Source organism: Arvicanthis niloticus, chromosome 13 (genome assembly GCF_011762505.2).
Source record: "Arvicanthis niloticus isolate mArvNil1 chromosome 13, mArvNil1.pat.X, whole genome shotgun sequence".
NCBI classification, from domain to species: domain Eukaryota; kingdom Metazoa; phylum Chordata; class Mammalia; order Rodentia; family Muridae; genus Arvicanthis; species Arvicanthis niloticus.
In genome coordinates, this window is record NC_047670.1 from 54,553,882 (window position 1) to 54,695,478 (window position 141,597).

Here is a 141,597-nt window from a genome sequence, read left to right on the forward strand (position 1 = left end):
ATGTTTTTTAAAAAAAAAAAAAAAAAAAAAAAGCGGGCGGTAGATCCCGGGCTCTCTGGTCAGCTGCTGTAACCATGAGCTCCAGACCAGTGAGGGACGCTGTTTAAAAAAAAAAAAAAAAAAAAAAAAAAAAAAAAAGGTGGCGGGACTGAAGAGATGGCTCGGTTAAGGGCACTTGTTGCTTTTGCAGAGGACCCAGGTGAGACTCCCAGCACCACATGGTGGCTCACAACCATCTGTAACTGCATCCCCAAGGATTCAGTGCTCTCCTTTGGCCTCTGCAGGCATCAGGTACACACACATACATGCAGGTGGAAAAACTCATGCAAATGCAAATGAATCTTAAAAAAAAAAAAAAGTGGATGACCCCTGAGGGACAACACCTGAGGTTGTCCTTTGGCTTCTACAAGGACACACATGTACACCTGCACCTGCACACACACACACACACACACACACACACACACACACACACACACACACACTAGTTTTAAAGGGGCCACATAAAGATACTCACATGTTCTCTCTCTCTCTCTCTCTCTCTCTCTCTCTCTCTCTCTCTCTCTCTTCCTCTCTCGCCTCTCTCTACCAGCCTACTTCTAGTGGACCATATGCTTTATTAAAAATAGTTACAAACGCCATCATCAATCTGGGGACTGGAGGGACTGCAAGGAGGGAGGGGTCCTCATCCTACTTCTGAGTCCCCTTGGTACCCAAACTCAACACCATACAGAACCGGCTTCAAAGGTCTCAAAGGAGCAGCCAACTGAGTCAGGCTGAGGCTGGATGGGGTGCACAGAGAGGGGTGGCGGCCTCTCTCTGTCTCACAGGGAGAGATGGGCAGAGGAGGACTCGAGTCTCCCTCTCTTCCATTTATAGATATTTACAAAAGAGTCAAGAGCACAGACACAGTCATGCAAAAGAAACACACCCTTCCCCCTCCCCCAGACCCACCCTGCCCACCCAGAACCCCATGATGCCCACCCCCCAGCAGTCCAGCCGCCTTCCCCGAGGTCCTGAGAGCAGAAGGGGTACATCCTTGAAGGGTCAGTGGGAAAAGGGTGAAAGATCTGGGGGCCCAGAGCCACCGTGGGGAGATGCCAGGGGGCCCAGGCCATCAGGGCTGAGTACCTGAGTCTTTCCCAGTCCTAGGCCCTGCAGTCAACAGGAAGGGATCTCCCAGTCTTTGAAGCCCCCACCTTCCTCCAGGTCCACAGAGCCGTGGTCAACTCTGTCCTAAGAGTGGAAGGCTTGTCCTGACGTCCCACCCATGGCAGAGGCTCTTGCGGGAATAGAGGAGGGTAGGGCCTGGAGGTCAGATGGCAGACTCCCTGCGGTAGGAGACATTGTCCAGTGGGAGGGTAGCGGCTTGCATGCGCTCCAGGTCCAGGTGGCTGCCAAACTCAAGCATGCGAATAATGCCTGCCTCCTCTTTGGAGCCTGCCTCCAGACCCAGGCCTGCAGCCACGGCTGCGGCGGCAGCAGCTTCCTCTTCCATCTCTTCTTCCTCCTGGCTCATGAGGGCCAGCTCGTTCTCATAGCAGAAGGCACTGGGAGGGGGTGGCGGGGCGGGCAGCACCGTGATCTTGCTCTCCTGCAGCTCCCGGGCTGAGCAGCAAGGTGTGCCAGCCACCTCGTAGGTCTTGTGGAATCGTGAGTAGTCCACTTTGTAGTGACTCTTCTCCTCGAAGACCACAGGCTCGAACCGGTGACCCCACAGGATCTCACTGGCCAGATAGGAGCTGCGGGCCTGTGTGGTCATAGCTGTGGCCTCCACCATGCCCTCCAGGATGACCACAATCTCAAAGTCTTCCGACTCCAGCTCCTCCTTGCCCATGCCGTAGAGCGGGCTGTCCTCATCGATTTCATGCACTATGATGATAGGTGAGACCAGGAAGATGCGGTCCAGGCCGATGTCATAGCCCACGTTGAGGTCCCGCTGGTCCAGCGGCAGGTACTCACCCTCCTGGGTCATGTACGGTTTGATGAGCTGAGCCCGGACGTGGGCCTCCACGATGTGACTCTTGCGCAGGTTCCCCACGCGCCACATCAGGCAGAGCTTACCGTCTCGCACTGAGATGACAGCGTGGTGGCTGAACAGCAGGGTCTGTGCCCGCTTCTTGGGCCGTGCCATCTTGGCCATGATAGTGCCAATCATGAAGGAGTCAATGACACAGCCCACAATGGACTGGACAACCACTGCAATGACCGCCAACGGGCACTCCTCTGTCACACACCGGAACCCGTAGCCAATGGTCGTCTGCGTCTCCACTGAGAACAGGAAAGCTCCCAAAAAGCCGTTTACATGCATGATGCAGGGTTTGGGGGCTGTCGGGGCTGCCCCGCCGTTGCCCCCCGGGCCTCCTGCAGCAGGCACTGAGGGACTGGCCTCCAGGTCACCGTGGAAGAAGGCAATGCACCAGAAGAGGAGACCGAAAAAGAGCCAGGAAACGAGGAAGGCCGCAGAGAAGATCATGAGCATGTAGCGCCAGCGCGTGTCCACGCAGGTGGTGAAGATGTCCGCCATGTAACGCTGGGACTTGTTGCTCAGGTTGGCGAAGTAGACGTTACACTGGCCGTTCTTCTTGACGAAGCGGTTGCGGCGTTTCCGCCTGGGCACGTGGGCCTGCCCGTTTCGGCTGTGTCCGTGCATGACCTGAGGCCGTCGTCGTCGTCGTGGTCACCTGGGGAGATGCAGGGCCTGTGGGGGACAAGGGACACGTGAGGTGCTGGAGAGCCAGAGGGTACTGTAAAGAGACCACCCGCCAGACTCGCAGGACCAGAAAAGCCTACACAAGACCTCAAGACGTCCTTGGACTCTCAGAGGGGTTGTGGCAGAGGGTCGTTTTGGAGACCAGGCTTAAGCCCCTGTCCCTGAGGCTGATCCAACCCCCTGGACCGGGGTCTGCCCAACAAATAGGCAGATCCTACTCCTGTTCAGTGTGGCCCTTCAAGCTTGCCACTGTTCTGGATGCTTCTATATGTGTGTCTTTTCTATTTTCTGTTTTTGAAGCAAGGTGTCGATCATGTTGCCTCTGCTAATCTGGAACTCATTATGTTGACCAGGCTGGCCTTGAACCCAGAGACATGCCTGCCTCTGCCTCCCAAATGTGGAACTAAACTGATGCACCACTGCAATCACCCTTCATTTCATCATCATCACCATCATCACCATCATCACTATCATCATCACCACCACCACCACCATCATCATCATCACCATCACCATCATCATCAGGCATACCTGCTCTATGGGATGTGCATGTCAAAAACAGAGAACAACTTTCAGAAGTCAGTTCTCTTTCCATCATGACTTCTGGGGCTCGAACTCGGGTTGTCAGACATGCACAGCAAGCACGTTTATTAGCCAAGGTATCTTGCCAACCGCTTTTTATTTTTTGGTGGTGCCAGGGTTGGAACCCATGGCCTTGGGCCTATTGAGCAAGTGCTCTACCACTGAGCCACACTGCCATTCTGATGCTCAACGTGATTCTGTGTCCTGCATGCCCAGAGCTTTGGTCCCATTTGCCTCCCAGCTTAGCCTCTGCACTGACTGCCTAGGTTTGTTGTTGTTGTTGTTGTTGTTGTTTTGTTTTCTGTTCTTTACATTTCAGTTCCTCGTCTGCATTGGTTTTGCAGATGCTCAGGGCTCCCTGTGGCTAACAGTGTGAGTGTCTCCAGACAGGGTGCCACTCAGATTCCCTTCCTGTCCCCATACTTGCTGGGAGCAGGCCAGGGGCCTGGCAGAGCATCTATCCAGTGTGCTAGTCAGGATGGAAAAAGAGAGAGCTTAGCTCTTCTGCACATGGGCACATGCAGCTGCCCAGGGGAGGAGGGGCCAGCTGGGAAGGAAATGGATCCAGACTCAGGAAGGATCACCTTCTGGGAGCTCCCGGGTAAAGACTCTGGCCATAGGTGAGGCAGCTGCCGCTCCTGCCTCTTACCCGCCTCAGAACACTCCATTTCCTTCCTAGAGCATCAGTTTCCACATATGCAAACTGAGGATCAAAATTCCTACAAGATGAAGCCAACCACCCTGCCGCTTCCCACCTTGAGAGGTAGGCCTGACCACGGTTGCCAGCTCTTCCAGTAGAGGCTTGTCACCTCCACGTGGGATGCCCACCAGCTGGACTCACAGAGTCTCTCCTCAGTGCTCCCTGATGCTGAAGTCTGTATAAGGACATGGTGCAGTCATTTTCAGGCCCCCTGAGGCCCCAGGGCCCCAGGGCCTGGGTTCCTGATAACATCTTGGCCTAGAATTATGTAAGTCTGGAAGCTTCTATTTTCTGTTCTATTCTTCCTGGTCTAATTGTGCATCTGTGGCAATGTTCACACACTTCCCTGGTTCAGGACAACTTGGTTGCCGCAGCAACCGGTGCGCGCCAATGCTATAATTTAGGTATCAACAGCCTCTTCCCCTGCCTCTTTCTCCAGAGTCTCCCTCTCCCTCCACCCGCCTGCCCGCACGCCTGGCCACCCTACCCGACCCTGCTTATCTCTCCCACCTCAATCCACCCCAAGGGACTCCCTGGGTCAAAGTTCCATGTGACTTGGTTGGACCTTAGTTTCCTGACCTGGAACATTAGGCTTCTCAGGTATGGCCCAGAATGCAATACTGGGCCTGCAATGCCTCTAGCTGGGGTTCCCCTGCTGTGTTTCTCCCATGGCCTCCAACTCCATCTACACTAGAGACGCTTACAGACAAGGAACACAAGGTAGCCATGTTCAGAATCCTGGCTTTAGTGGTGAGGCCAAGGAAGCCCAGACAGGGCCACTGAGGGTCTCCAAGTGAGGTGGCTGTGTGCAGTCCCTGACGAGCATGCTCACACCCAGTCTGATACTTTGAAAGACAGGCCTTTGGCTTTTCCTCTCCTAAGGGGCCTGGAGCCAGGAAGAAGTGGGTACTAACCTCATCATGATGGCTCTGAAGCATAATCTGCACCTCTGCAAGAGAGGCAGAGGACGGGGCCTGGCACCTGGGTCTTGGATGACCCAATGCCACTCGCTGTCCAAAGAGGATCCTACCAAGGTTCCCTCCCAAGGTTCCCTCCAAAGGAGGCCTGACTCTCTGCTGGTAGGACCAGCTTACTTGTGCTGCAGAGATGGCTCATTGTGGGATCTACCCTTACAAGGGATCCTGGGGTGAGAAGCCAAGGGACGCCCCTCCCCCATAGCTCTAGGCTATTGGAGTTCCCTCCCTCAGCACTGCCAAGGTGAGGGAGCCTCTGCCAGGAGCCTTAACACTTGTGTATCAGGTATTCACCTCAATGCTCAACACACACTCCCCAGAACCTCCCATCACCTGCCCCCTAGTTCTGCAGGCCCCTGTGCCTTTTCTTGAGGCTCTAGCAGGCTCTCAGGGGGAGCACCTCCTCGGAGGGAGCACCTCCCGTGCCTGCCTCACAATGACTCTTAAGGCTCTTGCTCATCCTGTGCTTAGCCCTGCTTAGGAAAGCAAGTTTCCCAGATCTGTCCTCTCAGGTACAGCGAGGAGTAGCTGTGTGCAGTCCCTCCTGCTCCAATGAGCAGCTGCCATCCCCACCACAAGCCTTCTCAGCAGGGATGTAAGGCTCACTTGACATTGCATGGGCTGAGTGCACATCTCACCAGTGAAAATTGTGTCCATGTGATCAGTGCTCTGGGGCATGGCCGAGATGTTTCCTTGATCACATGGGTCTTCTGGGAAAAGATACAGAGGCTGGAGGGAAAGCTCAAAAGAGAAGGACCATGGATGACAGTGGGATCAACAACATCATCCCACTTAGGTCTGAGTCCTCCTCTGAGTAGACCCTGCTTGTCCAAGCAGCTGCATGACCCCAGCCCGTACTCTCTGGAAGGCAGACTGGTCTCCATCCTGTCCACCTAGTGTGCACTAAAGGATGCGGGCTGGCTGTGTGACAAAAGGACTCTGAACCCTGGAGCCCTCTGCCTGGCTGTGGGAAGAGCCCCAGGTAAGTCCTTTTCTTTCCCACTACTGCGTTATCCTCCAAGCCTGGGGTACCTGTCCTCCAGTTGGGCTTTTTGAGGCCATAGAACTTAAAGGAAACAGAAGCAGGAGAAGGTAAGGTGGCCCATGGTTCCCACAGCCTCCAAGAGCACTCACTCCAGCAAGCTGAGCAGTGGAGGTGGAGTCGCTGTTCTTACTCAGCTTGCACCCTGTCTAGTGCCAGCGATTCTTCAGGAACCCCACAGGCCGTGAGGACAACCATTTCTAGCCACTCACCCCCACACACACACCTGGCTACCCACGACAGAGTGAGTGAGTGACCCGATGCTGTAGGTTAGCTCCCTGGGAACCTTCCTTGGCCTTGTCAGCCCCAATAGCAGATGGGAGAGCAGTGGAAGCCATGCTCTGGGACAGCCAGTCTGCCAGGGCTATTTATCCTATTATGAATCTTCTAGGTCACTGCTGTTGGAGAGACAACATTGGGGGGGGGGGCGCGGCACTCACTGGCAGTCTCCCACCTCAGGCTCAGGGCCCTGTCTGGAGTGTTTGAGAGACGGAACGCTCTGGAAGACAGACTCCACAGCAGCCCTGGCCTGCCTATCTCACCGAGGTATAGCTGGTGTCTTTGTTCAGCTAACATGTATTTATTAAGCAGCTACTGAAATACAAAAGGGTTCCGGCTGCTGTTTCCCATCTGGGGAGCTGTAGGCTGCAGAGCTGGGGTGGGGGGTGAGCCTGGGGTTTGCAATAGCAGAAGTGGCAAGGTAGGATAGGCTGCCACTTAGGTGTGAGTCCTCTGGATCCCAGATCACTCTTGTCCCCGCCCTTCCTGGCCCCTGGCCTCCTTTATCTTCTGTGAAGCTCATTCAGCCTGGTTCCTCTGGGATCTAGTTCCTTCCTTCCCTCTCCATCTCTCACTGGCCTAACTGCCCCTCAGGCCAGCCCCATCTTCTCTGTGCCCCTTCACTCTTGCGGTCCCGCCCCCGGTAGCACCCATAACTATGAAAATGAGCTGTTCATTGCATCCTTATGCTTGAGTGTCAGCCCTAAGACTTCTCCTTTGCGCCTTCACTTCCATACCTGCACTCTTAGGCAGAACCTCTGACCTCAGCAGGACCTCTGACCTCGGCATGCCTTGGAGAACTGCTACACTGGGAACAAATCCAACTGTAGGAGGGGCCCCGCAGGGTCCTTCAGATAAAACTCCAGAGTGGCCGACTGCTCCATGGTCTCTAAGATACAGTGACTCGGAAGAGAACTGGGAGACAAACTCTGGGGTAAGTCTACCACACCGGTGCTCTGGGCAGGCTCACTCACTGCTGTCTGCATAGGAATCTTCGGCAACTCCCTGGAGAGAGGGGACATGTGCAAGCTGGATAAGACAACGCAGACTCCTGCTGTTGACCCCTGAACCTCAGAAGGCAGCAGGTGTAGGGTCCTGCCTTTAGAAAGTGAGCAGCTTTCCCTGGGGAAGTGAGGAATTCGTACCAGCAATGCAGATCCCAACCTTTGGGAGTACAGAGTGCCCTATGCTCCAGCTTTGAGGCATCCCAGCCTTGGTCTTGCTTGAGGGTAAGTGGGTAGGTCTTTCCGGTCCACTCCTCAAAGAAGGTATGGTAGCACACACTTTTAATCTCAGCACTGTGGAGGCAGAGGCAAGTGGATCTCTATGAGTTGAAGGCCAGCCTGAACTATACAGAGAGTTCCAAGCCAGCCAGAGCTATACAGTGAGACTCTGTCTCAAAAGAAGAAACATGGAGAAGCAGGGATATGGCCCTCTGCAGGTCCCTACCCTGTTCCTCTGACATGGGTAATCTGACTCCGTCACCTCCATCTTCCCCTCCCAATGATAACACCCAACATTTTATTCTATGTAGACATAGTGCGTGGGAGGCCAGAGGACAACCTGAGACCACTGTCCTAGGGTCTCTTACTGGCCTGGGGATTGACAAGGAGTCTGGTCTGATCAGTGAACTTCCCGATTCCACATCCCCAGCACCGAGATCACAAGCACCCACCACCACACCCAGAATTTGATTCGAGTTCAAACTCGAATCCCTCACACTTGCAAGGTGAAACACATAACTGACTGACTTCTCTCTCCAGTCCTTCCAGATCACTTTCTGTGTGATGTCAGGCCAGACTTCACCTCTCTGGACTCGGCATACCTCATCTGTAGGTAAAGCTAATTCTGGATCTCACTGTGTAAGACTGTAAGAATTAACAGCATGGCACAGAGCCCATGCCTGCACAAGGTAAGCCACACATCTGCCTGTGTATCACTCGGGGACAGAACACTTCTGTTCTGGGATCCAAGGAGGAACCTCAGACACAAAATTCAGGACCCGCCCAGAGCCAGACTATGTCTCACACGGGGTGTCATCCACTGCCGTGAGAGCAAGTGGGTGAGAGCAAGTGGTCCCAGAAGCAAATCACACACACTGGACTCGGCCAGGCAGGCTCTGGAAGGTTCGCTGGAACCTCAGCCTCAGCATCTCCACTGGCAAAAGGAGCAAGCCAACACATTTGTATATGCAGGGCGGCCCTGACGTCACCAAAATGCACAGCACACAGAGCAAGCCTTGCTGCCTTCCTCCAGACCCTGGAGTCTCTGCACACTGCCGCTCCCCCCCCCGACCCCCCCCCAGCACTATCATGTTGCAGGATCCACACTGAGCTAGCAATCATCCTGCATTCACTCTGAGCAGGAGCCACTCTGAGTACTTTGTGCAGATCGATTCCTCTCAGCCTTGTGATGACCTCAGAGAAGGTACCAGCATTGTTCCTGTCTTAGAAGTACAAAAGACAAGGAAAAGAGAGGTTTGCAACCGGTCTAAGACTAACCTGGGCTATGTAGTGAGTTACAGTCTGGCCTGAACTCAGGCATCCCTAACATCCCTGGTCGTTCCCACCTTTGAGGTCTGAGGCTCCTGAGAGGAGCCTTCGGGTCTGCTCTGGAGGTAGCATAGGAAGCAGTCGATGCCAGGAGTATCTGGAGCTGGAGAGGAGGAGGGGGCTGGGAGCACTCTGGACAAAGTCCACAGGGTTTGGTGGTGGGTAACCAGGTAACGGAGTAGGTGACCTTGGGCCCTGCAAATGAAACTGTGCAGAACTGTGGCTTGCGTGTGGGCGTGGGTCCTGTTGGGCTAGAGATGGCCGGAGACCCAACAGGTATCCCTGCAGAACTGTCCAACAGTCATCAGCTGCCAGGCTCCAGAACCCCTGGATGACCATGTGGTTAGGTGTGAATGGACAGAGGGCAGCGAAGCTCTCAGACCCACCCACCACCTCGTGAGGGGAGCTCAGGCCCAGTGACCCCCTGACCCACTCACCCACTGAGCTCCTCTTAGGATGCAGAAGGTGAGGCGGGAGAGAGAAAATAGGACCAAAGATGATGTAAAGAGCCCAGCTCTGGGCCAGGCAGTGGTGGCACACACCTTTAATCCCAGCACTTGGAAGGTAGAGGCAGGCGGATTTCTGAGTTCGAGGCCAGCCTGGTCTACAGAGTGAGTTCCAGGACAGCCAGGGCTACACAGAGAAACCCTGTCTCGAAAAACTAAAAAAAAAAAAAAAAGCTCAGCTCTGCCTGTCCCTGCCTCCACCTGGGTCCGCTTGAGCACCCACCCACACTATTACTGCTCTGCCCCTGTATCTCAGCAAACAAGAGCCCACAACCCCAGAGCTGAGGCTGTGGATTGGGGGTATCCCTGATGCTGTCCCCTCAGTGTACAAGCTGCTCCAACAGGTACCACCTACGGAAGAAGGTCCAGTCCAGCACAGGACTGCAGTCTCAGCATGGGGGAGGTAGAGGCAGAAGGAGCAAGACTTCAAAGTCATTTTTGGCTCTAGAGTGAATTTCATGCCAGCCTGGGCCACATACAGCATCCCAGACCAGCCTGGGCTACATGAAACTGTCTCAAAAAAGTAAAAACAAAAGCTAGCAGTAATGCCGTATGCTTTTAATCCCAGCACAAGGGACGCAGAGGCTGTAGGAGTTGAAAGGCCAGCCTGATCTACATAGAACATACCAGGCCAGCCAGCAGCCAGGGATACATACTGCAGTGAAACCCTCAAAAAAAAAAAAAAAAAAAAAAAGGTAAAAGAGGAGGGGTAGGGATAGTGCCTCCTCCCACCTCCTCCCTCACTCTAGCAGGTTCTGCCCAGCCAGAGGGCACCAGGACCCTGATGTGATGATGGCTGAGCCATCTCACAGCCGGAGACCATCACAGTCACACGGGCACGTGGGGAGCTGGAGGCAGGCAGCCTCCTTGTTGAAGCACAGCCTGGAAGCAGCCCAGCTGCCCATCCATGAGCAGCACCACGCAGCCACAGAAGCCAAGGAGGCAGCTCTTTCTGGAGCCTTGTGGGTCTGCGAGATGTATTTTTAAGTGGAATAGGGTAGCAGTGGTGAGCGGCGTCTAGAGTCGCTACCTCATGTGAAAATGGAGAGGAGTTTATAGCTACGCATACTTGCTGCTTCTCCCGGCTCGTCTGGATGCAGACCCAGGAAAACCCGTGACACCACTGCTTCGAGGGAGGGGAAGCAGGTGGCTGGGGACGGAGGACAGTGGAGGATACTCACTGTTTCTTTCGTTTGTCTTTTAATTTTAGAATCATATGAGTGTATCACCTATGGAAAACACCCGTGAGTTTTAAAACTAGCACTGGGTAGGTGTGTGTTTGTCAGAGAGGGGTCACAGCACTCCTAAGGTCCTCGACAAATAGTTTGATCTCAGATGGTGGAAGAACATGTCCCCTAGGGGCTGTGGGGCCCTGGGAGACATGCCTTAAATCCCAACTCACAGCTACGAAATAAGGAATAATACCTGATGTACAGGCACACTACAAAGCCAACCAGAGGAGGGTAAGGGGTATAAACTGTAAAGTGCAGAGGCCAGAGGATGTAAATTTTAAGATGCAGCCATTCTGGGGTATGTGTACATGTGTGCATGTGTATGCCAGTGTGCACATGTGAGTGAGTGCACACCCTTGCTCTTGTGACTTCTGTGAGTATATGTAGCCCAGGGAGGCTAGAGATCACCATTGGCTCTCTTCTTCAACCCTCCCCACCTCTCTCTCTCTCTCTCTCTCTCTCTCTCTCTCTCTCTCTCTCTCTCCCCACAGAGTATCTGATGGAACCTGGAGCTTGCTATTTTGACTGACTTGGCAGCCAAAAGGTCCCAAGTCTGCTTGTTTCTGACTCCCCCACCTGCCCCTATGCTGGGCTTCCCAGCACCCTGCCATACCTTTCATTTTACACGGGGTCTGGGGATCTGAACTCAGGTCCTCATGCTTGCATAGCAAGTCCTTTACCCACCGATCGATCCATCTCTCAAGTCCACAAAAACCCTCCTTGAGGGGCATGCATGGGCCTCCCTCCCAGTCTCCCCACTGCCCCCGAAGGCTGCTCCGAGGGATTCTGTGATCAGTTCCCAACTTACTCCTGACTCCTCCAGACCTGAGAGCCCCTCTCAGGTTGCCCTGCCTCCTGACACTGCTGTCAGCCACACACCCTGGGAGCATGGGCTCAGCCACCCGTCACCAGCATCACCCTCCCTCCATCACTGGCCTCCCTCCTTGGATCCTCAGCAAACCCCCCCCCCCCCCCCCCCCCCCCGTGATCTCATCCAGTCCTGAGCCTTAAAATACCAGCAGCCACATTCCCCTCAGAGCAGACATGCTCTGCTAGATGGCTAAGAGATGTTCGTTACCTCCTGACTTTTCCTGCTCAGTCTGTGAGCCCTTCCAGGGCGGCTCAGGTCTAAGCCCTGCACCTCCTTCAACCCCAGAACCTCAGGGCAAGGAGAGATATATTCACTAAACACTATGGCCATGCTGTGGTCCTATTCTTATCTCACGGGAAGCTGAGGATCAGGTCCATGGGAACAGGATGCTGGATGCTCTATCCCATGTCCCCACAGCTTCGAGCGCAACCCATGACCTTCTCCTGGCCTTCCCAGCCAAGGATTCCTATCATTGCCTTGCCATAACTCCGGGGCTCCCCACATTCCCAAAGGTGAACTCTGGGTCCAAGTTAGATTGTACCCTCGCATTGACTTTGCCCTAGTTCCCTACCCAACCCTTGTCACACAGCCACATGGTCTTTCTCCCTGTCCTGCCCAACATATCAAGTCAGCCTGCCTTGGGAACTTTGCCCTGGCTGTTGGTACCCTTCTCAGTGAAATTCTGTGGGCCTTTAGCTCCCAGCCCCCTCCCACTGGAGTTTTGACTGAGGCTTTAGGCTGAAAGATGCCCTGTACTTTGCCACCATGTCCTCTTCCTTCAGCCCGTGTGGACCTTCCGTCATTGGTCCATCCATGCAGGGCTCTTGACTGTTCACCCTGAGTCCCGCAGCCTGGCATGGCAGTAAACGCTTCACATACGACTGACAAGGGACAAGGACATGAGATCTGTGCAGCTTGTCATAATTCCCGTAAAGGGCCTGAGCAGGGCGATGTCACGGGATGTGACAAGCTATTTTTGATGCTGTAATGAGGGAGCAGAGGTGGCCCCAAGCACAGACAAGGAGGACCTTCTGTGCCATTGTATCACAGGACACGGCACAGTAGCTGGGAACAGAGGAGATAGGGGACAGGACAGCTCAAGTCTCAGGCCTCCACAGAACCCTGTCCTGGATGTCCTGGGGCAAAGAGGGGTGACTGACAGGCAGCCCAGCCCCAGGATCCTGTGCTCCAGGGAGAAACTTGAAGAACAATGGTTTGGGAAGTGAGACAGGGACTAGGGGAGAGGGCACAGCAGACAGGGACCCCAGAGGGTGAGGGACTGTGGTCACATCCCGATATTATTCAGCAATAGCCAAGGGACTGTGGCTAAGAGAACATTTACCTGTCTGCCAAGTGCGGATTCACAGATTCAGACCAGCTCCCACCAGCTCCAGCCAACCCACTCACCCATCCATCCATCCAACCATTCATTCAACAGTCCACCCACCCATCCATCCACCCATCCACCCATCCATCCATCCATCCATCCATCCATCCATCCATCCATCCATCCATTCATTTACCACCTAATAGCATCCTGAGCTGGCTCAGCACCTGCCTCCTGCCTGCAGTGGTGCCCAGGAGGGTGTGCTGTGAGTATGATATTTTGAGTATCTACTATGTGCTGTGGGAGAAGCAGTTAGTTCTGAGCTGGGCATGGTGATGCTCACCTTTAATCCTAGTACTCGGGAAGCAGAGGCAGGTGGATCTAAGTGAGTTCAGGACAGCCAGAGCTACACAGTGAGACCATGTTTCAAAAAGAAAAACACGCCGGGCGGTGGTGGTGCACGCCTTTAATCCCAGCACTTGGGAGACAGAGGCAAGTGGATTTCTGAGTTCGAGGCCAGCCTGGTCTACAGAGTGAGTTCCAGGATAGCCAGGACTACACAGAGAAACCCTGTCTCGAAAAACCAAAAAAAAAAAAAAAAAAAAAAAACAAAAAAGAAAGAAAGAAAGAAAAGAAAAGAAACGCACATGCACTCTGAGCAGGCCTGCTCAGTCAGATCTTGTGAAGTGTCTTGTGCCAAAACAAGAGCCAAAGAGTCTACACGGTCAGGAGCTTAAGAAAGGGTCCCTGTAAAGCTGTATGATGCGTTCTAGAATGCAGAAGAAGCTGGCCAAGACAGAGCTTGAACAGCTCTGGTAGGACTGAGGCCTTGGGGACAGCTGGTTCCAGGGGTCTGGGGACCCAGGTTTAGTGGATGGTCAGGCATAGGAGGGGGAGATGCTCCAAGCCAGAGCAGCAGTTTCCTAGAGGTCTGGGCACTTGGAGCCGAGAGGGTCTGAGAAAAAAGAAAGCCATAAATACATAGGAGCTTCTAACAGTGCTGTCTCCAAGATCTCTACCCAGGGCATTGACTTTTCAGCTCCAAACAAGACCCAGAGTAAAAGCAACATAAAAGCAACAGAGTAAAAGCAACACACACACGCAAACACACACACACACACACGCAAACACACACACACACACACACACACACACACACCAGTGACATCCTAAAACACTTCTTCTCCTCACACATGCCTTATATTTTAGTGTTGTTCAGGCCAAGCCCTTCCTGTGACTTGGTTATTAGTATCACTCTGTAGCCCAGACTGGCCCAGAACTCACCACATTGCCCACGCTGGCCTTAAACTTGTAGCAATCCTGCCTTACCCCATCAAAAGGTTGGGATTACAGGTTTGAGCCACCACACCCAGATCTCCTCTTGTATGACTTGAAAAGCCCTGCTCTGAAGGGCCATGAGGGCTGAGAACAAGCAGAAATTGGGAGTAGGATTTCCCTCAAAGCCAAGCCTGGTGGCCTGGGCCTGTTATCACATCGACTGAAGAGGTGGAGGCAGAGAGAGCACAAGTTCAAGGTCAACAGGAACTGCAGAGTTTAAGGCAGTCTAGGTACCTTAGTGATACCCTGTCTCAAAACAGGTGGTCAAAGAAAACATATAGAAGGGGATGGGGGGGGGGGGGTGTAAGGATGCAGGTACCATGTTTGTGGCCTGGGATTCGACCACTATTCTACCTAAACAAGCAAACACCTACAGGCATGCCATGGGCTCTGGGAGGCAAAGACATAGGACCTCATTGGAGGCCATGTGAATACTTGAGTGAATGTCACACTGCAGTCCCCATGATATGTTCCTTTGGGTTCTGGGTCTGTCCTTTGCCCTGTGCCAAAACTCTCTGCAGTCCCTCACTGTCCCTCAGTAGGTGCCACTCAGTGTTTTCTCACAGACCTCCTGGGACGGGCAGCCTGCTTGACTGTAAGGAGTGAGGCTCAGCTGGTTGAGGGGTTCATCTAAGGACTTGGGGACCCAGGACAGCCCTGAGATGTGACCTTGGCCTCTCTGCCCTAGCTGTACCCTCTTCTCTCCTGTTCAATGACTGCCTGGTGTCCAGGGGGGTGGCCCTGGCGCCCAGCTAGGACTTCTCCAAGGTCAGGTAGTCTTGATCTGCAGCTGCATGGCCAGGTGCCCACTCAATGTCTCACCCTGCTGCAGAGGGTCTAAGGACAAGAAGAGAGATCTGGGGTGCAAGGGAAGTGCTCGGCAGGGATGGGGGAGCAGACACCAACAACTAGAGACAAGTTATCTGAAGGGAATAGTTTCTGTCTGTGCCCCACGGACCCCCATCCTGTCTGTTCCCAGACTAATGACATTTCAACATGGACGGAGCAGAAACGAATCACACTGTGGGCTGGGAAGAGGCCAGATGAGGAAGCCTGGGCTAACTCTGCTACCTCCTTGAGATGGCAGGACCCCAGCCCCACAGGACACCTGGCCCCTCCCATCACTGCAGCAGTGACAGAGAAGGCTGCACAGGAAAAGCTCGACTCACCTCACTGTCCCCATGTCCCCACTAGAAGCCCTTGCTTCACAGAGCTCAGAAGCCCCCTCAGAGTGACAGTGGCCTGGTGAAAGTCACAAAAGGTCATGAGTGGCTGAGCCTTCCTCCTAACCACTGTGACAGGCTCTGTTTCTTCCCTTGTCTCACATTTGTGGACTTGCCCAGGAGAGTAGCATCTCCCTTCCCCTGGTCCTCAAAGATACAGTCACCTGAAAGAGGGGCAGGTGTCGGGGCCCAAGAGGCCCTCAAGACCAGATCTGTTCCAACTCTGCCACCTTCTTGTCAAATGCTTCCTGACACCAGGTAAATGATCCCTAGGCCACTTGTCCCAGGCGAGTTGCTGGAAGAAAAAGCAAGATATAGGAGACAGGGCAAAGGCTGAGGTGACATTTCTCTTCAGCCCACCTGCGGCTGCACGCCCCAGTTCATGCCTGCCCAGCTGGAGGCCCCACAGGCTCCCCCAGGCAGCTTCAACCCATGCTCTTAGTGGTAGGTCGCCATGACGACGCCACCTCTCCCAGCATGGCTCTTACTGGGATGGGGAATACAGAAGTTCACCTTTCTCCTGATAGTGTGTCTTCTCAGGGACACTTCACCCTGCCTGCTGGGGCCACGGTCTGGCTAAGGAGCAACCAGACAGCCACAGAAAAGAGAAGAGAGGCCTGGGGGAAGGGCATAGAGAGAGACACAGTGCTGGGGGAGCAGTATCAGGTTGGCAGCAGGGGACCAAATAAGAGAGGGGTCTGGGGCTTCTGGGGCTGGCACATATGTAGGTCTGGAGGATATATTGTGGCATCTGGGGCAAACTCTTATTACCAAACTTCAGCTTTCTCACAGGAGAACAGGAGTGTTTTGCTCATGGGCCAGTGGGGGGCACTGACTTAGACTACTAGGAAGTCTAGCACCTCTGGCTCATTCCCTCAAGACAACTGTAAGGGCTGGAGCTGCAGTTCAGTTAGTAATGACTGTCCACTGTGGACGGAGCAGATCATGGCACTGTATAAGCCAGACGTGGTGGCTCCCACCGGTAATCTTAGCCCTCAGGAAGTGGAGGCAGGAGGATCAGAAGTTTGAGGTCACTCTCTGCTACATTCAATCTCCCTGTCACCAAACAACAGCACCATCACCCCAGGCAAGGCTCTCGTGTGCACCTGGTGCATGCAGGTGCCAGGTGGTTAGGAAAGGACTGGGGTGAGAAACATGCAGGGGCAGCAGCCCAGACCCAGAGCCCCCTATTTCCCCAGGCCTGTGTGTCCTGAAACAGAACTGTGGCTTCAGAAATAGCCCAGACTCACACATCCAGTCCCACACACTCCATGCTCTCTCACAGAGCCTCAGTTTCCCCTTATGTGAATGACAAGCAACCATGCCCTACGCCTCACAGGTTCACTCCAGAACCAGAGGGTGGTCTGTGGGGAACAGTTGTTGCATAGGCCTTTAGAAGTAGGGAGTCAGGATCCAGAGCCCCCTGCCCCCATGCCTCACCCCACCCACCACCCAAGAGCAGAGTGCGCGCCTGCAGGAGCGCGCGTGCGTGTGTGACTCAGGTTCTATTCATAGCTCAGCTCCGCCAGCTGCAATGTCACAGGCAGAGGGGCCTCGGCCCATGTTATTATTACAATTACCATGTGAATTAAAAGTTTGAGCAGCGATCAGCCCACGTCGCCAGGGAAGAGGGAGCAGGAAAACAAAGATGAAAAAGAGAAGAAGGGCTGAGCGTGGAGATCCCCCACACCCCAAGGAGGGCTGAGTCGGTCGGTTCTGCCAGCACCCAGGGTTCCTGACTGCCCATTCCAGGGCCCGGGGTCCCCACAAGGATGGAGGAACACTTAGAGATGACATAGTCCAGTGGCAGTTACTCGGGGGCAAAGATATTTTTCTTTCCATAACTTTATCATCTCACTGGGTAGATCAAACTCAGAGAGGGCAATTCACTGACCTAAGATCACACAGAACTACAACTAGGAGGTTGTTGTCTCCTAGCCAGTCTCTTGTCACTCAGGTTTCTCATTCCACAGCCCCAAACCTCATCAGGCCGTGCTGCTGATATCTGCAGGTGATCTAGGGGCAAGGCACAGAGACTATAAACAGGACCTGCCATGCCTGCTTTCTCTGCTCCACGCGGAATGGCAGAATCTGACTCTTCTGGAAGTCCCAGCAAGGAGCCATCAGCATCTCAATATTCTGAGTCCAGATTCCCATGTTGTGGCAGCATCCACCTAAGGGCTTTTTCCTGCACCCACTGGTGCAGGGGACAGCGTGCCGGGCTACACAATGCCCAGCGGAATGTTGGTGCCCTGGTCACCTTGGGCCAGCTCAGTCTTCCCGTCTATAAAATGAGCTCTTCCCAGTGGTTCATGATGACTATGTCTGTCTCCAGAACGGAGCCCCCAGGGATCCCTGAGGGGGTGTCAGGCTGTGGGGGCGACTAGACCATCTCTTGCCAAACCCCAGCCCAGGGGAGGAATATTTTCTACTCTTTCTGGGGAAGCCCTAGAGACAGCCCCCGGGGAATCAGATCAGTCTAAACCCAAACCCCGTCCCTCCATACTTGCTTGCTGTGTGACCTTGGACAGGTAGCACTGTCTCTCTGGGCTACAACTTCTCCATCTGTAGTATGAGGACAATATATCATCAATGGAGGGCCACAATGAGGATAAAGAATTTGCTGAAGCCTGTAGCCTCATACCTGGCCAGGCAGGCGGGCAGCGGATGAGTGGTACCCGTGGCCTTCTAGCACATCTTTGGGAAATATCAAAGACCCGAGGCTTCCCAAGGTGGAGGAGGGAGATGTCATTCACAATCACTTCTGATAGTCACCAGGCAGGAGTCTTATCGGCCCTAGCAGAAGGGTACTCACTCTCTCACCAAACCTTGGGTTCCCATCTTAGCCTCCCGGAATAACAGGCCAGCTATCTGTCTGACTCTGGGTAACTTGGCCAGCTCAGTCCTTGTCACTAAGCCTGTCTTCGAGACTATAAAAATAAGTTCTTCCCCCAGAGGATCCCTGAGGGGGTGTCATGTTGTTGGGGGCAACTAAACCATCTCCTACCTAAAACTCAGCCAGAGAGAGGAATATTCTAGAATGGAATATTCTAGATTGGACCGTAACGTTTTAGCCTGACCCTGAATTCAGCTTGTCCCCCATAGGGATGGCCTAAGGTTAGTTTGTGAGTGAGTTCTAAAGGAATCCCACCAAGGAGACCGAGTAATGAATAAGAGGAAAGTCATTGGTGGTGGTGATGGGTAGGGATGCAGGAGAACGTGGAGGTGATGCCAGAGCTAGCCCCTCAGGGCTTCTGTTCTGCCTGGCCAAAGTAAGAAGAAATCTCTTGCCTGCCTGCTTCCAAGAGGGGTCTGAGAACCCGGAGCCAGAGCTCTGCTTCCTCTCCCCCTAGGCCACCTCTGTGACCCCAGGACCCACTTCTTCCTTAGACCATGACCGCATCAGATCAATGGTGCAAAAACCCTCTGCGTGCGTGAAACCATCCTCTCACACTACCTGTTCCCATGAAGGCCAGGCTGGCCTGCCTCCCATCTCTGGCTATCATGTGGAAGGCCACAGGACTCGTACTTATCAGTAGCTTTGAAGCCAGAGCCCTGCCCTCTCAACACAACTCACATTCAGGGTCCAGGTAGTGACCTTGAACATACCCACTTCACAGGTGAGGAGATGGAGGCATAAGGAGGGAAGCAAGCAGCTGTTCAAGGTCACAGGATCCATCCAAAGTGGCTCCACTCTGGGGAATCACCAGTACTACAAAGTGGCCAACGTCCACTATACAGATGTTCACTATACACAAGGGGATCTGCCCAAGGTCACATGGCCAGGCAATGACACACCAAGTCCTAAGAACTCTCTGGTCTCAACTCGCCAGGGAGACAGCAACAGGGCCTGACTTCCTGCCCCAGTCATGGGACCTCCCCAAGGTTGGAGTCCTGGTTCCACCTCTAGGCTGGGCATGGCCTTCCCCAAACTCCACCTACATCTAAGATTAGGGTAAAAAGAGCAAACAGGAGAAAGTTAAAGTCTGGCTGCTGCCCTTCCACTCCCAGCCTGGCCCGGTTGGTTGGTCGGTCCTTGGTCCTTCCCTCCCTCCCCCAGTGCAGGGGGATCAGGCGCTGATGTAATGCACTCGGCTTCCATTCCCGTGCCAATCTCAGAAGAGAGACGACAGATTGCGTGAGCCAAATTTGGCATCCTAGGGGGAGAGGCATGAAGAGTGGGGATGTGGAGGAAAAGAGGAGCCTGGGGAGGGACCAGAGAAGCCCCCTGCCCGGCACAATCCCTGGGTGCCTCCTCTGTCACTTCTTACGCCTCCATTCTTACCAGCCTGTCTGGCCTGCACCCCCTGCAGGCCGTCCAGACTAACCCACCACGGACCCTCCAAGCCTGGGTGCTGCCAGTCCGCCCTCCCCCACCACGACACACTGCTCCAGCTCCATTCCCATTGCTTGTTTCCTGGTTACCACGTTGCTGGTTGTCATGTCGCTTACATGTCCTCGTGACTCAGTGGTCCCCGCTGTGGGGCCCCCTCCTCCTCACACCCCCCTCAGCACTCGCCCCCGCCTCCCCCAGATCCACATTAAGAACCAGCCCGCCCTGTGTAAGCCCACACAGTTCCTCCTCCCCCTCCCTCTCATCTTAAACCCCAAAATCTTCCCACAGCATCCTAGAGTGACTTTGTCCTCCAATCCACAAATGTCTCTGGAGAACCTGCATGTCTTGGCTCTGCAAGCTCTTCCCAGAGCCCTGACACTGTCTGCAAGCCAGTGACATCGACATGAAGTCCCATTCTCCACTTGTACAAACTGTGACTCAGAGAAGTCAAGCTAACTGCCCAAGGTCACCACAGCTGAAGCCCATAGACATTTCTGTCTGGCTCGTCACCTCTATTTTTCCCCCAGGAAGATGTTTCTCTAAGGATAACATTAGGTACACTGCCCAAGTCCCAGGTCCCCCCACTTATGCCTAGATACCTCCATTATTGTCAGTCTGTATTTCCAGCCATATTCTTGCCATTGGTAGCTACTTATTTTCCCTCAAAGTAAACTGAGTCCTTACTCCCATCTGCCCACCCCTCTCTCCAGCCTACCAAGAGTCTTCTGCTCACAGAGCTCAGGGGCTCTGCATTGGAGGTCAGTGGGGCAGGTCTGTTGTCCCCATTCCACAGATGTGTTGGCAGAGGCTCGGAGAGCATAACTTGCCCAGGGTGCTAGTTTCTCAGCTAGCTGGACTCATTTCTGAAGCCTGGACTAAGGAATGTATTAATCTTGGTGCCCAGTATGGAGAACTCCAGAAAGAGACCCTTCTTCCATAGGAGGGCAGAGCAGAATGTTCCAGGCTCCATCCTCCTGCCCCACTTGCCCCAACTGTCCTGTTTCTCCATTTGCTTCCCCTTGTCAGAAGCCAAGTCAAGGCTATGCATGGCTCTTGGGCACCTAGCAGTCCTGGAAGGTGCAGGGCTGGAAGGGAGTGGAGGTGGAGTGAATATTGAATCCCAGGGTCCAGCCCCTCTCTGTCCAGGGCTAGACACTTCCTCCCGTGCCCAGGTCCTTCAATCTACTACTTGGTGTTCTCCTACTCTTGAGGCCCTGTCAGAGCAGCCTGGCCACCCTGCCTGGAGGCTAGAGGGCACTGCTGCCTGCTTCACTGGGCTACCTCTCCCTGCCCTGATGTCCGGGTCCTCTTGCATAGTTTGTGTGTGTGGAGGGGCGGTACCAGGCTGACCCTGGTTAGTGGACATTCTGCAGGTGGTGGTGAAGTTCACCCTGCTTAGAAAGCTCACGGTGTGACTCTTTGCTGTTTCCTTTTTGCAAAAGAAAAGCATCCTTCTCCCCCTCTCTACAGCCTCAGTTCCCACCACTATGATCCCTGAAATGTTTCATTTACTGTTACCTCATTACTTCAGCTACTACCAGGCTCAGCTACCCTGGGGTTATCTGGCACAAGGCAGGTGCTTAACACAGCAGAAGGAGATTTCTGTCATACTCAGAACCATTCACAGAGACTGCAGGTGGGTGGTGGGAAGCAGGGACGCCCCCTTCCCACCTTGCTTCAAGTTACCTGCCTTGCAGCTCCTGACATGGAGGTGGGCGGGGGCAGAGAAGGGCCATCGCCAGGGCAGGAGGTCAAATCTCTGTCATCCATCTCCCTTCTATTGCCAGCCGCAACCCACAGGCGACGCTCCGATAGCCAAATAAACGGAGCGCGCCAGCTCGGGGGAAGTCATAGGACCACACAGGGACCCTTCAGGAACCGGGTCAGATAGATGAGTGCAGGACAAGTATGGCCAGAGCGGCAGGACAAACAACTCCCTCAACTACACAGACATTGGAACGGACGGACGAAGAGCGCTCGCGATGGGCGAGCCCGAGCTTACCCCGGGGCGCAAGGTCCGAGGAGGGTCTGGGCGGCGAGTGGCTGCTACATCCCCCGGCGCAGTTCGGCGGGCGGCGTCCGGGGCGCCGGGCTCGGGGAGCAGGTGCCGCCTGCCCGCGATGTCGCCGTTGACCCAGGCGGCCTCAGTGGGTCTCGGGGTCTCCGCGCCGTCCTGCGCCGCTCCCTGCGTAACTTTCAGCGTTGCCCCGCGTCAAGAGCTGGGCGCCGCCCGGGTGGCAGCATCATGATGCCGGGGCTCGGGTCGTAGAGTCCAGGGGCCCAGGGCGCCCCGCCGCCCGCTGTTACCCACAGCCCCGCGACCCTCTCGCTGTTCGGTTCTGGGGTCTCCTGGCTCTGTGGTCACCTCGCGCCTGCCACACGATCCCCGCCGCTGAGTCTCGGCGCCGCTTCTCCTCCCGCCGGGCTGTGGCACCTGGTCGCTGCGCTCCGGCCCCTGCCCCGGCTCAGCCTCGCCCCGCGCCGCCTCCTCGGCCGGCTGTGTCCTTCTCTGTCGCCGTCCCTCCCACTCCCGCCGCCGCCCCCTCCGTCTGGGACCCGGTCCCCGCCGCGTCCCCGGCTCGCCCGGGAGCCCGAGCTCCCGCCGCCCGCGGCGCGCCGAGAACTCCCAACTCGCAGCACGCGCCCCGCTTCGGAGACTTTCGCCCCTCCTCACACGTGACCCGCGCCCCGCTGCGGAGGCCGCGCGCCCCGGCTGCCAGCCCCGGGCGGACCCCACCCCGGCCCTCCCGGTGCGTCTGATCCACACGAGCAGTCTACTCGCGCCGGGGACCCGCGACTCGGGCAGGGGTCCGGGGGGCTGCGCAGTCCGGTTCTCGCGTGGATCCTGCCCGGGTTTTCCTCCTCGCCCCGCCGCGCTCCTCCCGGAGGATCCGTTCCGAGAATCCGATCCGGGGTTTGCGAGGCCCCCGGGGACAGGTGGGGAGGGTTCTCCCAGCCCAGAGGAGGGTAGGTGGGAACCGGTCCTGTGGGGGTCCGGTAGCCTGGACCCTCTCCTGGGCGGTCTGCATTCTCTCCCCAAGCGCTAGCAGCTAAGGGCCCTAAACACCCCCACTTCAGGATACAGAGGTCGTTCTTTTGGAAGGAACCTAATAGTCACCTGGTCAGTAGGCTTCCGTTCACAGAGGAGAAACTGAGGACTCACAGAAGTCCATAAGTTCGCAAAAGGTCACCCAGGGGAGTGGAAGTTAAAAAAAACAAAACAAAACAAAAAAAACCTCTAGTCCTTGTTTTCTCTTCGCCTTATTAATGTGTCTTTTCTTTTTTATTTATGTATATGTGTGCAGGTGCCTGTGTGTGTGCGCGTGTATGTGCACCATGCGTGTACAGATGCCTCTGTGCCCGCGTGTATATTACATTTGTGTAAGTTCCTGTGCGAGCCAGAAGTTGTCAAAGATCCCCTGGAACTAGAATTATAGGCAGCTATGAACTGACATGTGGGCGCTGGGAACTGAACTTGGGTCCTCTGCCAGAGCAGCAAACCTCCTAACTATGGAGGCATCTCGCCAGCATCTTGAGAAGGTGCAGACCTCCCCCCCCTTCCCCAACCACCTCCCAGAGAGCTCAGGTTGGCCTCTGGAAGCTCCCTCTGGAAGCTCCTCCCAGTTCCTGCAGAGCCAGCCACTTTGCTGAGCATTTGTCGCCGTGCTCTAGTCTTCTAAGAAAGCGGGAGAGGAAATGCTCCTCTGTGGCCATAGAAGTCTAGAAGACTTGCAAGCAGACAGCATTTGAACCTGCTGGAGTCTGGCCATGGAGGACTAGGCCCAGATCACAGAGGAAAAAGATCTGAGCTGGGGGGGGGGGGGGGGGAAGGGGGATGGGGAGGCGTACAAGCTTATGGAGAACTGATTGAGTCTCCAATCTCTTTGGCTTCCTGTGCCAAGCAGACCTTCCAGGACAAGACCACACAACCGTCTTTCTGTGGGTTCTCCCCTTTGCCAAAGGATCTGTCTCGACTCCTCAGTACGGTTCGCTGTCAGGCTCCCGCACACCGTATATTCACACATGTCCTCCGATTCCCACGGATTCCAGAACGTACCAGATGCCTTCACACCTCTCTCTGCCTGCACGCTCTGTTCTCCACTGCCTGAGATGCCCTTGGTCTTTCCTTGCAGTCAGAGCCTTCTCGCTGTTCTCTAAGCCCAGCACCTATTCGTCTAACTGGCCTGCGCCCAGGGTCCACCTATTCCCAGCCCTCTGGTTATGCATAAGTATGGTTCTTATTTAAAGAGTTTAGAAATCAGACCAACCTGGCTTCAAAAGGACTTAGAAACAGCACGACCTTGAGTGAGGTTCTGTTTAACTTCCCACAAACTGTGAGCGCTAACGTCACCCTGTGCACAGGCCGCTGAAGGCAGGTGGGTGGTGGCAGTAGGCACTCACTGCTCTTCCATGGGTGCCTTCCATAGCACTTTGGACCTTCCTCGAGCAGTGTCTGTTCCTCTTACCCTGCTGTGCCCTCAGGCAGACAGCCAGGACTGATGCTCCCTGGTGTGTGTGCACAGATCCCCGCCCTCCAGCACAGTAAGTGTTCACTTAGCAGTTGAAGGATGCCTGGTATCTCCTGCACCTCTGTGTGGACTGAAATTGGCAGGATTGAGGGATAGCAAGTGATCTTTGGTTGCCCCCCTCCAGGTCCAGGGGCTTCCCTGGGAGTGGTGAGTGCAGGAGAAGGAGCAGAAAGATGAAGGGGCATGCAGAACCAAGGACCGGTTAGAACCAGCACAGCTGCTCCTGCAGGCTACTTGTCTCTCTACAGGTCACTAGGCAAAAGTCTGAGGGAGGGATGGGACCACCTTGCTGGGCTTGGGCTGCCCTGTGGAGTGACTGCTGGGTCCCTGGAAGGCAGCTGGACAGGAGCTGGGTGAGGAGAGACAAAAGAGCAGTTCCAAGCCAGGAGAGGTCTAGGGACACCAGGAAATAGAGTCCTTCTTCCACTAACAAATCATCACACAAGCAACCCTGGCTGGGTATTCTCTTCACACTGGGTCTTGGTTTCTCCCTGGGTAAAGCAAGGGGAATAAGAGACATCCCCACTTCGAACATTTTGTTTTGAGAATGACTGAAGGCTCCAGGAAGATCTCGCCATGCCACAGGCCGTGTCATGGTCCAGGAGCTTATGCCCTATTTGATATGGGAGATAGGAAGCCTAGCAGTGTGTGTGTGTGTGTGTGTGTGTGTGTGTGTGTGTAAGGGGTCCTGGAGGAGGAGAATGTAGCTTGGGGGTTAGAACCTGTGTGACCCTTTGGTAAGTTACATATCTTCTCTGGACCAACTTCAGAGGCCTCATGTGTAACAAGACAGGCTTCTCTAGCCTGGGAAGGCAAGCGGACTAGCCTCCACCCAATACAGAAACATGCCTTGACATGTTTTGGTGGGGTGGGTGGGATGGAGCAGGAATCTAAGACTCCACAGGCTCACCCCATCAGCTCAGCACTGTCCCAGGCCTTCAGAATCACACACAGCCATACAAGAACTCCATGCTTCAGGTACTACTGTGCCAGTGGGGAGACTGGGGCACAGGATTGTGTTGAATGCATAGCTTCAATCGCCAGAGACAACTGCTCAGAGAGACAAATGTTACACTGAAGTCTGTCTGTCCAGTCATTGTACCACAGACCCCTATTTTGTCTTCCATCTGACCCCAAACTTTGTGAAGCAGAGGCTTTAACTCTCTTCAGTCCCTGGGTACTGAGAAAGACCGAGGTCCAGAGACCTTGCTTGTTTGCCTTAGCTCAGTTGGAGGAAACATCCAGAAGCCAGGACTGGAACTCAGTCAACACCTACCTTTAGAACCCAGTTCTAAAGAAGGGTCACCCCAGGTTGGCAGAGATCTCGCTCACTACCCCGCCTCCTCCAGGAAGCTGCTCAGGCCTCCTGGAGAGCTGGAAAGAGTAAGGGCCAGGGAGAGCTGGGGTTAGGAGTGCACTTAGAAATGGCAGTTATTAGGGGCTGGAGAGATGGCTTAGCAGTTAAGAGCACTGACTGCTCTTCCAGAGGTCCTGAGTTCACTTCCCAGACACCACATGGTGGTTCACAACCATCTGTAATGGGATCTAATACCTTCTTCTGAAGGCAGCTACAGTGTACTCCTATACATAAAATAAATAATTCTTAGAAATGGCCATTGTCACTGGGTCCACAGGAGATTTTTTTGTTGGTGGTTGTTTTGGCTTAGAAAGTTTCTGAGAGTCCAGCCAGCCTATTCCACAGATGAGGCAAACTGAGGCCACCCAGCTGTTTAGATAAGAAATCAGATCAGGACACAGCTGGCCTGCCTCAAAGCTCCACAGTCCTGACACCTCCAAGAGGAGAAGTCCAGAGTGGAAAACAGGCCACTGGGGGTCCAGAAAGCCAGCATCCATGCCAGGGTAACAGCCCTTGGGGTGGAAGATTGTAGGGGTCTCTCCACCCTCAATCCCCATCCTCACACTCCGCCCAGCGCTCAGTCACCAGGGTGGAATATTTTAGCACCTATAGAAAAACCGCCACAGACGGCAGTGGCAGCTGTTGCTAAGGAGATGCTCCCAAAATAGCCCCCCTCCGCCAACCTTTCCTGCTGCTGCTCCTGCTGTGGGGAGGGGAGGAGGCCAGGCAATGAGGGGTGTCACATGAGCCCTGGCCCCAGGCTCACCCATCCAACCTAGCCTCTGGTGGTACATGCAGCCACAGACCTGAGGAGCTACAGGTCTGTGAAGGGAACAGGAGCTGGCCTTTGCCTGCCCAGTGGTCTCAGCACAGCCCTTAGCTGGGGAAGAAGGTCGCCAGGTGAGCAGCAAAGGAGAGAAGAATCTTCTACTTCCAAGACCCTCAGCACACCCATGTGGCTCCTATACACACATCACCCAGGGTCCCAGCAGCTACCTACACCCCCTCCTGCATACCGTGAACGCAGCCCACACAGGCCTATCTAGATATGCATCCACACCAGAAAGACACACATAGATGCCCAGTAAACACACACGCCAGGAAAGAGCATCACATACTACATGACACACCACACAATATACACGTTCACATACACAGACTCACACATCCATCCAAAGTGCACACACTCGAAGGCCTGCCATGCCAGACAGACACACACCCATGCAACACACACACACACACACACACACACACACACACACACACACACACGATGCAACCATCCAAACACAAGCCAAACACATGACTCTTCAAGGGTATTCAGAACCAAATGGGCTCTGTCCAGGGGCAGGTCCTGGGCTTCAGACAGCCTCCATGAGGGAGCAGTTTGATCTGTTTAGTCACAGAGTTGAGGGACAGTGGGTGTGTAGGTGGAAGGCTCTAACTCTGTGAATCCCTCTATACTTCGGTCACACAGAGTCTTAGATCCTAGAATTGTCCTGGGCTCTGTCCATGGGGAGAAAAAAGTAGGGGTGGACTCACCTGCAGGCTTGAAACCTCTAGGCATGGAAGATTCTGAAACCAAGCTTCCTGGTGCAGCTGGCTGTCACAAAGACTGCCCTTGGGGCTGGAGTGAGGGACAGGACCAGAAGAGAGCCAGAGATGGCCCTTGGCATGTGCAAGGCACTTCGCAGTTTGACAGCTTCTTTTAAACTTGGTAACTATTTCACACACTTGGTGAGAGCTACTCTGAGACATTGGTGGTAATGTTCCATCTCCAAGACTTGGAGAGGAGTGGGGACTTCAAGACCACACAGCAGGTTACTAACTGGGCTAGTCCTCAAACCAGAGTAGGTGCCTGTGGCCTGTCTTCCACTTGTCTGCACAGTTCTCCGCCTGAATGTCAGCCACCGGGGACAGGGCCTGGCTTTGCCCACTTCACCCAGCGATACTGGGATAGGTAGCTCTCTCTCTCCCCACCTTGAAAGCAGGGAAGGAATCCCCAGGAGGATATCCAGCCACAGCTGATGGACACTGAGGCTGGGATGAGTGGGAGTGGAGTTTGCTGGATGCCCGCGCAAGGACGAAAGGCTACGTGGCTCCCCTCCTCACTTGGCCAGCCGCGATCTCTCGCCCGCCTCGCTCCGTGGCTCGGCTCCAGAAATCCGGGCTCCGGGTCTTGGTTCGCGCCTCGTCACTCGGGAGACGCCGGGAGCGGCTTGCGGTTGCCGTGGGAACCTCGCCCCGGGCCAGGCCTGGCTCACGACTCCCGGCACCAGGCTAGAGCAGCCGCGCGGACCACGGCGTTTGGGGTTTCGGAAAACGACTCCTGTCCCTAGAGTAACTCTCCAAGCGTAGCGCACACACACCTTCGAAGCACAGCGCGGTGATGTGAGTAAACCCGCGTCACCCCCGCCCCGCACTCCGCACAGTTAATTCCGAGCACTTCTAGCGGCTGAAACCTAACGCGCCAGAAAGGCGCTGCTGAACGGGAATCCGTCCTCTGAGGCTGCACGAGTTCTGTGTTTCCTTTCGGGTCCGCTTTTCAAGCCCTCTTTGGGCCTCGGGTGCCTGCGAAGGGGATCGAGAAGATGACACGTGATCTTTACCTCTTCCTTTGAAACACTTAGCTAACTTTGGCCCTGTCACGGTCCTCCAAGTCAGTAAAAATATACACACAGGTTACGGATGTGAAAGATACAATAGTCTAAATGGAGCATCTTCTCAATTCGGCTGCTCAAGCCGGAGACTCCCACCTCCTCTGCCTAACCTAAAGACCATCTGTTCCAGTTCCCCCTTGCTGACCTCACTTACAGAACAGCGCAGAGGCTCTGGGTCAGTGGGCCATCGCATACTTCCTTGTCCGTAGGCTTTTCCTTACTTCCAGGTCTTGCTCTCCAGGCAAATTCCTACTACTCAAAACTCACCTGCCTTGAGACTTCTTAGTCTGACACAATCCTGCTTGCGACTTCCTCAAACAAGATTTCTTAATCCATCCGTTGGGGCTTGCAGTGTTGTAACTAGTCCCTCCCTCCCCACTGGACACCCAAAGAAATCCTGTAGGCTTCATAGATTTTTTTTCAGCCCTCCGGGCACCTGGCACTCTGCTGGTTTTCAATAAATATTCTTGGAGCTATAGCAGAAGGGAGGTTTCACAACCTTGGCTGCCGGATCAGAAAAAGCCAGCAGCCCTGTGCCTGCCAGTCATTGAGCTTCTGGAGACACCTGGGGCTCAGCCACAGGGAGAGAAGGGCAGCTGGGAGCCCACCTCTGGCTGGGCTGTTTGAAACCAGGCCACAGGGAACCCCTTGGTGGGTCGCAGAATAGATTCATTCTTCTTGTCTTCTGGGATTCTGTTGGGGAGCCAGCCCACACTGCAGGGTGTTCATCACTGGGGTGAAATATAGGAGCGCACTATAACCAATAAGGAAAAAGAAAAGATTGTGTGTGTATCTCCTTTCTCTAACTGAGCGACCCTCATTCTCTCTCCCACCTCTTGACCTTGATCTTACAAGCTGCTCAGGTAGTGAGAAATCGCTCCTCACATTTTTTTTCTTTTTTTCTTTTATTTGTTTTTTAGTTTTCTGCTCCTCACATTCTTGAGCTGAGGGAAATTTCCCCCTTGGCTTTACCTCAGCAAGCACAGCTCTTGGAAACTGAGGCGAGCAAAGGGTGAAGTACTCACTCTCATCCACCAGGGTCAGGGGCTGACAGGAGAGGATAGCTGGAGGCAGGGGATAGGCTGGATTGAAATGTCTTACCTAACCATGGGGATTTACTCTAGAAACTCTTTTCTTCTAATTCATTCATTCATTCATTATTGAGACAGGGTCTCAGAACTCAAGTCAATCCTCCTGCCTCAGTCTCCCTACCAGTGCTGGGATTACAGGGAGAAACGAGCACACATGCTTTCCCTGGTGCTTTCAGATGCTCCACTTTGGAGATGGGATGGGTGTGAGGAGAGCCTCAGGAAGGCCGGACACCAGAATCACAGAGAAACATTCAGTAGCATTTTCTCCATTTTCCCCCATTTAACAGACAGGCAAGCTGAGGCCCAGCGAAGGGACATGCACAGGCTCACAGGCACAGTAGCAGACCCTGGATATGGTGTAGGCCCTGCAGCTTCCCAGCCTGTTCTTCCCCTTCTGCCCCTGTGATGGTCACTTCTCAGGCCTCCCGGCCTTGGTCAGTCCCGCTTGACAGTGTCTCCTGGGAGGAATTAGGGGAACAGAAAGGTTCAGCCCCTTCGCTCAGGCCCCACCAACAGCTGCAGGCTTCCCAGAAGGACAGATGTGTTGCACATGCTTCTCTCTGGCTTGAGGAGGAGGTGGGCGCTGGAAAGAGATGCCAGCTGGTTGGGTAGCCTCACCTGAGGGATTTAGAGCCACTGCCATCTGCAGGCATTGCTTGAGGGAGGCATCTAGGCAGGGCTGAGGACCATTTATCTTTCCAGAGAGCCATGGTCCATGCACCTCACCTGTCTGATCTCAGACTCCATTGCCTGCCCCCTGGCTCTAAGGATGAACAGGGAGGAGCTGCCATTCATGTCTGACATGATGCCTAGCATCCTACGTGTATACAAACCTCCCACAGATGTGCAAGACCTTAGGCCCTCATCATGGGAAAGCTCCTTGTCAGATGTAAATCTTTGCTGACACAAGGTCATCCACCTGTTTGGGCTGGGAATTCCAATCATGGCTGTGGTCAGATTGGAGCTGAGTCTGGGCCTTGGGCTCTAGGCTGACATGATGTCCTGTGTGCTCATCAGAAATGATGAAACCTCTCTGGGCTCCAGATTATGTATGTAGTGTGAAAATGGCAGTGCCCTCCCTATCTGGGCACATTATAAGTGACCCTCAAGCCTATGCTGTGCCCATGTCTCATCTTGGGGCCTTTTCTCAGCTATTCCTAGTAGTGTGTATGTCTGTCTGTGTGTTCGTATGTATGTCTGTGTGAGTGTGCATGCATCTGTGTGTGTTTTATATAAGCTTCCTCTGAGATTAAAACATTCCATCCTGCAGGGGAGCTCCTTAAGCAGGGAGGTAAACAATAGCAACAAAATGGGTTCAGGAACTCCCTGAAACTGAGCAAATTCCCTAGGCTCCTTCTTGCCAGAGCAAGCAAAGAGAGCCCAACTGCAGAGAAGATTCAGATAAGAAGAAATGCCTGCAAGAGATTTAGACCAGAGAAGACACCTGGAAAGGCTATTCTCCAACCTGTTGAGCTGCCTGCAGGCAGTGCAGTGTCTCCAGGTTCCAGGTTTATGAGCTTCATGTCACCCATGCTGGGTAGGCTTTGGTGATGCAGCTGTCTGAGTCATTCTTGCTCCTGTAAATAACCCCTCACCCATATTCCTCTAAGTAACTCCAACAAAACTCATTAATTCATGAAGTTGGACTTTGGTAGTATCTATACTTTGGTCTGTCGTGGTCTCCCTATCTGGGGAGAGGAGACAAGTGTGTTTCATCTCCCCAGGAAAGGGGTGTGTGTGTGTGTGTGTAGATTCACAGCGAGCCTGCCCAGGGTCCCCATGCTGCTCTCCTTCAGGCTGAGTCTGTGCTACTGGTCACAAGCCAAGCCTCCCAGGACTACTTTGTGCAGGGAGTAATGGCCAAGTCAGAGAGGCCATGGAAAGAGTTGGTGAACATGGAAGCAACAGATCTTCATCCTGCCAAAGCCTCTCCTGCAAGCAGTGGGAGTGGGAAGAGGCCATTTCTTTAGGAAGAAATGAGCTACAGTAGTGGGAGGGGCTGGGATCAAGGAGAAGGCAATGAGATCCTTGGTTCATCTGTTCCACAGCTATAGAGTAAGAGACCTGTGCCCTGAGAAGATGCTCTGTACAGCAATGGAGGCCTTCAGCCCACCAAAGGTTCTTCCTACTCTATCCTGCCCGCCTCTCTGACATTTTTGGAGTTTTTCCTGGTCAGTGAAGTCCTTTCCAGTATCTTCCCACATGAAGAAGAGGGGGTCAGAATTGAAGGCGGGGGCGGGGGCGTGGATTCCTAATACTCTCAGCCTCTTTGACTCCGTTAGCATCTCCATTGTAAGAAGGTCAGTACTGGAGCCCAGAAGAGGGACTCAGGGTCACCCTGTCTCCACTCCGGAAGCCATCAACAAGGTTATCTCAGAGGTATCTCAGGTTATCTCAGAGTTTAACAGGTGAGGGCATCGGGGCTCCTTTCAGCCCCACTTCCCAACCAGGGAGGTCGACAGTGGCAGAGAGCCTACTTCCACTTCCCAGGCCTCAACTGAGCTATGAAAGTTAGGACTTTTAGCCAAGTACCAGGCCCTGACTGTGGTTTCTGGGGATGAGAGGAACTCTGGATGTCTATGCAGGGCCAGAGAGGGAGGGGCTCGGGCCAGCAGCCGCTGTGCGAGCTGCCCCGCCTGTCGGCGTGGGGACGTGGGAAGCGCCGCTTCCTGGCTCCTGTCCTGCGCCCGGCCGCCCTGCCACGTCACCGCGAGGCCAACGGTGCGCGCGCGAGCGAGGAGGCGCGGCACCGGCCTGGGGCACCGCGAGGCTCCGGGAAGGGGACGTGGCAGCGCCCCACGCACCAGAACGTTCCCAGAGAAGTTCCGCGCGACAAGGCGCGGGAGTGGCGGGCGGGACCATGAACGTGTTCCGAATCCTCGGGGACCTGAGCCACCTCTTGGCAATGATCTTGCTCCTAGTGAAGATCTGGAGGTCCAAGAGCTGCGCGGGTGAGCGGCGCCGGGGCGGGGCGGGGACAGGACCAGGGTGAGGACTCAGGCTCAGAGGGAACCCGGGCACGCTTGCTTCCAAAAACTTCAGCAAAGTTTTTTGACATCAGAGGATCCGGGAGATTATGCAGGAGAGTGGCTTCTGTCTCCACGGAAAGCCCTAGCTCACCCCCCTCACCCCATCCTTAACTGGGCAGCTGCCAGTATCATGGCTGCAAGTCGAGGAGTGGAGGACGACCTTCCCCTGGTGGGAGACCCTCCCCTTCATGAGGAGGGAAGAGTATTTGAACTCCCGTTTAATCTTGGAGTCTTCATTCTCTCCTGCCTTTTACTCCCTCAGGGAGAGCCTTTTCCTGCTTGCTGGTGACACCAGCCTGGTCCAGGGATGTGGAGCTGGCTCTGAGTGGGAGGCAATGGAGGGGCTCCCTGCTATGCTGCTATGCTGGGGTCAGAAAAATGTTTGGAGGCTGGGTTGATGATTGCAAACCCCCCCCCCCCCAATGAGAAGCTGCCCACTGTCTTTCAGCCATCTCTGTTCCTAGCGTTTCCTGGCTGTGCTAGACATGTAGACCGTAAGCTCGGACTCCACTAGAGCTGGGGAGGCAGAGAGCCGCTGAGGGCAACGTGGAGGGAGAGGATGGTCAGGGTGTGTACTCAAGGAACAGGTATGGTGTTGAGAGCACCCGTGCAAATACGTAGAAGCCATGGGGCATAGGGCATGTCCTGGGAAGGACATAGGAGGAAGAGGAATCCAGAAGGTAGGATGGACCAGTGGTGAAAGGCTTTTTCCGGTCACATTCAGGATCCAGGATGAAGGAAACCACGCAAGAAGTAGGAGCGGAGGCGGGGCCTCAGCAGGTCTCTTGAGAGTCAGGAAATGGAGATTGAGAGCATTTGAGATGTCACCTGGGAGGCTGACCAGGAGAGGGACTTGGCTGAGTATGGATCAACCACATTTTGGATCCAGTGGCTCTGGACTGAATGAGAATCTTCCGGGGTTTGTAGTGGCCTGAGAGATTGTCTCTCACAGCCCTTCAGGATCTGGCTTAGGGCACCTGGGAGCTATAGACTCTCCTGGACCTGTGCCTGTTCTTTAGAGGTCCAGGGTAGGATTCGGGGAGTGCTCCCTCACTCCTGTGAGGTACACTGTGCCCTGACACCCCAATGCCCTGCCTCAAGGAGCTGACCTACTGAGAGACCAGCACAAAGGGACAGAAGGAGCAAATCAGTATGCATTGCTGTAGGCGAAAGGAAAATGGCAGCTGGTGCCAGCCCCAAATGCCAGAGCCAGTGGCCACTGGCCACTGGCCTGCTGAGTTATGTAGACTGGGGCTTGTGTTTTCCTGTTAGTCAGAGGAACTCATGGTGTCTCCTCTTCTCCTTGGCTCCAGGTGGGGATGGTGTTTGTGGAAATGAGTGTTTTTATGAGTTTGTGTGGAGCCACTATGGGTAGAACCCTGAGCCCACAAAGTTAAGTGGGCTGGAGAATACAGCGGCCAGGTATCTTCATGGAGCTGTTGTCTAGACTATCCCAACAGGGCAGGGGCCTCTTTGGCAAGGCCTCTATGAGGGCTTGGTGAAGGGGTGGCATAGCCAGCCCCACTTGGGGCTGGGGCTGGCTCTGCCTGGGTCGCCTCCCCATCTGTGTCACCCTCTGCACCCATCTTCAAAGCATACTCCCTGATAGGCTCTACTCAGGTCCTGGGTCTTGGTCACATGGCTCCTATCGAATGTGGGGGGGGGGGAGGACTACTGGTGAGGAATGTAAGGCCCACACTGGCCTACAGCCAGTATGTGGGCTCAGTGTTCTTCAGAATGAGAGAGACCTTAGGAGACTTCTCCTTCGTCATTAAAAATGTCACCCTGGCCGTGTAGTAGCATGCTCCTTTAATCCCAGCACTCAGGAGGCAGAGACAGGTGGGTCTCTGTAAATTCAAGGCCAGCCTGGTCTTCAGAGAGAGTTCCAGGACATCCAGGGTTACACAGAGAAACCCTGTCTCACAAAACAAAATAAACATCACCCTGTGCCAAGACTGTCCTGCCAGACCCAAAGAGTGAGGCAGGGAGTGTGGGCACAGGAAGGGAGAGTCACTACATGGGCCACAGTATGTAGACACTGTGTTCACTTGGAATATAATCTAGACAAATTGCTAGGCTGGAGAGGGCGTGGCAAGAGCCAGGAGAGAGGATGGCCCAGGCAGCCCCTGGGATAAGGCTTTGGGTCTTTTAAGGACATTTGGAAGCCACATAAAAGCTTTAAGCATTTTTTTTTTTTCAAATAGCTCTTGGGTTTCTAGATGGAGAATGGAAATGGGGGGGGGTGTCGCTGGCCAGCAATAAAAGGTTGTGGGAGTCTGGGGGGCACTGAAACTGGAGAGTTGGGCCATCTGAGAGCAGCAGAGTAGAGGGGAGTGAGGCTCAGGGATGCTGAAGGGACCTGGGGCCTGGTGACCGGTGGGATGTGAGTGATGGAGAGAGGCCCAAGGGTGGCCATGAGTTTGCAGGGGAATGAAAGGCTGTTTACCAAGAAGGGGTGGAGGAGGCTATGGGGAAATAGATTTGTCTTGGCTGCCTTTGGGGCCCTTGTGGGATTGTCCTGAGAAATGGAGTAGACAGATGAATGAACATAGCTGAGATGGTAGAGATACAGAACAACAGGCAGCTGGATGGTTTGTGGACAAAGACAGGTAGAGCCATAGAAGGGAGGGACAGCAGCAGGATGCCACTGAGTCCAGGAGAGGGATGCTAGGGATGGTCACCTTACATTAGCTGCTCTGGAGACCAGTAGTGAGGTCAGTTGACCTTGACTTCAGAGACACAAGCACTGGGACTAGGAGCAGTTAGATGAGGTGGCAGAGGCTGGTGTGGGTGTGGCAAGGAAGGAAAAGGAAGTTCCTGTCCCTTGGAGCCACTTCCATGACACGAAGCAGTGCCAGAGGAGTTAGGGGGTGACCTGTTGTTTCAAGGCCCAGGCAGGGTGTGCAGCAGGAACCCTGGGGAGATGGAAGTCAAGTCAAGAGTATGGAGCCTTGTGATGCTAAGAAAGTGCCCTTGCCCAGTTCCTCCCCCCACCTGCCCTTTTTTTTTTTTTAATTTTTTTTTTTTTGAGACTGGGCTCCTTTGCCTAGGCTGGTTTGCCTCTGCATCCCGAGTGATGGGATTATGTACTGCACCAATGCACAAAGGCCCAGCCCTGTCCTTGTCTTCTTCTTTTGAGAACCTTTATGGCCATCAGGTATGACACCAACCTCAGCAGAAGCTGGAGGAATGCGAGGGAGCCCTTGGGACTCGGAAGCCCTTTCATAATATATATATCTCCTTGGTTGTAGTGGCACAAGCCTGTGATCCCAGCACACAGAAAGAGATGGCAGAAAAAAATAGGAATTCAAGGCCAGCTTTGTCTACACAGAGAGTTGGAGGCCGGCTTGAGCTACAGGAGATGTTGTCTCAAAATACTAAAGGTTGGGCTGCTGAGACGGCTCAGGCTTAAGGTGCTTGCTGTCAAGTTTGAGCATCTGAGTTCGGTCCACAAGGTACAAGGAGGGAACCATCCCATAAAAGTTGTCCCCGGCCTTCATACATGGTATGCACGCACACATACACTACAAACACCTACTAAGTAAGTAAAGAAACATTCAAAATAACAAGACTCTAACTCAGATACATGAATAAATAAAGAATAGGCCAAGAAACACCATAGACCCTGGCTGGAGAGATGGCTCAGTGGTTAAGAGCGCTGGTTGATCTTGCAGAAGACCCGGGTTTAATTCAGCACCCATATCATGTCTACATGCTGTCTGTGGCTCCCATTCCATGTATGGGTACTTACATGGAGCATGTTACATATATATCCATGTAGGCACTACACACACAAAACAGTTTTGTTTGTATTTTGAGATACATTACTACTATGTAGTCATGGCTGGCCTAGAGCTCAGAGATCAACCTGACTGGGTGCTGGGATTAAAGGTTTGCACCACCACACCTCCCTAAAAGAAATAGTATTTTATTATATTTATGTATTCCTTTTATATGTATGTGTTTTCACCTCTGTGGTCTGTGAGCCACATGTGTGCATTGACAGTGGGGATCAGAAGAGAGCATCAGATACCCCAAAATCGGAGTTATAGGCAGTTGTTAGCCACTGTACGGGTGCTGGGAACCAAACCCCTGTCTGTTCCAAGAGTAGTAAATGCTCTTAATTACTGAGCCATTTCTTCAGCTCAAAGTAAATAGATCCTTTTTAAAAAAGACAGTAGGACAGACAGACAGACAGACCTTGGAGTTGGGCACAGTGGTGACACATACTTGTAATCTCAGCACTGAGGAGGCAGAGGCAGGGAGGGTTGCTAAAAGCTTGAGGCCAGCCCCTTTAGATCGATTGATTAGCTAATTAACTAATGAATTAATTTTGAGACATGGTTTCACCAGCTAGCCCTGGCTGGCCTTAAACTCACTGCCTCCTGAGGTATGTGCCTCCAGGCTCAGCCCAAAGCCAGCATTATTCTTTTTGTTTGTTTTTTCAAGAGGGTTTCTCTGTGTAGCCTTGACTGTCCAGGAACTCACTCTGTAAACCAGGCTGGCCTACTTAGAAATCCACCTGCCTCTGCCTCCTGAGTACTGGGCTTAAAGGAGTGTGCTGCCACACCTGGAAGCCAGACCAGTCAGAACTTCAGCAAGACCCCGTCTCAAAAGAAAAGAAACAGTGTGGAGACCAAGACAGCATGTGCGACAAGTACAGGCACCTGTGTCATGCACACGTGCTCCGGCACATACGTGAGCTCTGCCAGGGGTCTGTGTTCTCAGGCTTCTTTGGTTTTTGCATGTACATTTCGTGTTTCTTATTTACTCAGAGCAGTGTTGGGACTGACCCAGGGCCTCCCACATGCTTGCAAGTGCTCTGTCACTGAGTTGACACCCCTAACTTTTATATTACAATGAAAAAAAAAATAGATATAACCTTTGTAAGTAGGAAAACGGTTTTTAAAATGTGTGCATTTTGAAAACAGCAGTGCCGGCCAGTCCCTTCCTCTGCCTGCTTGTCTCCCTGGATAATCAGCAGCTGGAGTCAGTGCCTTGTTCTCCCAGAGTGCAGTTCTGGGGTTGCCACTGGAGCTCTGGGGGTGGCACACAGAACAGCCTCAACAGCCCCTCCCAGGACACTCTCACTGCCTCTGCATCCTCCACAGAGATGCACCAAGGACTGGGAATGTAGTGTTTGAATCTTTATTTGGAGACAGATCAACAAAAGGCACAGGGACTCCAGTGACTTAGGGCTGGGCAGGGCAGAGACAGCTGCTCCTGGCTGGCTACCCTGCAGGCTATGTTCTCATGGCTTCTTGTTTGCCCTGCACAGGCATCTCTGGGAAGAGCCAGATTCTTTTCGCTTTGGTCTTCACCACCAGGTACCTGGACCTCTTCTCCAATTTCATCTCCATCTACAACACAGTGATGAAGGTAAATGCGTGGGGACTCCTAGCATGCTGGCAAGTCCAGGCCAGGGCTGCAGCTGTCTCACCTGCCTTGCTGCCCAAGGCCTAGCAGGCTTGGGCTTCTGTACTGTTTCCTCGGGACCACCATGGTACTCGTACCCCACTCAGAGAGCTGGCTGTGAGACACATCAAGGTCACCAGTTTAAGTGTGAGGCAGGTAGCATGATACACTGTCATCTCAGCACCGGAGAAGCAGAGAGGCAAGAGGATTGTTCCAAGTTCAAGGCCAACCTGGTTTACATACTTAGTTTCAGGGCTACACAGTGACAGTGTCTCAAAAGACTCCCACTAAACACACACATACACACGAACACACGCACAGGTACACAGAGACATAAACACTGGCATCCTACCATGGACTGAATAATTAGCTGCCACACAGAATGGTTAAACAATAAAATCAAATGTTTCCTGGACCCTGGGCATTTGATGAATTGAATTAGCCACCTGTGCCATGTGTGACCTGCCTCTGCCGTGTCGGCACTTGGAGACTTTAAGACTTATAGATCCTATACCTTCAAGGCAGAAGAACGTCATAAGCAAATGAGAATATTAATCATGGAATGACTATCAAAGTAATAGATCTTACTTTAATCCCAGCACTGGGAGTCTGAGGCAAGTGGATTTCTGAATTTGAGGCCAACCTGGTCTACAGATTGAGTTCCAGGACAGCCAAGGCTACACAGAGAAACTCGGGTCTCAAACAACACCTCCCCTCATGCTCCGCCCCCCCCCCCCCCCCCCCCAATATTTCAAGAAATGATATGGCTGGCACACCAAAAGTCTCAGACATATCCTTTGGGATTCCAGGTAGCTCATTAGTGGAAGAGGTAGGACCACCCTGTGAAGCAGTTGCACTCAGTGTGAATCTGAGGCTGGGGCTTAAAATCACCATTAGAATTATAGGCTGACCACCTACCTGCTGAGTTCATTTTTCTGCAGACCCAGCCTTGCTGCAGCAGGGTGAGGTGTTGCCTGTAATAGAAATGCCCGGCATCACTCCTTGTGTTCCTCCTGTCACTAATCTGTGCTGAGTAAGGATTCAGAGGGTCCTGCTCATGAATCCTCTTATAACAGAGACAGACTGACATGTCTTCACAGGGCATGTGACACCATGCTACACGGTGTGGTGACAGCATTCATCTCATCCTAGTGAACTGTGAGTGAGCTCTCTGTGCCAGTGTAGTTAGTTTAGTGCCACCCAGCCGTATTAGCTTGAGCCTGGGAAGTTGTTAGAAAAGTAAATTCCAAGGCTGCCCATACCTACCAAAAAAAAAAAAAAAAAAAAAAAAAAAAAAACCCCAAAAAACAAAAAAACCACGTGGGATGGCATCAGAGAAGCTATTCATGTGACTTTAATGCAAACCTCCCAAAGTTCTAGGGGCCCCAGAAACATCACATACACACACACACAGAAAGAGAGAGAGAGAGAGAGAGAGAGAGAGAGAGAGAGAGAGAGAGAGAGAGAGAGAGAGAGAGAGAGAGAGAGAGACAGAGAGAGACAGAGACAGAGACAGAGACAGAGAGAGAGACAGACAGACACCACAGAGACACAGAGACAGAAAGCAAGCAGGGCGGCAGGGTGGCCTGTTGGGAACAATAGCATGTTAGCCCTCAGAATTATAGATATGGCTTAGCTTGAGTGTTAAATGATGTCACAAACATGTCTCTCTAGGTGGTTTTCCTCCTCTGTGCCTACGTCACAGTGTACATGATCTATTGGAAGTTCCGGAAAACGTTTGACATTGAAAATGACACATTCCGTCTGGAGTTCCTCCTGGTCCCAGTGATTGGCCTTTCCTTTCTGGAGAACTACAGTTACGCGCCTATGGAGGTGGGTCTGATCCCAAGACAGGGATGCCTTTCCACACCCTCTTCAGCCATCTGGTCATGCCTACCACTGCTCACCGTTCACAGCACTCAACCCCACCCCACTGTTCGGGGCCCATCTTTTTACAGTCCTGAGGTTCCAAGCTAAACAGGTGGTAACCCTCCTTCAGTTGACACCTTGTGTCCCCAAGAGCACTCCAGGCTAACTCAAGGGGCCTGAGCTTTGAAAGACAATCATGTCTGGAGGTCCTATGCTGGTATTTATGGGCTGTTCCTTGACACCTTGTCCTAAATGCCATTTACAAACTATGCAGTCTGTCAAAACTGTTTTGTTTCATGGTGTGTTTGCACTGTTATAAAACAAGCAGGCATTATATGCCTGAATTTGCATTTCCTTAAGTGATGGAAAGGTTTAACTACTCAAGTTCAGGGCTGGGGACACTACGGGTAGAGTGCCATCTGGCCTTGTTTTCTATTCCCAACAGCAAAAAGCCATAAATACAAGTTCTTAAACCTATTGTGGTAAAACATTCTGTTACCCCATCCCTTCCTTGGGAGATAAGGCAAGTTTGCAACACTGGTACCTTGTAAAATGAGTGTGTGTCAAACTGTTCTCTTCTGCAAATGTTCACTACATGAGTCTTGTCTAAATGGATGCTTCCAGCCTTTCTATTGTTCTTCTGACAGGTCCTCTGGACCTTCTCCATCTATCTGGAGTCAGTGGCTATCCTGCCACAGCTCTTCATGATCAGTAAGACCGGAGAGGCCGAGACCATCACCACTCACTACCTGTTCTTCCTGGGACTCTATCGGTTACTCTACCTGGCCAACTGGATCAGGCGGTACCAGACAGAAAACTACTATGACCAGATCTCAGTGGTGTCTGGAGTTGTACAAACCATTTTCTACTGTGACTTTTTCTACTTGTATGTGACCAAAGGTAGGCACTGGCCCTGTGATACCACGCATTCTCACGTATGGTACTTGTAATAGTTTAAATAGGTTTGGCCTCCATAGACTCATGTGTTTGAATGCTTGGCCCACAGGAAGTGACACTATTAGGAGGCATGTCCTTTTTAGAATAGGTATGCCCTTGTTGGAGGAAATGTGGCACTGTCTAGCTAGGCTTTGAATCAGCATCTGATATATGGTATAGTTTCTCCTGTAACTAGGATCCATGGGTCCAGGAATCAAGGGGTGGAAAAGGGAATAGTTCTACTATCACTCTTAGTGACCCACTAGAAAAAAACCTGCTGTTCTGTTGTCAGTAGTTTTGGTTCCAGAGGGAGGTATGCTCCTGCCAGAAAGCACCTCTGTTCCATGTGCTCGGTGGGAGTTTTGAACACTAGGAATCCCTCAAAGTCCTCCTACACGGTGACACATTTCCTCTAAGGCCACACCTCCTAGCAGTGCCACTCAGAAGGCCAGCATTCAAACAAGTGAGTCTACAGGGGCCAAACCTACTCAGTACTCCAATTGGTCTGAGACAGATCCTTTCTGGAGTTTATTTGGATATGGGGAGGCACAGACCGATAGCAATCACAAATGTGCAGACAGACATGGCTGGGTAAACCTCACCCCCCAAAGCTCCAAAGCAGCTGTTAGTAGTCATAAACCTTGAAACTCAAGGAACTAAGTTCACACAGGACCTCAGGGGGCTAGGGTAAGGGGTTTGTATCAACAAGGACATCTGTAAGAACTCAATTATTTCAACCAGCCCAGCAGCAACCATGCAGAGACTAATCAGGATAGCTTTAAAAAAGGGTTGGGATGGATAGACACAGGCTATGGGAACAGAGCAGACACACTGGTCTAAAACTATGTAAGAGCATTAATAACCAAAATGGGGGAAACAGGCCATAGAGCCTATGGGTAACCCGAGATGGAACTAACTCCTGCAAAGCTGACAACTCTGTAGGGACAGCAGGGTGTAGACTGTGCCAGAACAAGGGAAGCAAAGGCAGGTGGGTCTCTAGTTCAAGGCCAGCTAAGGTGGGGGTGGGGCAGGAATTCCGTATTTTAAGTACAGCATATCCTAAAATGTTATCTTTTCTAGTCCTTAAAGGAAAGAAATTAAGCCTACCAATGCCAGTTTGAAGAGATGGGCCCACCCCTAAGGCAGCTATAGAGCAAACCATCTGGATCATTCCTTGATGACTTCAAGCCAAGACTTGGGACCTAGTGTTAAAATGACTGGTGTGAATTTGAGCGAAGATCTCAGTATCAATGGCAGCACTTCCCTTATACACCATCGTGGATATATTGGAATACCTGGCCCATCTACTCAAGTATGGTACCCTACAATGAATGGCAAGTGAAAAGAAGCAGTAAGATACCTCTTCCACAAATGACTCGACTCTTGCTTGGGAATGGGAAGATCCATTGAAAGACCCTGCCTAGGTCAGAGCGCTAAACTGAAGAGATGTGTGTCCACTTGCCATCTAAGCTGTAAACAGTACAAGCAACCAGCTCTGCCAAGTGCTTAGGACTTCTAATCTCACTTGCCAGCTGAGGTGGACACCATGGCCACTGTGTAACTAGATTCTGTGCCAAGAACCACCATCAATCTCACCATCCCCTCCCAGTCTAAGGTGCTAAATAGGATGACTAGTACACTCAACCTCCAAACATTCACTGCTTGGAGGAAATCATTAGGACTACACTGAAGCTCTTGTTAAGTTTTAATATAAAAAAAAGTTCACACCTTTATTGTCAAGTGTTTATTTATACCTACAAAAGAAAACAAGATGGTATCAAAAGGGTAATTTACAAACTAAGAGTAGTAACATAGCTCTGAGCATCCTGTGCCTTAACATCACACCTACAATTCAAGTCTCAATGACAGGAATGTGTTGAGAGACCAGCAAGGGCATTAGCAGAGCACTGATCCCAAGCAAAAGCCACCAACCTTTTTAGATGAGAAGTGTGCACAATGGATTGTTAGGGAGAAGCAGCCCACAACCTAATACCTCAGCCCTTTCCCTAAGTGAGTAAACCATAAAAGACATATTATCCCAGCTCAAAGGGTGTGCCTGCACCTGTGCTGACAAGGGACACACCAGGAGGCAGAAGTCATTTGCACTAAGAAAACTGCTAGTTTTCTGCTGTACCCAGTCCAAAAGAGCTTATGAGATACGAAATCTGCTATTTATCTGGATTATGCCTCTGCTGGAGAGGGGAGGTAAGCAACCTAGCCATTCCTGGAGGCAGTAATAGAAGGGGTGTTTTAAAGAGCTACAGTAGCACAGGACAGCCCATGGTATAATGCTTAATAAAAAATAAATCTGAATTTGGTTGTAGAAAGTATCTGTAACAGGCTGGTCAGCGTCAGTGATTAGACACTTCCTTTTGGCAGGGTGAGAGACAGACAGGACACACTTTGGTTTCAGAGCACAGAGCAGGGTTGCCACACATCTGTGCCCACCACCCCCCTCGGCTTCACAGCCTGTAAACCGGCAAGGAAAAACGAAAGGATGCCAAGCGTGCACTCACATGCGTGTACTCAGCATGTGCGGACAACCTACCTGTTATGTTACACACTGAGTCCTATTTTCTGAGTCCCTCAAAACCATCCCTTCTCTTCCTGAAAGAAACTTCAATTGACTGTTACTAGATAAGGAGCAAGCACCCTCAGGGCAGTGAGCCTCCTCCCTCTAACTGCACTGAGATCGAACAGCACAGGTAACAGCCACACACAAGCCCCACCACTGGCTACTAGAGGCGTTGGGGGCATCTACTCTCCTGTCCTGTTTAGGTGATTGTAAGAGCATAATTTTCTTTCCAACTTCATCTGCTGCTCTTCCAAGTTCTAGAAGAAAACATTTAATGAAGGGCCGAGACAAGCTCCCCCATACCAGCATGTCACACTGTGGAGAGCAAGGTGAGCCTGGGCTTCAGTCCTCCATGAGGACTACCTACCTGTGAAAGACTGACAGCAAAGGGAAGCCCAGGACAAGGACCTCCGGCTGCTACAAAGCACCTCAGGGACCAGGCTGCGAGGAGACTAGCTCTTCAGCAGTCCTGCTCAGGAGAGCCTGGCCAAGCGAGCAGGGCAGTCCATGTAGTCATTCCTAGTCTAAGAATACTGTGTTTAAGAGGAAGGTCTGCCCACTTGTAGTCCATCATTTTTAAAGGTGCTTTCTAAATTCTGCTCAGGAAGTTTCTGCTCAGCACTGATGCTTCCCGCTCATAGTGGCTTATTCGGCTAAAACAATGACTCTCAGATGGCCCCTGGTTATATGGGGAGAAAAAAAACTAGGGAGCCTCTACCCAGATGCCAGTCTACCTAGTGAAAACAATGCTTTACAATTTTTTTAAACTTAAAAAGACAATGCTTGAACTCAGAAATGTAATTTCTAACTCAACACTAACCTGGTTAATATTTAATACCTGCAGGAAAAAGTGAGGTGGGGTGATGACAAAACCAATGAGGAGTTTTTAACTGTTGAATGCACATAAGAAGCCATCAGCCAAATGACTGACAAAGCAGTCTTAAAAATTCATCAGGCCTGAGTAATCTAACTTTAGTAACTTAAAACCCACCATGGGCAGTGTGCATGGAAATCCCTCTTGGCTCCTCCCAATAAGGAGAACAGTCTAAAAAGCAGATGCCATCTCCCGCAGAGTAGTCCTCCCCTGCAGAGTACTCCACCCTTCCCCACCCACCCTCCCAAAGATAAATAGGCTCCAACAAAAAAAGCGCCTAATACCTTTAAGATGAAAATAGCTCAATATCCTCAACATGCATTAAGTTGGGGAAAGAAATTAATCTTTTCCAGTCAGTTATGTGTACATATATATTTTCTTACAAAATCTGTAATTATAGACTGGATCTTTTGGGTGGGCAGAAGAAACCTGGCAGTGAATTTTTAACTATCTGCATTTAAAAAAGATAAACCATAATGGTTGGGAAAAGAAAAAACAAAAATGAAAAGGTCTAGAAGGGTAAAAGACAGTGTTCCTTTAGATGTAATTCATCTGCACGAGTCACTACCGCCAAGCAGTTTCATTTACGAGATGGCGGAGGGGGAGGAGGAGGGGGAGGGTACTGGTAAGCAGTCTGCCCCATATAGCCTATCATATTGGTAGCTCCTGGAGGCTGTGCAAACTGCTGTGACATCAGTGGCTGTGGCTGCTGCCCAGATCGACCTATCCCACTAAACTGCTGGCTAGAGCTCTGGGAGCTCCTCCCAGTTGAGGTGGTGCTGCTAGCCCCGTAAGTGCCAGCAGCATATTCCTGGGCTGTGTAGCCACTGGTGCCATAAGCAGCTGCCCCATAGGTGCCTTGAGCATAGGTGTATTGGCCTGCTTGTGCCCCAAAGGCAGAATTCGGGCTTCCATAGCCACTGCCATTAGCATAACTGGCTCTATCGGTTTCACTTCGATCCCTGTAGCTCGTAGAATCTCTCCGGCCACCATCCTTGACCCCTCGAAGCCTCCGGTCACACTCATCCTGATACATCAGATTGGGATTGTTGGCAGAAGAAGTAGTCCGGTATCGTGATCGGCCTCCTGGTGGGCAGAAAATGCCAAGTATGTGATCCAAACAAACTGACAGAAAAGGGCACAGAACTATTCAACACATCTTCCTCTGCAATGCTAGTCTCTTAAGTTAACATTTCACTCAACTTGGTGCCTTTTAGAGTCTTCTTGAGGATAACAAAAGCAAACTAGGTAGCCAGGAGCGCAGACTTGAGTGTACCTCACAGCTGGAGGTATGCCTCAGTTAACACTGTGCTATGAAATGATGCAAAATTACCAAATTCTCCAAAAGTATCAAAAGGGAAAAACAGTTTAGCTATATATGTTAAATTTTAAGAGACAGAGTCAAGCTATGAAGCTCAAGCTGTCCCCAAAAGATAACATACCTAGCCTTGCCTCCATGTGTTAAAAAACAAAGGCTTAGGGCTAGAGAAATGGCTCAGTAAAGCACTGACTGCTCTTCCAGAGGTCCTGAGTTCAATTCCCATGACCCACATGGTGGCTCACAACCATCTGTAATGTGATCTGATGCCCTCTTCTGGCATGCAGGTGTACAAGCGGATAGACTACTCATATGCATAAAACAAACAAACAAAACCCAGGCTTGGCTGGACAGTGGTGCCCTTGACAACAGTAGGGGAGGCAGGTGGATCTATGAGTTTGAGAACAGCCTGGGCTACCCAGAGAAACTCTGTTTTAAAGAATGAAAACCAAAAGATTCACAGGCATGTCCTACTAGTTTAATTTTGAACATGTACCATGTGACCCAAAATTTAATAAGGGGTCTTAAATTCTCAACTACAAAACACTGGGCTGTAACACAAGTTCAGCACAATAACTAAACTTGCTTTCTAACTTAAAATGAGGTCACACAAAAGCCACAAAGTTCTCTCCAGCTCCTTCCCATATCAAAACAAAAAGGGAAACTAAAAACTCACCAACAAAGAAAAACCAGCAGAAAACATGGCACAATTAGTGTTACACAGCCTTGGCAGTACCTGGAAAATTCCAGGACTTACCCTTACCCCCTCCACCGCCGCCACCTCTGTGGTCCACAAGCTGCATCAATTTTGGATTGATGGCCTGATTGGCCTCTTCCAATACTTTGATCAGCTCTCTAGCCTGCTTCAGGTTGCCCGGGGTAAAGAAAGTATAGGCAGTGCCCTTGTTGGTGCTGCGGGCCGTTCGGCCGATGCGGTGAACATAATCTTCAGAGCTGTTTGGATAATCGTAGTTGATGACAAACTTGACATCTTCCACATCTTCCACGTCAATGAGGAGACATTGTGTAGGTTGATGTGGCAGAGAAAGAGAAGGTAAAGACATGCCAAGAGGTGGAGAGCACGAATGCAGATGACAGCAAGAGGAGAGAAGATGAAGTTAGTAAGCACCCTGAGTAGGTACAAAACAAGACTCATCCCAACAGAGTAAAAGAGGACCAGTGCCACTCGAGACACATGGCACTGCATCTTCATTTGCCATTATCCTATGGGAGCTCCGTTCAACACCCCAAACTCCTGCCTTTTCTGTAATGGTATGCTGACAGGAGCTACACTAAGACCAGAACATTCTAGTACCGCCCCCTTCAAAGCTGGATGTAGAAGAACTCAATCAGTAACCACCATTAAAGTGCAGGGCCAAATCACTTCTACTCTGTTGGGAGAAGCCTGGCACAGTCTACCAACAATACAATCAACTTACCTTCATACCAGTCACAGAGCAACATGGAAAGGTACTTCATCTACTCACTACATCCTCAGACTCAACAGTAAGGTTCTTTCTTGCTCTTGTATTTAAAAAGCAAACCAAAGCCAAAATACACACCTATTTTGCTTTGTGTAAACACCCAGATTATCTTTCCCTTTTCAATCACAAGAACACATTACACTAAAATTTCACTCTACTGCCAAGCCCAGCTTCTCAAATGAGGTTTTTTTCCACTCAACTCAAGGTTATTGAAAACTTAGTACTTGTATCAACAATTAGATTGTCTATGTGACCTGAAAATTCAATAGCCAAAGAATGTGGGGAAAACCATGAAACCTTGAGACACACATTTAATATTCTGTACATGGCTAGGAATTGGGCTGAGTAACCCCCTAAAACTTAAAAGTATACAAATGTTAGTGTAATGCTTTCAGCTAAATGTAGTTTTCTAACCTACTTAAACAAGCAAATTTAATAACAGAATCCTAGTTTTTGGTGGAAAAAAATCTGCATTTTACAAAGAATATTCCGAAAATATCCTAGATAAAACACAGATTTCTGTGATAGAAATAATTAAAAAACATTCTCTGTTTGTTACCAGACCGATGCACACTCCCTCCTCCTTTGGGAAACCGCTGCAGCCGATCCCGTCTCTTTGCCTTTTATATTTGGCGGCCTCCTTTCGAAAACTCCGCCTTCTGACACGGGACCACTGGAGCGCGGGGAGCATGCATCAAGGGTCCGTGGCACTGAGAAGTCCCCACACACGCTCGCTCTGTGAACTGGCTTAGATGCTTCTCTGTAGCCCCATTTGGTTGCCAAGCGCCGGAGAACCTGGGTTCAGGTAAAAATTTCAGGTCCTCCAACGCCTCCCCAAGGTAATTGGGGTGATTGTAGAAAAATTAAAAAAAAAAAAAAGTTACATCCAAAGGGTCAAACTGCATCTATTGCCCAGACTGGATTAATTTCAGGGGAAAGGGGGAGATGATTTAAAAAAAAAAAATTCAGCTGTTGTTAGGGGCATGTGAAGTAGGGGCATTATGTCTGTTTCTTATTACAATAAAGGCTCCTCAGTCTTTACTGACCCCTAAAGTCCTGAATCACACCAGAAAGACGAGAAGGCACTTATCACAGGGGGCAGCTTGAGTCTCCGGCTTGGGTCGTTGATGCCACAAAGAAAAAAATCTAACAGGGCAAGGATGGAAAGGTGGGCAGGGTGGGGTTAACTCCATGAGCACTTCTTCAGAGCTTGAATAATGCTCCTTAGTCACTCGCACTGAGTGACCATGTGAAACAGAGCACGTTGAATTACTGCACTGGACACACAGAACTGTGCTCTCCAAGCAGCAAGCACTGGGGCTTCAGATGCTAACAGCTGGGAGTACTTCTGGAGGGGCTGATAAGGGGTGGACACGGTGCAAAAGTTCTTCATGCTAGAAGGGTGTCCTGTGTGTGCACAGCTGACTGAAGGCCATCTAAGAGCAAGCCTAGAACCAGGTTTCTCCAGCCCAGGCTGCCCTGAGGTTACTGGTGCACTACCACAGTATTATCTTGCTGTCTTTATAGACGATGCTGTAGCAGGGTAAGAAATGGAAAGCTCCATGTTTTGGCCACTGGCCTGGGAGAACATGTGGTTTGGAAAGCCCTAGGCCATGGCCTGAACCTCCACTCACTAACTGGGAGAGTCTAGAACTAGCTAGCCAGCAGGCTCATCTAGAGTGGCTTCGGGCCAATGGAGATTTGCCTCAGCCATGTACTGAGTGATCTGCAGTTGATATCAAAGCTTCTGTTAAAAAACAAAATGAAATAAATTCAATACTTTTAGTTCAACAGTGTGTAGTTTAAACAAAAAAAAAAAGAAAAAAAAAGCAAAAGAAAAAAAAGCAAAATAAAAAATATCCCAGTGGAAAGGGAACAGTGGTCACCTGAAGATGACTATTATGAACTATGGGAGTCAAAGAACTTACCTGAAGGGATCATTTAAGAGACCATCGCTCCACAGAAGTGAAAAAAGGCCTGGTGACTCAGCTGAAAATAGCACCCCTGTCTATGAGGTAGAAGCCTTCACTTTCCAGGATCTTGTAGGACCTTGGTCAGAATTCTGCCATTGTGGTGGGTTTTCTCCCTCCTTTTGATTTTTACAAGGCAGCAAACAAAGGGGCCCAAAACAAGCACTGATGTTGAGTAACAAGAAACAGACTCAGGCACCTTCCCTCTGCCCTCACTTGAATGAGGGAGGGTGGGATGAAGAGTCTAAGTCATCTAACGGTAGCCAATTGATTTTGTTTAAAATATGCAAAAGGACAGAACAAATTTTTAATTGTCTAGGCAAGATGCACAAAGAAGCTACCAGCACATAGCAAGCCTGTTTTAAAAACCACCATTACTGAAAGCTTTAATGTAAATTGCTTTCAGGCTTCTGCCTCCTCTCCCAGGCCTCAGTTCTAAGGGCACAGACCCAGAGATGACCTCAGAAGGAAGAGACAGCTTCCCACCATGGCTGCAGGTCACTACCTCTGAAGGAGGAGTTAAGTCGAATGGATAAAAAGGCTCCATCACTGCTGAATTCATTTCAATACTTATCATTTCTATGTTAAATTGCAAGGGGAAACTTGGTACTTCTCACCTTACTCAACAGGAAATTAAACATGTCAATAATGGTTTCCTCCCAAGAGAAATGATCCCCTCTCTCTAAAACAAGACCTTGCTGTATTACCTAGGTTGCCCTCAAACTAATGAATCTCGTGCCTAAGGTTTCCAAGTGCTGGAATTTACAGGCATATACTACCATGCCTAGCTGTAAGAAGTCTTTTTCTGGAGACAGAGTCTTACAACATAGCCCTGGATGGCCTACAACTCATTATGCACACCAGGTTTGCCTCAAACTAAAGAAACCATATGACTCTGTCTCCTAAGTGTCGGGATCAAAGGCGTGTACTATCACACCCAGCTAAAATAATCCTTGTAAAATGTAAACATTCTGGGTCAGACTTGTTCAAGATCACAAGAAGTCAAAGTGTCACAGGCTATTTGTATTTTAAAGCAAGAATTGAAAGCTTCGGAAAAACATCTTCAGACCAGGTTCTTAAACTGGACAACATGTCTATGGCCAAATGATGAGTAAAGGGAGGGACACCTGCCAATCCCATTACTGAAGTAATACTGGGCAATGCAGACTTAATAGAATGACGTAAGATAGAGCAATCAAACCCCTTTGAGTACATGTTCATGTAAGTGGCCTCTTTGTTTCTATAGTAAACAGACTAAGGGAAAAACTAAAGAAACCAGCTTTTGATAGCTAGGTCTAATTAGGCTCCTTCTATCTAGCCAGAAAACTGTAATTTAATAGTATACCTAAGCCTTGCTACAGACCAAGGACTGCTAGGAGCCAGACGGAACTTTGAAAATAAAGGGGGTGGGAACCACAGAAAACCAAAAATAATAATGATAATAAAACCCCCATGAAGGTTAAAAGAAAATTGCAGGGAGGGAAAAAAAATCACACTTATTCCCTCTTTTGACTAAACTCATGTACATTCAACTGTAAATCTGACATGACAAAAAAATTTTTTTAAACCAAAAGATACACAAAGCACCGATAGAGACACCTATCTATACAAACCTAGCCCACGGGAGGCTACATCTGTGGCAATGAGGATAGGAGCCTTTCCAGATCGGAACTCTGGAAGAAAAACAAAAAGGGGCCAAGTTAGGGAATTGATGCTAAGAACACCTGTGAATGACATGGACTGAAGAAAAATAATCTCCCCAGCCACCTGAGACACACACCTTTCATGACACTGGCTCTGTACCTTGATATATCATACACCACACCCATTTTAATGGAAAAAAAAAAGTATTTTAAACATTTCTAAAAAACCGTGTGGCTGGGCAGTGGTGGTGCATGCCTTTAATTTTAGCACTCAGGAGGCAGAGGCAGGCAGATCTGTGAATTCAAGGCTGGCCTGGTCTACTGAGTGAGTTCCAAGACAGTCAAGGGTACATGGTAAGACAGTCTCAAAAACAAATAAATACAATTTTGTGTTTATGCGTGCCTGTGCATGCTGAACACAGGTACCCAGAATCCATGGGCACAGAATCCCCTTGGAGGTAGAATCACAGGCAATTGAAAGCCACCAACACAGGTGCTGGGGCCTGTACGTGCTCTTTCTCTACAGCTCCTTTCATTTGAAAAGACTTATTTTTATTTATATTATGAACTTTCAAGAATGCTGGAGATGTATTCAAAATATTCAGGGTTCAATTAACTAGAACAAGGCTGGATGAAACCACTTGTTTTTGTTTAATCCCCAAATTAATCTATTATTTGGTCCTTTATAAATTGGCTGGGGGGAGGAGCGTGCAGTGGCTAAGATGACAGCTGTTAAAAACCTTTTATTCCCAGATTAACACGTAGGAGGCAAAGGCAGGTGGATTTCCCTGAGTTCAACGCCTCCTTATCCACACAGCAAAATCCTATCTAAAAAAAAAAAAAAAAAAAAAAAAAAAACAAATTCAGTTTTGTTCTTACCATTAAGTACCCAATCTCTTTCTGGTTGACTCTTGTCTCCATGAATACACATAGCTGGCCAACTATCAGAAGAACAGTAAATATTAGAGATCTTTACAAAAGAAATATTAGTGCAAACTCTGACCAAGCTCTTTAAGCAACAAAATACAAGACTGTGCTCATTTACACACACACACAATTACTCACCAGAATAAAATACACCCACACAACAGTCATTTGGAAACTGCCTGAGCACAGCAGTGGGTCTCCACCTTCCTAATGCTGCCACCCTTTAATACAGTTCCTCACGGTGTGGGGACCCCAGCCATGCAATTATTTCGCTGTTACATCATCAACTGTAATTTTATTACTATTACCTCCCCCACACCTAAGGGACCGTGACCTATAGGTTGAGAACCGCTGGCATAAAGCTATCTAGATGCTGCACTCACCCGTCTCTGCGCATCCTCCGAGTGAGGTCATCACAACGCCTCTTTGTCTCCACAAATATTATAGTCTTATTTTCCTTTTCTGCCATGATTTCCTCCATCAGCTGGATCAATCTGAAAAGATGAGCAGCAAAGCTCTCCCATCAATCACACAGATGATAGTCACTCCCACAGCCACACACTGAAGAGTGTGATTGATGCATATTTCTACAATCCCAGGATCACTTGGGAGGCTCAAGCAGGACGGAGAGTTCAAGATCAACCTTAGCTACATAACAAGAATCTTCTACTTCAAAAAGGAAGGGGAGAAAAGACCTTAAACTTTTTGTTTGTTTTTCAAGACAGGGTTTTTCTGTGTAGCCCTGGCTGCCCTTGAATTGCCTGCCTCTAGAGTGCTGGGAACCCACTGAAAGGCTTACAGCAACAACAAAAACTAATTCAGGCTGTGGTCATAGTACTTGTCTAGCATGCATGATGGCCTAGGTTTAATCCCCAGCAACACATAAGCCAAATTTGGTGGCATAAACCTAAAATCTCAGCACGGAGTGGGGGTGGAAATTCAAAGTTGCCTTCTGGTACACTGAAAGCTCCAGGCCTGCCAAGGCTATAGAGATCCTGTCTCAAGTAAATCAATACAATTTAATTCAGCTAATCCATACTAGACTCAAAGCAGATCAGATATACTTGCTATTACTCATTTGTTAGAAACAAGAAATGGAGGCGAGGTCAATCCTAAGCCCACCTAAAAACTATACTGCTGGTATTAAAGCCTGATGCAAATGCAAGGATCCAATCAACAAAGACAAGGCTCCAATTTATGAGTTTTCAACCTCCTAAATGAATGAATGAATGAATGAATGAATGAATAAATAAATAAATAAATAAGCAAGCAGTCAAAACCCAACTGCAATCCCAGCACTTGAGAAGCTGAGGAAAGGAGACCACAAGTCTGAGGACAACAACCACAGGATACCTAGTGCAGCCCTGTTTCAAATATAAACCAAACTTAATAGGAATTAGTGCACTGCATACTAATCATGTCATCACATGCTATGAAGCCTCTTTCATACTTGTGATCCTTCTCGCTCTCCATGCAGACATCCACAATCTGCAGGATGTTGTGGTTGGCACTCAGCTCCAGATTGCCCACGTTGATCTGGGTGTAGTCACGCAGGAAGTCCTCTGCAAGCTGCCTTACTTCCTTTGGCCAGGTTGCACTCCACATAAGTGTCTGCCGGTCAGGCTATTAAGAAATGAAGGCTTTCCTTTAGATTAAAGAACCATGTAAAGGAACAAAGAAGTATAAATATAGTGATCAGGTTTACAAACCCTGATTTGATCAACAATTTTACGGATCTGTGGCTCAAAGCCCATATCAAGCATCCGGTCAGCCTCGTCCAACACAAGGTAAGTGCATCGGCGAAGGTTTGTCTTTCCCGATTCCAGAAAATCTATTAGGCGCCCAGGTGTGGCTATGCAAATCTCAACACCTATAAAGCAACAATAACAACAGAAACTAGTCCATGAAGAGCCCTTTCTTACTTATACCACATCCAAACCTCAGCACACGGTAACTAGGAGGCCCCAGGCCTAGAGGCCGCATTCAATGTTACAGCAATTGCTAAACTTACAGTATCCAAAGAGCACATGGAAGAAGGTCATGAACAGTAAATTAAGTCTCTAGCCACACATTTCCCCCAAAAGAATAATAGAAACACAATCCCAAGAATTTCTACAATATTGAAAACTGAATTTTCTCACAAGAACCCAATGTTCATTTTCATTTATAGAAATTGGCAAGCATAAAATTTTTTTTTACCTCTCTCCAAGTCTCGAATCTGGGGACCTTTAGGAGCCCCTCCGTAAATGCACGTGCTCTTCAACCGAGAACATTTTCCATAGTCATCAGCCACCTGCTGGACCTGCTGAGCAAGCTCTCTGGTAGGAGCCAGCACTAGACACTGAAACAAAAGGGGAGGAGGGAAGTGAATAACCCTGAGACAGCCACCCCGATGGCAACAAAACCCAAAAATCCCAACCACCAAGAATCAAAAGGTAGTCTAATTTTCCCCTTATTACCTTTTAGTATTGAGCCATGGAGTACATTGGCTTATGAGAAAATATTTACTATTCAGAAATGGGAAGGATACTAGCACTTTCCCACCTGACTCACTCTGATGTGTTGATTACTCAAGGCATAAATGACCCACTTAAGATTGATTTACACCTTGTATAATCTACTTCAAAAAAAAAAGAAAAAAGAAAAAAGAAAGAAAAAGCAAAAGAAAAAGCAAGGTCTTATAGACTCTGGTCTGTCAACCTCTAATCCCCTAAGTTTGGCATCCTCATCATAAGACCCACATGTGGAAAGAACTGACCCTTACAAGTCATCCCCTAACTTCTACAAAATCAAGTGGCATGTACCCACTCCCTTCAGAAAAACATGTAAACCTAATAAGAATGATAACTTAGAATTGTGCTTCAGAGACGAATAATCCAGTGAATACTTAGCTAGCATGCATCAGGCCCTAAATCCAACCACCTCCTAGTACCAAAAAATAAACCCCAAAACAAACAACTGCACTTATATTTGCTGCAAAAACTGTCTCAAAGACTAGGTTCAGCTCAGCGTGGAGCTCAGTGGTGGGATTACTGTCTAGCACACACAAGGGCATAAATTAGATCACAAACAGAAAAGAGGAAGAATGCCTCAAATCCATATTTTATGGCTATACAACTTTGGGCAAGTCATTTAATTCCAAATAAGACAGGCCAGTACCACCTCTACATATGGAGAAAAGGGCTGAAAATTGAATAAGGGCAGGGGCCGGAGAGATGACTCATAAAAAAATAATTAAATTGGGCACAGTGCCTAAAATTCAACCAACATCCAACATAGTTATTCTGAAAATTACAAATGGTAACACACTTACAATTGGACCATCTCCTCTTTCCAAGTATGGCTGGTGGTTTATATGAACAATCGCAGGCAGCAAATACTGGGGAGGAATGAGAATCAACAATGTCATACAAACTTAGGCCATTAGCCTCACTGGTGCAAGTTAATCAATCTATCACTAACAAGGCTCTAATGGAAAAGGGGAAAAAAATAGAACATTTACCACACTCAATGTACAATATAAGTATATAGCTGAAATTCTTTTGTGTTTTCTTTGGAGATAGTGTTTCACTATGTAGCTCTCTCTGGCTATCCTGGAACTCACTACATAGACCAAGTTGGCCCCAGAGGTCCATCCACCTACCTCTGCCTCCCTAGTGCTAGGATTTAAAAGTAGGTCTCACCATGCCCTGTGTGTACACAGTACTTTAACTGTTTAAGAACTGAGGAAATGAGGCAGGCATGGTGGTACGTCTTTAATCCCAGCACTTGGAAGGGGACAGAGGTAGGTGGTTCCGGGCTCAAGATCACCCCAGCATACAGAGCAATAGCCAGAACTATACAGAGAAACACAACCAACACCACCACCACGAACAACAACAAAGAAACCCCCAAGAACAACTGAGAAAATGTAAGCCAACAAGGGTAACAAACTAAGTTACCACAATGTCAAAAACTTGGTACCTACCGCCAATGTCTTTCCAGAGCCAGTCTGTGCAATGCCAACCATGTCCCTGCCACTAAGAGCCAAAGGAAACCCCTGGCACTGAATGGGAGTGGGTTCTGTAAAGTGCTGATCCATCAGCACATCCATTACATACTCTGTAAGAAAGCAAAGACATTACTACCTTTCCTAGTAAAACGAAAGGTACATAAGAGGCAAAGTCAAGTCTTCCCATCAGTAACTGCTACTTTTTAAGACTTACTTTGCTTTATTATTCTCCAAGAACTTTAAACCCGATCTCTGGCCAGCCCAACAGCACCCAACACTATCCTAACACATCTCATGGCTCATCTCCTGTTCACAAAGTTCCTACTATATCCTAGAAGCAATGCTCTGCTATATTATAAAATGCAAGGGCAAAACACTAGTGCAAGTTTTGGCATTAAAAACAAAGCAGAGGCTAAGGAGATAGTTCAGCTGTTAAGAGTGCTTGCTGCTCTTGCAGAGAAACCAAGTCTGGTTCCCAGGGTCCACGTAAGACTAACAACTGACTGGAATTCCAACTTCAGACATTCTGATGCCTTCTTCTGGACTCTCCAGGAACCTCACTCCATATAAATAATCTTTGAAAACATAAAATTTGTGCAACATATTTATCAATACTAGTAATTAATCACCATTCTAAAAAATTGGAAATACAGAAAATTACTATTTAAAGTCAGGTGTGGTGGCACACGTCTTTAATCCCAGCACTTAGGATGCAGAGGCAGGTAGATCTTTGAGCTCTAGGCCAGTCTAATCTATATAGTGAGGATTTATCTTTAAAAGTTTGTTTGTTTTGAGACAGGGTTTCTCTGTGTAGCCCTGGCCGTCCTGGAACTCACTCTGTAGACCAGGCTGGCCTCAAACTCAGAAATCCTCCTGCCTTTGCCTCCTAAGTGCTGGGATTAAAGAGGCGTGCGTCACCACTGCCCAGCAAATTTTTTTAAACTTCATAATTTTGGGTTGCCAGCGTGGATCTATGTCCTCCTTTCATGTTTGTTTCCAAAATTTGAACTCAAGTAGTCCAAACACTCTCACTCATCTGACTGGCCCATCTAAATTACTATCTTTTTCTTTCTTTCTTTTTTTTTTTTTTTGAGACTCCGTTCTCTGTGTAGCCCTAGTTGTCCTGGAACTCAGAAATCTGCCTGCCTCTGCCTCCTGAGTGCTGGGATCTAAGGTGTGCACCACTGCCACCTGGCTACTATCATTTCTGTAAGTTTCTATTTGTCTTTTAGACAAAATCATAAGCCTATCAAAATCTTTAAGCACCCTCCTTAGTACAGAATTAAAGAACACTTACGTGGAAAATTAGCATGATGGAAGGCAAAGACAGGTTTTGGACAAACATCTCCCCCTCTCACTGTAATCTCTTTCTTCCGACGTAGCTCATCAACCTCATACTGTGGGAGTAGAGAATGAAGACAGTAAAAGTTCTCAATTTAGAAGCTTTATTATCACAATGATACGTGCTAATGTTTTTTCCATGAATCCAAGTTTGTGATGCACACAACTAAGAGAAGACCCTCAGGTAATTCCTAGCCAGGCTAGGTGGTGCTTTGCCACCCTGCAAAGCAGGTAAAAGAATCAAACCTAACCTGGAACAAAACAAGTTCCAGACCAGCCAGGGTTACACAGTGAGACAGTCTACAACAAACAGAACGGGGGACCAAATGTTCTTTCTATTACCTAATTTTTCTGGATAAGCAATCTTCTGGGTAAAATACACCATCAGGTGGTTAAACACACAGAAATATACAATATAAAGCTAACTTTATAAGCATGTAGCTTAATGGCAGTTTAAATTTTACATGCACACGGTGCTAGGTCTGAACGCAGCACTGCTAAAAGAAAATGCGCTCAGTGGTTGAGCACCTGTCTTCATGGACGGTGCTCAGAGTCTGACCAAGAAGAAAAGACCACAAGGTGTGGAAAGATCACAAGGTGTGGCTTCCCACTCCTATAACCCTGGCAGTCCAGGAGCTAAAGTAGCAGGACAGCTACTTTAACTAAAGACCTGCCTGGAACTGCACAGTGAGACCATTCTTCAAACAGAATAATCTTATCACATAAAAATTAAAACACAAAGGCAAGGCATGGTGATGTGACTCTGTAGTCCTAGTACTTGGGAGACAGATGCAGATGCACTTGGTCTACAGAGTGAGTTCCAGGACATCAAAGGACTACACAGAGAAACCCTGTCTCAAAAAACAAACAAACAAAATAACCACACACAAAAACAAAACCACAATACATTAAAGATCTGCCATAATATAAAATCAAATATAAAGCAACACTTATTACCCTATATTTAAACATTCACTCACACCCCCCTTTCTTACCGGAGTCAGTCTTGCTACTTCTGGATGTTCGACATAAAAATTCTTCTCAAACTTGGGGAGTTCACTCAAATCCCACTTCTTTTTTCGTAAACGCTCCCCAGGATTACCAAACTTCTTCGGGGGAAGCCCACTACCACCTCTTGCTCCAAACCTAAAGACATCAAAAAAATGTAGATTCATTAATAACAGTACCCTGTTCTGAGGCAGATCCTCATTCATCCTGTACTCCCCTCAAATGCAATCTTCCTGCCTCAGCCTCCTAAACACTGGGATTATAAATGTGACTCACCACACTAGGGTCAAATAATACCCTTTAGTTACCCAGAAACCAAAACAAACAACAACAACAAAAAATTAATGTAGGTTATGGTTGTCTTGTTTTTTAAAATAAGATTCAAAACTAGACATGGTATTTATTGAATGAACAGGCCAGTCCTAGCACTTTAAAGCCTGTGGCAAGGTCAGAGTTCAAGGCCAGTCTAGTCATTGAGAACTTGGGTCAAAACAAACCCCCTTCAAACAGATTTAAATGAAGTCTTGTCTTTTAGATACCCTTTACAACAAACAATACAAACAGGAAGCTAAACAATACAGATATGGCCACTTACCAAATCTAAGATGTCAAAAATTTCAAACTACTTTTCCCAGAACAATCCTAATATAATCTGTCTTAATCTATGTACGTAAAGGGCTTATAAAAAAATCTGATTTCCTTGTTTCTTTTGTTTTTCAAGACAGGGTTTCTTTATATAGCCTTGGCTGTCCTGGAGCCTCTCTTTCTACCTGTTTTCAGAGTGCTGGGATTAAACCATGAGCCACCATGCCCTGCAAGATCTTACTGCCTTATTCCTTGCAAACCACTGGAGAATTGGAGAAAATTCAGTAGTAGTTACTTTAAAGAATTTCATTTCAAGAACTGTCAATATTGGGAGAGGTAACAGGAACCCCACAAGTTAATCCCCTCTTCTGTTAAGAGCCTGGTGTGGTGGCCTACATCTGTGTTTCTAAACTTGGGACACTGAACACTGAGGACACATTCCAGGGCAACTCTGCAGACTAAGCGACACAGCACTGAGAAACCCACCCAGCAATGATTTAGGGCCAGAAATTTTACTGGAATCCATTGGGTATCTATATTCAGTAGGCAGAATTTGGGTGACTTATTAATACCACTGCTAAAGCAACACAACTAGAAAGAAAAATATTCAACTGAGTACACCCACCAAGACTTTTAACAGGTCTCAGGCTTTTCAGCTCAACACTTAAATTTGACTACTTCACCTCACTAGCAAATGAAGCAACTAATACAATCCTGAAACACTTCCAAGAAATAGCCACTTTTCTTTCATCTCGAAAGAATGGCCAAAATCCAATTTTGAAGACGTTTTAAGCCTAACTCAAATGAGGGTACTGTGGCTCCTAAGTGCTATTTCCACTGTGCGTTCTATAATCCCACACTGCTGGAATCTTAATGACCTAGGAGAAAATAAAGCTTCTACAATTCAGAGTCCTTTACAAAGCTTATTCTATCTGAATTTTTTTTTTCTTTCTACCACTGCCTCCACTTTGAACTTTGCTGACCATTCTCTCGTTTTGATCTGTGTAGCCCAGGCTAGCTTTGCCTGACTCAGCCTCTAGTGCTGGGATTACTGGTATGTGCCATGGGTCTCATCTTTGCCACCAGAGTCCATGTGCTACAGCAACCAGGCAAGTCTTCATTGTATCCAAATCAAAAGCGCCCAGAGTTTATCTAGACCTGAATTGTTTCCCTTCTCTAGCTATCGTCAGAAACAATGCTGGCATAAAGCTTTTTGATGTATTGATTCCAGGGCTCACATTCAAGAATTCCTCTAGCAAAAAGCTTCCTGAGTTAGCTAATTAATAAATCTATAAAAACAAAACTTCTTCGCTTAGGCTTCAAAGTCAACAGTATCTTTAAAAGGCAATTAAAAAAAAAAAAGTCACCCGCCCTCCGGGTTCTCGCAACTTCGATCTTTTAGAAAGCAACTCCAGCACTTCCCATCTGCTTCCACTTAACCAAAATATGGCAGAAAGGGAGTAAAACCTAGTTTAGAATCACCAAGGCCTTTCCGACTTCAGTCCTCTAAGATGGATAGCTAACATAGCGGAAAGGAAACCATCTCAAGGCAGCTTTTCCTAGATTAAACCTGAGCATCCGTATTCTCCCCCAGACAGACACTGCAGCCGCATGCAGGGATCAGACGATCAGCGAGCGGGCCAAGAGAGGAGACAAGGCTGGCCTGCCACTTTCGAGCCGGGCCCGCGGAACGCAGAGGCGCCCGCCCGAGCCTGAGGGCCGCGCACCGCCGCCATTGTACGGCGCGAGCCACGGGCTCTGCGGGCCACCCCGCCCCCCGCATGCACCTCCCCCTTACCCTCCACGGTCCCGGTCACGATCCCGATCCCCAAAGCCGCCGCCGCGCATGGTCCCAAACGGATAAAGATCTGGGAGCGGGGCACGGATGACAGAACTCGGGAGGGTTTGCGGCTCTGGTCTAGTGATGACCGATGGCGGCGGCGCCTCCGCTGTTGGGGCGGCGGCAGGCGCGGCGCTGTCTCGCTCCGACGCGCTGTCTCCCGTCGCAGACGCCACCGTCGCCGCCTCTCTCGTCGGAGACGGGAGCAAAACTCAGAGAATCGGGGTTGTCAGTACAGTTGGGAGGTCTGGTCACGCTCAAACCGGGCGGTGCCACGGTTTAGGCGTCTCCTTTCCTTCCCAGCAACTGCACAAAATGGCGGCGGCCGCGGCGACTGCTCCAACTTAACGCTACGCACGTCCGAGACGCTACGTAAACAGCGTCTGGAGACTCCGCGCGACGCTACTGACATTCTAGGAATCGTTTTACGTCGGTGACGGAGATAGGTGCGGTTGTCGGTCTACCTAAATAAAGCAGTATGCGCAACCGGCGTAGCGTTCTCGCGCCGCCAGCTCTAGAACGTTGGCTGGGGGTGGGGCGAGCCGTCGGCACCACGTACAATTGTTTGCGTCGTTGGCCAGCCCACTATTGCGAGGATGCGCAGTCTTCGTAGCGCATTCTGTTTAGAGAATGGACTTTTCCCGGCATTCCGAGCTCAAACGGCACTTGAGGCCGGCCTTGTGCAGACACAATAGTCGAACTCCATGTTGCCTTGGTCAGGCTTCGGAGTCTGTGGGGCTGTAGAACCCGGAGAGTCTTGAGACCCTCTTGGTTGGCCTTGGCCCCTCGTCCCAACGCCGTGTGTGCCCCAAGCTGGCCACACGCCCCGGGGCCATTTCCTTCCCATTGCTTTTTCGCCGCGCTGGCGCCGCAGCCATGTTAGATGCGTCGTGTCGCTCTCCTTCAGCGAGCAACAGCCCAACTGGGCTAAAAGACATCCTGTATTTCCCGCAGTTCGTACTGAGTCTCATTTTCCGAACAAAGTGTTGTCACCTTTTCCTCTGGCCATAGTTGGCGCCTCACACAGAGGCCACACCTTTCCAGAGTCCTTTCTGAGGTGGGCGCATTGGACCTTAGCCGCCATTAAATCGGGTGCCTCACACGGGTCCGCGGCTGCAGAAACGGTGGGTTTTACAGGCGAGGATTTGCAAACCCAGTCCAGGGAAGGCAGGCTGGATTAGGCTACCGGTGGTACCCAACTCCTAGACAGATGATGATGAGTTTGCATGCTGTCCCTGCACACTGCCAAGCCACACAAGCTTGGCCATGCTTGCTTTACAAAACTGTGAAACTGCTGTATTCTTTGAGTCCTCTAGGCTCATTTCTATAGATGCAGAGAATGGAGGCCGTCAGCCTGGGGGCTGAGTCTTGTTTCCTGTTCTGAGTGTTGCTCAGGTTATTGGAAAGCCAGGAGAGTAAAGGGGCTTCTTGAGAAGCTGTTCATTTGTCATTTCGGCCATCGAGACAGTCATGAAGAGCCAGGCATTGTGCTAGTTGCTAGGGCACTGGGGAACAACACATTCCTTTGCTCAGAGTATTATTCTCTAGAGACAGAGAGACAGATGCCAAATGTTTATGTTAGACCTTTGCTAACTTGGAAAAGAAAATGGTGTGGAGGCTGTGGAAAAGTGCTTGCTGGGCATGGCTGAAGCCCTGGATTCAATACCCAGCACCTCCAACAAAAAAACAAACAAACAAACAAACAAACAAAAAAACCAACAACAACAGAAACCAACCAGTGCTTCTTTTAATCCCAGCACACAGTGGTAGGTAGGTGGATCTCTTGAGTTAAAGGCCAGCCTGTTCTATAGAGTGAGTTCCAGAACAGCCAGAGCTACATGAGAAACCCTGTCTCAAAAACAAACAACAATAGCAAAAACAACAACAACAACAAAACAGCAACAACAAAAACCGTTAGGAAAGGGGCTAGAGACAACTTGAGGAAATGGAATGTCACCGGGTGTTCTCAGAAGACATCCCTCCCCCACCCCCAACCCCCACCCCCCCATCTATCAAATGACATTTGAGCTGAGGCCTCAACTAAGGATCCTAGCTGCCAGAGGGGAGATCAATTATGCAAAGCCGGAGCCATGTAAAGAGCTTGGTTTTCGTGAAGGTGGAAAAAAAAAACCTGGTTTAAAGTAGTGACATAAAGAAGGACCCCTTTGACAGCAGTGCAGAGAATGAGCTGAGAGGCAGCTAGGGCAGAAGCTACCAGGTAAGAAGCTAGTGAAGGCCCACTGTGCTGGCTCTTTCCTTAAATCCCTGCACCTGAGTGACACTGGCAGGTAGATCTCTCCAAGTTCTAGGCCAGTCTGGTCTACACAGTAAGACAGAGCTATAGAGTGAGACCCTTGGTGGGGGGTGGGGGTGGTTAGTGTAATTCAGGCAAGAGATGGTGGGACTTGGTGCAGGTTAATACTGCTGGGTTAGAGAGAGATGGTTCAGTTGTGTGGCTGGAGCCAATGATTTGCTGGTGGTTGGGGTACGGAGAACTGAAGCATCAAGCCTGAGGAAGAGTGGCTCCGAGCATTCCCCAGGAGTCTGGAGGTGTCAACTGAACTGGGGGTCACAGTCTATACTTAAGAAGTCAAGTTAGGAGCTGGAGAGATGGCTCAGTGGTTAAGAGCACTGACTGCTTTTCCAAAGGTCCTGAGTTCAATTCCCAGCAACCACATGGTGGCTCACAACCATCTGTAACAGAATCTAATGCCCTCTACTGGTGTTTCTGGAAATAGCTACAGTGTACTCATTTATTTATGTGTACTCATACATAAATAAATCTTTTAAAAAAAAAAAAAAAAAGAAGAAGAAGAAGTCAAGTTAGGCACTGTGATGGTTTGTAGTGCTTGGCCCAGGGAGTGGCACTATTAGGAGGTGTGGCCCTGTTGAGCAGGTGTGTCACTGTGGGCGTGGGCTTTAAGACCCTCACCCTGATGCCTGGAAGTCAGTGTTCTATTACCAGCCTTCAGATGAAGATGTAGAACTCTCAGCTCTGCCTGCACCATGCCAGCCTAGATGCTGCCATGCTCCTGCCTTGATAATAAAGGACTGAACCTCTGAACCTGTAAACTAGCCCCAATTAAATGTTGTCCTTATAAGATTTGCCTTGGTCTCTTCACTGCAGCAAAACCCTAAGATAGGCACCCATCCCCAAGAAGTCAAAAGAGCCAAATTAATAGTAAAAAAGGAAAATGTATTCAGTGTGGCCACTTTGGGAAGATACACTTGAGAGCTCACTGGATATCCTTTGAATTGAATACACCTATCTTGTCTGCATTTGCTGCTTCTTTTTAACCACAGCCTGTACCCCTAAGAAGTAAACCAGGGTAACCAGCGTTCTTGCTGTCATGACATGGGAAAGGAGGGAGACATCTAGAGAATGAAGGCCAGAGATGCTGACCCCCTCCCAGTGTGCACTGTCAGCACACAGACAACGTCTATAATTTATGTGCATTGGCATTTTGTGAGGGTGTCAGATCTCCAGAACTGAGTTACTGACAGGTGTGAACTGCCATTGAGGGAGCTGGGAATTGAATCTGGAAGCTTTTGGAAGAGTAGCCAGTGCTCTTAACTCCTGAGCCATCTTTCCAGCCCCTGGGTCAAGTATTATGAGAGCAGTCAGCTGACAGATATTAAGCACCAGGGTTTAGGAATGTGGCTTTGTTGGTAGTCTGCTTGCCTAGTGTGCATGAAGCCCTGGTTCTATTGGCACACTACAAAAATAGTGTTGTGCATGCCTGCAATCCCAGAAATTTGGAAGTGGAGGCAGGAAGAACAGAAGTTTATGGGCATCCTGAACTTCATATTAAATTCAAAGCTAGCTTGGGCTACATGAGACCCCATTTAAAAAGAAAAAAGGTTACAGTGCTCATATTCTAAGAGGCAGAAGTTATCTGGACTGGCTTGTCTAATGACAAATGGCTTATAAATTAAGGTAGGCCTCCTGAGCTCTCCCTACATTTTGTTTCCTGTGAACAAATAATATTTTGCTACTAGATAAAGTCTCTGTCTTCTAGAATCTCAGCATCTTTGTCTTCATAAAGCTTATATTTGTCATTATTTGATTCCTTCTATACTTAAGAGAGAGAGAGAGAGAGAGAGAGAGAGAGAGAGATTGATTGATTGATTGATTTAAGGTTCCCTGGCATATAAGGTAATTTTTTTTTAATTACAAAATGAATCTATAGAGTGTAGTTCACATTCCTGGTGGCTATTGGGATGACTTGGAGTAAAAGCACTTGCCACACAAGCCTGACCAGCTGGCCTTAATCCTTGGAACCTGTCTTAGTTAGGGTTTTACTAAGTAAACAGATGCCATGACCAAGGCAACTCTTATATGGACAACATTTTTGTTTTGTTTTGTCTTTTTGTTTTTCGAGACAGGGTTTCTCTGTGTAGCTCTGGCTGTCCTGGAACTCACTCTGTACACCAGGCTGGCCTCAAACTCAGAAATCTGCCTGCCTCTGCCTTCCAAGTGCTGGGATTAAAGGCGTGCGCCACCACTGCCTGGCATATGGACAACATTTAATTGGGGCTGGCTTACAGGTTCAGAGGTTCAGTCCATTACCATCAAGGAGGAGCGTGGCAGCATCCAGGCAGGCATGGTGCAGGAGGAGCTGAGAGTTCTACATCTTCATCTGAAGGCCACTAGGAGAAGACTGGCTTCTAGGAAGCTAGGATGAGGGTCTTAAAGCCCACACCCACAGTGGCACACCTACTCAACAGGGCCACACCTAATAGTGTCACTCCCTGGGCTAAGCATATACAAACCATCATAGAACCCAACTAAAAAGCAGGACGATGGAGTTCTCATCTGCAATCCCAGATTACATCTCACAGAGAGACAGTGTTGTCTAGACATTCAGATGCTAGGTAGCCTAGAGTGTGTAGTAAGGCAGAAACAGAACCTCTTCCCTCTGACCTCCACACACGTGACTATGTGGAACCTGAGCTTAAATATCATACACATTTTTATTAAATTGTAAAAATGCATTTTACGTTTTTTGAATTTTCATCCAGAAGATGGCTGAATTGGAGAGATGGCTCAGTGGTTAAGAGTGCTCACTGCTCTTGCAGAGAAGCCAAGTTTGATTCTTAGCACCCACATAAAGATGCTCACAACAGTCTGAGGATAACTCTAGCTCCAGGAAATCCAATGCCCTCTTCTGGCTCCCTCAGACACCTGTGCTTAAATGTGCTACTCACATGCAAACATACATACCCGTAATTAAAAAGTATTTTAAAAGATGCTCCAACTTTGTATTTTTTAAAAGGTTTAATTTTTAAAAATTATTGTATGTGTGTATGTTGTGTACATGAAAGCAGTTCCTGCAGAGGCCAGAAAAGGGCACCAGATCTGCTGGAGCTGGAGTTACAGATAGTTGTGAGTTCTCTGATGTGGGTGCTAGGAACTGAACTCTGGTCTTCTGGAAGAATAGTACCCACTCTTAACAGATGAGCCATCTGGCCAGTACCAAAGCTTATGGTTTTTGTTTTTTTGGTTGTTTTTTGTTTTTGTTTTTTTGTAAACATAGAGTTTCATTAGATAAAGAGGTCAGAGACCAAGGAAACCAAACTCTTGGAATTAGTGAAAGCATGCTTAGCTCAGTCTACCTCCCCTTTAAAATCTAGGAAACAACTGCTGTGTGCTCACACTGTTCAAGGCATGTGCTAAGAGTTTTCACTATTTTAGTTCATCAGTTAATCCAACAAAACAATAGGGATCTCTTAAAGGGATGCTGGGAAAATGGACTAGCTGCCATTCGGGGGAGAGTCTCATGTGTAGTATTTAATAGCTGTTAGCTGCCACCATCGCTCCACCTTACGATAGAGAAGGTTGAGATCCATGTTACACAGCTCATCCAGAATCACATTTAGTACATAGGGGTTCAGCAGTAAAAGGGGTTCAGCAGCAGCCCTCGGAACTCTAGATGCCTGCAGCTCTCCCAAGTGATGACACACTGTCTCCAGACACTGCTCATTGTCTCCAAGGGGACATCATACCAACCTAGAAGCAAATCTCAGGAAACACCAGTCCACCTCACAGTGTTGATTTCATTCATGTTTTTCTCTTGTTTGCCTTTGCAGACTCTCCCTGCCAACAATACTTTTGCTATTGTCCATGGTTTTTGTCTCACTGTAATAGTAAAATCCACACTCAGACAACGTTTAACCACTAGGAGACATGTACTTTTTGATCATATTTGAAAATGATAAGGTTTTATTGAGTGTTTTTGGCTGTGAGCTGCGTACGCTCTGTATGGTCGTTTGATGTGGTTCCTATAATTCTGCAGTTGTATCATTACCTTTATCTACGTGTGACACACAGCAGCTCTTTTTTGTCTTTATGAGACTTATGTGGGGTATTTTTGTTGTTATTGTTGTTTGGTTAGTTTTTTGGTTTTTAGAGATAGGGTTGTACCCCTGGCTGTCCTGGAACTTACTCTGTAGATCAAGCTGCCCTCAAACTCACAGAGATCCACCTGCCTCTGGCTCCCCACTCTTGTGTGAGTTTCCTAATAAGCTGGTTCATTACCCAAAAGGTTGAAGATATAGATATGCTTGTGGACATGACCTGAAGCAGATGCCATCGAACTGCAATGTATGAAGGACAAAGGAGCAGAGAGCTTCTGGGAACCTATCCTTCGAGCTGCACTTTCCTGTAAACTCCCTCACAGCCTTTAATCCCAACACTTGGGAGGCAGAGGCAGGCGGATTTTTGAGTTCGAGGCCAGCCTGGTCTACAGAGTGAGTTCCAGGACAGACAGGGCTACACAGAGAAACCCTGTCTCTAAAAACCAACCAAACAACAACAAAAAAATCTCCCTCACAATATAGGTATGACTGTGATGTTAGCTAACGACACTGCCAGTTACCGTAAGCTTTGGCATCCATGTGGTGGGTAAACTGAGGCAGGCAGCTGTTGGGGATCAGTGCTTAGAGTGGCTGATAGGAGAGGATCAGATACCTAATTGGCTGTTGCCTATAGCAGCCAGCAGGTAGAAGTTACTCAGCAGACTGCTCTCTGATGGAACAAAGCTTAATTTACTGGGGCTGCCACTTCCTGTGGCCATCAGAAAAACTATGAACTCTTTAAACTTTTTGGGGGCCTTCAAGAAAGAGAAAAAAGGGAGAAGATTCACATATGCACACACATACACACACACACATACACACACACACACACACACACACACACACTGAATGGATGAAACAAAAGGCAGGTCCTGTAACTTTATACATACAAATATATACATACATGTGTACACACAGACATATAGACATATATACATTCACACATTGAATGATTAGAGCAAAGCTCCAGCAAGCAGGCTTCAAGCATTTTACACACACACACACACACACACACACACACACACACACACACACACATATACAGTTGGTTGATGGGGTTGGTGGAGCAAGCTCCAAGCCCCACTCACACAAACCTTACACATACATACACATGGCCTGATGGATGGAAGGAACAATGTTCCAACTTCCACACTTTATTTTTTCTTCTATACCTTATATATCCCAGCAAAATCTTTTTTTGTTTTGTTTTTTCAAGACAGGGTTTCTCTGTGTAGCTCTGACTGTCCTGAAACTCACTCTGTAGATCAGGCTGGCCTCAAACTCAGGAATCTGCCTGCCTCTGCCTCCCAAGTGCTGGGATTAAAGGCATGCGCTACCAATGCCCAATGCTTGGCCCAGCAAAAATCTTTAAAGCAGTATAAAATTACAATGTGATTACATTTTAGTTTCCTGCTAGTGAATGATTGTGAAAAAAACAGTGTGTTCTCCAATACCTTTACAAGAAATAACATTACATAGTACAGGTAAAGAAAACAAATTATTCCCAAGAACCCACATACATTTGTATCTAAGCAACTTGTTATAGATTAACAAAGAAAAAGCAAGCAGGGTAGTTTCTGAAGCTAGTTATTGGCAGGCAGCAATTTGTGGTTACAAAAAAAGAGTAATTATTTTATTATTTATCTTTAATCTTATAAGAATCTTAAAAGAATCACAGATCTAAAGTTTTATATAGAAATCAGTCATATCCACTTTAAATCCCCAGAATGCATATCTACTCATCAGCAATTCTTAATAAATCATATTAGGAAGCTGAGGGCAAACGTGGGTATAAGAAATCAATCATCACCAGCCTCAGTGAGAGTCAGGTCAGCCAGGGCTGCCATCGTTCTTGTTCCTGGACCACAAAAGGTCCCTAGCTTAACTATTAAGAATGTGTCTTTCTGAACTTCAATGTTCCCTAAGATTTTCTACATCAGAGCCAGTTGTAATCATCTCAACCTAGCTTCACTATCAATTTTATTTTTCCAAATGTTTTCTAAGGGTGGTGGTTGCTGACACTCTACATCTCTAAGCTCTTTCCTAAGGTGGTGATTGAAACAATAACCTGTCCCAGCAGCAATGCCTGAAAGAGATCAAGCCTTATCATTGTGCCCATGAGGGACTGGAAGCCCCCTTAAAGTTCTCATAGAATTCTTAGATTCAGAGAGATATGAGGGCAGCAAGCAGAGGAGAACTACATAACAGCATGAAGTCCTCCGGACACGTGGTCCTCAGGGTTATGCCATCCCGAGGCTCATCCATGAGGCTGTGGCAACCATTGGGATGAATTTCATGAGTTCTAAAGCCATTTGTCCCACCTGCATGACCCTCACCACAACATGCCATCTCATTTAACAAGGGCAAAACTTTTCTCCACTGTGGGCTGTCTCATGAATAGTCTAAGTGACAGGGGCAGAGACACTTGGAAAAGCAAATATGTCAAAGTAGTTGGTACTATCTTTTTGTGAATAAAAATTCCACCAGCACTGGAGAGGTTGAAGCAGAAGTGTAGAGAGCTCCACAGGTCAGCATGGGACTCATTGCAGAACCCTGTGTGTATGGTGTGTGTGTGGGGGGGTGCAGAAGGAGAGGGAAGGGGGAGGGGCACTGAGGTTGTATGTCAATGATAGGGTGCTTGCCTAGCACGCACAAAGCAGGTTCAAACCCTTCGACCACAGAAGAATTTTAAAACGCAAAACAAAACACCAGTTCGATGTTCTCGGCAAAATGAAAGAAGTCAAAGCTCTAAGTAGTTTGATTTTACATGTATGCACTTCCTTGGCTCCATACAGTAATTAATGTCCCAGTCCTTGGATTTCAAATATACATAAAATTATGCAGTACTCACCTTAGCTTCAGTTGTCAGAGACATCTCTTGTCCAAAAATATTAGCTGAAAAGCCCCAGAAATAACTTGTTTTATTTTATTCAAGATTTTTGTGTGTGTGTGTATGTATGTATATATCTAGTAACTATATTCAGACACACCAGAAGAGGGCATTAGCTCCCATTACAGATGGTTGTGAGCCACCATGTGGTTGCTGGGAACTGAACTCAGGACCTCTGGAAGAGCATTCAGTTCTCTTAACCGCTGAGCCACCTCTCCAGCCCTATTTATTTATTTATTTATTTATTTATTTATTTATTTAATTTAATTTATAGGTATCTGAGGGATTTGCCTGCATCTCTGTCTGCCGCAAGTGTGAAGTGCCCAGAATGGCCAGAAGAAGGCGTCAGATGACAGATTGTGCTTGGCTCTGGATGTTCCATTCCTGAAAAGGGTTCAGCTCAGCCAGTGCAAGGAGCCACACTCCAGGGACTTCAGGCCCTTGTGTATCCCCTGCCACATCATCTCCCGAGCCATTGGGAGGCCAGCAGAAGTTTGATAAGAATGTGCTCTCTCTTTGGACCCCTGCTCTGGCAGGGTTAGATGGCAGGTTAGATGACTGAGGAAGAGATCACTGCAGAGCGAGGTCCCAGCCTTTGAACCATCCGGGTCACTTCCGGGGTACCAGAGAATGCCTTAGACCCTCTAGCCAGCCCACTCACTGGCTATGCAGTTGTTGCTGCAGCTGTTTCTTTCCAGGAAAGGACCTTCCTGTCTTTCGTTAGTCACTGTAGGATGTGATGGTGAAACTGCTATGGCCACCTTTTGACCAGAAGGGGGTATTTGAGGGAATAAAACCAGGGCAGTGTGGATAAAGGGGACTTGATGACCAGAAACCCGTTGACTTCTGGACTTCTAATGCAAGATGGCACATTTCCTCATTAAAACAAACAAACAAGGGCTGGAGAGATGGCTCAGTGGTTAAGAACACCAACTGTTCTTCCAAAGATCCTGAGTTCAATTCCCAGAAACCATATGGTGGCTCACAACCATCTGTAATTGGGTCTGGTGCCCTCTTCTGGTGTGTCTGAAGAAAGCAATGGTGGTGTACTCATATAAAATAAATAAATAAATCTAAAAAACTAACTAACTAACTAACTAACTAACTAACTAACAAACAAACAAAAAGCCCCGATTGTGTTTTGCCCTCACGACTGCTAAAGGGAGCAGAGCATCTACCAAACAGCTCTCCCTGGACAGCACAAATCGGAAGCTCTTTAAGGAAACCACTATGAATTCAATGTATTTATCCTTGTTCTGCTGGGAGATTTGTGTGGCTCCATGCTTCTCTAATAACCATGTTCCTGGGCCAGTGAGATGACTAAGTGGATAAAGGTGCTTGCAGCCACGCCTTGACAACCCAGAGTTCATCCCAGGATGGAACATGGCAGAAGAGGAGAACTACTCAGCAAAGTTGTCCTCAGACTTACACACACACACACACACACCCTCCTTAATAACAGAAAGACACACTAACATGACAGCTGGGCTCCTGCTGTCCAGGACAGAAGGTGGTGTTGTAGATGATTACGGCTAATGAGATGTCAGAACCAGACTGGGGAGGAGAGCCACTTCTTAGGAGCTGACTCATCTGGAAGAAACCTTTATTTTGCCTCTTTCCCTTTTATCTTTCTTCACCTAACCTGAATCCCTAGCCTTTGTCTTGTATGGAGTGCTAAGATGGTCAGAACAGAAGCCCGATCCCTGAGGAAGAGCTGGAACCACCTCAGTGTCTCTGGCTGCCTTGCCTCAGCCTACCTTCTCTTTTAGTTTTTGTTGTTGTTTTTAAAAATAGAGTCTTGTTATATGGCTCAAACTAGTTTGGAATTTGTGATTCTGCCTCACCTTCACAAGTGCTGGGATTACAGGCTTGTGCCTCTATGCTTGGCTCTAATGTTTCTTTTCTGTGTGAGAGAAATAAGCCTGCATTTTATATAAGACATTATCACTTTGAGGTTTTCTTTTCTATTCAGCCAAGTAAAATCCCAACTAATAAACTAGTTTCTTCAACAACTTTCTGTTTACTCTATTGCCACTGCTGGAGAGAACACCATGGTGATTGAATATTTAGGCCCCTGACCTGAAAATGTTAGGCAAGCCCTGCTGGTTGGCCCTCTTCTAGTGCTCAGATGCAGTACTGGGCAGTTACCCTGCTCAGTCTTTGGCTAGGACTCTAGACAGCAAGTTCCAGGCTCCAATTCCTGCCAACTGAAGCACAGGGAACCTTGTCAGAAGGACATGAAGGGTCATGGGGTTGGCAGGAGGCTGGAGCACCAGCTTGGGAATGGATGCAGCTTGGATATGCTGCAGTCAGGAGGCAGAGAGCACTAGCCTAGCAGCAGGGACAGCCTGCTCTGGGCACAAGCACTCCCGCTGACCCGCAGGCACTGTATCTAGGTGCCTTTAACTCCTGCCATTACCCTTAGCACTGCCACCCAGTATTCTACTCCCAAATAGACTACATGAGCTGGGGAGAAGTGAACTTTTTTATTTATTTACTTTTGCTGGGCGATGGTGACACATGCCTGTAATCCTAGCACTTGGGAGGCAGAGGCAGGTGGATCTCTAAGTTCAAGGTCAGCCTGTCTACAGAGCAAGTTCCAGGGCAGCCAATGCTACACAGAACACTGGAAAACCAAAAGTAAATACATAAATAAATTATAACTTATAAATAATTATATTACATATTACAATTATGTATCATATTTATACTTTAATAAACATATAGTATATTAATATAATATAGTATAATTATAATACAACATAATGCAATATAAAATATATTAAATAAATTATAATATATAAATTTATAATTTACAAATTATAAATTACATATTTATTTATTTACTTATTTTTGTTCCAGAATACCTTTATGTAGCCTTGAATAGCCTGGAAATAACTATGTAAACCAGGCTGGCCTTCAACTCACAGAGTTGCCTCTGCCTCCTGAGACAATGGCATCTACCACTCACTGCATCTGGCTAGAGACAACAAATTTTTCTTGCTTAACATCTATGGCTTCAGCATGTAGTGCTTTGGTTACTTTGGTTGGTTTATTTTCTTTCTCAAAGTGCTGAGAATCAAACCCAGGGCCCTGTACTTTTGAGGTAAGTGCTCTTCTGCTGAGCAATATACCTCAGCTTATATGTGGTAATTGTTAGGGCAGTCTTAGCAACTCAACGACCTTTTCAGGTCAAGTGCTGAGCTTCACACTTCTCCATTCCTTGATGAAAGCTTTGTCCTTCCTCCCTGGGTAGAGAACACTGTCAACAGTTACCTGTGACCTTCCTTCCTCCTCTCTTTTTAGCTCATCTTACACCAACTCTGATGTCTTGAAGGGCCTTGAGCATAGTAGGTAAGTGCTCGCCCACTGAGCTGCACCCTGGCCTGGTCTTATCTGTTACCATCTGTGGTGGTTTGAATATGCTTGGTCCAGGGAGTGGCACTATTAGGTGTGGGCTTTGAGACTCTCCTCCTAGTTGCCTAGAAGCCAGTCTTCTGTTTGCCTTCAGAACAAGATGTAGAAAGCTCAGATCCTCTAGTGTCAAGGCTGCCTGGACACTGCCATGTTTCCTGCCATGATGGTAATGGACTGAACTTCAGAACCAGTAAGCCAGCCCCAATTATAATGTTGTCCTTTATAAGAGTTGCCTTGGTCATGTGTCTCTTCACAGAAATAAAACCCAAATTAAGACACTATCTCAGCTAGATCATTGTAACTGCCCCACATCTCCCCCATGTCAGTATTATTCCTGTACCTGTTCAGACGACTGTTCCAGCTGCTTTTCCACACTAGTTCCCAATGAGAGCCTGAAATCAGTCATCTTTTTCACTACAAAGGCCATTCATGTGCCTGCCAAAAGCCAGTGGTGGCCAAGTCTTAAAGCTTCCTGCAAGCTATGAATATATATAATGTTTCACCAAATCTTCATTTCACAGGATGCATGATGGTGGAAGGCATGATTTCTCTATTGGGTGTTCTGAGCTGAGGGAAGAGCACCCCAGCGGGCACCTTGGCTACCTTGTAGAGGACAGCATGTGGCAGAACATTAGTAGGCTGAGCAGATGGGGTGGCAGGTTTGTGTCCTGAAAATACATTTGAGATCTGGGCACCACTGGTGGCAGATGTCAGCTCTTCAGCTGGCTTTTCAGTTCCCCAAGCCAATGAATTTCTTGATATGTACATGCTAGTTTGAGTTTCTGTAGATTACAACCATGAGTGTTGACTGTTGCAGGATATTTGATCATACTGTGAACCCTGAGATTATGTTGTTTACTGGAAAAACCTGTTTCTAGTTGTGATGTGGCTCAGCCCTTAGCACACAGCTTTAATCCCTCTGGCTGGAATAAAGACACACCCTTAGTATACACCTTTAAATCCCAAACAGTGATGGTAAAGTTAGTTTGTAGTAGGAAGCACCATGTTTGAAAGTGATGTCAAGTAAGTGGCAGACAAAGTGATGAATCAGAGAGAGAGCTGACAGAATAGGATATGCCCAACTCTAACGAGAAGAGATAGAAAAGAGAGGCAGTATAAGAGGGACCTGCACAGAGGAAGAGAAGAGGCAGTTTTACTGGGAGAGTGTTAGAGACAGATTGAAGAGAGAACAAGTAGATAAAGGTGAAGATAGAATGACACAGAACAAGGAATCAGAAGATTAGAATAGGTTACTAGAGTTAGTTTGAGGCCAAGGAGAGACTGAAAGGGAAGCCAGATTGAATTAGTTACCATGGAGAGGAGTTTAAGCCAGAGCAGCTGAGCTGACCAGCCAGCCAGAGCTCAGAAAGAACTAGAAATGATGCACTTATTCGGCAGTAAGTCTCAGAGGCTGAAAATGTTCTAGGCCTAGATTAGATTGTATAGAAGCTAGAAGCTTCCAGGACTAGACCTAGGTTAACAGACAGAGGCAGTAAGGTCTCAGAGACAATTATATCAGGTGAATAAAAGATATTTTTTATATGACAAAAATTTTTCTCTGTGTTTCTACCACTGCTCCCTATCCTCTAAAACGAGGGGCCAGACCTCTTTTTAAACTCTGGAAGGAAAATGACAGAACCCAGTTGCTTTGGTCACAGGTGAAAAAGTAAATCGTGGCTTAGAACAGCTCAAAGTATACCTGTTGCTGGCCCAAGCACCTATAAGGTTTGCTGAGTTCTCGTAAAGTTGACCCCAAATTTCAGTTTCTCTTTTATCTCCACATGCTGTTTCTGTTTTCCCAAGCAGGACACATCATAGCCAAATAGAAAGGATTCTGGTCCAAGCAGCAGCTATAATAAACAAGGTCTCCTCCCAGAATGGCAGGCCTCTACGTTGAACCCTGTTTTCTGACCCCACTGCCCACTGCTGAGCTAGAGAAAAATTTAAAATGCCAAAATATGTGGGGAGAGGTGGTACATCCCTTTAATGTCAGTATTTGGGAGACAGGCAGACAGATCACGGAGTTCAAGAACAACCTGGTCTACAAAGGGAGTTCCAGAACAGCCAGGGATGTTACACAGAGAAACTCTGTCTTGAAAAACAAACAGAAGCCAAAATAAAAGGGTCAGAAAGTTCTTTTTAAAGATCATTTATTATGTATACAGTGTTCTGCCTGCATGTATGCTTGTATGCCAGAAGAGGGCACCAGATCTCATTACAGATGGTTATGAGCCACCATGTGGTTGCTGGGGATTGAACTCAGGACCTGTGGAAAAGCAGTCAGCACTCTTAACCTCTTAGCTACTTCTCCAGCCCCAGAAAGTTTTTTTGTTGTTGTTGTTGTTTTTGTTTTTTTGTTTGTTTTTTAAAATGCATTTAGTAACAAATTCCTTTCCTAGAACAAAACAGTGCTTCAGTTTTGCATGGTAAAATGATTTATTTAAGTGAATTTGCAGAATGTAGAGAATCTGTTCCTAGATGCGTTTGTTCCTGCTTTATTTAGAGGAAACACGTCTGTGGTTGTTTTACAAGAGAAAAAGGCTGAAGGGCTCTGCCTCCCAGGACCCACATGCTGAGTGCTTTCTGCTGCCCCAGGGAGCCCCAGGCCTTTGTGGTCTATGCTTGACCCTTACATGAGGACTTTATGCTAACAGTCAGTCCAAACTCTCACCATTTGCTCTCTCATTTTCCTGAGCATGAGTCCCTTCTCCAGTGTGCTGCTCCTTGAGGCAGGACCCACACCTTATCTATCAGCATGGAGCACTAAGAACTAGCCAGTAAATGACTGAGTGAAGAATCAGGACCCACATCTTATCTATCAGCATGGGGCACTAAGAACTAGCCAGTAAATGACTGAGTGAAGAATCAAAAACCTTCAGTAGCAAATACTTTACTTTTGGATTTTCATGTCAGTTACCACAATATAAAAGATCACCTGTAGCAATTATATATCAGTATTTTAATTTTAAATAGTCTCCCATTTTGAAAACTAGATTTTGGGCTGGAGAGATGGCTCAGCGGTTAAGAGCACTGACTGCTCTTCCAGAGGTCCTGAGTTCAATTCCCAGCAACCACATGGTGGCTCACAACCATCTGTAATGAGTTCTGATGCCCTCTTCTGGTGTGTCTGAAGACAGCAACAGTATACCCATATAAAATAAATAAATAATTTTTAAAATCCTAGATTTTAATTTTGACAATCACACACACTCAAAACCAATGTTCTTTCACAAATTTTATGATGTCTCAGTTTTAGATTTTACATTTAAATTAGCTCTAAAATTAAAAAAAAAACTTTGAATTCTCTACTGCAAACATAAAAACATGCCTTTTTTGGATACACTGTCATATAGCCCAGGCTAGCTTTGAACTTACTATGTAGATAAAGCTACCTAGGCCTCCCAAATATTGAGATTACAAGTGTGCACCATCATGCCCAATTATAATACATGTTTAAAAAGTCATTTCAACTTGACAAATCAAATGATTTAAAAGTTGCCTTAATGTTTCTCTTCTAGGCTGGGCGGTGGTATCGCACGCCTTTAATCTCAGCACTTGGGAGGCAGAGGCAGGTGGATTTCTGAGTTCGTGGCAAGCCTAGTCTACAGAGTGAGTTCCAGGACAGCCAGGATTACACAGAGAAACCCTGTCTCAAAAAAACCAAAAAAAAAAAAAAAAAAAAGTTTCTCTTCTATTATTGTAAAGATGAATGTGAAGGCTGCCAGGGTGAATACCAATAGCTCATGTATACTCTAAACATTCCCTCTCACATTTCTATGTCTTGGGGAACAGCATCCAGTTCCCTAGTCCCAGCACCATAGTCATTGGTGCTATGTGCTAAGAAATGCTGGCTGAAAGCCTGGGGTTGTGGGGACTGATCCATCTCTGAGCTCCTTTGAATTTCTGTGTGCTCAACGGCTCACTGTAGTAGGCAGAAGGAAGGGCATTGGGTACCCCTTCCCCAGTACCTGACAGGCACATTTATGCATATGTGTCTATCAAGTAATTCAAGAATATGTATGCATATTTCTGAATCAACACGCTGTGTGTGTATATATATATATATATATACATATGTACATATATATATGTATATATATAGTTGGTTACATATCAGGAAGGAACTTTTAAGATAAATATAAACTTTACATCTCTTTTGCTGACTTTCTTTTAATAACACATGGGGGAAAAAAACCAAACTCTTATTTCAAGATGTAAATTCAAGACTTCGTCCCACTTCTCCAGCCCCTAATAAGCATCAAGAAGCAGTCTGTACCAATTCTCCACCTACTCCTTGGCATCCCCAATCCCTCCAGCGGTTATTGCGAAGGTGGCTTCATTTTCAGGCATCTCAGGGCTACAAAATACAAGGGAACAGAAGTTTATAAAAAGCTCTGTTTCTATAAATACTGTGCACATGTCACATTCATCACGTTCCCATCAGTCTGAGTCTCCAGAGACACTGCGGTGCTGGTGCAGCTAAATGTGGACTACAGAAGTTACCTAGCAGTGTTATCAACCCTCGCAAACATTTGCTAAACAACTTCTATATATAAGGTTTTGAATGTCAAGAAAAATTACTCCCAAACTTGGAAACAGGCAAATTGGGATAAACTGGGTGTTTTTTCAGGGTAGTTTGAGGCCTGTGGCACAGGTCCTATGGGCTTGTCTGACTCCTTGGGGTGCATCTTTCTTCAGGCTTTGCTAACGAAGGGAAAGCTGAAAAGGGCTTTGAAATAAAGCAGGGAAGTCCTGAGCTCCTGTGGTGGAAAGCCGGGTGTCTAGCATGCCTTTCAGCTTCCTGGTGCTTGTTCTGTGAGGGCTCTATGCATTCTGTGTTGTCATTAACTGCAAGTAGTGCAGTTAGTTCTCTCTGGTTAGAGAAATAGAAATTGTGAAGGTGGAATAAATACCACTGAGTACTGAACTGTGGAAATTGACTAATTTTTGATCAACTGATTCTTTTTTTTTTTTTTTTTTTTTTTTTTTGGTTTTTCGAGACAGGGTTTCTCTGTGTAGCCCTGGCTGTCCTGAGACTCACTCTGTAGACCAGGCTGGCCTCGAACTCAGAAATCCCCCTGCCTCTGCCTCCCAAGTGCTGGGATTAAAGGTGTGCACCACCACTGCTCTGCCTACTTTGTTTAAGACAGGGTCTTTCCTAAATCTGGAGTACTCTACTTCAGCTGCACTTGGTCAGCAAGCCCAGGAATGCTTTTGTTTCCCCAGTGCTAGAATTATTGATAAATACCATTAGCTCTTATACAAGTACTACTGCAGCTCTTCCAAACTCAGGTCTTCATGCCTGTGAAGCAAGCACTTTACCCACTGAGCATCTCCCCATCCTGGAAAAGGTCACATTTGACCTAAGGCTTGAAGAAGGTGAGAAAGAGGGTTAGGTAAAGGGCTGTGGGGGGAAAATTATTCCAGGCAGAGGAAACAAGTGGGCAGAGACTTTTAAGGTAGGAGCCTGCCCGTCAGTGCCTTTGCTGGAGAATCACAAGTTTAAGACCTGTCTGGACCACATAACATCTTGCTTCAAAAAAGGGAAATGGGGGTGGGGGAGGCCCTGGAGAGATGGCTCAGTGGTTAAGAGCACTGACTGCTCTTTCAGAGGTCCTGAGTTCAATTCCCAGCAACCACATGGTGGTGCATAACCATCTGTGACGGGATCTGATGCCCTCTTCTGGTGTGTCTGAAGACAGTGACAGTGTACTCATATATAAAATAAATGAATGAATCTTTAAAAAAAGGGGAGGGGGAGGGAATGGGATGGATAGGAAAGATCAGTTGGTAGGGTACGTGCCTTGTATTGCTTGAAGCCCTGGCTTCGATCCTCAGCATTTCATGAAACCAGGTGTGGTGGTGCATGTCTGCAACTTCAGCACTCAGGAGGTAGAGGGTTATTCTTGGCTACATGGAGAGTTTGAGGACAGCCTGAGCTATATAAAACCCTGTCTCAAAAACAACAATGTATGTGATAGCAGCACAGGGGGCAAGGGCCACATAGCCCTTTTCCTGATAGTCTTTCTCACCTACTTCAAGCCTTTGGTCAAATGTAACCTTCTCCAGGATGGGGAGATGCTCAGTGGGTAAGGTGTTTGTTACACAGGCACGAGGACCTGAGTTTGGAGAAGCTGCAGTAGTACTTGCATAAGAGAACCAAGGGACAGGTGTAAGGTCATTTGTGGGGCTGGAGAGCTGGCTCAGAGACTCAGAGCACTTGCTGCTTTTGCCATCCCAACATTGTGAACACCCACATAGCTGCTCACGGTCTGTTTCTGAGGGCTTTGATGCTTTCTTTTGGCCTCAGGGATGCATATGCACATACACACTCAGGCAAATAATCATACAAATACAACAAAATAAACGAACATTTAGAAAGCCATTCACGAAATCCTTTGTAAATGGCTACTTGGGCTGGTTCTCAGCAGCCTGGTGAGTTCTCTGGCAGAGCAGCAAGTGCTCTTGACTGCTGAGCTATCTCTTCAGCTCCAGTTTGGACACCTTAAGTTCTGATTTAGTTTTGCTGTTTTGATATAAGATGTATATGTCTTTGTTTATTTGCAACAGGGTCTCACTCACTCTCTAGCCCAGGCTCATCTGGAATTCACTATGTAGCCTGGGTTGGCCTCACATTAGCAGCAATCCTCCTGTGTCAGCCTCTAAGTGCTGAGAGTACTGTCATGAGCCACCACATCTGACTTGAATCGAGTTTATGAAAACTTGACATGGTTAACCTTGTTGACAATTTACTGTTCCAAAGCCTTATTAAAATTGCAAGGCTAAAACAACCTCTTAGGTCAATAAGAAGGGCAGGAACTGTTTATCTTAAAGATCTGCAGGAGGCCTGGATGAGACATACAAATGAATGAACTTACATTCATTCATTTATTAATTTAGTGGTTAGGTATGGCCTACCATGTGTCAAGTCTCAGTTCATTGCTTGGAGATTAGTGAACTAATCCCTGTTATGAGGGAGATAGATACAGAGCAAACAGTCAGTTATAAGTGAGAATGAACAAAGCATTTGGATGTAGCTGGTTGTGCTGTACAAGCCTTTAATGCTATTACTAGGGAGGTAAAAATCAGGTGGATCTCTGAGTTTGAGGCCAGCCTGGTCTACATAGCCAGCTTCAAGACAGCTAAGGAATATATAGCAAGCTTGTCTTAAAAAAACAAAGTGTTGGGGGGAATATTTTGTTGGGGCTAAAAAAGAAGACTTAGTGGTTAAGAGCACTTTTCCAGAGGATAGAGGTTGGATTCCAGCACCCACATGGTGGCTCACAACTGGCCATCTGACTCCAGTTCCAGAGAATCCAATGCTTACTTCTGGCCTCTGAGGGCACTAGGCACTCGTGAGGCACACAGACATGCAGGCAAAACAATATATATATATTTTCATATATATATATATATGAAAAGTTTAGGTCCTAGGCATAGCATTCTATCCAAGAAATAGTACAATTCCTATAATAAGGCAGGATCACTTATGTCATTTAATAAAGAATATTTGTAGCCAATTTCTGGAAATGACTGAAGTTCAAAAACCACAGCATTTATATAGGACAGCTTCTGCAAAGACAGAAGAGAAACATCTTGAAGATGTGGGAACTACTGCTAACTCAGTACCATACATTCTACCTGCTGTGGTCCATACTAAATCCAGACTAAAATCTCATCTGCTCTTTGAGAACTACTTTTCCCTCTGAAGAGAGTTACTGCAAGACTTTACTTTGTTGTTCAGTGTTGGTTAATAAGTCAGTCACAGATATTGCATTGTCTATTATGTCTCAGGCAAGCAAACTGTGTAACTGTCACATTTATTGTCTAGAGGGGATGACACAGTATACAAATCATTACAGGTGGAATGGATGTCTGTCTTTCTTTGTACATGTGTGTATGTTTTTGCATGCAAGTGTGCATATTCATGCATGCATATATAGAAGCAAAAAGAGGATGCTGTGTCTTTTTTTATTGCCTCATTATTTTTTTTCAAGAAAAGGTTTCTTTGTGTAATCTTTGTTGTCCTGGAACTCACTCTGTAGACCAGGCTGGCCTCAAACTCACAAAGATCCACCCGCCTCTACCTCCCACCTGCCGGGTGGTGGTGGCGCACGCCTTTAATCCCAGCACTTGGGAGGCAGAGACAGGCGGATTTCTGAGTTTAAGGCCAGCCTGATCTACAGAGTTAGTTCCAGGACAGCCAGGGCTACACAGAGAAACCCTGTCTTGAAAAAAAAAAAAAAAAAAAAGCATGCACCATCACTGCCCAGCTTCTATCCTATTTTTTGAGACAGTCTCACACTGAACTTGTTTCAGGTCTCAGGCCCTCCATATGTCTAGAAATGAACTCAAACAACTTACAGAAGGATTTCTGTAGGTTAGAAGCCAGCCTTCCTCAGGAATTTGTGAAACTGGTATACCTCCCCAAAAAGAATCCCCCCCCCCGGCCCCTGCTGCTTATCTTCCAAATAACCCTCATTTTCTTACCCACTGCTCTCTTGCACTATCCGTCTCCCTAACTGCATGCTCTCACCAGACTTTCGGCTCTCCTGGGCCAGGCTCTCTCTCACTGCCTTCACCTGCTCTCTTCCAGATACCTCGATATCTTCTTTCTCTTACCCACAATAAAAACCTTCCCTGAGAATGAGTGGTAGTGGCACACACTTTTAGTCCCAGAGGCAGAGGTAGGCAGATTTCTGAGTTTAAAGTCAACCTGATCTATAGAGTGAATTCCAGGACAGCCAGGGCTACACAGAAAAACCCTGTGTCAATAAACAAAAAAACAAACACTCAAACAAACAATAAAAAAAAGCAAACCTACTCCCCACTCTCCCGCAATGATGTGGCATGTCAGCAGAATCTTTAGTGTACCCCAACAGATACAAAAGTACTGTGGGAGACTGAACAATAACGATTAAGCAAAGGTTCCCTGAGAAGGTGTTATTAATTAGTTAAATTAATTTTATTTTTTCAGTGGGGATGGAATCCAGAGTATTGTCTAAGCTAGGTAAGCATATTGCCACTGAGCTATCTCCAGTCCTTGTTTTAGGGGATTTTTTGAAGGCAGGGTTTCACTCTGTAGCCCAGTCTGGGTTGGAACTTACTACATAGCCCAGGCAGGTCTCAAATTTGCAACAATTCTCCTATTTCACCACCCACTCCTAAGTGCTGGGTTTACATGCGCTCCCAGCTCCCAGCTATTTATTAATTTCTTTGGAGATTCTATCTTACTATGAAGACCACACTGGCCTATCATTTATAATCTTTTGCTTTAGCCTCCTGAGCTGGGATTATAGATGTGTGCCACCATACGTAGTTTAAGAAAGTGATGTCTAAACTGATATCTAAAAAGGAATGGTGTTAACCTGGACAAAAGAAGAAGAAGAAGGAGGAGGAGGAGGAGGAGGAGGAGGAGGAGGAGGAGGAGGAGGAGGAGGAGAAGGAGAAGGAGAAGGAGAAGGAGAAGGAGAAGGAGAAGGAGAAGGAGAAGGAGAAGGAGAAGGAGAAGGAGAAGGAGAAGGAGAAGGAGAAGGAGAAGGAGAAGGAGAAGGAGAAGGAGAAGGAGAAAAGAAGAAGAAGAAGAAGAAGAAGAAGAAGAAGAAGAAGAAGAAGAAGAAGAAGAAGAAGTTCTTGTATTTTGTATTTCCCTAGAACCTAATAGCCCTCAACCGAAGTAGGCATGATGACACTGTTTGCTTCACTACATGCTCTGGAATGTCAGAGGCTCATAAATGTGACTATAGAACCCCAAGTCCCTAGTACAGAGTGCAAAGATGTACTTCCTGATCAATGGTATAATATTTGAGAAGGAAATTCAAGCAAATAGTATCTGTCAGGGAGTAAGTATAGTCTCTCAGGGGTAGCAATTCTGTTCAAAGGCATGTGTACAGGAACTGAAGAACAAAGAAATATATACCTGTCATAAATCTTGGCAATCCTCAGTTCTCCTCTTCCCTTTCGTAAGCTTATTCTTGTTGTTGAAGCGTGAGCCAGAATGTGTCCACCAATGGGTTTTTTAGGATCAGCCTGAAAGCTGAATCAATAAAACACTTCTTTAGGTTTCATTTGGATATACAGTGCTACTTTGCAAGGAAGAGGCAGCCTCTGTGAATGGGATGGCAGGATGGTGTGGGAATGTATTCTCTCTCTCTCTCTCTCTCTCTCTCTCTCTCTCTCTGTCTCTCTGCATGTGTGTATGTGTGTGTACGTGTGCGTATGTGTACAGATTTCAGAAGTCAAACTCAGGTATGCCTTAGGCTCCATCTACCTTGTGTTTGAGACAGGCTGTCACTAGAACCTGGTGGGCTTACTGCTTAGGCTAGCCTGGATGGCCTATGAGCCTGAGACTGACCTGTCCCCACCTCCCAGCACAGAGATTATAGACTTTTGTCACTATGACTGGCTTTGTATGTGGGTATTGGAGATTAAACTTGGGACCTCACGCTTTGATAGCAAATGCTTTACAATTGAGCTCTCTCCCTAGCTCCCAGATCTATAATCTAAAACAAAGAGAGGCTTATATGCAAACTGTGGAGAGCAGCGTTTAAAGATACGATACCATTGCCATCTAGTTTCGGCTTCTGAGAGTCCCTGATAAGCAGTTCCTCTTTTGTTGTTTTTATTTTTGGTTTTTGAGACTAGGTTTTGTAGCTCAGATTAGCTAGAAGCTAATTCATAATCTTCTTGCCTTAGTCACTTGACAACTGCTGTGTACTACCATAACAGCATATAATTCATGTTCTGTTTGAATTTTTAAAAATAAATTACTATTGAAGTCTGGGTTAGAACATTTGCCTACAATGTTTAAGGCCCCGGGCTCAATCCCTAGCACACACAAAAAATCAATAAATGAGCATTTTAAAAGTACAAACAAGGGCTAGAGATATAGGGATAAAGGTAGAGTTCTTGCCTAGTATTCCCAAGATCCTGGGCTCAACTCCCAGCACCACTGAGAGAGAAAGGGAGGGGAGGGGAATAAACATTCATTATCGTAGCATAACAATTGAGGTTAAAAATTGTCCTTAAAAACCACAAATACTGGATTTATTTATTCATTAACTCATTTATCAGGAATACTTACTAATGGCATATGTGCCAAGCACTATTTTAGTCTAATGACTAAGAATTGTCTAAGCTAGGCAGATGGAAAGCTGAGGCAGAAGTACTGAAAGTTCAAGGCAAGCCTGAGCTATATGGTGAAACTTTATCTCTAAATAGGTAAATAAATAAAGTGATGAATACTCCAGACTTTCTCTTTGAGGCTCAGTAATTAAAAGTAAATTGTGAATTCCTCCCTTCCCTCCTCTTCTGTAGTGCTGTGTTAGAACCCAGGGCCTCACATATACTAGAAAAATGTTTTACCACTAAGCTATATCCTTATTCCAGAGAGCCTTTTTAATTTTTTAAAATTATTTTCTGTGTATGAGAGCTTTGCCTTCATGTGTATCTGTGCACCACATGTGCTGGTTCTTGAGGAGGTGGTGAGCCTCCATGCAGGAATTGAACCCAGGTACTTCGCAACAACAGCAAGTGCTCTTAATGATTGAGCCAACTCTCCAGCCTCCAGAAAGCCTCTTGTTCATTAATTGTATGGTGGAGTCCTTCAATGTTACACATGTTGTGAAGGGGCAGTGAGAACAATACTGGAAATATTTTTATCATTGTTGCCCATAGTTTATTCTCTAAATATGGATATTTAAGGAATAAAGTCATAAAAGCTGGGTGCAGTGGTGTGTGCCTGTGATCCTAATGCTGGGGAGGTGGAAGCTTCCTGAAGTTTGCTGGTCAACCAGTCTAACTGAATTGGTAAGCTCCAGGTTCAGTGAGAGACCCTGACCCAAAATTAAGGAGGGAAGTAGCTGAGGAAGACATCTGATGTCAACTTCTAGCCTGTACACACATGTGCACACATATGTGCATACACATGCATGCACACTTCCTCATTCACATGAATATTTGTATATACACAAACAGTAAGCTCTTAACTATGTGTAGTCATTGTGATTCAAAAATTATAACAGCAAAAAGTTACAAATACTATTGATATTCACCTTGAGAGATACTGAGGACTAACATTTCCAATGCCAAAATGTAAGTATTTCTTCTTTTAAGAGAAAGAGGGGGTTGGGGTTGAGCAGTGGTGACACCTAGCACTTGGGAGGCAGAGACAGGAGGATATCTGTGAGTTTAAGGCCAGTCTTGTCTACAGAGCGTGTTCCAGGACAGCTAAGGCTACACAGAAAAAACCCTGTTTCAAAGAAACAACAGCAAAAACCAAACCAAAACCAAAATGAAACAGTGTTCAGGGTTTGGTGTGATGAGGATGTGGTTGACTGGTGTAAGATTAAATATGTAGTCTATAAGTTGGTAAGAAAGAAGCTCTCTGAAGATAGAACTGCTATGACTGACTACACAGTTCTGCGGATAGACCAGAGTTGCATACCTAGAACTGTATAATCTAATTATTTATCATGTTTGCTTGTGATTGCCGTAGGCAGATGTGAGCCACTTAATGTGTGTGCCAAAAACAGAACTCCAGTTCCTTAGAAGACCAGGAAGTGCTTCCAACTGATGAGCCATCTTTCCATCCCTACAAGAACAGCTTTTGGTGAAACTGTATGAAGAAAGCAGTAGCCAGGTAGTTGAGTCTATCAACAGTCAAGAAGTCAGAGGTTGGATGATCTATCAGGATGCAGAAGCCACAGTATAGGGAAGCAAAAAAGACATCTCAGTTGGATGAGCCAGCTCTATAGTGTTTATAGGTCATATGGCCGGTGGGTGGTTCTTCATGGTTTCACAGGAATTTTATCCTGTACAGAGATGGTTTAGAGGGGCTGATAGCATTCTAATCTGAGCTATGAGATCTGAATCTGCAACAATGATTTATGCTTCTTTTTAGAATATATTTATTTGTGTGTGTCTGTGTGTTCTGTACATATATATTTGTATGTGTGTGTGTGCCTGTAAATGTGCAGAGGCCAGAAGAGGGTACTCTCTATCACTCTCCACATATTTCTTTGAGACAGTATCTCTCCCTAAACCTTTTACTTGGTTAGGAAGGAAGCAAGCAAGCCCAGTGAACTTCCTGCCTCCTCCCCCTTATGGCTGAGGCTACAGGTCTACCTGAAATATCTGGCTTATTACATGGGTGCTGGGATCTGGTTCTTATAGTTGTACAATATGCACTCTTAACCACTACACCATCTCTCCAGCCTCTGATTTATTTATATTCTGCCATTAGTACTATTACTCACTAATTTATTTATTTGTTTGTTTGTTTTTGAGACAGGGTTTCTTTGTGTACCCCTGGGTATCCTGGAAACACACACACACACACACACACACACACACACACACACACACACACGCCACAAAGTACAAGTGCCTTTGGAGGCCGGAAGAGGGGCATAAAGGCTGTGCCACTCCCCACTCCTCCCCTACTCCCCCCACCAATATTGGGAATTGAACTTGGGTCCTCTAGAATAGCAGGAAGTATTCATACCCACTGAGCCATTTCTCTAGCCCACCTTTTCTATTTTTAAGTCGAATGCTTAAGGTATTTGTTATAGTAATGGAAACCTAACATAACTACTTACAAACTTAACTAGAGTTGTACTAAGTTTTTCCTCCAACATTCAAATTTCTTTTTTTGTTGTTGTGGTTCACATATATCTTCTTCTACCTCAATGTCTTTGCACATAATTTAACCTCTGAAATGAAAGGCCTTTTCCCTACCAGGTTTACTCAGGCAGTCCCCACTCATCCTTCAGGTGCCTCTTTCCAGGAACCTGAAGCTCTGTGGTCTCCTGCCAATGCATGTATTTTTCTAGTAAAGCATACGCTTTGCCAGTGGTAGAGTGCTTACCTATCATGTGCATCCCTAGCATCACAAAGGGAAAGAGAAAGCATCCTTCACTGTTAATCTAAATAATCCCCATTCATCTAATGTCTAGACAAGTGTGTGCCACATGAAGGTCTATCATGAACACTGCAATAAACACAGAGAAGATAATTTGGCTCTCCCTGGTGGAGGACTTTCTGGACACATGCTTGTAACATCTCTTTAAAAAAAACTATACACCAAAGAACGTTTGGAAGACTTTCGAACAGAAAGGCAAATATAAAGCTGGGCATGGTGACATACACCCTTAACCCCTCACTCTAGAGGCAGAGGCAGGTGGATCTCTGAGAGTTAAAAGCCAGCTTGCTCTACATAGGGAGTTCTAGGATGGCTGGGGCTTCATAGTGAGACCCTGTCTCAAAGATAAAATAAAATAAATAAAAATTAAAAATACAGACAAATATTTAAAAAGACAGTTTTCCAGCTCTCCCAGTTGAAGTAATCCCCCTGCTGGCTGTTCTGGAAACCTGTCCACAAGAGGCACAGTGGAGCTTCTAGATTAATGGCTAAGATCTTTTTCTTAACAAGTTGTGTTACTAATGTGACTTCCTACACACCATAGGGAAGCGCTTCTGCTGCCTGTCCTTGATGGCTCCAGGTGAAGAGTCTGAGCATTAACAATGTCATCTCCAAAGGCAGATGAGCCATATGGGGAAATTACTACAGGCTATTCAAAGGGGTTGCAAACTACAAAATGTTATCAAAATGACTCAAACTTTTGAGATCATATTTAATCAAAATAGACTATGAAATATCAACAGCCTTAGCTTTGATAGAATTAATTCAAATTTTGTTTGCTCTGTCAACAATTCTGTGCATAACTGTATATGGAAGTTTTAGCCCTTAACATTTATTATATAAGTCACTGGATACTTGATAATGTAATAAAAGATACAAAATCCCATCCAGCAAAATGAACATATGTACACACATATAAATTTTTATGTAAGTTTAGGAGTGCCATTGAACCAAGATTTACTGAGTCCTCACTATGAAAGACATTCTTTTAAGTCATCTATATTTTACTTTGCTTGCATGTAAGATTTAGTAATAATTTGTATTAAAATTTGGATTCTGTATAGGGAGAATTAGTCTATGTATAGGGAGTGTGCACTCACTGGTCACATGAACTTCAAATATAGCTAAATTTTCCTTATCAGACTAGTCCTCTGTATTTTGCTGAGTCTTATGAACTAGCTTTAAGATTCCCCTGAGAGAAGGGTTCATTGATCCAATCACACTATTGAGGCCTGCTCCTTTTAACATAACTGTAGCCATTTTGGATACAGTCTCTATTTTGCTCATAAGGTGAAAATAAGTTCAGGTTCTCAGACTCCACTTCCCAGAAGTAATAATCCATGGCTGACACTAAAAAATGCCACTAATAAGCCAAAAAGTTACAGCTGAATTACTTACGCTCTGTTATCTCAGTGCTCTGAAACTCCCCTGTTCTCCACCCATCCACCACCCCTCTTACCTTATTCAGGACCAATCACCTTAAAGGTTAGCTGATAATACTGTCTAGTTAACCAGAATGTTGGACGGCTCCCCTCCCTGCCTTTTAAACTTTTGGACCTGTTTTATCCTATACAAAGCCTGCTTTCAGGCCTAGATGAGTACTACAACTAGGCACCTGAGTGCTTCTTATGGTCCTGAACGTTCAGTCTTGGGGTGCGCATTCAATAAACTATTCTTGCTTAATTGAGATCAGTGTTCGTATGGTTTGTGTGGCGATTCCTGAACCCAAACACACACCTCTGCTTAAAGGCTGAGAGCCCCAAACAGGGCCTTTCTGTCCCAGACATTTCACTAGAATAGGTGTATCCCTGCAAAGTCTCTGAGTGCCAATATCCTAGTTTTCCCTCAGGCAGGTATAGCCCTCATATGTTGTGCAGCTTATGTGCTTTAGAATTAGGCCAGAGCTCAAAGGCTGGTTTGTCAGCTCTGGAACCTCAGGAAAAATGTTTAACCTTTCTGTTTCTGACTCTTTATGAGGAATCATAATGGTATCAATTGGAAGGACAATTGTAAGACTAAGATGAAATAATTCAGGTAAAGTCTTAGGTTAGTGACTACTGCTCTATCCTAATCTTAATGATCTGCTGTTCTAACCTTGACTCAAATATTTACTACCTATTTCATAGTAAAATGTGGAAGTGGGGTGGACTCCTGCCTTTTAGGACTGTTGTGAGGACTCAAGATACTATGAATAACTTATTGGGGGCCACCCTATACCAGGAACCATGGCTGCTCATTTATACACATTAGCTCTATCATGTCAGCAAACTAACCACATAAGATATCCTTAATTAAACATTTTAATTTAAACAGTTATCTCTCAATGAAACATAGTTCAAGAAATTTTTCTTCAAGTTCCTGACTACTGCAGCAGTCACAGGCTTGAAGTGACATATAAGGAGGTGGCATAGCAGCCTGCATTCTTCCAGAGGGCTTTAATTTACATCTATTTCTGACCAAGTTAACAGCATCAGAAAACCTCCCACGTCCCTCCTATAGCCTTTTACATTTTCTTCTCCTCTTGTTTCCTCTTTTCTGTGGAGAATGAGGGAGCAGGTGGGGGTAGATAGTAGTTAGGAGTAAGAAGGAACAGAAAGAGAGTTTCCCACTTTGGTTGAACAGGACATGGCATATTCAATCATTCTGGTCTTCCAACTTCAAGTTAGCTGAGGTCATGAAGAATTGATCTGAGATGAAATCAGATAGACTGTAAGAACATAGTGAGACTAAGAAGTATCTGCTGCTTTTCTTCCTTGTTTGTATTTTTTGTTGTTGTTATTGTTGTAGTGGTTGTGGTGAAGGAATGGAGTCAACCCAAAGCCTTGTGCATGCTAGGTGTGCTGGCTAATTTTATGTCAACTTGAGTCAAGCTAAAGTCATCTGAGAAGAAGGATTCTCAATAAGAAAATGCTTTCATAAGATCAGGTGTATACTGGGTGTGGTGGTGTACATTTTAATGCCAGAACTTGGGAGGCAAAGGCAGGCAGATCTCTGTGAGTGCAGGGTCAGCCTGGTCTACAAAGTGAGTTCCAGTAGTAGTTGTTGTTATTGTTAACTAATACATCTTTTTTGTCTGCTCCCAAAATATGCACACATTAAAATAGTTTCCCCCCTCATCTTTTGAAATTAGAATTCCTGTTTGGTGGGGTGGCATGGGGAGAGGTTCAACCACATATTAAGACTAGCTTCATAGAAAGCACAGGAAAGTGGAACAGGGGGAGGTACATCAGGGTCACATAAGAATTACATAAGATTATATAGAAAAGCTTCTGGTGCCTGGAAAGTAATTAGTAAGTATAAGATCTCTTAATTGAGGGGTGGGAGAGTGAAGAGAAGAATGAGTTTCAAATAATCTAAACACTTTTCATAAGGTCACTCTGCTAGTGACCATAAACCTATTACTTCCTCATTTAAGTTGACAATGTTTAGTCATAGGTTGACATGCTTAATGAGTAAGTGATACATCCACAAGGCTGCAAATATTCTGGATGGCTTTTTTGTTTAAGAATCACAGACACAACAGAAGTATGTGGTGACATCACGGTCCCTTTCACCGCCTATTTGCCCTGGTGTGCAGCATCCGGCCACCATCTGACTTGCATCTCTAGGATCCCTATAGTCTGAATGTGCAGCCCTCTCTAGGAGTCTCTGCTCTGCTGTGTCACACAGCAGCTCCTTGCCTCTATAATTTTGTTCTCTTTTAATACAATGTGCCATCGAGTATAATGCATGGGATACAAGCCTCAATTATTGTCAGTGTACTTGGGGATTCATACCAATTATAGTGATATTTCTCTGACAGGCTCCAGGCGAGCTAAGCTTGGAGTGCCTCAACACCAAGAAACAAAGATATTTTCTTTAGGGGAGGGTTTCTAATAGCATCGGAGAACCTTTAGTTTAAAACTGTCTCCATTTTTCATTTAGATGTGGTAATTTTGTGTTTTACATGAAGACATGTATTTAATCTGTACTGTTATAATTTAATATACTTCAGAACATACTAATTACAGTGAGCCTTGTTTCCTTACAGCTTGGCTAGGTGGAAGAGACTTCTCACAGCAGACTCATACTGCAAAAATACTAGGCTTTGTTACCTTTGCTGGCTCTCTCCTTAGCTCTCCTCATTACAGACTGTTCTGCCTTCCTCTCCAACTATTTCCTTTCCATCACCTCTCAAGTCTTCCTTCACTGTCTTACCAGAGTAATTTCAAGATGATTCTACTCTTTTTGAAACTTTTTACAAATACAAGAGAAAAGAACCTCTATCTGACCTAATTTCTTTTGCCTTGTAACTCAAGAGTGACAGTTGGGCCTCCTCAGTGCTCCCTCCCCACACCTGAAGAGAGAACAGTGCTCTTTAACTTGTACTGTTTTATCTGAATGCAGCCCACTTCCTCCCTCTGAGCCAATGAGTCATTTTCTCTTTTTAAAGCAAGCCTTTAAAATCTTCCATTTCTCGTTAGTTTAAAATTAATCCCTTTGTGAAGTACTTCATGTCCTGTATACAAAAGACACTCCATAGAGAAAAGATTGCTTTAAGCATCCACAGACTACACTACAGATGATGTGATAGGGGACATATCAAGACTTTAAAATACTAAGTTAAATAGCTAAATAGATACATACCATTTATCTTTCTCCTTTATTGAGACAAAGGTTTTTGTTTCTTTAGTTTGCTAATGAATTTGCAGACTCTTGTTACCTAGTGCGTTTTCAATAATATTTGAATTAATGAATAGTTAGTTTTCTCTTCAATCTTTATTTTTTTTTTTTTTGAAAGGGAGAGGAGTTGAACCTAAGGCTTTCCACATGTTAACCGCACAGCCTACCACTAAGCTATACTTTTGGATCCCTCCATATTTTAGATTCTTTTGACTATTTACATAGTTGATTTTTTTCATATTAGTTTTTTCCCCTTTAGCTAAGTAGAAAATATTCATAAAAGAATTGAAGGGTAAGAGATAAATTAAAATGCAAAAGATGCAGCAGTGTGCTTTGGCAAGTTTTAAAATTACTGACAATGGCTGGAGAGACAGCTCAGTGATGAAGAGCATTGGCTGCTTTTGCAGAAGACCTGGATTTGGTTCACAGCACCCACATGGTGGCTTACAATGACCTGTAACTCCAGTTCCAGGGAATCTGGTGCTGTCTTATGGCTCCACCTGGCACCAAGCATACATGTGTTGCACATACATGCAGGCACTCAAACATACACATTAAATAAAAGTGAATGGATAAATAAATAAATAAATAAATGACTGAAGAGAGGCACATTCATTTCAGCACAACTTAGAGAATTTTGCATTGTTATTAACTATCTGCTAAGTGGGCTGGAGAAATGGCTCAGTGGTTAAGAGCACTGTCTGCTCTTCCAGAGGTACTGAGTTCAATTCCCAGTAAACACATAGTGGCTCACAACCATCTGTAATGGAATCTGATGCCCTTTTCTGGTGTATCTGAAGACAGTGACAGTGTACTCACGTACATAAAAAAAAAAATAGATCTTAAAAAAAAGTATCTGCTAGTATATATGTGTCTCATTTTATATGCACATAATAGAAGCATTGCCTTGGTTTAATATAAAATCACATTGTTTTGCAACATAGGAATAATGATTAATTTGGTCAAGAATTATTGACGGGTGCTAAAATAAATGGTGAAAGCTGATTGCAAAACATGATACCACATGGTGTGAGCATTACCCACAAATCACTAAATTTCAAAGAGGTGTTTTTGTGGCTTTACTAATGAAAAACTCTCACAAACACCATCTCTCTCAAACACTAGTTGGCTGGATTCTTTGTAAAGCCCTGAGTGTGAGAATTCTGCATGTCTGTAGGTGACTTCCACAGGCTCCTTTTTCTTTCTTTCTTTCTTTCTTTTTTTTTTTTTTTTTGGTTTTTCGAGACAGGGTTTCTCTGTATAGCCTTGGCTGTCCTGGAACTCCTTTTTCTTTTTTTAAGAATTATTTATTAGCTGGGCAGTGGTGGCACACGCCTTTAATCCCAGCACTTGGGAGGCAGAGGCAGGCAGAGTTCGAGGCCAGCCTGGTCTACAGAGTAAGTTCCAGGACAGCCAGGGCTACACAGAGAAACCCTGTCTCAAAAAATAACAACAAAAAGATTTGTTTATGTATATGATTACATTGTCACTTTCTTCAGACACACCAAAAGAGGGCATTGGATCCCATTACAGATGGCTGTAAGCCACCATGTGGTTGCTGGGAATTGAACTCAGGACCTCTGGAAGAATAGTCAGTGCTTTTAACTGCCATGCCATCTCTCTAGCCCAGTTGGCTGGATGTTTTCTTTTGTTTTTGTTTTTTTGTTTGTTTGTTTGTTTGTTTTGTTTTAGACAGGGTCTCACTACATAGATAAGCCAGCTGACCCTGAACTTATAAAGATCTATTTGTCTCCTCCTAAGTGCTGGGATTAAAGGTATGCATCACCATACTTGACTCAAGAATCTTGGGTTTTGGTTGTTTTTTGGTTTTTGAGATAAGGTCTCACTATACAAGTTTGTCTAGCCCAGAACTTGCTACATAAGCTAGGCTGGCCTCAAATTCAGAGATCTGCCTACTTCTGCCTCTTGAGTGCTAGGTTTATAGGTGTGTATCACCATGTTTGGCCAAATTTAACATCTTAATAATGGGGCAAACTGCCATGCTGTGCCTTCTAACATAATACACTGAGAAGGTCTAATACCACATGGTTTTTCTAACAAAAGCATTTTACATTTAAAATAATGAGAAAAACCAATCAGGGCTGGTTAGATAACTCAGCAAATAAAGTCACCTGCCATAAAGCATGACAGAGTTTAATATGCCAAATTCACATGGGGAAAGAGGAAGTTTACTTCTGCAAGTTGTGTGTGTGTATGTGTACACATAAGTCAAAAACATTTTTAAAAGTTTTTAATCAACTTCAAATTGAGAGATATTGAAAATAGTTGGCCTGATGTTCAAAAATGTTAATATCACAAAGGGCTGCAGAAATGGCCCATTAGCTAAGAATGCATGCTGCTATTGAAAAGGACCTGCGTTCTGTTCCTGACACCTACATTGGAGGTTCATAAGCACCTCCATAAGTTCCTATATGCATTTCTGGACTCCATAAACACCTGCACTCACATGTGCACATGTCCACACACAGACATACACATATGCATGTGATTCAAAGATAAACTTTAAAAAAATTTAAACCAATTATCATTGTCATAAAAGTTTAACAAGGCTGAAGAGCTATTTTGATTAAAGGAAACTACAGAGGTTCAACAAATACATATATAGCATGCACTCTGCTGAAGACCATCAGCCGAAAACAACTCTTCACAATTATAATAAACATTGTCAGAACGACTAGAGAAAGTTGGATATTAGATAGCATCACTGTTGATGTTAAACAGCATGTGTCAATTGTACTGTGATTATGAAGGAAACCGTTCTTGCTCTTAGAAGACATATGCTGAAGTATTAAGTGGCAAAATATTAATGTCTACAAATAATACTCAACAGTCAGAAAAAAAGCCAGACAATTCTCAAATGGTTCACACAAATAGGATATATGTCAATATGTCTCAACACATGACTGTGAGCATGTACATAGAAAAAAAGATTTCTCAGATATGCATGCTAGCATGCATGTACATAGAGAATATCTTAGGGTTTTAGTGCTGTGAAGAGACAGCATGAGCACAGCAGCTCTTATAAAGGGCTGGCTGACAATTTCAGAGGGTTAGTCTATTAATATCATGGCAGGAAACATGGCGGCATGCAGGCAGACATGGTGCTGAGGAAAGGAGCTGAGAGTTCAATGTGTTGATCTGCAGGCAGCAGGAGGCTGTGTGCCACACTGGGCATGGCTTGAGCATAGAAAACCTCAAAGCCCACTTCCACAGTGATACACTTCCTCCAACAAGGCCACACCTACTCTAACAAGGCCACACCTCCTAATAGTGCCACTCTTATCGCCAAGCATTCAAACTTGAGTCTATGGAAGCCATATCTATTCAAACCACCACGGGGGGGGGGGGGAAGGGGGGGAGGGCGGTGTAGGGGAGCGGAAGAGGGAGAGGGAGAGGAGACAGGAGAGAGGAGACAGGACAGAGGACAGAGGAGAGAGGACAGAGGAAAGAGAGAGAAGAGAGAAGAGAGAAGAGGGGGGAGAGAAAAAGTGTGTGTTGCAAGGATACAATAACCATTGGTATTCCTAAGTGAATGCAGCATGTACACTCATTATGTTAATGTGCAGTTTTTCTCTAACTAAAACATTTTCCAAGTAAAATGTAGAAAAAGCTTTTGAAAGTTATTATGAGCTCAGGGCTATTCAACTCATAGTCAAACCTTCTGGATTGTGGTCCAAACCTCCCTTTGAATGTCATGCTTTCACAGTCTTATTTCAGTTCCCTTTGCTCTCTATTCCTTGCCATCTTTCAGAGAACCATTGTATTCTTGTATGTGGGCAAATACTTCAGTAAATTTTGAATATGCTTTATATGACTGACATTGTTTCCATGAGCAGCAGGCTTCTCTTGTGTTTTTTAAAAAGATGTCTCTTGTACATTTAATCAAAAGCCTATTTTTTGCTTTTGCATAGCAGCCTTTCAATGTTTCTAGAATGTAAGCTTTTATCTGCCTAAGACCATTTTCTTTTCTTTTTGAGACAAGAGTTTCTGTTGTCCTGAAACTCATTCTGTAGACTAGGCTGGACTCAAACTCAGAGATCCACCTGCTTCTGCCTGTTGAGTGCTGGGATTAAATGTGTACACCATCACTGCCTGGCCAATCACTTTCTTCTATAAGATTTATTTTACACTCTGAGTATTTTGCTTTCATGTATGTATGTATGTATGTATGTATGTATGTACATATGTACCACATGTATGCCTGGTGCTTGCAGAGGTCAGAAGGTGTTGGACTCCCTGGGACTATTATGAATAGTTGTGAGCCACCATGTAGGTGCTAGGATTCAAACCCAGGTTTTCTGCAAGAACAGTGTTCTAAACTGCTGTGCCATCTTTCAAGCCCCTAAGATCTTTGTCTTATTGTCTTTCAAGACCCCTTTGTCTTAGGACCGAATTGGGCCCCTAGTATAGATTAAAATGCCACTTTACTGTATAGAAAATACATAAAAAATAGGTCCTGAATAACAAATAAATGCCATGTTCAGTTATAAAGTAACAGCACACTGTGTCATGAAGTGATCTACGATACATATGCGCACATCACGGCTGATTATTAGTGTTGCTGTTTTGAAATGAGGCTTCACAACATCGCCCAGTCTGATTTTGAGTTCACAATCCTCCTGCGATCATCTCCCAAGTGCTAGAATAACAGGCATGTGATATCACACACAGATAAGGTTAGTTATTTCTAAGTGATTTTATGCTATACAGTAACCCTTTGATAGTAATCTCTGTGAATACAAAACAAGGGCTTACGTCATAGTTGCTCCAGGATCTGCAGTCATTTGATTGGTCACAAAAACAGCAACATTATATTCTGCATCAAAAAATAAAATTAACAAATTTAAAATTAACAAACTAAGAGAAGGGCAATAAAAATACAAAGTTCATTGCTTAGATTTCAGTTTAGGAACGTTGCACCATGAGTTTATTTTTATAAACAAGCTCTTGTTCCCATTGGTTTTTGTTTTGTTTAAGACAGGGTTTCTCTGTGTAGCCCTGGCTGTCTTGGAACCCACTCTGTAGACCAGGCTGGCATCAAATCAGAGACCTTCCTGCTTCATCCTCCTAAATTCTGGGATTAAAGGTGTGTGCCATCCTTCCCAGCTTCCTATTTTCATAAATAATAAAAATTACTTAAAGTCATTGTTATTATTTCTATCAGAATCACTTTTAATTTAAATAATTGTAGTTCCATGAAAGTAACTTTAAAATGTTATGCTTCTGACATCCTTCTGAGCGTCTCTGCAAAACATACTACAGCAAACACAGCCAACAGATGCTCTGTGACAGTGCCATTTTATTTTAAAAATCTACCTTCTGAGATTTTTTGGAGTCGAGACAACATCTGGGCCAATTTTTGCTGGCGTTCAGCCAATTCCCCACGGCCACTGAAATCCACTCGAAAAAGTGCCATTATTGAGTCAATGATCTGCATGGGAATAACATAAAACCAAAGGTGCATTTTAAAATTGGAGGAAGATGCCTATTTAAACAGAATAGAACAATATGCTAAATAGCTCTGCCAGTGAGCATTATTTAAAAACTCATACCAATAGTTTGAAAATGCCAGCTTCTTCGTGAAACTTGGCTGCTACATAATCAAGTAGCTCCATCTGATGTTCACCTGATGGGAAAGAGAAAATCTCATGTGTGTGTCTTTGGGTGCCAGACAGACAGATCTCTTCTTTTCTCCTGACTATCACTTTACTAAATAGGACTGCATACTTTGCTTGACCATATGTAGCAAACAATACCTTGGACAAAAAGATATTGTTCTAGGGAGCTTTAGTTCGATGCTATACTACACACCTAGATGCTACACTACATACATCCATACTACATACCATATGGGAAACCTTGAGTTTAATCCCAGCACCAAATAGGAAAAATAGCTGTTACTCTACATTTCAGGGACAACAAATACAAAATTTGAAGGCATTTGAGTACCTAGAGAACTGAACAGATAATATTTGAAGACTAATTTGTAGAAAATGTAAATAAAACAAGGAAAATGAGTGAAAATGTAGCATCAAATGGTAAGCTAGTGTTGTCAAACTCCCCATAACCCAAGCATGCAACTGCACAGGGTCTTACTAGTATAGGCACGTGCATAGAGCACATTGTCCAGTACTGCATCATGGTCTACGTTGAAGCGATCAGCGATGTCCCGAAGGCGATCTGGACGGCTGGAGTGTGCCAAGATTAAGGATCCAATAAACCAATTCCAAAGAAAGTTTAGATAGCTACAAGAGGTAGCCCTGGAGCAAGTAAAGCATCTGAGACGTAACAGTGCATCTGCAAAGGCATTCTGGATGCTACTAATTACTTAAGAAACTGCCAGAGCTGTTGTTTTTCATAACTGCTTCAAAACGTCTTATATAATGGTAGGTGTCACAGATATGGTAAATCAGAAATTAAATATTAAGGTATATAATTTTTAAAATAAGTTTAGAAGCTTGCTGTGATGTCTTCATTTTATAAGGACATTGACAGAGTTTTGGCAAATAATTTAGGATTACACTGCAGAATAGTTAAAATAGAAAAACTAGAAACTAAGGTTTGTGAGTCTCTTTTGTTCTCAGCTCTGTAAAAATAGACCTAGAACACTAATGTCATGAGTTATATTCAAGTCATTTCAAATTCTTCATTGGCTCAAAATGAAATAGTTTAGCATTCCACTAAAAATGTGGCCAAAAATTGACAAATTTAACTATATGAAGGGTCAAAAAATAACCTCAAGGGTCTAAAAGGGAATGATCGAAGCAGGGTTTTTTTGTTTTGTTTTATTTGGCTTTTATACACCTTCTTCTAAAGGAAGGTGTTCTGAAATTACAAAGTTCCAATGGAGGCAAATCCATATACCCCCAAAGGTGGAAGATGCTAACAATCACTAACTGGTAAACTACAGAAAGTAATTCCACTTTATTTTCTGGTCCTTAGTGACCTGCCTGTCTGCAGTTTCATTTTACTCGTTTTCATTGTTCATAAAACACTATTAGCTGCTGGGAAGCAAGGCCACTCTTTGAAATTTTTATTTATTTATGTATTTATTTAATTTGGGTTTTGGTTGGTTGATTTGTTTGTTTTGAGACAAAGGGTGTGTACCATCACTGCTAGGTTTATCTTTCTTTTTTAACTCCACTGTTAGGTATTAACCCCTTGCACATTCTAGGCAAGAGGCAACAAAAGTGCCATTCATGTCAGCTTCTACAAACCATGGATTCTATCTGAACAGGGGTTTAAGAGTTGGGCTTACACTGAGGGAAAATACAAATCAATCTACAAGTATTTACCCATTAATAGTAGAAAGCATAAAGAGTTATAATAGAAATGTAAGAAAAATAACAAGAGACAGCTATATAGGTTGAGAAACCCCAAGAGAACAACATGAGAGATTTCCCCCCTGAATTTCCCTTTGCTCCTAACTCTTCTCTCCCTGTCTTGATGAAATCCAGATTGCTGATCTGCAAGAGCCATTCCGACCCCCTCTGCAGTTACTCTTTCTATGCCTAGCTGAACTCCAGCTGAGCCCCTCTTGTTACAGCTCTAAACATCCTACCCTCCCTTCCCAACTTAGAAGGTTCCAGAGACTTCTCACGCCCAGATTTCTCAACATTCTGAAATTTTTCTTGTTTTTCTTTCACAGGAGTGTTTCTTATAATAAATTCTGCAATAGTTCTGGAAGGCCAAGATTTTCTGAATTGGGTAATTACAAACAACCAGAAAGATCAGGCCTTTATATGAGAGGCTTAACTACTTGTGTGATTCAGTAAGGCTATGACATGGGATCAGAGGGAGCAAATCCCCTGTCTGATGGAAAGCAACAAACACATGGATTTCAATATGACCAGCCAAGACAACCAACAGAAGAGAGCAAAGCAAAGGCATTTTAGACATGAGAAACAGTCTGTTTTTGCAACCCTGATCACCTTCCTGGAAGCAGTACTTAAGGTGATACAACAAAACAAAAGCTCTGGGGATATAAGAAGCCTTGATGACAGCACAAAAAACCCTTATAGCCCAAAGAATGTTAATGTACAGCATTTCCAATTTTTCACAACAAAGCATATTTAGCAGGACTGGAACATTCCCATCTCTTTGTCTCTAGTTATAACCATGGTGAGAAATAAGCCTGGTGAAGCAGGCTGGGCTTCACCGTGAATTGATTAATGAAGCTGTGCAGATCTATCTTCTGAACCTGGTACGTTCTCAAACCACTGTTTCCATCCAATTTATATAATGCCTCCCTCACTTGCTGTTTTCTTGCAAGACACTTCCATCATCTCAGACTCCACAATAAATGTCCCCTGGAACCAATTCCCAACTCCAGTGATCTACCTCATTCTTCACATTTCACATTTGCTTGCCTTCTGAAGACTTTCTCCTTCCTCTGACTGTACTTTTTTTTTTTTAGACCTTTTCATAAAAACAAGCAGTTTTCTCTACCCTCTCTTTCATCCACATCTCTGACTCTACCCTTTCCTCAGAATTTCCCATTGCCATCTATACTGCCTCATGTCCTTCATGTTCAACAAACTGCCAAGAAACATTGGTTGTCCTCAGTACCACTCCAGTAAGGACACACTTCTCAAGCCACTCTCCTTTGTCTGCAGTTCCCTTGCTAACGTTTCCTGTTCTGTTCTTTTTTGTTCCTTCCATTTGTTTGCTTGCTTTTTGAGACAAGGTTTTTCTACATAGCTCTGGCCATCCTGGAACTCACTCTGTAGACAAGGCTGGCCTTGAACTCAGGGATCAGCCTGCTCTGCTTTCTGAGTGTGTACCACTACACCCAGTTTCTTTTTGTTCTTATTGCTCCCAACCTAGGTAAAAAAAAAACTCCCATTTTCTTAGATTTTTGAAAAAATATCTAATTGACACCCATCATCTTGTTTCAAAGCCCTTCATGTCTTAGACCCAAATCACCTTTCTGGATGACTATTCTAGAATACTTTTATATCAATTAAACTGCCATGTCCTCTGGGACCCAAACAGCTCTGACCCTTTCCTTCTATACTCTTAAGTTCTTCAAGTCTTTCCCTCTACTTGAGGCAAAATCTTTGGATATGAAGTTTAAGAATGATTAAGGTACAATTTTATCTCATGTATTTCTTTGTTACTTTTCATCAGATTATGTACAGGTGTAGATAAGTAAATCAAGCAGTGATGTGAGCACTTGGTCAGCACTGCTGTCCCCTTGGCTTTTGTCATCATTGGCAAAATACATCAAGGCACTCTCTTTTGTAGTAATATTGTTCTACAACACTGCCTTAGGACTTGTGTAAATAAAAGGGTTACAAAGTATTTTCTGTATCAATGAAGATAATCTTTCCTCCTGAGTAGCCGCCTGCTCCTGGAAGTTGAGCTGTCACTAGGGAACAATAAAAAATTAATATTAACAAGAATGAACAAACTTTGCACAAATAAATACATAATAAACATTAATTTCATGTTGGTTGCAACTCTAGTAAACTCAGTAAAGAACAATGACCCATTGGCTTCTAAAAAGATTGCTATATTTCCACTTCAGTAACTAGTAGGAAAATAAATAATTTGGCAGGATGTGGTGGTTTGAATAGCAATGGCTCCCATGGACTCATGTCTCTGAATGCTTGGCTATGGGGAGTGGCACTATTAGGAGGTATGGCTTTGTTGGAGAAGTACATCACTGAGAGGTGAGGTCATATATGCTCAAGCTATAACCAGTGTGGTACACAAATGCCTTCTGATGCCTGTGGATTAAAATGTAGAACTTTCAACTCCAGCACTATGTCTGCTTACATGCCACCATGTTTCATGCCATGATGACAATGGACTAAACCTCTGAAAATGGTAAGCCAGTCTCAATTAAACGTTTTCTTTTATAAAAGATGCCATGAACATGGTGTCTCTTCACAGCAATAAAACTCTGACTCAGGATAATAATTCAACTGAGAATTTCAACATCTCTCACACTGGGAAATATTTGTCAAAGTCAATTCTCCCAAATAAACAGAATTAGAATTTAAATGTTACTAATTTTACTTTCATAACATAAATATAAGTTATGCTAAATAACTTGTTACCTTTAAATTGCTGTCAATATTGAAATTCATTTACTTTGTACATGTATGTATGTATGTATGTATGTATATGTGTATATGTATGTATGTATGTATATGTGTGTGTACTATAGGCATTTGTACCTCTTCTTATATATGTCCACCTTTTGAGAGAAAACATCTTTTTTTTTTTTTATTTTTGCAATACATAGTTTCTCTGTGTGCCCTGGCTGTCCTGGAACTCATTATGTAGACCATCTCCATAGACATGCTTTTGCATCATGTTCCCCTAAGATAAATATATAAGTAAATATAATTTTGGGGTTTTGTTTGTTTTGAGACAAGGTCTTCCTATATAGCTTCGGTTGATAGATCTGCTTGCCTCTGCCTCCTAGGTGCTGGGATTAAAGGCATGTGCCACATGGCCCAGGGAGACAGCATCTCTTATTGAACCTGGAACTTGCTGATTTTGCTAGCCTAGCTAGCCAGCAAAGCCCAGGAGTCGTCCTGTCTCAGTCTCCCCAGCACTGGGATTATATGTATATGTTGTATTGACCCAGCATTGTACAAAAGTGCTCAGATGCAAACTCAAGGCCTCACAATTATGTGGCAAGCACTTTCTCAACTGAGCCATTTCCCTAGCCCAAGCATTTGCTTTAAGGCAGGTTCTCTTGTATTCCAGGCTGGCATCTAACCTAATTACCATGTGGCTAAGGATGACCTTGAACTCTGGTCCACCTCTATATAAAATTATATAGGTTTAGAATGGTTTATATAGAGTTGAGGATTGAACCCAGGGCTTCATATATGCTAGACACATCTTTATCTAAACTGAGCTATATCCCCAACTCATATGTATTATCCTGCTGTAGTTAACATAGTTACTTCATACTACGCACACACATTATTTCACTTTTCAAAATTCTCCCAAAATTTGGCACTATTATTATTTCAGTTTGACTGTGAGGAGAATTAAGGGTAAACCAACTTGCCCACAGTTATCAGTGGAGCCAAGACATTTTGATTCTACAATACAGCCTACTTTTCACTTTTTCTTGTGTGTTTGTGTGTTGTGCTAGCTTGTATATATCAATATTCACATGTGTTAGGTTACACATCAGAACCTCCTTTTAATCACTTTTGCATGTTCCTTTTACTTAAGTGAAACAAATACAAATAAAAATCTTCATTAATAAGGAATTTGTTTATTTTGTTTTAGAAAAAAATTATATATTTACTTCTTTTAAAAATTTATTTTTGGCCGGGCAGTGGTGGCACACGCCTTTAATCCCAGCACTTGGGAGGCAGAGGCAGGCAGATTTCTGAGTTCGAGGCCAGCCTGGTCTACAGAGTGAGTTCCAGGACATCTCTGGCTACACGGAGAAACCCTGTCTCGAAAAACCAAAAGAAAAAAAAAAAAAAAAAATTCTTTGCCAGATGTGGTGGTCCATGCCTTTAATCCCAGCACTTGAAAAGCAGAGCAGGCAGATCTCTCTGTGAGTTTGAAGTCAGCCTGGTCTACACAATAAATTTCAGTTAGCCAGAGCTACCTAGATAGTAACATTTTGTCTCAAAAACACTAACCAACCAAAACCACCAAAATTAAATTTACTTACATATGTATTTATTTTAGGGGCACATGATGCAATGGCACATCTGTGAAGGTCAGAGGACAACTTGTAGGAGTTGACTCTTTCTGCCATGTGGGGTCTAGGATCAAGCTCAGTTTCTGAGGCAAATGCCTGTACCCACTGAGCCATCTTGATAGGCCCCAAATTTAATTTGACTCCTCTCTTTGGACAGAATGCACCCCATAGAAAGTATTCTAGTCTTCAATAAATTTTATGTCCTCACTGTGCTTTTTTAAAAGATAGAAAATATGGATAGGAAGAAATTGACACACTGTGTGCCCCTCCTGTCAATTTGTTCATAAAGCACTTACCTTCTTTGTACTTCCACTCAGATGTTCCAGTACAGGACTGACAACACTATCTCAACACACATTCCAAAACCATCTGTGTAACAGTAGACTGTATAACCTCTTGAGATTTTGTTTCCTTGAAAACTGGATAAGACTGCATACAATCATGTAAAATGCAGCAGAATTCTATTAAGTGAATGTTCTATCACTGCTGTGTTGCTAATTTTAGTATGTGTTCTTACCACAGAGGGTATGAGACAGCTGAGTTTTTCCAGTACGAAATTCTGTGAAATTTTAAAAAAGGAACTTTTAGAAAAGTTTTATTAGATATTTTCACTAAACAAACAAGCAAAAACAAAACAACAAAAACCAAACCAAACCAAACACACTGCATAGTGTTAGGAATGTTGCTTAGTGGAAGAGCACTTGTCTAAAAGCCCAAGGTTCCAGATTAAATCTCCAGTATTCCACAAGAGATCTTACTACTTACACATAGTATCCTATGACAAAAGGATACTACATGTATGAATACCAAAAGTGAGAGAAAAAAGTTCATCCTCCTCAACAAAACTGTTTAGGTTTCAGACCTGACCACAGAAAGGAGAGCCAGGCTCCCTCACTGTGCTGAGATCCTCAAGGAAAAGCTGATGTGATCCTGAATAGTGACATCCCTAGTTGACAGCAGAAGCAAATGTTCTCCATAGGAAAACTTTTCTACTAATCACTTGGGTCCACTGAACTCTTCGTTTAAATTTTTAAAAAGTTCATATGTGGGCTGGAGAGATGACTCAGAGGTTGAAAGCACTGACTGCTCTTCCAAAGGTCCTGAGTTCAATTCCCAGCACCTACATGGTGGCTAACAACCATCTATAATGAGATCTGGTGCCCTCTTCTGGTATGCAGGCAGAATACTGTGTAAATAAATAAATAAAGAAATAAATAAATCTTTTTTAGAAACCTCATAAGCAATACACAATTAGAGAAATAGCTAATATTGAGTCAGTAGAAATAATAAAAACCAAATTTACTTATTCAAGTCAACAGAAATAGTAACAAAAACATTTGGTTCTCTAAGACTACAAATATTAGACTGTCAAGATTCCACATTTAAAAACAGCTGTACATGGATTATCTGGGAAAATATAGTATATAGGCCAGGGGTGATGCAGGCCTTTAATATTAGCACTTTGGAAGCAGAGTCAGATAGTTCTTTGTGAGTTACAAGCTAGTCAGGACCACGCAGTAAGACCCTGTATGTACTCACACACAAGCATGCACTCGTGTACACATCATATTATATATGCTACAAACTGAGAAAAAATATTTTCTATATTCCTGGAATATGTGTTGCCTAAACAAAAGAACAACCTTATTATTCAATTACCTTTTGAGCAAATAAGAGAAAAAAATAATTTCTTTCTATAGTAATCAGAGATAAGAAGAAAAATATCAATAAGAAATATGTTAATGTTAGTATATACTTTTATTTTAGCTTGGAATGATCCTATATTATAATAATTGACACTTCATCTAAACTTCCCAAGTAGAAACTTATTTATTATTTTTCATATATACACATATCATTCCACAGAAAACTATTAAGGTTCTACCTACCTCCAAAAGTTTCTGTAATTGCCATACTTTCAATGCCACCTCCTAGTAATTTACTGAAAACAGATATAAAGTATTGGTGACAGAGTATAAATAAAGATATCAAGAAAGAAAATGGACTAGGTGTAGTGGCCACATGCATCTAATCCCAGCACTAAAGAGGCAGAGGCAGGAGGACCTTTGTGAGTTCAACATCAGCTTAGTCTACATAGTGAGTTCTAGGACAGGCAGGACTATGTAGAGAGAGCTTGTTTCAAAAAACAAACAAACAAAGGAAATAAAATGTGTATAATTAGTAACATATCATCTGTCTATCTATACAAGAAGAACAGGAATTCATAGTTGAAAGAAATGACACTAAGTATTTAGATCACTGGTTCTCTGTGGAAGGGCAGGCAGATGAATAAAGCAATTTATTTATAAGGCCTGTTCTTACTTCTGAGTACCAATAGTAAATAAGTCAGTAAGGCTTTATATCCATAATTTTTTTTAATTGGAATTAAAAGATGTGTTTTATTTTGTGGTTCTAGGGATAAAATCAGGGTTTTGTACATGCTAAGAAGCATGAATTACACACCAGTAATTATCTTGTTACTAATCAAGTTTCTCAAAGTGTACATAGATAATATTTCTAAAAATTAACTGAATATTCAATTTTTTTGAGATATGATCTCTCTATATATAATCCAGGCTGGCCTCAAACTCACAGAGATTCCCCTGCCTCTGCCTCTGCCTCTTGAGTGCTGGGATTAAAAGTGTGAGTTATGAGCCACCATATGGGTGCTGGGTACCAAATCTAGCCCTGTAAGAGCAGCAAGTGCTCTTTACCCCTGAGCCATCTCTCTAACCCCCTTTCTTAGTTGAAATCAGCAGAGCCCTCATTAAGTTTGTGGGTAACTTCCAAAATGCTTCAATTTGAATTTAAATTGCTGTCTTACTTAGACAAATATAAATCTATTCTCTTAAAGAGAATATTCTCTTTGTCTTATTTGCGATTGCATCCCCAAAGACATGCAAATAGGAACTACAAAGGCATTTTAAGTATTCCTATCAGGGCTCAGTTCAGTAACACATACTGCATTTAATGAATGGATGAAAGAGATCATAACTTCTTTAGTTCTTCTCATAGAGAACATTAAATGCACTAAAACATTGTATTGCCAATTAAATATATGCTGTCAAAACCTGGCAGTTGTTCTACCTGCTAACATTCTATGTAATATCTTTCTAGTTAGGGTTTCTACTGCTATCATAAAACACCATGACCAAAAGCAACTTGGGGAGGAAAGGGTTTATTTCATCTTATAATTCTCTCAATTCTTTTCTGTCTGGCTCTTTGAGATAGGGTCTCTCTATGTAACTCTGCTTGTCCTGGAACTCACTATGTAGATCAGGCTAATCTTGAATTCACAGAGATCCTCCTGACTCTGCCTCCCCTGTGCTAGTCGTCCATAAGACATTTGGAAAATTGAGCTCTCTGGGAGGATAACTGAAGACAAGGAATTAATAGTTTTAGGTGTATAGTAGTGGTGATGGAATGGTGTTAAAAATGAGTGTGTACTTAGCATTCATTTGGGTCTAATAAGTAGCTTAGACTTTGCAGTCTTCAATGTTTGGTCCTAAATTTGCCCCTCCTACAAGTCCCTTATCTGTGATCTACAATCTGCTGATCTTCAGACCTAAAACCTAGGTGTCACCTTTGGTAACCCCCACTATACCCTAATTATATTACATTAGCAAAGCCTGCCTGTTCTGCTATTAAAAAGTGAACCACCTAGCTTCTTTCATAAATATATTACAATTATAGGCTCAGAGGGAGAAGAGATATGTCTGGGAAAAAATCTATAAATTAACTATTATTAAAAAAAATAAAAATAAAGCTAAACTCAGTTGCCTCAGCTGCCTGAGCTGCTAAATTTAACATCAGCCAAAAGAATCTACTAAACCTTAGTTTAAAAAAATGATGAGCCAGGCGGTGGTGGCGCACGCCTTTAATCCCAGCACTTGGGAGGCAGAGGCAGGTGGATTTCTGAGTTCAAGGCCAGGCCAGCCTGGTCTACAGAGTGAGTTCCAGGACAGTCAGGGCTACACAGAGAAACCGTCTCAAAAACCAAAAAAAAAAAAAAAAAAATTGGGGGGAAAACACATTAAACAATTTGGGGAAAATAATCCATGTCAGAAATCATAAGAATAAGTGAAAAGGGACTGCTGAGGAATAAGGCCTGTAAGACTTAAGAAAATTGTTTCTTCTAAAATATTCAATTTAACAACTGATTCTTAAATAAACACAAAGTGGGGGATGAAATTTTCTTCATTAATGAAGATGGAGAGGAAGGAAATGTAAGCAGACTTTTCAGGTCATAGACAAATAAAAGTTAAATTAGAAATGACTTATGAGTGTGAATTCCTTGTAAGAAATGTAATCTGTTCCCTAAAGCAGCCTGGAATTTGCCTCACGTTCACTTTGAAACAAATACTAAAACCTCCTTCAAACAAGGAAGCTACCTACAAATAGTGGAAATCACGATGAGATTTAGGAAAAGAAACACGGACTCGAAAGGTTGTACTTAGTGGTGACAAAAACTGAGATACACACTCAAACTCCTGACTCCCAGTAGTGATATGGAAAACCATCTTCCTCTTTTCGCTGTACTGAAAAGCAGTTAAGAATCCTGGTTCCTAAAGAAAGACAATGGAGAGGTTAAAAACAGTGTAAGATGTCTGGTGTGCCCATCGATGCCCAGCAGTACCCGAATCACCACACCCTCATCTATCAAGGCCATCATCTGTGCAAGCTCTTCTCTGAAGATTGTATCAGAACAGGGCAAAACCATAGGCTTGGGATGGAGAGATGACTCAGTAGTTAAGAGTTCTTGTTCCTTTTCCAGAGGACATGGGTTCAGTTCCTAGTACCCACATGGTAGCTCACAACCATCTGTAGCATCAAATGCCCTCTTTTGTTCTACATGGACACTGCACACACATAGTATACATACATATATACAAAACACTCATACACATAAAAATCTTTTTTTAAAAGAAAGGCTTTAGTGTCATCTCACATTCTCATTAAGTCACATGATTAAGGGTACCTGACACAATCCAGCATGGATCTAACATAGATAATAATATTGTGTCTTTAGAAGACAGCCTTGAAGAATAAGTGGAAAAGGTTCATGGCACAAAAACAAAACAAAACAGTATTTTAGAGTGATTCAATGGATCTCATTCAATAGCATCATTTCAATTGATCAGCATTCAATAGCATTCAATAGCTCTAGACATTTCAAGAATCCCAGAAACTGTAGTTTTCACTATTCATGTCTTTACATGGCAGATGCATTCTTATTTGCTGATGTAGTGATGAACAGTGAAAACAGACACAAATACAGTTAATTATTTTTCTTTGTTGGTCCATGTTCTTAACAGTGGTTCTTAAACTCTGAAGAACTTCGGGGAGCAAAGAGTAAGCCCAGGCCCAGCTTTAGCCAAGAAAGGATAAGACTCTGGATGCATAAAAGGTGGTTTTTTTGTTTCCCTTGAATAACAAAATTTATGGCTGGGAAGATGGCTCTCAGTGAGTAAGAACACTTGCTATGCAGGCAAGAAAATCTGAGTTGAAATTCCCTCAGCTATGTAAAAAGCTAGGTATGGCTGTTTGTGCTTGTAATCCCAGCCCTGGGGAATGGAGAGAAGTGGCTCCCAGGAGCTCAACTGGCCAGCCAGCCTAGCCAAAACTAAGCCTCAGATTCTGTAAGAGATCTTGTCTCAAAAATAAGGAGGAAAGTAATAGAGAAAGACATTGGATGCATCTGAATATACAACCATAGGCACATGAACCCACACACAAACACATGTACATATACCATACACACTCATGAAATTTAGGGGCTGGGGAGATAGTTCAATCATTAAACTTTTGCTTTGCAAGCACAAAGACTTAAGTTCAGTCCCCTGAACTCATGTAAAGAGAGCAGTAAATTAGCCAGGAGGTGGTGGTGCACACTTTTAATCCCAGCACTCGGGATTATGGTGGCGGGGGAGAGGCAGGAGGATCTCTGTGAGTTTGAGGCCAGACTGATCTACAAAGTGAGTTCCAGGACAGTCAGAGCTACACAGAGAAACCCTATTTTGTAAAAACAAACAAACAAACAAGAAAGAAACAAAGCAGGAAGTAGGAGACAGACAAGGCAGATTCTTAGAGCTCACTGGCCAGCCAGCCCAGCCAACTTCATGAGTCCAAGTAAATGGTGTCTGAGGACTGAGATCCGAGGTTTCCACACACTTGTACACATATGCATACAAACTAGACCAACACACACGTGTCAAATAATGAGATTTAGCTTCTAAAGACAAGAAGACTATGGGCAATGGTAAAATGACTGGGGAAAAGTGCTTGCTTTGACTTTAGCTTGAGTTCAAACCCAGAACCCAATTAAAAGAGAGAACCAGGGCTGGAGAGATAGCTCAGCAGTTAAGAATACCGACTGCTCTTCCAGAGGTCCTGAGTTCAATTCCCAGCAACCACATGGTAGCTCACAACCATCTGTAATGGGATCCGATGCCCTCTTCTGGTGTGTCTGAAGAGAGATACAATATACTCACATATACATATATGTATACATATATATAATAAAATAAGACTTTACAAAAGAGAGAACCAACTCAACAAAGTTGTTCTCTAAACCTATATGCTATATGTGCAAGTCCCCTCTAAATCACACACACACACACACACACACACACACACACACACACACACACATTTAAAAATTTTTAGGTAGGCTGTGGTGGTGTGTGCCTTTGATTCCTAGCACTTGCACTTGGGAGGCAGAGGCAGGCAGATATCCTAGTTCCGAGGCTAGCCTAGTCTGCAGAGTGAATTCTAGGACAGCAAGGACTACATAGTGAAGCCCTGTCTTGAAAAACAAAAACTAAAACTAAAACAAACAAAAGTGTAGAAGCTAGAAAGTAATAGTTTCCTAAAATCTGGATAGTACTATAGCACTTAGAAATTGTGGCAGTTGAGGAAGTGACTCTGGATACAATGCCTTAGTGGAGCTAGAACAAAGCAATTAGGCCAAGAACATTAGTGGCACCTGGGTCCTCTCCAAGTTCAAGACCATTATGCCACTTGTGCTACCTTCCTGCTTTACCTGCCACTTTTGGTCATGAGACCCATGCGTACACATGGAAAAATAAAAAGTCTTGGGTATTCTGTAGAGAGGGAGACTTGGAAACTACTTTTTGTTTATTCCTATTTTCAGACTAAAAACAGGGACCTCATGATCCCCAAAACTCTGCAGGGGAGTTGAGGTCAAAGGCTATATGCTTTTTTCCCTGACAGCCTGACTGCTTGCAATCTGTGGAGCCACTGGAAGGTATAGGTAACGAACCCAGTAGCCTCAGTGGACATGTTCATGGTCATATTTATTTCAGCTCCACACACACAGACTGAACTGATGCTCGTTGTCTTCTTTCCAATCTAGGGCTGTCTTGTCAATCGGCCTATACCAGGAAAGAGTAAATTCTTTACTAGTGAGCAGCTATAGGCATATATGAGAAGACAAGACCAAACTAAGAAGGGGCAGGCAAAAACAAACAAATGGCAGAGGAACAAAAAGCCAGAGTAGAAAAAAAAAAGCCAGAGTAGTATAAAGGCAAGGTTTGGTAAAATAATCACCTTTAATAGTTTAGCAAGTCTCTTTGAAAAACAAAACAGTTCTTTTTTAGATTTTAATTACCTTAACTGTATGTTTGTTAGGAGTGTACACCATGATGTCTCTTTCTACCATGTGATTCTAGGAATGGAAATCAGACCCAGTCCATGTTCTGGGTATCTTAATGTTTGACCCAGTCTTCCAGAGACTAATTCCTGTGGCTCTGAAATTGAAGTAATAAGCAGGAACATGGGAGTCTAGTGCACTGTGGTCTACCTACAAGAATGTACACGTCCTACTGTAGTTTCTAGTATTCATGAGAAAGATGACGCTGCTAAACTAAAAGAGAAAAAAATGAACTTGGCTTACAATAAGCTTGTTGGCTGCCTCTTTAATCTTTTCCACTTTGGCTTCTGAGAGGCCTTTGACATTGCAGAGGGCTCTTCTTGTCGTCATTTGTATCCCTTTAATGGTACAGATTCCTACAGACTTCAGTTTCTTAATATCAGCCATGTTCTGAAATAAAAGAATGGGCGTAGCAGATTGATAAAATGCCAACCTAAAAGGCTTCTCTACTATGTCACGAGCTTTGTGTCCATTTCTTTCCATCGAGATGCTAATTTTACACAAGCAACCAGGTGGAACCCACCCACCATCTAGCCAAATGTTCTGGAAATATCAGAGTAGAACATACCCAGCATGTTGCCAAATGTTCTGGCTCTGCCCTGATTTTCCCAAGAATGTTAGTGAGACCATGGCAATGTAGCAAGGAATTAAAAAGAAAAGTCTGTTGGTGGAAAAGCTAACAAGTTTCTCACACATTCACCCCCTCAGTTCAGCTACTTCTTTCTACAGAACTTCATTACCAATATGTTCTCTAGAGTTTTCAAAGTTTATTTTTCCGTCTGCTCCTGAGGAACACAAATAACTACATCACCAAAAGACTGGAATTTTCTCCTGCTTCTATTTTCTAAAATCAATGGAAAGAGATTAATATGAAGATTTTAAAAGACAACCTCAGCAAACTTTTAACCAATGATTGCTATTCACATCCACATACTTTGATTTACATTTCTGCCACCATGATTTACCTTGGTCATTTGACAAATGGAATTTTCTGCAAAAGAAAGCATATCTATCTAGTGTAAGACCTAGAGAGACAAGGGGCAGTTGTTCAGAGAAGCTCTGAACACCTCCAGCTGAACCAGTGTTTCTCAGTCACTGAGAGTCCTTGACAGTGTCTAGAGACAGTTTTGGTTGTTACAGGTAGGATATAAATGCCAGACAGAGTAGAAGGCAGATCTATGACTTCAGTTTAATGTGACTACAGATTGTCAGCTGAAACTCCATGAATGCCCAGAGTTGGTTGGGTTTTTTCCTGTATAATTTCTAAGCATACTATAAACAGTCCAAACCACTAGAGTGGTATGTGGAGTTTTATTATTACTGGGCCCTGGAGTGTGTCTTTGACAGATCAACCAGGCTCACTCCAGCTTTGATGAAGTCACTTTTATCTTAGCCAATGTATCCTCCTAATTCAAATTGTGGGGTCCTACACAGGCTTGTTGCCATTCAGAGAGTCCCCTGCCAGTAAATTCCCCATATTTCTATTCTCTAAAACTTTGCATTTGACTGCTTCTTGCTTCAGTCTCTTGGCTCCTTAGGGTTGGTTCTCATATACTAGGATTAAATTGTTCTGGAACACCAAGCATGTTGCTACACAACTTAAGATGTATAGACAGCCCATTTCACCACATAATAAACAATTATCCAGGGCTGATAAGTACAAGGTTGAGAAAATGGAACAGACCATTTAATATACTACTGAAAAGTTACTCACAATTCCATGTTTCTGTAACAGGTCAATGTCTTGAAACAAAGATTCCTAAATGAAATGAAACAGAAAGAATGGATTTTTAGATCTTATTTAAAACATATTTTACATTTTTGAGAGTGACTAATTTACTAGTCATTCCATAATACTTCAGTTCTTCTTCTCTAAACCATGAAAAGAGATCACTTTTTCAAACATGTTACATATTTAGACGATGCACCAATGTTGAAAGTCCTAGGTACCCCATTACATTTGCAATGACTTCCATAACTTAAAAAAAACCTCACCAAAACAGTGGATTATTTGAGCCTATTTAAAAAAATGTTTAGTTTTTTTTGTGTATGAGTGTTTTGCCTGCATGTATATCTGTATACCATATGCATGCAATGTCTTCTGAGATGAAAAGAGTCATCAGACTACTTGAAATTGGAGTTTGTCATCATATGGGTGCTGAAAATCAAACCCTAGTCCTCTGGAAGAGTAGCTACCTTAACTGCTGAGCCATCTCTCCAGCCCTCATTTGACCTATTTAATTTAATACAAATCTTGACATCCTTGTTCAGGACCAATGTGTATAGGTAGGAGTAAGATGCTATTAAACTATTTTCATATGGGTCAGGAGATGTAACCAGTGGAAGAGCATTTGCCTACCAACAAGAAGTATTGGGTCGGATCTCTTCCATTGCAAAACAAACAACAAAAAACCTTTACGGCAGTTGTTAAGTAGCTAAACTTAGCACCCTTGCCAAAGAAATCTTTACACATTTATGTGTATGTCATATTTCTACTTTTAGTTGCTAAAAACAGTAGCTTAAAAAACAAGGAACTTGATTTTTGTGGAAAGGCTAGATGCCTTGGATGTGAAAAGCCAACCTAACTTGCAACATTCTAATAATACCTCCTCATCTTGGAATCCTGATTCTTCCTGCACAACTTGATCCTCCTTCATGTTGAAAGGAGAGCAGCAGTAAAATAATCAATTCTGGGAAAATAAGAAATATTATTTAAGAAGTTTTCTTAATTTCTTTTTTGTTTTTGTTTTTTCAAAACAGGGTTTCTCTGTATTGCCTTGGCTGTCCTGGAACTTGCTCTGTAAACCAGGCTGGCCTCGAACTCAGAGATCTGCCTGCTTCTGCCTCCTAAGCACTGGAATTAAAGGCTTGTGCCACCACCACCCAGCTCTAATTTGCTTTCTATTGATGTGAAAAAAAAAACTGATCAAAAGCAACTTAAGTATAGAGGGTTTATTTGGTTTACACACCCTAACCACAGTCCATTACTGAGGGAAGACAAGGCAGGAACTCAAAGCAGAAGCCTGGAGTTAGGATCTGAAGCACAGACTGTGGAAGAATGCTGCTTGCTGGCTGTTCTCCATGGCTTGCTCAGCCTTGCTTTCTTATATAACTCAGGATCACCTGCCCAGGTGGGCCCGCCCACAGTGGGCTGGGCCCTCTTCCATCAATCACTAATTAATAATATGTCCTACAGCTGGATCTTGTCGGTGCATTTTCTCAATTGAGGTTCTCTCCCTTCAGATGACTCTAGCTGGTAGTGTCAAGTTGACATAAAACTAGCCAGGACACCCACCCCTGATACTATTGATGATATTTTGCTATACTTGCAGACGGAGCCTAGCATAAATGTCATCAGAGGTGCTTCATCCATCGATTGTTAGAAGCTGATGCAGAGACCTACAGCCAAACATTGAGTAGAGTTTGGGGAATCCTGTAGAAGAAGGGCAAAGGACACCACAAGAAAATCGCAAGTCAACTAAGCTGGGCCCATGGGAGCTTGGGAGACAGAACTGCCAACCAGAGAGCAGGAATGGGACAGACCTAGGTCCTCTGCACGTATGTAGCAGTTGTGCCGCTGGGCCTTCATGTGGGACTCCTAAAGCAGGAACAGGATCTGTCTCTGACTGTATTGCCTACCTTTGGATCTTTTTCTCCTAACTGGGATGGACTTAGTTTTGTTGTGACTTGATATACTGGGGCTGATTCCTGTCCATGGGAGGCCTCCCCTTTTCCCAGGAGAAGAGGTAGATGGGGGAGTGGGAGAAGAGGTAAGAGGGAGGGATGGAGAGGAGGGAGAAGAGGGGGGAAGGGAAGTTGAGATCTGGATGTAAAGTGAATAAATAACTTTTCTCAATTAAAAAAACAAAACAACAAAACCAAGCAGGACACTATCCAATAACTTAGTTTTTAAAAAATCCCGAGAAGCTATAGACATGGTGGTGTAGATAACAATAAAATGTAGTCTGAATAATATTGTTCCTAGTCTATTCCTTTTCCCTTTTTTGTTTGTTTTTTTAAAGATTTACTTATTTTATATATGTGAGTACACTGTCACTTCTTCAGACATGCCAGAAGAGGGCATCGGATCCCATTACAGATGGTTGTGAGCCACCATGTGGGTGCTGGGAATTGAACTCAGGACCTCTGGAAGAGCAGTCAGTGCTCTTAACCACTGAGCCATCCCTCCAGACCCTTTTTTTGTTTTTGCTGTTGTTTTTTTGGTTGGTTGATTGGGGTTTGTTTGTTTGAGACAGGGTTTCTCTGTGTAGCCCTGGCTGACTTCACGTTTCCTCATTTAATGCCAAAGTCAAGTGTTGGGTGCCAGCACAAAGGAAACAAACTACTAAGGTGGCAAAGAGTTGGGTACAAAAAAAAAAAAAAAAAAAAAAAAAAAAAAAGGATAGTATTTGAGTAGGCTCTTCTGGAATAGTTTTTGTTTTTTCAGTCTTGAGTGAGGGTTTTGCTTATAGCCTTGGCTGTCCTGAAACTCCTTTAAGTAGAACAGACTGGCTTCGAGTTTGCAATGAATTTCCTACCTCTACCTTCTGAGGGTGCCTGTGTGTAAGTTCTACATTGCCTGGAACTCTTTGATTCTCCTGCCTCCACCTCCCCAGTTCTGGAACTACAGACATGTACCTCCATGCCCATCTCTTAGCCCTTATCCATGATTAGGCTAAATACCAGACTATTCTTACTGAGGAATGCAAATCAATCGCCTGCCTCTCCTTTGCAACAGTGTGTGTGAGATACACTGGCCTTGCCTTCCTCTGCTGGGATCACAGGCATGTCCGCCCGTCCCCGGCATCAGAAGCAGGGCGCCCAGCCTCGGTTTCAGAGGCCTGGTGGAGAGCAGCGGGCAAAGAGAAGGCGGTCAGAGGCCCGTGGCCCTGGGCAAGAGGCTCAGTCAGGGCCGCTGAGGCCTACATTTTCCAGGCCCCACCTAGTTCCCTCATAACGAGAGAAGGTCTTCAAGACTTGATTTACAGGAAGTTGGCAATGTCTCGAAATCACTACACGCCTCGGAGCCCGGGCGGAAGGTGACAGACACCAGGCCAAGTCCAACAACGACCAAAAATTACCACAGAAAAGGCACGGAGAGGAAAGCTTTCTCCACGCTTCGAGTTTTCCTCAGATTTTCCTGCGCTTCCTCTTTTCACCACTCACCCCCACTCGAACCCACAGCCTCCCGAGATTTTCAAGGTGAATCCCTTACAACTCCCGCTCCGGCTTTCCCGTCCAGTCCAGAATTCTAACGCGGACCCAGAACGCGGAGGCCGACAACCCAGTCGTCGAATATCTATGGGTTTGGCGCCAAAGGAGGGCCGCTGGAGCAAGCCCCCGATGTGGGCGGGGCTCGGGTGTGGGGCGGGGCTTCGGGTGTGGGGCGGGGCTCGGGGTTAGCTACAGAACAAGGACAGAACAAGGCTCCTGGCGAGTCGGGGGTAAATGTATCACAACACTTGGGGCAGAGAGAGTGGGTTGGGGCAGGGACCCTATTGAGGGTTTCTGGGCGGATCCCGGAGGGAGTCTTCGGGTCTCTGAGGTGACGGAGGGCAGTGGTGGAACATGGACTCTGAGGAGAGAGGTTTGGGTAGGAGAAGAGAGCCCGGGCGTTCCTTGGGGGAAGGGAGTAGCTGAGTCAGGGAGAGAAAACTCGGGGGCGGAGCCTTGGCAGCTGACGAGAACGGGAGACGACGACCTAGGATTGTTAGGAGGTCGAACATGGGGATCTGTTTCCCCCATCCTGAGGCTGCTTTCATTCAAAGCTTTTCCTACCTGGCTGGGTATCCCAGCCTTCCCATTCCCCTCTTCTCTCCTGACTCAGCATTTGCAGCTCTCTTCTGGGATGGAGAGTAATTTTTTTTTTCCTAACGTAGTTCTAAATGGCCTACAGAAACACGCCAGGTTTTAGTTCCGTTTTAAATAGAAACCCGGGGCCAGCCATGATGCCAGCAAGGGCATCTCTCCAGACTGTTTCCTTTTCCCCTTAAATGGCAACTGATGGTTGAGAGTCAACCATCTGCTGAGGTAGCTTGGAAGTGTCTTGGATGATTCACCAGTACGGGTGACCTCTATATTCCTTTTGAACATTTTTAATGGAATAAATAAATTTGAAGGACAGTCTCATCTCCCACGGATAGTTTTTTGCTCCTATTGGCCTGTCTTCTCGAATGGAAATTGTCCATTTGAAAAGGAACCCGATAGGGATGGTAGGCTTTCCTTCTGAATCCACCGAAAATACAGTAACTTTGAAATAACTTGTTTGAAGACATCAACAGTATACCGGAGAGCTGCAAAGAGCACAGCAAGACGATTTAGGGAAATCTAGCATATGTAGTTTGCTGTGGTGACAGCTGGGAGAGAGAAATGCTCATAATATTTGAAGGTTGTGTGCAGTACACTCAAAGGAAGAAACCGAAATGAGCTTGGTAATGACAAATTCATGAAGCGAAGAGAAAGGCTTGTTAGGATAGCATACTGATGGTTCTATGCAACTTTTAAACGTTTAAAAACAGCCACAAACAGGGAGAGAAAAAAAGTGCAACTTCCCGTCAAGTCAGGAAAAAAAAAATTCTGTAACAATTCTGAGTATTGTGAAGTGGCAGTTTCAAGTTGATGAAGGAAATGAGTGAATGATGTTGGATCGACTAGGTAACCATCTGGAGGGAAATAAAACTGGAACCACACTTCACACTTATGCCAAAATAACTTCTAGATGGATCAAACCGAACATAAGAAAAGCACGAGAAGAAAACATGGGGCCATTTACTTTTATTTAAAAAGTGTTTTTTAATCTAACATTTTATTTCATATGTATGAATGTTTTGCCTGCATGTATATATGTGGACCGTGTGTGTTGGCAACTTTCAGGCTGGAAGACGGCATCAGATCCCCTAGAATTAGAATTACACATAGTTGGGAGGTGCTCTTAGCCATGGAGAGGAGCCTCCTCTCCAAGCTCCTGATAAGACTATATTTAAAAAAGAAAAACATCAACCCGGTGTGGTGGCACCTGCCTTCAATCCTAGCACTTGAGAGCCAGACAGAGGCGTCCAGATCTCTGAGTTCAAGGCCACCTGGTGTACAGAGTGAGTTCCAGGATAGCCAGGGCTACACAGAAAAACCCTATCTCAAAAAAACATAGATAGATAGATAGATAGATAGATAGATAGATAGATAGATACATGGATGGATACATACATACATAAATACATACCTGGATGGATAGATAGATAGATAGATAGATAGATAGATACATGGATGGATACATACATACATAAATACATACCTGGATGGATGGATAGATAGATAGATAGATAGATAGATAGATAGATAGATAGAAAGAAAGAAAAAGAAGTCCTGCACGGCAAGTGCTATTTTCCTATTCAAGACATCAAGGACATAATAAGCCACTTTTGTGTCAGATAATATGGCCTATGGGGGATGCTTCAGGAATGACCCAATTTTCATGTACTTGGGGAGTTGTATATTTTAAAGACTTAGGAAAACAGTCAGTAGGGTTCAGAACAGGACCTGAGTTTTAAACTACTGAACTGTGCTGCCCCTCTGTGGACAACTACCTCATAGCTAAATTGAGGCTCTTGGTCCCACTGGGGATCTGGGGAATCTTCACTCCAGCTGTCTGTGAATGTATATCCTTGGAATTTCAAGAGCACAAATTTGAGAAATATTTTGATAGAGAATTAAAGAAAGGTTTTATCACATCTATTTTTTGCTGGACCAAAATTATTTGCTGGACAGATCTTTCCTTAGCTATTGAATGCATTTAGAAAGTGGGCATTGATTCCCAACTATGTGACAGGCCCTGCCCTAGATCTCCCATGGTAGAGATTCCAGGACAAGGCATCAATGCTATTGAGGGCTGAGATAAAAGAATGCAAGCAGTTGCAACACTGCCGTAGGACATAACCCTCAAGTCTGCCTCTCCTTTTGCATAATTTTCCACAAATAGTTTCATCTTGAACCTTGGGACTGAAAAGCAATTTTTAGAAACCAAACATCAAGTCACTTTGGCGAGAGATTTAGAAACGTGTCTTCCCTGAGGCTGGGTGCTCACAGACACAGAAGCTGTCCAAAACCTTTCTCTTACTGCACTGGTGAGCTGGTGCTGAGATGCTTTATAACTAACAGTGGTTCTCAACCTTCCTAATGCTGTGTCATTTTAGTAGAGCCTCCTGTTGTGGTGACACCAACCATAAAATTTTGTTGCTACTTCATAATTGTAATTTTGCTACTGTTATGAATTGTAAATATGCTTGGAGATAAATCATTGCCAAAGGGGTCTTGACCCACAGGTTGAGAACCACTTTGTCTACATAACGTTTTGTTCTTAGTTAGATTCAGTCTAGACACATATATTCATGCACAAGCACACACACACACACACACACACACACACAGCCTGTATGCCTCCTTGATTAATAATTTGCTTCCACTAGTATGTTTTATGGGGTTTTGTGTGTGTTATTTTGTTTTTTGTTTGCTTTGGGGTTTTTTGTTTGTTTGTTTGTTTTTTGTTTTGAGACAGAGTCTCACTTTGTAGACTTGGCTCTCCCGGAACTCACAGAGATCTCTCTGCCTCTATATCCTGAATTCTGATATCAAAGGTCCACAGCACCATGTCCACTATATTGTATATTTGGAAAATGGAAATCTTCATTCTTTCTAAATGATCCTTGGAAATTTGTTAGTACTCTCTAATTCCCACATAGGCCTCTGGGGCTGTCACATGTCCTGGCTGACCGGCTCTCATTGAGGCACACAGCAAATGCCCTAGATGTCCTTGCAAAGGCTGCTGGGTGCTGATGAGCACAGACTTTGGTCTAGCCGTTGCTAACCATACCATCCCTCCTGGCAGACAGGTGCAACAGATTTTATTGAAATGCTAGAATATAAAATGTACATATGTTAGGTTTTTTGTTTTTTGTTTGTTTGGTTTAGCTTTTCAAGACAGGGTTTCTCTGTGTAGCCATGGCTGTCCTGGAACTCACTCTGTAGACCAGGCTGGCCTCAAACTCAGAAATCCACCTGCCTCTGCCTCCCAAGTGCTGGGATTAAAGGCGTGCGCCACCACTGTCTAGATTGTTTTTAACTAATGTTTACTTGTGAGAGGTGGCCACACCTCCAATAAATAGTACCAGCACTTGGGAGGACCAGAGAGGAAGATCAGCAGTTCAAGACCAGTCTCAACTACATAGCCTGGGCTACATGAGATCCTCTTTTAATTCCCTGTCACCGCCAATTAACATTATCTTGTTAAATAACATGGTTCAGAAATTTTTCCTTTAATCCTTCAATATTATTTTACTTATAAACTGAATACATTAAAGTTTTTTAAAATTATGCGTGTGCATTGGTGTGTGTGTGTGTGTGTGTGTGTGTATGTACAAGCACGAGTAACAGAGCACAGAGAGAACAACTTAGGGGAGTCGGCGCCTTTGCCTGCTGAGCATTCTCATCAACTTCAGAAATATTTTTCAAAAACTGAAGGCTAAGTGTAGTGGTGTACACATTTAATCCCGATACTCAGGCAAGTGGATCTCTTGCATTTAAGGCCAGCCTGGTCTGCCCAGCAAGTTTTAGGCCAGTCAGAGCTACATGGTAAGACCTGCCTCAGAAAATATATTTCTGTATATTAGCATCTTGCCTGCATGTATGTGCATGCTTGACATGTGCCTGGTGCCTGAGGAGTAAGAAGAAGAAGCCAGACCCCGTAAAATCAGAGTTAAGGATGGTTACAAGCTGCCATGTGGGTGCTGGGAACTAAACCTGGGTCCTCTGCAAGAGCAGCAAGTACTCTCAATAGGATAGCTCAGGATGGCTCTCTACTGTAGTTTGTTACCCCCAACTCTCTCAAGATGTCTCTCACTGAACCATCTCTCCAGTCCCATCAGTAAACTTGATGTGATTCTATTTTCTACTGTCACCCTGTCACCAGAAATGTGCCTTTCCCATTTGGGACATTGTTTTATATACTTTTTTTTTTTTAAAGATATTTTAACCTGGCTTGGTGGCACATGCCTTTAATCCCAGCACTTGAGAGGCAGAGGCAGGCGGATCCCTGAGTTCGAAGCCAACTTTCCTTTATATGAGTTGCAGTGGTCCAAGATATTTTGGGTTTATTGTTGTTGCTTGTTTTTATTTTTTTGTTTTCTACTGATGGCAAGGCAGGGTTGCAAGGGCAGGGCTGATATAAAGAGACAGGGAGATGAGTGGGATTGGGGTGCGTGATGTGAATTTCACAAAGAATCAAAAAGTTAAAAAATAGCTCCCACTTTGAATTTTAATTATTTTTAACTACCACCTGTTGGGATAACTTTTCTTCACATTGTGTGAGGGTGTGTCTCTGTATTTCCAACTGTTAATTCTGTCCTGGCAGAGAGCTAAATGCTAGCAGGGATTCTGGTATTGTCATTTCTATAGCCCATTACCAGGTTTTCAATTTAGTGTATATTTGTCGACCTTCCTCACCAGCCTAAAGGCAATCTAGAATTGTATAAGAGATTGTCTCACTACTGACTGGTTGGGAAGGAAATCTAATGGCCAATAGCTGGAACAGGGAGGAGGAGGGCAGAACTTCCGGAAGAGAGAGCTCTGAAGGAGAAGAAAGCAGACTGGAGATTCAGAGAGCTGACTTGGAAAGGAACAGGCATGGACCAGAGAGAGCAGAGAAAGGTCTAGAGCTACCCATGTGGTGGGTCGTAAACTCTAAGAGTTTGGTTAAGTTTCAACCATAGCTGGGAGCCTGCCCTAGCAAAGTGCCTAAACTATAAACTTTAAACTATAATAAAAGTCTCATGTCCTTATTTATACTGCTGGTTGGTCTGTACAAAGTCCTGCTCTAACAACAGGCTGGCTAACTAATAGAAAATGGGTGGTTGATCTCTCAGTTTACCATATTGGCAATATGCTATAGAAAAATTTGGGGGAAGTATTTAATATTATCGTATTCTGGTTAATTGGCCTTTGCCAATTTCTGCCTTCTAGTTTGTGGTTACCTTTCCTGACACAGGGAGCTTTTTTGTAGCTCTCTGGTCAGATCATTGCTATCAGACCAATAAGTGAGTGGCTTACAATGAAAATGGAAGTGGTAGGCTTGTGTTTTTCATAAAATGTAGCACTTCTTTTCTTATGGAAGTGGGAGTTTTATGTGTCTTCCAGTTAGGGCATATTCACACACACCATCATGTGCCACCATGCTGAGGATTATTCCGTGGATTTGAAATAGCACTTCAGTTTTCTGTGTGACACAGCACCTATAAATGCAAACATTACCATGACTTTAATGTATAAAATATTTGTTGTCCAAAGCTCACAGTCCACTTCTGTGGAGTTTGCTATTTTCATATGAATGTTTGTTATATTGTGTCTCAGCATAATGTTCCTAATGTCATTACTTTATACACATGCCAGACTTGACTAGCCACTGACGTCCTGGGTGTAGGTTAGCATCCTCTTACACGACAAGGCTCCTCCACTGTAGAGAGGATCTGTTATAAACATCACCTGTCAATAAAAAAGCTGATGGCCAATGAGCTGAGGCAGGAAATAGAAGGTGGGACACTGGCAGGAAGAGAAAGAATTCTGGAGAATAGTAGGAGATAAAAGAGAGACCAAAGGAAAGCCTAGAGAAATGAGATGGGAGACAGGCCAAAGAGATGGATGTAAACCAAGCAGAACATGAACTCAGGGGAGACAATGAGGAAGAACAGGCCAGGACTGAAGAGAGCTAACTAACCAAGTGGTAGACATACAATAGTTTAAATGGTTAAATAAGTTATGAGCTAGTCATGGAATGAGCCAAAGCTCATGGCCTACACATTTAATGATAAATAGTCTCAGAGTTGTCATTTCTGGGAGCTGGGGCTGGAAGAGAAAAACAGTTAAAATTTTATTTTAACTGCATTGTCTGGAGTCACTATGTAAAGGCCTGAACTGTGTTAAGGAATCGCAGAGTTGCTTATTTGCCTCTTTAACAACAAAAATACACTTCTTGTGCCAGTTTTACTGTTGAAACATTTTTCCCTTTTTTAAAAAAAAGTTGCTACAGCCAAATGTGTTCAAAACCTATGGAAGAAAAATGTTTTTCTCATGTTCTTACTGTTGTGTGACTTCTCACAGGATGAAGTTGGGACTTCCAAGAACATGGAGAACCAGTTCCTCTGCTTTAACCCCTTCCCTGTTATTTTTGCTTGTTTTTTTGAGACAGGGTTTTTCTGTGTTGGCCCTGGTTGTCCTGGAACTCACTCTGTAGATCAGGCTGGCCTCAAACTCAGAGATCCTCCTGCCTCTGCCTCTGCCTCTGCCTCTGTCTCCCAAGTGCTGGGATTAAAGGCATATGCCAGGATATGAGTTCAGTTCCCAGCACCCACACTAGGTGGTGACTCACAACTGCCTTAAACTCCAACTCCAGAAGATGCCCTCTTCTGACCTACACACACATGGATTTACACACATACATACAAATAATAAGAAATCTTAAAAATAACAGAAAGAGATACAGGGTGGTATGGGAACATGCACAGGGCACCTGATCTAGTTTGCAGGGAGGGGAAACAGGGTATTTAGTCTGAGCCCCTCAGTGTCTGGCAGGACAGAGAGGAGCAAACGCTGATGTGAGACACTGCATGGAGCTGAGGTTCAGCAGAAGGGCACCAGACTGGGAACGCATATCCTTGGGCTGCATGCTCTATCTCTAGGCCTGTCTTCCAGTCTTTCCTAGTACCTGATTTCCAATTCTGTGTTTATTACTTCAGGGAGACATTCTGACAAACTGTGATGTGTGCCTACACACTAATCTCAAGGCTTCCTTAAGATTAAAGAGAAGAAAAGAAAGAAACAAACAAATCACCCAAGTTTTAAAAATCAAAACCAAAATAGAAACAGTTGGTTTTTATTGAAAACATTAACAAAACCAAAAAGACACACTCGCCCAGTACGAGGCTGCTGCTCAGCCACACCCGAGTCTTAACTTCTGCACGTCCCATGCCTCCCACATAGCTCTGAATGGCTGCACAGTATTCCAGAGGATGTCTGTTATTAATGAGTTTCCCTCTTATCAGAGATGACAAATGAAGCCTCTTCTACATGCCTTCTTTCCTGAGGTTTCTTAGGGTAGATTTCCAGAAGTGTAGTTGGCTTATGGGGCAGGCAGAGTTTCAGGGACCTTAAAAAGAATCTAAGGTTTGTGGAAATGTTTGGTTGCACCAACTCCCCATTTCCAGGAAAGAAGTGTGCTGTTCTACAGCTCTGGGAGAGTCTGTAGGCCCAGAAGGGTGACACACTTCAGATAGTTGCTACAAAGAGGTGCAGGACTAAAGGGATGTAACAATATAGGCTCAAACTCATTTCTGCTGCTTTACTTTAAATTTCTTTTATGATCACCCCCAAACCAGGTAGAGGCAGCTGGAACCAGTGACCAAGGAAGAGACTCACAGGGGCATCCCAGAAAACTTAGCAAGACCCTCAAACAGGAAGGAGTGGTTTGCTAGCATAGGCAAGGCCCTAGGTTCAATATCTAGTACTGCAAACAGGCAAATAAAAAATTTAAACTGAAACATGTAAATAAATGTTAAGTGTTAATATCTAACTTAATAGAGATTAATACATGAGTAAGCCCCAAATAAGTGTGTGTCACATGTTTTAACAAACATGTAGGAATGACCAGCCTCGAACTCAGAGATCCACCTCCCCTGCCTGGATAATGCTGGGACTAAAGACAGCTAGGACTTAGCAGCTCAGCTCCCTTACTGATACTGTAAGACCCCCACGAAGGGAGGACCTCACCCAACCCTCAGGAATTCAAGGCCACCCAATAACTCACAAGACACCAAACTCGATGCAATCAGCAAGAGGTATATTTCAATCAGCATGCTGAGGTCAAGACCCATAACCCACACAGGGGCAGTGGGGTCTGACACCGGGCTTTGGAAACAGAGGGAATTTAAAGGCAAAAACCACAAGGAAAAACCCACAACCCAGGGGGAAAACCACAACCCAGGGGGAGTGAGGGGAGTCATTGGAAAGCACCTGTAGAAAGTACCAGCCCATTATTCAGTTTGTGACAGGGTTCAAGGAACAGTCAGGGAGAACATTTTGTATAGGCTATTCTCTAAGAGCCTATTCATATTCAACTATCTGTCTTGTGGTCAGCCAAGTTCCTAAAACACAGAGCTCACAACCAAGCTGACCTGCACTCTTGGCTCCACTCAGCCTGCTAGGAGTTTTTGAAAGTTTTTAACCCTTTCAATACTTGCTGTTGGCTCTTTTTTTTTTTTTTTTTTTTTAGACAAGGTCTTGCTATGTTTCATAAGGATGTGTTAAGATTGTGTTGTTATTATCAAGTGAATGAAAGAACAAATTGGTAAATGTCTGATAGATGAGGTGAATTGGCATCTCTAAACCCTGAATGGTTCATGATAGGTATGAACTTTAATGGTCTTTCTCCCGTGCACTGGGAGAGACCCCATATGTCCCTGGCTGCAGTAGGGCTCTCATTGCCATTGCTGATTGTTTTCCATCACATCTGACCACAGACATGGGTGTCACCTTTGTGGTCTCCTCCTGTTCATTCCATGGAGGAGGGTGAGAGTCGGAAGAGCATGTTCTGCTTGCCTTTGGACTTACTGGTGCCGGTGCCGTGATCGCTGTGGAGGAATGAGAAGACAGAAATGGTGAGAACCTCACGTGACCAAGATGTCAGCAGGCTAGCATCATGCACCTGAGGGAAGCAGGTGAAAAGGCCAGCAAGCAAATGACAGATGGCATGGAGGATATGGGAATGGCAGGAACTCAAGCAAGGAAGACTGTGTGGGTGGACTGAATAAATACATAAGAGAAAAAATCAAGAAGACAAGAAAATTAAAATTAACACCTAGGCTGGGCACAGTGGTACATGCATTTAATCCCAGCACTTGGGAGGCAGAGGCAGGTGGATTTACGTTACATTATAGTTATATTTTCTTTTCTTTTCTTTTTTTTTTAAGAATTGATTTTTGTTGTTGTTGGTTTTTTTTTTTGTTTGTTTGTTTTTTGAGACAGAGTTTATCTGTGTAGCCCGGGCTATCCTGGAACTCACTTTGTAGACCAGGCTGGCCTCGAACTCAGAAATGCCCCCTGCCTCTGCCTCCCAAGTGCTGGGATTAAAGGTGTGTGCCACCACTGCCCGGCTAGGATTGATTTTTTTTTTTTAATGTTATATGTAATGAGTGTTTTGCCAACATACATGTATGTGTGCTATGTACATACCTAGTACCCTTGGAGGCCAAAAAAGGGCATTTGATCCCATGGAACTAGAATTACAGATGATTGTGGACTGTCTTGTGGGCTCTGAGAATTTCACCTGGGTGCAGGACCCAGCAAAAAGGAGTCCTTTTGAGTAGAGCCTGGCCAGGCCTCCCAGCCAGTCATGTTCTGGGCCTTCCCTGACTTAAGAGGCTTGGAAAGAACCACAGAAGTGACAGCTATGGAATGACAATTCCTTTCACCTCTCTGACAGACTTTCTACTCTTTCCATGCCTTCACCTCCCTATGGAGTCAACCAAAAGTGAAGCTGCCCATCTGGTTAATGCTTACCTGGGGCTCACCTGTACCACATGTGTATAATATTGGGGGGGGGGTGTGTGCACATATGTATCATGGCACATGTGTAAAGGTCAGAGGGCAATCTTGGGTGTTGGCCCTTGTTGTCTACTTTGCTTGAGATGGGGTCTTTTCGTTGTTGTTCACTGGTGCATATGCAAGGTTAGCTAGCCCACAGACTTCTGCCTCTGCTTCCATCTCCCTGTAGGAATACTGGGGATACAGATGCAGGCTGGGTTCTAGAGATTCCTACTCAGGTCTTTATGCTTGAATGACAAGGGCTTTACCCACTGCACCTACTTCCAGACTCTGTGTGTGTGTGTGTGTGTGTGTGTGTGTGTGTGTGTGTGTGTGTATTTAAAAATTCTAATTTCTTCTCTCCATATTTCACAACATGCACAGTATACACACACATTTTTTTTTGAGACCTCCAGTACTGCAAGCTAAATAAATCTTGTCATGGTGTGATAGTTTGAATATGCTTGGTCCACAGAGTGGCACTATTAGGAATTGTGGCCTTATAGGAGTAGGTGTGGCCTTGTTGGAGGAAGTGTGTCATTGTGGGCATGGAATTTAAAACCCTCATCCTAGCTCCCTGGAAGTCTATCTTCTCCTGTTTGCCTTTGAAACAAGATGTTGAACTCTTAGCTCCTCTTGCACCATGCCTGCCTGGATGCTGCCATGCTCCTGCCTTGATGATAATGGACTAGACCTCTGAACCTGGAAGCCAGCCCCAATTAAATGTTGTCCTTATAAGAGTTGCCTTGGTCATCGTGTCTCTTCACAGCAGTAAAACCCTAACTAAGACACTTGGATACCTTGGGTATTTCATTAGGGCAACAAAAATGAACTAATTCACCACAGTTAGACACCAGGGTACTAGTTCTTTTTAAGTCCTTTTGCCTCGGCTTCCTAAGTGTTGTGTTAACAGCCCTGTGCCACCATTATCTGCTTGTTAATGGTTTCTTACTTAGTAATATGGTGTTAAGGATTGGCTTCTTAAATATTTTTCTGAGCCAAAATCCAGAAAGCCTGGAGATTCCTGATTGAAAAGTATAGACAGGTACCAAGTAGAGACAAGGATTTGTGGAAGCCTTTATAAGTACCCCAAACATGAAGGCTAAAACCTACTGGGTCTCTGAAAAGCCAAATGTAATCAGGGATGCCCTCGCTGACCATCTTCCAGTGGTCCCCATAACAGAAAACGAAGGGCTTCATGGAAATCTCCTTGTTTACCCAGAGACAGTCTCCAGGCCAGATACCCTGGAAGCCACACCTTGCCCTGACCCCGTCCCACATGCTGCTGGGCTTTTCTCCACTCCCTGCTCTGTCCCCCTAGCAGCTGGCCTCTTTCAGATCCTCAACTTCTGGTGTCACCTGTGCCAGTCTCAGCCACACCACTCCAGCATGGCTCCTGGACTCTTGTTCCATCTTCCCTGGGTCCCTGTACTATAGGCATTTAATTTGCTGTTGTATTTGCCTCCTGGCACCAGCTGCTTGTCAAATGGGACTGACTACCTACTGCTACATCCCTGCTGCTACATCCTATTGCTATAAGATGCCTGTGGCAGAAAATTTTGGAGGATGCTGTAACCTTTTTCTGGGCTTGGGATGCCGTGACTAATCCCTACCTCAAGAAAGCTTAACTTTCCATGAGGTCATGTTTGTACCAGGCTTATTTTCCTAATGTTCGTTGTCGCCTGGCACTGCAATACTCTTATGGCAAGACTTTAAATACAAGTAAACAGTCTGAAGAGATGCAGTGATCCCGCACAAAGCCCTTCCCGCCAGGTTTCTCCAGCAAACCCCAAGGGAGCAGGGCTGGGGGGTGGGCACTTCCGAGTTCCCTATCTCCCATTGTTGCTCTGCCTCACCTGGAAGACGACTTGATTCTGTAGGGGCTTTTTAGGCCCAGGGAATAGTTATCCACAGAGCTTCGAAATGAGAAAGGGGAATGGAAATCCTTTTGTTTCTCTTCTATCTCCCTTTTTTCCTTCCTGTGGGGGAAGCAAAATGCATACCAATAAAAACCAGTTCAGAAATTCAGTGTGGTTTCTCCAGCAGCAGTGTCACATTGATGTGCACTGGGAGAGAAGTAAGTATAAATTGGCAAGGTTGGGGAAGGCCTTGAGTGAATGGAGTACACATACCTTCATGCAAGCACATACACATGCACATAAAAATTAATTTTTACCTTTCCTGAAATTTCTGGGACCACAGCTCTCAAAAAAAGGTTGTGGTGCGAGTGTGGGAGGGAGGGAAGTGCTGAGATGAACAAATAGGCACTTGAGAGAGTGAGCAGGTGGATGAGGGAGGGGAGGAACAGGTAGAGCAGCAGAGGGGAGGAGCCAGTAGATGAGGGGAAGGGAGGAGCAGGTGGAAGAGCAGAGGGAGGAGCCTGTTGGCAGAAAGACTGGAACGTGCTCCTGACCATGGCTGTGCATGAGGAGAGCACATGTGAGAAAAGCCCCAAGCTCCTTGGGTTGACAGAGAAGGGGGCACCACGTGAGTGATCCCAATCATGTCTGAGGCTTCTGCACCTCAGTCCTGCCCAGCTCTCTAGCCACTTCCACTCTCAGAAACGGCCTTCTTTCTTCCTTAATGAACTGTCTCCACCACTATCCAAGTGTTGCTGGTCCACTCTTGTTCTGAGATGAGAGACCTGGGAGAGCTCCTCCAGTGTATCCCCACCCAGATCTGCTCCGCATCCCTTCCCTGCGGGGTAAGAATTCTTATATCACTTGCACTGGACACTTTCTAAGGCTTGAAACAAACCTTGAAAGAAAGGCAGTTTCTCTGTGCATGCTTCCCTTTGGTTTCTTGCCAAACAAGTCATCAAACAGCGTCAAGGAGGAGACAACCATGTGCTTGGCCTTTCTCTTTTCTTGTTCTTTCTTATTGATGATAGCCAACTCCCTGGGGGATAAAAATGACAAAATATAGTTGGGAAAGGATGAGAAAGTTGATGTGATCTTTTCTCACTCCCCCCTGTCCCTGACCTCCAGACAGGGAGGGTCTCACTGTGTAGCTCTGGTTGTCTTGCCTGTTTTTCTTTTTCTTTTTTTTAATTAATTTATTTAATGAATGAGTACACCATTGCTCTCTTCAGACACACCAGAAGAGGGCATTAGATCCCATTGCAGATGGCTGTGAGCCACCATGTGGTTGCTGGGGATTGAACCCAGGACCTCTGGAAGAGCAGTCGGTGCTCTTAACCGCTGAGCCATCACTCCAGCCCGCCTGTTTTTTCAATGTATCTTTTCAGACAAATATCTACATTAGTCTGCCAGCCTGCTGGGCAGAGTGAACAGCTGACCACCCAGCAGTGACCCCATGCCAGATACAGATTGCTGGGGGTTTTGAATGAACATAAATGAAATTACAGAAGGAACGAGGAGCCTGACATCTTTTAAAAAACAAGCTGATGTACACCCTTGGAAGGAAGATGACTCCCAGCGGAGCTCTGCTGCAGTGGGTGACCTCTGTGGGTGACCTCAGTGGGTGACCTTGGGGAAATTACTTAGCCTCTCCATGCTAGTGTGCTCACGTGGCTTGTCCTGAGGTGTGACTTAAATGTTTAAGACTGCTGGATACACAGGAGATACTCAGTAACAGCTGGCAGCTGCTGCTCCTGGAGGCTTCCTGCAGAGCGAACTCACAGGGTACACGGTGGCTTTGCTGAACTGGATAACCCTCAGTTGACTTTTGAAATGCAAGTACACATTTACTTGCTGATGAATCAGGTTATAATGATTCAAGGTCAGCAAAACAGCCATTATTATATGTTTGTGTGAGTTATTATGTTGTCGTGAGGGGCTAGATCGAAGGCTTAGCAGTTAAGAGCACTTGCTGCTTTTGCAAAGGACCCATGTCCAGTCCTTAGCACCCACATGGCAGCTCACAACCATCTGTAATTCCAATTCCAGGAGATTTGGCAACCTCTTTTGACTTCCATATCAGGTAGTACACATACAAACAAGTGGGCAAGACACTCACATAAAATAAATCTTTTTTTAAAAAATTATGTCGGGGCTAAAGAGATGATGGCTCAGTGGTTAAGAGGACTGACTAGTCTTCTAGAGGTCCTGAGTTCAATTCCCAGCAACCACATGGTGGCTCACAACCATCAGTAATGCAATCTGATGCCCTCTTCTAGTATGTCTGAAGACAGCTACAGTGTACTCACATATATAAAGAAAATGATGTCATAAGCTGGGTTGACAGTATATTATCAACTATTCAGTGTGCTGATGCAGCAGGATAACTTGAGCCCTGGAGGTCAGGGCTAACCATGCGTAACACACACACACACATACACACACACATACACACACACACACACACACACACACACACACACACACACGTAAAAAGAAGTGGGGAGAGGTGTTGTTCTATACATCCCTGTTCCTTTTAAGAGAGCTGTCACAGAATAAATGTTGGAACATTTCCTGGAGCTTCTCCAAAAGTACTTTGAATCTCAGGTACTCTGCCCCATATGCTGGAGGCCTTGTGCTCTGGACTCACAGGAAACCATATTCTCCAGGAGACTCCAGGTCCTGTGTCTCCTCAGTGCAGCCCTCAGGAAGGACAGATAGGTTCCTCCCCCACACTGGGTAGCCCAGCAGCTGCCTGATAGTTGGCCTTGGTTGCTCTCCATTTCCCGGCCCCAAACTTTCTGTCTGAAATGCCTTGTGTTGCTGGGGCCCTGTAGTGCCCTGATGTGTGTCCCCATGTGTCCCTGTCAACAGCCAACAGCTCTGAGCTAGGCACTAGGCTAGAATTACTCTGTGAGGCAGGTGCTAGTACTGGTCGCGTTCATGGAAGAGGCATCCACACCCTTCACAGCCTAAGTGTGGAGGCTCGCTGACATGGATAAGGCAGAGACAGAGCTTCAGTCTGCCCAATGTCAGAGCCAATGCTCCTGACCTGTGCTCTATTAGAGAAACTAGTAGTAATGCCCCTAAAGAGTCCTACCCCACCAGAGTTATCTTCCACATGGCCACTTTCATCCTGGCGATGGCCAGCCTTGAAAAAACAAAGCTGCGCCAGGCAGTAGTGGCGCACGCCTTTAATCCAGCACTTGGGAGGCGGAGGCAGAGGTAGGTGGATTTCTGAGTTCGAGGCCAGCCTGGTCTACAGAGTGAGTTCCAGGATATCCAGGGCTACACAGACAAACCCTGTCTCGAACCCCCCCATCCCCCCCAAAAAAAACAAAAAACAAACCAACAAAAACAAAACAAAACAACAACAACAACAAAAAAAAAAAAAAAACCAAAAAACCAAAGCGGAGCACAACTTTGCTGTTTAGATATCCAGGGAAGTGTGCAAAGTGACAAACATGAAAGCGTTAGGGCCTGAACAGATAGATCCCCAGTTCACAGTTTAAAAGGCAGGCATGGTGGGTGGCATCTGTCTGCAATCTCATTACTGGAGGGACACTGGAAGGTCCCTGGAGCTCACTCCAGATTTATTAGGGAACTGTGTCAGATATTAGAGAGGAGGGAGGGGGCTAGAGAGGCATCTTGGTAGTTAAAAGCACTTGCTGGGCAGCCAGTGTGGACCAGAAAACGGATCTCAGCACCCACATAAGCCAGGCATCAGCCAGGCAGTGGTGGCATACACCTTTAATCCCAGCACTTGGGAGGCAGAGGCAGGCAGATTTCTGAGTTCGAGGCCAGCCTGGTTTACACAGAGAAACCCTGTCTCTAAAAACAAACAAACAAACAAACAAACAAACAGCCAGGCATCAGAGACAGGTGGGTTTCCAGGGCTTGCTAGCGTAAGCTCATCAGCAGAAACACAGCATAGGTGACACAGGCATGCACGCAACAGACATACACACCTTCAGCTTGGATTCTGAGCCCAGGTTAGAACCTAAATTGTAATCTTTCTGCCTCAGTCTCCGAGTGCTGGGGACTACAGGCATATGTCATGGTGTCAGCCTTCTAAAAAGAGTTGTTTATTTTATTTTTTCCCTTTCTTTCTCTCTCTCTTTCTTTTTAAAGCACGGGAGGTAGGGTAGGGGAGACAGGCTCTTACTTTCCAGGGTGGCCTAGAACTTGAGGTAATTCTGCCTCTACCTTCCTGAGTGTTAGAACTGTCAGCTGCCACCACACAGTAGGAAAACACATGCACACACCAGTCTAAAGCAAGAATCTAAGCTCTGTGAATGAGGTGTCTTCCTTCCTTCCTTCCTTCCTTCCTTCCTTCCTTCCTTCCTTCCTCATGTTGTTATTGTTGTTGGGGGTGGGGGTAGGGTGGGGGGGTGGTTTTTAGAGACAGGATTTCTTTATATATCCCTGGCTATCCTGGAAGTAGCTATGTAGACCATGCTGGCCTCAAATTCACAGAGATCCACTTGCCTCTGCTTCCTGGTTTCAGGGATTAAAGGCATGCACCACCTCCTCCTGGTGAATGAGCTGTTTCTAATCAGGCCATAGAAAAGCTTCTCCTCCCCCAACTCCAGTTAAATCCTGCTGATTTATCCAGCAGATAGGTGTCCACTCGTGGCTCTGCACACCCATGCCCTCTTACCTCTCAAAGTTTTCTTCCAGCTCCATGAGGTAATTGTTAAAACAGTTCCACTCGTTCTCGTGCATCTGGTCTAGCTGCCGGAGCTTTTTCCTTCGAATCTCCATGTTCTTTGTGACCAGCTGGATGATGTCAGCATAGGTCATGGCAGATTCAGTGCATTCTGCTGTCAAGGAAAGGTCCACTGTGCTGCCCTATGCTGTAGTAGCCGGGCCCTGGGATGGCAAGTGAAGCCTGGTCTATAAAAAGGGCAATGTTTGGTGCTCTGAAGTTCTGGAGGAGGCACCCAAAATCCACACAGGCAGTGGTCTTCTGAGACTGGCTGGGCAGGCTGTCCACCTTGTCATTAAGTTCCCTTTGCCTCTGTCCAAGGTATTGAGCCTTGGCTAAAACTGTGTAAGACCCTATCTCAAGAACCTCTCAAAAAGAAGAGAATCCTTCCTTTATGTCAGGCAGTGGTACTCAACCTTGACTCCTTTGGAGGGGTGTCAAATGACCCTTTCCCAGGGGCTGCTTAAGGCCACAGAAAACACATTTACATTACATTACAAATCATAACAGTAGCAAAATGACAGTTATGAAATAGCAATGAAGTAATTGTATGGCTGGGGTCACCACAGCATGAGGAACTGTGTTAAAGGGCTGCAGTGTTAGGAAGCTGGGAACTGCTACTATTGAGGACGGTGACAAGCACAATGCCAGTTCTTCATCCAGCGCCAGTCATACACCACTCAGTCACACTGCCAGCTTGGTAGACCCATCCCCACTTTAGGATCTTGAAGGATAGAGCTGCTAAGGTTGGTACATCCCAGCCAGAGGCCATTTCTGGAGCCCAGTGACCTCAAGAACAGGGTGATGCCGGGGACATTTTGGACCATGTTGCCTAGAGGTAGGTGGTCTGCTTTCAGAAATCTGTGAAATCTGCTCTGGGGGCAGGAGACAGAGAGGCCTCCTGGTACCCCTCCTGCCTATGAGGAGCAGGCCTGTCCTGAGCCTTCTTACCTCTGCGGCCTGGGAGGTAATCTGCAAAATGGCCCCGAAAGCTGGGCCTGGTGGTACAAGTCTTAAACCACAGCACTCGGAATACAGAGGCAGGTGGAGCTCTGTGAATTTGAGACCAGTCTGAAAGTTCCAGGCCAGCCAGGGCTAAACAGTGGGACAAACAAACAACAAAAAGGTCCAAACAACAGTAAAATCAAACAAACAAAAAGCCCCCCCCCCCAACGGGGAAACTCTTTTTCTGACTTTGCAGATGAAATAAAAATTGCCCACAGAAAAAACGGAAACCTTTGCAAAATCTGGCTAGTAGTTAGCATTGGTTTCAGAGTCTGGGCTATTTGGACAGAGAAAACTAACTCCCAGTAGAACCCATGTTCTGACCCCAAGGCATGTCGCCAAGGTTCAGCATTCCAACACATGCTGCAAACCAATACATGCTGTACCCGTTTCCCAAGAGCTGAGCTTCAAACCAACTGCAAACGAAGTTGGGGAGGAACGTGTGCAGAGGAGGTTAGATGAACTCACTCATAAGACACCAACACTGATGGTCCCACTCTCAGGAGGGTATGATACCTACACTCATGCTAGACGATGAGAAAGAGGTGACTCTGTCCATGGGGACATGTTCAGGGTCTTCTGGCCAGTACATGAGACCTGGACATGAGGCTCACCCGAGCACAAGCACAATTCTCTATCCGTGAGGTATATACCATGGCTGTTCCTACCAAGCACCCACTGTGTGCTAGGCTATGCACTGAAACCTAGATGGTTCTTCTTAAGCCCTGCTTCTGCAAAGAGGTAGCATTTGACAAGGATATGGAACGACTTCAGTCTTTTCCCTCCTGCTGACCAGCAGGTCCAGACCAGGCAGCTGCAACTGGGAGTAGTTGAGGAAGAAGTACACCATTAGCGGGCTCTTTCCATAAAGGTTGAACTGGTTTGAAGTCAGCTCAGGGATTTTGCAAGCAGGGTGGGACTGAGAGGGGGAAAAAGAGAAAAGGAAAGGATATTGTCCTATGTGATGGTGAATCTCCACTTGACAAGAATTAGAGTCACTCAGGAGACAAGTCTCCAAACACAAATGTGAGGGGTTATTTCATTTTTGGGCATATCTGTGAGGGATTATCTTGACTGATTAAAGAGGATGACCCACCTAACTGTGGGTGGGCCATTACTGAGTAGGGATCCTGATGTGTATACCTGTGAGAAAGTGAGCTCAGAACACAAGGTACTCGGCCTCCTGGGTGAGGAGATGCGACTACCTGCCTCAAGCTCCTCCTGCCTTCACTCCCCCCTCCTTCATGGTCTGTACTATGAGCCAAAACAAACCCTTCCTCCCTTATGTTCTTCTCTGGCTGACTTATCACAGCAATAGAAAAGGTAACTGATAACCATCTTTACAGCACCCACACCGCTGACCCAGGAACTCCACAGTAATTCCAGCTCTGATGCCTCCTCAGAATGGGCAAAAAAAGGAAAGGTTTTATGTGGAGTCTACTGCAGTAACAATCAGCTATTTCTCACCTCATGATGGCAAGAAAAACAACTGTCTGATGTGCAGTATAGTCATAGGGACAAGTGAGTTCTAACTGTGCTGTTTTCCAGGGGAACAATAAGAGTGTGGAGCTCTGGCAAAATCTCTTGTTTTTCTTCTATGTACACTTCAAATTTTCAACACGAGCAAAGATTCTCGTTCTAACTAAGTAAGTGGTTTCAGATAGTGCCATGTGTGCTGGTGGTGCACAGTGCCAGCAGTTGGGGAGGCTAAGGCAGGAGGATTGGTGGAAGCAGATTCTACCAATTCTTGCTTTCTTTTGGTGACCCAGCCCTTATCAAAGTAGGCAAGTGTGCCACCATACCACATCCTGGTCTGGTGATGCTTTATTTCTTACAGTGATGGCACCAACCACATGCCTCTTTGGCCAAGACTACCCACCAAGACCTTGGAGCTAAGCCAGTTCATCTCAGCACCTCTTCCTGTTGTTCCTCCAGAGTTCTCAGCTGTGCCCTTTGTCATCCATGGTTCAAATCTGCCACTCTCCAGTCTAACTCCCCCCACCCAGACAAACCACAGGTCAGCCCATGCTTATCCCACCCTTTCCCTTCTTCCTTTTCCTTCTGTCCATAGAGCAAATCCAGCAGCTGTTAGTACCAGAAATCAAAGATGCTGAGCTGGGTTCTCAACCTTCCCAATGCTGCAACCCCTTAATACAGTTCCTCATGTGGTGACCCTCAAACCATAAAGTTATTTTGTTGCTACTTCATAGCTGTAATTTTACTACTGTTATGAGTCATAATGTAAGTATCTGTATACAGGATATATCTGATATGCGATTCCTGTGAATGGGTCGTTTGACACTCCCCCAAAGAGGTCAAGACCCACAGGTTGAGAACCACGGCGTCTGAGTTTAAAGGAGAAAAAAATGTATTTACTTAGGCCTTCTGACAAGGTCTGACTTTGTAGCCAATGCTAGCCTAGAACTCGGTATGTAGTTCAAGCCGGCCTAGAATACCTAGCAGTCTTCCAAGGCAGCCTCCTAAATGCTGGGATGACAGGTGTGAGCTACCACACCTGGCTCCTGCAGGGAATTTAAATACAGACAAAACACTCAGACAGTGGGTGTCTTCTTTCTTTCTTTTTTTTTTTAAGAAAAAAAAAAGTTTCTCTGTATAACCCTGGCTGTCCTGGAACTTGATCTGTAGATCAAGCTGACCTCGAACTCAGAGATCTACCTGCTTTTTACCTCTCTGAGGTTCTAAGATTAAAGGTGTGCTCCACCACTGCCTGGCTACTGGGTGTCTTCCTGACCTAGAAATCATCCTTAGGAGAGCTGCCAGCATCACTTGGTCTGTATCGGAAACACTCCAACTCTTACTTGACACTTGCATAAGATGAAGATGTTTTAACCATGTCTCTTTTAAATCAGCTCTGCTCCTAAGTCAGAGATACTAAACAGTCAAGAGTGTTTGCTGCTCTTCCAGAGGATCCAAGTTTGCTTCCCAATGATTATGTCAGGTGATTCACGATGGCCTATAACTCCAGCTCCAGGGGATCAGACACCTCTTCTGGCCTCTGAGAGCACCTGCACTCACATGCACATACAAGAACACACTCATATGCTCGCACACACACACAAACACATACAATGAAAAACAATAAAATAGATCTTAAATTTCCAATTATGTGCTCACCTTTTTTACATACATATTAATGCATGCTCTGACATGTGATATCCGCTTGACTTGCTGTGTGGCTTTCCTGGAGAACAGAGTAGGTATGGTGTGATCTGCCAATGTGATACAACAAAAAAGTGAATATGACTATTTCCCCACAGAAAAGACAGAGTTCACGGTGGATCTCAGCTTCCTGCTAGATTAAAAATGGAATCTGTGCAAGATGCCAGTCCTCTGGAGCTAAGGGGAGCCAGATGACTCCACTTGCATCTTAGCCACACACACAGCTATAGGATATGCCCATCCTTGGTTCCATGCCACAAATAAATCACTGACTATCGATTCTGTACCAGGTTCATGCTGGGTGCTAGAAATAGATTATCTTCAAGGACCTTCTAGTTTACTGAGGAAAAAAAGGGCCGGGCAGTGGTGGCACACACCTTTAATCCCAGCACTTGAGAGGCAGAGGCAGGAGGATTTCTGAGTTCGAGGCCAGCCTGGTCTACAGAGTGAGTTCCAGGACAGCCAGGACTACGCAGAGAAACCCTGTCTCGAAAAACAAAACAAAACAAAACAAAACAAAACAAAAAAAAAAACAAAAAAAAACAAACAAAAAAAAACCAACAACAAGAAAAAGGACACATAAATACTGTCACACTAACTCAAGTACCATGAATAAAGAATCTACAGGAACCAGCATGTCATGGTAAGGAAAGACCCAAAGGTTTTAAGATGCCAGCAGCAACAGACTGGGTGCTGTGGTGGCTACAAGACAAAGGAAAAAACATCAGTGCAGCTTCTACACACAATAGTAGCTTTCCTGTAGGAGGTTAGCAGAGAGAACGGCCTGAAGACAAGCAAAAAAATCTCAACAGGTCATCCAAAACCAGATCCTTAGAATGGCTGCAGAGCTGTCCATGGTAGCCCTGGAAGGCAGATTACAAATCACCCCCAAACCAGACCAGCAGTCTAGGGCTGGGATGCTGCAGGGATAGAGAGCTGGACTACACAAGATTGTGGGTTCAGCCCACAGCCAGCAGCGGGAAGAAGGGAAGTGTCTTATGCTGGGCAGGTGGCTCCCAAGTTCAGTTCCCAGCATCCACATCAGGAAGTTCACAATGGGCTTTAAGTCCAGCTCCCGGGGATCTGGTGCCCTCTTCTGGCCTCCATGTGCATCCAAAACCTGGATCATACAATATACACATATACACATAACATTGAATAAATATCAAAAGAAATCCAGGGCTGCAGAGATGACTCAGCAATTAAGCTTTCGCAGGGGACCTGGATTTGGTTCCGAGAACACATAGGGTAGTTTACGGCTGTCTGTAATTCTAGTTCCAGGGGATCCAATACCCTCTTCTGGCCTCTCTGGGTACTAGGCATGTACATGGTGCACATGCATACTTGTGAGCAAAATACCCACAGACATAAAACAATAAATAAGTAAATATTTTTTTTTTTTTAAAAAGTGTCCAAAGCTGTAAACTTGAAGTGGGACAGAAAGACAGGAAACGATGAGGCAGTGAGAAGGGAGAAAACCCAACTACCCCCAAGGCTGACTGACGTCTCAACAACGAAGAGGCAAGAAAACTGGCACAATTGACCACATTCCTGCGAAGGCGGATAATCGTTAATACCCCTTTCATGTGCAGGCACTTTATGTTAAAATAGCAGTTAAGGCCTGAATGTGTATGACCCTGGACAGGGCCTCAATCCCTCCTCTGGATGTAGCATGGAATCTTGACTAAACTTAACTTGGTTTACAATGAACATATCCTTACCAAGGGTAGCACATGACTTTGATCCCATCACTTGGGAGGCAGAATAAGCTGAACTCCACAAGTCTGGGAGCCAACCTACTCTATATAGCAAGGAAAGAAAAAAAAAAACTGAACTCTTTATTGAAGTGGGCTGGACTTTCATGTTACCAGCTACAATCCTGTAACTTTGAACCCCACTAAAAATCTTATATGTGATTATCGGGGGTGGGGGTGGTGGCAGGGACCAGTAAGTAACAGATCTCTTTGAGAAGCCCTGGGCCCAGACGCATGTGCCCTGGTGCACTTCACTTTCTTCTGAGTCTCTCTTTTCTCCTGATCCTTGTGCTTAAGCCTATGTTAAAATATCTTCAGTGGCTGGAGAGATCACTCAATGGTTAGGAGTGTTTGCTGCTCTTCCACAAGAGTTTGGTTTCCAGCATCCTTCTACAGTGGCTCACACTACACACACACACACACACACACACACACACACACACACACACGTCAATACAAATAAAATAATCAATCATGTGTATATGATTTTAATAAAAATCGCCTCTCTGCTTTGCTTGTTACTGATAGATTCTAGAATTCTCTTCAGCATTCAAGCCATGAATATTAGTTTGAACTGAGTAAACTCAAGAGTCCCCCAAACCCCAGGGGAACTCCTCAGGCTGCTAAGGATGACACAGTGGGACTGCATCTTGTGACAATGCCATGATGAGCAGGGGGAGGAGCCCTGGCACTCTTGACACTTGCACAGACAATTCTTTGTCACAGGGAATGTCTTGCACATTTAGGTGCTTATCTGACCGAAACAACAACACGCCCTCTGCTCCCAGCTAGTGCTTGATGCCAAGGCCCAGGTCAAACCTAAGGGCAAAGTGAATTATGTTCAGATGTATCCAAGCAGCGAGGCTTTGGGGCTTGAGAAGAAGCCAGCCTTGCCCTTCACAGCAGCCTGCTTACCTCTTACGGTGCGACACCTCCATTTTTCCTCTGTGGTCTTCTTACTTGAAGGGTCTTTTTCATTTATTATATGTGAACAAGAAGTCTTCAGGAGAACCTTAAAAAAAAAAGAATAAAGTTAGCAAAAGTGATCTGAGAGAAATACTTGCACCTTATCCATAGCCTATCAGTCTCAGTAAAGGAAGGCCTGAGACGAACCTTCTGGCCCACCCCAACATCTTCAAGACCATAGCAGAAAGATGGGGTGATGTGGAGTTGGGGTCACTCAGCTGCTAAAGATTGAACAGCTTTGCTCCCTGGGGTTCCGTGAAGATGAAGGAAACTTCCATTTGCAATGCACATGCAGCTCCCAACAGGGCTCTAAGCCCACTAGAGTCATTTCTAATCAGTTCCACAGTGCATGGCCCTCATTAACATTTCTTTGAGCAACTACTGTGGTATCCAGTGCTGGGCAATCGCTGAAACCTAGCCCCTGTCTCGAAGCACCCACAGATTAGCAGGACATTAACAGTGGCTCAAACTATGTAGAGCCTGCTCTCCCACAGAGGTGTTAGGAGGCAGGCAACCCTTGGCTTATGTGATGTTTCTGCTATGCTAAGGCTCGGGACCATTGACTTCCCCCACCTTCTGATTTCACTTTAAGGATATTGTCCTCAGGGAGCAAGATGGCAGCCCGGAGCTCCAGGCATCACGTTAACACTTCAGGCAGCTGGTTAGGAAAGGAGACTGAGAAGCCTTGGGGTTGGTCTGGTGCTGCTGTGTATGCAAATGCTAATACTGGCCCCAAGACCTGGTGCCCCCTCCCCCATGAGGAGATCCGCACGTACACCCACTGATGCTATGTAACCTTGCTCTACAAGTTAACTGGCCAATAAAAGACTAAAGCCTGTGACTGAACAGTAGATAGAGGTAGGTGGGTTTTCAGTCACCTGGCTAGAATTCACAGGTAGAGATAAGAGAAGGGGGAAAGGAGACTAGAGAGGAGGAAGCTGCCATCAGAGGAGATGGACCATGAGGACATAGCCAAGAGAGTAACAAGGAACATATGGCTGGGATTTAAGTTGGAATACCTCAAAAACTGCTCAATCGAGGCTTGCAGCTTGTAAATAAAATACCTGGACTGTGTCTTTTATACAGACTAGCTAGAATATATAATTCATTTTACAGGGAAGGATCCTCATAAGGCTTTTAAATGAAAGAGGGAACCCATACATTGCCACATGGTATCTCATTGCCTTGACCAGCCATAGTCACACATCTGTGCAGAGATGTAGAAGGGCCAAGGAAATATCTTTAGTGTGGTCATGTACAACAACAACAAAAGCTCCCAAGTGTGACAGCAAATGACGGAGAGGATTTGGGGGAGAGGAGTCCTGAATTACTGTTGATGGGGGGGGGGTTTACAAAGTAACCAGATTTTAGGAAAATCAGTCTAGAGGTTTCTTTAAAAGTCAAAAATAAAACTACCATATGACCACCACTTCTGGACAGATGCCCAGACAAATGTACACTACCACACCAATATGTTAAATGATGCTCTAGACACTGTAGCTGGGGAAGGGCCATGACTTGGCTGCCCAACAATACATGAATGGATATGGAAATCTCACACTTCGGAGAACTGGCTAGTCCACATCCCTGTCCTTGACTCCCACCTCAACTTCCCTCACTTAGGAAGTTCTGGATCATGCACCTCCTCCCTATTCTGAGTAACTCTATCTCTTTCTTTCATCCTCAACTTTCCCTCCTCCCTCCCTCCTTCCTTTCTTTAGTCTCAGTGTCTTTGCACATGCTGTCCCTGCTTCCTAAAAG

The 141,597-nt window shown here is 45.7% G+C and overlaps 5 protein-coding genes and 2 long non-coding RNA genes across 16 annotated transcripts in view; 2 read left to right on the forward strand and 5 right to left on the reverse strand.

The window, feature by feature from the left end:
- Nucleotides 1–581: 581 nt before the first annotated feature.
- On the reverse strand, nt 582–28,517 carry Kcnj4 (potassium inwardly rectifying channel subfamily J member 4). Of its 2 annotated transcripts, XM_076911631.1 has the most exons (3): nt 28,376–28,517; nt 27,104–28,132; nt 582–2,701 (listed from the first exon to the last, which is right to left on the reverse strand). In XM_076911631.1, the coding sequence occupies exon 3, from the start codon at nt 2,651–2,653 to the stop codon at nt 1,316–1,318; it is 1,338 nt and encodes a 445-aa protein (XP_076767746.1). In that variant the 5' UTR covers nt 2,654–2,701; nt 27,104–28,132; nt 28,376–28,517; the 3' UTR covers nt 582–1,315. The 2 variants fall into 2 exon arrangements, with proteins under 2 accessions (XP_076767746.1, XP_034372845.1); XM_034516954.2 differs by lacking the exons at nt 27,104–28,132; nt 28,376–28,517 and adding an exon at nt 21,678–22,212 and having other exon boundaries at nt 983–2,701.
- On the forward strand, nt 2,698–19,131 carry LOC143434118 (uncharacterized). Of its 4 annotated transcripts, none has more exons than XR_013103373.1 (4): nt 2,698–3,372; nt 3,975–6,557; nt 7,059–8,202; nt 17,313–19,131. It is a non-coding gene; the product is annotated as an uncharacterized LOC143434118 (long non-coding RNA). The 4 variants fall into 4 exon arrangements; XR_013103374.1 differs by lacking the exon at nt 17,313–19,131 and having other exon boundaries at nt 7,059–7,224; nt 8,054–11,605; XR_013103372.1 differs by lacking the exon at nt 17,313–19,131 and having other exon boundaries at nt 3,975–5,951; nt 6,471–6,557; nt 7,059–11,605.
- Nucleotides 28,518–29,150: 633 nt separating the features above from the next.
- Nucleotides 29,151–42,294, forward strand: Kdelr3 (KDEL endoplasmic reticulum protein retention receptor 3). Of its 2 annotated transcripts, XM_034516831.2 has the most exons (5): nt 32,019–32,263; nt 37,620–37,720; nt 39,431–39,589; nt 40,273–40,525; nt 41,642–42,294. In XM_034516831.2, exons 1-5 carry the CDS (start codon nt 32,173–32,175, stop codon nt 41,680–41,682), a joined length of 645 nt encoding a protein of 214 aa, XP_034372722.1. In that variant the 5' UTR covers nt 32,019–32,172; the 3' UTR covers nt 41,683–42,294. The 2 variants fall into 2 exon arrangements, with proteins under 2 accessions (XP_076767748.1, XP_034372722.1); XM_076911633.1 differs by lacking the exons at nt 40,273–40,525; nt 41,642–42,294 and having other exon boundaries at nt 29,151–32,263; nt 39,431–40,262.
- Nucleotides 37,559–41,761, reverse strand: LOC117718872 (uncharacterized). Its single transcript, XR_004608113.2, has 4 exons — nt 41,669–41,761; nt 38,675–38,730; nt 37,782–37,871; nt 37,559–37,701 (listed from the first exon to the last, which is right to left on the reverse strand). It is a non-coding gene; the product is annotated as an uncharacterized LOC117718872 (long non-coding RNA).
- Ddx17 (DEAD-box helicase 17) lies at nt 42,291–60,628 on the reverse strand. Of its 2 annotated transcripts, none has more exons than XM_034516829.2 (13): nt 60,076–60,628; nt 57,680–57,830; nt 56,641–56,740; nt 55,320–55,453; nt 54,666–54,731; nt 53,552–53,693; nt 53,062–53,222; nt 52,803–52,975; nt 51,736–51,846; nt 51,305–51,366; nt 50,396–50,455; nt 46,086–46,328; nt 42,291–45,096 (listed from the first exon to the last, which is right to left on the reverse strand). In XM_034516829.2, exons 1-13 carry the CDS (start codon nt 60,123–60,125, stop codon nt 44,591–44,593), a joined length of 1,959 nt encoding a protein of 652 aa, XP_034372720.1. In that variant the 5' UTR covers nt 60,126–60,628; the 3' UTR covers nt 42,291–44,590. The 2 variants fall into 2 exon arrangements, with proteins under 2 accessions (XP_034372720.1, XP_034372721.1); XM_034516830.2 differs by having other exon boundaries at nt 46,092–46,328; nt 60,076–60,552.
- Nucleotides 60,629–75,851: 15,223 nt separating this feature from the next.
- Dmc1 (DNA meiotic recombinase 1) lies at nt 75,852–113,427 on the reverse strand. Of its 2 annotated transcripts, XM_034517218.2 has the most exons (13): nt 113,350–113,427; nt 112,458–112,502; nt 110,987–111,133; nt 107,554–107,636; nt 104,961–105,013; nt 103,589–103,630; nt 100,683–100,755; nt 97,482–97,573; nt 96,938–97,011; nt 96,702–96,816; nt 96,141–96,201; nt 82,701–82,817; nt 75,852–77,138 (listed from the first exon to the last, which is right to left on the reverse strand). In XM_034517218.2, the coding sequence occupies exons 1-13, from the start codon at nt 113,398–113,400 to the stop codon at nt 77,069–77,071; spliced, it is 1,023 nt and encodes a 340-aa protein (XP_034373109.1). In that variant the 5' UTR covers nt 113,401–113,427; the 3' UTR covers nt 75,852–77,068. The 2 variants fall into 2 exon arrangements, with proteins under 2 accessions (XP_034373109.1, XP_076767749.1); XM_076911634.1 differs by lacking the exon at nt 82,701–82,817.
- An 11,174-nt stretch (nt 113,428–124,601) lies between these two features.
- The window catches only part of Fam227a (family with sequence similarity 227 member A), a 54,713-nt gene continuing 37,717 nt past the window's right edge, over nt 124,602–141,597 (reverse strand). For 2 of the 3 annotated variants that reach the window (XM_034517222.2, XM_076911635.1), the window contains exons 12-18: nt 139,786–139,882; nt 137,072–137,166; nt 134,698–134,855; nt 132,884–133,036; nt 129,122–129,262; nt 128,221–128,343; nt 124,602–125,412 (exon numbers count right to left, since the gene is read on the reverse strand). In XM_034517222.2, the coding sequence (XP_034373113.1) occupies nt 125,334–125,412; nt 128,221–128,343; nt 129,122–129,262; nt 132,884–133,036; nt 134,698–134,855; nt 137,072–137,166; nt 139,786–139,882 (846 nt within the window). In that variant the 3' untranslated portion in view covers nt 124,602–125,333. The remainder of the gene's footprint in view (nt 125,413–128,220; nt 128,344–129,121; nt 129,263–132,883; nt 133,037–134,697; nt 134,856–137,071; nt 137,167–139,785; nt 139,883–141,597) is intronic. The other variant, XM_076911637.1, reaches the window with a different exon arrangement.

What these genes read in the sequence shown, in the direction of transcription:
- Kcnj4 (XM_076911631.1), bottom strand. Translation starts at nt 2,653, where the DNA reads ATGCACGGACACAGCCGAAACGGGCAGGCCCACGTGCCCAGGCGGAAA.
- Kdelr3 (XM_076911633.1), top strand. Translation starts at nt 31,870, where the DNA reads ATGAGAGGAACTCTGGATGTCTATGCAGGGCCAGAGAGGGAGGGGCTC. An exon ending in GAGGTCCAAGAGCTGCGCGG is followed by an intron (nt 32,264 to 37,619) that starts GTGAGCGGCGCC and finishes TGCCCTGCACAG; the next exon opens with GCATCTCTGGGAAGAGCCAG. An exon ending in TCTACAACACAGTGATGAAG is followed by an intron (nt 37,721 to 39,430) that starts GTAAATGCGTGG and finishes ATGTCTCTCTAG; the next exon opens with GTGGTTTTCCTCCTCTGTGC.
- Ddx17 (XM_034516829.2), bottom strand. Translation starts at nt 60,125, where the DNA reads ATGCGCGGCGGCGGCTTTGGGGATCGGGATCGTGACCGGGACCGTGGA. An exon ending in AAGTAGCAAGACTGACTCCG is followed by an intron (nt 56,741 to 57,679) that starts GTAAGAAAGGGG and finishes CTACTCCCACAG; the next exon opens with TATGAGGTTGATGAGCTACG. An exon ending in CGGCGGTGGAGGGGGTAAGG is followed by an intron (nt 45,097 to 46,085) that starts GTAAGTCCTGGA and finishes TCTGCCCACCAG; the next exon opens with GAGGCCGATCACGATACCGG.
- Dmc1 (XM_034517218.2), bottom strand. Translation starts at nt 113,400, where the DNA reads ATGAAGGAGGATCAAGTTGTGCAGGAAGAATCAGGATTCCAAGATGAG. An exon ending in AATTACAGAAACTTTTGGAG is followed by an intron (nt 103,631 to 104,960) that starts GTAGGTAGAACC and finishes AAAATTTCACAG; the next exon opens with AATTTCGTACTGGAAAAACT. An exon ending in GATCCTGGAGCAACTATGAC is followed by an intron (nt 82,818 to 96,140) that starts GTAAGCCCTTGT and finishes TTATTGATTCAG; the next exon opens with CTTTCAGGCTGATCCTAAAA.